Genomic DNA, 121,896 nt, shown 5'->3' with positions numbered 1-121,896 from the left:
TTTAAGAATTCTCTTGAGACAGAAGGAATGCAGGTGAGGAGCACTGCAGGGTTAGTTCTTGCCAAAAGGGCAGCCATTCCCGGTGCGCTTGTAAGACAGAAGAGAGGCTCAGCCTGAGCTATCGTGATTGAGTGCCTGGGGCAGGCCTTGGATTTGAAGCCCTCAAATTGGCAGGAGTCTGGGAGAAACAGATGATGGTGTGTAACACCTCCCAGAATCTAGCCAGCCAGGTTTGGTGACCCTACGTTTCCTTTTGCTTTTTATCACCCCACTTGTTCAAAACCTAAAACATTTCTATCTTCCCTCGGTTAAAGTTTGAATCTTTAACTCTCTCTCCACAGATGCTGGCGAGTATTTGTTTCCAGCATTTTCTATTTTTATTTCTAATAGCCGCAGTATTTTTGTTTGTGCCCGGTTGTTTCTAGTAGCATTGCCATCCTTTTCCTCTGTTTTACCTGCAGCAACAGAGAGCTCAAATAGGAGCTCGAGCCGGCAGCCGGTAAACTTCCTCCCGTCACGTGACTGAGGGAGTCAGTGGGCGGCGCTCTCTCGCGTAGGGAGTGAGCATGCGTGGCCGGACCAGCCGGGGGCCGGGTGAATGCGGCAGGTGAGCGGGGCTGGGTGCAGTTGCTGTCTTTTCTCTCTCTCAGTCAGACGGCATGGGTTGATGGATTCGTGACCGAAACCTTGGCGGCTCCTTGGTGTTTAGCCCATGATGCCGAGGGGACATCTGTGTGGGGGCTGCCAGGAAGGACGGCCGAGCGGCGCGGCCTCCGTTGGCAGCCAGTCTTCTCCAGCCGCTCCTGGTTTACTTATCCAGTGCTCACCTGCGGGGCTGTTGCCCCTAACCCCTGACCTCTCTTCAGGGTTAAATTTTGGGGCAGGGGTACGGTTTTTGTTCTCTTCCACCTTGATATTTTGTACACATATTGTACATGGAACGCCATAAAGTGTGGCACCTTTTAACGTTACTGACAAGACCCAAAGTCTCATCAGGTTGCATTTGTATATAGTCCTTAACGCTATATACACATCCACAGTGACACATCCACTGACTTAAAATGAGGTTTGTCCTGTTCCGTTTGGGTTTGAAGTGATCCAATTTCAGGATCAGTAATTGAGAATACGTTTATTTATTAATGTTGAGCATTTACACCATAACAAAGCAGCTGTTGTGACACCAGAGTTGGGATATAACAACAGAACTAAGGTCAAGGTTCTGAAAGTGAAATCTCTCAACAGTGGTGGGTAGGTTCTCCAGCAGACATGTAAATTTCTTCTTTTGAAGTTTTAAGTCTCTAGCTCCTCTGAAGTATGCAGCATCATGATTTCATATTGACTAATGTGAATATACCGAGATACCAAATTAGAACTTCCAGACAAAGTGTTTTTTGAATGCCAATACAAATTGGCTTCTTGACGTTTTTATTAATTCATGGGATGTGGGCATTGCTAGTGAGGCCAGCATTTATTGCCCATTCTTAATTGCCTTTGAGAAGGTGGTGCTGAGCTGCCTTCTAGAACCACGGCAGTCCATGTCGTATAGGTATACCGTGGTTCCAGAATTTTGACACAGTGCCGGTGATGGAATGTTGATATCTTTCCAAGTCTGGATGGTGAGCGGCTTGGAGGAGAAATTCTGGGTGGTGGTGTTCGCAGGTGTCTGTTGCCCTTATCCTTCTAGATAGTAATGGGCATGGGTTTGGAGGTGCTGTCTAAGGAGTGCTGGTGAGTTCCTGCAGTGCATCTTGTGGATGGTCTACACTGTTGGCACTGTATGTCTGTGTGGAGAGTGTGAATGATTGTGGATGGAGGGTGCAAGTCAATCGGGCTGCTTCCCTGTGTAGTGTCAAGCTTCTTGAGGTTGTATAAGACATTGGTGAGGCCGAATTTGGAGTATTGTGTGCCGTTTTGGTCACCTAATTACAGGAAGGATATTAATAAGATTGAAAGAGTGCAGAGAAGGTTTACAAGGATAATTTCCTTGAACAGTGTGTGTTGGAGCCGACGAGGGAGCAAGGTATCTTGGATCTGGTGCTATGTAATGAGGCGGGTAGAATTAGGACCTTGCGGTGAAGGATCCTCTTGGAGAGAGTGATCATTGTATGGTGGAGTTTCTGGTGCAGATGGAGGAGGAGAAAGTGGGTTCCCGGACACGCGTCCTTTGTTTGAATAGAGGGGAGTACGGTAGGATGAGAGAAGAATTGGCGAATGTGGACTGGGGGAGTGCATTGGAGGGAGGGTCTGCTGAGGAGCAGTGGAGGATCTTTAAGGAGATCTTTCTTGGTGCTCAGCAGAAATTTATTCCGATGGTCAAAAAGGACTGTAGGAGGAGAGGTAATAAGCCGTGGATAACGAAGGAGGTGAAGGAAAGTGTTAAATTAAAAGCGGAGGAATTTAGAGTAGCTAAGAGTAGTGGGCGAGAAGAGGATTGGGAGAGGTTTAAATGCCAACAAAGATTGACAAAGAAGTTGATAAAGGAGGGTAGGAGAAACTATGAAGCTGGGCTAGCGCTTAATATAAAAAAGGATAGCAAGAGTTTTTATAAATGTATAAAAAGGAAGAGGCTGGCTAGGGTGAACGTTGGTCCTTTAGAGGATGAGAAAGGGGACCTAGTGGTAGGGGATGGGGATATGGCGAAGGTATTGAATAACTTTTTTGTTTCTGTCTTCACGGAGGAGGACGTGAATAATTTGCCGGGTGTTAGCGATGGAAAGGTGGTAGGACTGGAGGGTCTTAATGACATTACTGTTACTAGAGAGGTGGTGCTCGACAGACTGGAGGGGCTGATTGTGGACAAGTCCCCACGACCGGATGGAATGCATCCGAGGGTTCTGAAAGAAATGGCGGAGGTTATAGTGGATGCATTGGTGGTTATTTTCCAGACGTCACTGGATTCCGGGGAAGTGCCGGAAGATTGGAAAATGGCTAATGTTACGCCGTTGTTTAAGAAGGGTGCCAGGCAAAAGGCAGGGAATTATAGGCCGGTTAGTTTAACGTCTGTTGTAGGTAAAATGTTAGAATCCGTCATTAAGGAGGAAATAGCGAGGCATCTTGAAGGGAATTGCTTGATAGAGCAGACACAGCACAGTTTCATTAAAGGGAAGTCGTGTCTAACAAATTTACTGGAGTTCTATGAGGATGTGTCTAGGGCGGTGGATAGAGGAGAGCCGGTGGATGTGGTCTTTCTGGATTTTCAGAAGGCGTTTGACAAAGTACCTCACAAGAGGTTATTGCAGAAGGTCGAGTAACATGGAGTTGGGGGTAGGGTGTTAGCGTGGATAGAGAATTGGTTGTCAAATAGGAGGCAGAGAGTGGGGGTCAACGGGTGCTATTCGGATTGGCGGATGGTGACTAGTGGAGTGCCCCAGGGGTCGGTGCTGGGGCCTCAGCTTTTTACCATTTATATAGATGATCTGGAGGAGGGAACCGAGTGTAGGGTGTCGAAATTTGCTGATGACACCAAGATTGGGGAACGGCAAATTGTGCGGAGGGTGTGGAGAGTCTGCAGAAGGATCTAGATAGGCTGGGCGAATGGGCCAGGAACTGGCAAATGGAATTTAATGTTGGCAAGCGTGAGGTGGTCCACTTTGGTAGGAAGAATGGTAGGAAGGACTATTACTTACGTGGCGAAAAACTGCAGCAGGCGACGGTGCAGAGGGACCTCGGGGTCTTTGTGCATGAGTCGCAAAAACCCAGCTTGCAGGTGCAGCAGGTGGTCAGGAAGGCTAATGGGATGCTGGCCTTCATAGCGAAGGGGATTGAATATAAAAGTAGGGAGGTCTTGCTGCAGCTGTATAGGGCATTGGTGAGGTCGCAGCTGGAGTACTGTGTGCAGTTTTGGGCGCCGCACCTGCGCAAAGATATTTTGGCCTTGGAGGGAGTGCAGAGGAGGTTTACTAGGCTGATACCGGAGTTGAGGGGGTTGAGCTATGAGGAGAGGCTGAATAAACTAGGCTTGTACTCGTTGGAGTTTAGAAGAATGAGGGGAGATCTCATTGAGACGTATAAGATGATGAATGGGATGGATAGGATAGAGGTGGAGAGACTCTTCCCGCTCAAAGGGGACAGTAGGACTAGGGGGCACAGCCTCAAGATAAAGGGGGGGGCGTTTTAGAACGGAGTTGAGGAGGAATTTCTTCACTCAAAGGGTGGTGAATCTCTGGAATTCTCTACCCGTTGAAGTGGTGGAGGCTGCCTCGCTAAATATTTTCAAGAAGCGGGTTGATGGGTTTTTGATAAGAGAGGGGATTAAGGGTTATGGGGAGAGGGCGGGAAAGTGGAACTGAGCCACGACAGATCAGCCATGATCTTATTGAATGGCGGGGCAGGCTCGAAGGGCCAGATGGCCTACTCCTGCCCCTATTTCTTATGTTCTTATGATGTTGCCAGGACTTGAGAAACTGAGTTACAGAGAAAGGTTGAATAGGTTAGGACCTTATTCCCTGAAGCGTAGAAGAATGAGGGGAGATTTGATAGAGGTGTGTAAAATTATGATGGGTATAGATAGAGTGAATGTAAGCAGGTTTTTTCCACTGAGGCTAGGGGAGAAAAAAAACTAGACGATATGGGTGAAGGGGGAAAAGTTTAAAGGGAATATTAAGAACATAAGAACATAAGAAATAGGAGCAGGAGTAGGCCATCTGGCCCTTCGAGCCTGCCCCGCCATTCAATAAGATCATGGCTGATCTGTCGTGGCTCAGTTCCACTTTCCCGCCCTCTCCCCATAACCCTTAATCCCCTCTCTTATCAAAAACCCATCAACCCGCTTCTTGAAAATATTTAGCGAGGCAGCCTCCACCACTTCAACGGGCAGAGAATTCCAGAGATTCACCACCCTTTGAGTGAAGAAGTTCCTCCTCAACTCCGTTCTAAACCGCCGCCCCTTTATCTTGAGGCTGTGCCCCCTGGTCCTACTGTCTTTTTTGAGCGGGAAGAGTCTCTCCACCTCTATCCTATCCATCCCATTCATCATCTTATACGTCTCAATGAGATCTCCCCTCATTCTTCTAAACTCTAACGAGTACAAGCCTAGTTTATTCAGCCTCTCCTCATCGCTCAACCCCCTCAACGCCGGCATCAGCCTAGTAAACCTCCTCTGCACTCCCTCCAAGGCCAAAATATCCTTGCGCAGGTGCGGCGACCAAAACTGCACACAGTACTCCAGCTGCGGCCTCACCAGTGCCCTATACAGCTGCAGCAAGACCTCCCTACTTTTATATTCAATCCCCCTCGCTATGAAGGCCAGCATCCCATTCGCCTTCCTGACCACCTGCTGCACCTGCAGGCTGGGTTTTTGCGACTCGTGCACAAGGACCCCGAGATCCCTCTGCACCGTCGCCTGCTGCAGTTTTTCGCCACGTAAGTAATAGTCCTTCCTACCATTCTTCCTACCAAAGTGGACCACCTCACGCTTGCCAACATTAAATTCCATTTGCCATTTCCTGGCCCATTCGCCCAGCCTATCTAGATCCTTCTGCAGACTCTCCACACCCTCCGCACAATTTGCCTTTCCCCCAATCTTGGTGTCATCAGCAAATTTTGACACCCTGCACTCGGTTCCCTCCTCCAGATCATCTATATAAATGGTAAATAGCTGAGGCCCCAGCACCGACCCCTGGGGCACCCCACTAGTCACCAACCGCCAATCCGAATAGCACCCATTGACCCCCACTCTCTGCCTCCTATTTGACAACCAATCCTCTATCCACGCTAACACCCTACCCCCAACTCCATGTCCTCTGACCTTCTGCAGTAACCTCTTGTGAGGTACCTTATCAAACGCCTTCTGAAAATCCAGAAAGACCACATCCACCAGCTCTCCTCTATCCACCGCCCTAGACACATCCTCATAGAACTCCAGTAAATTTGTCAGACACGACTTCCCTTTAATGAAACCGTGTTGCGTCTGCTCTATCAAGCAATTCCCTTCAAGATGCCTCGCAATTTCCTCCTTAATGACGGATTCTAACATTTTACCTACCACAGACGTTAAACTAACCGGCCTATAATTCCCCGCCTTTTGCCTGGCACCCTTCTTAAACAACGGCGTAACATTAGCCGTTTTCCAATCTTCCGGCACTTCCCCGGAATCCAGCGACGTCTGGAAAATAACCACCAAGGCATCCACTATCACCTCCGCCATTTCTTTCAGAACCCTCGGATGCATTCCATCCGGTCGTGGGGACTTGTCCACAATCAGCCCCTCCAGTCTGTCGCGCACCACCTCTCTAGTAACAGTAATTGTCATTAAGACCCTCCAGTCCTACCACCTTTCCATCGCTAACACCTGGCAAATTATTCACGTCCTCCTCCGTGAAGACAGAAACAAAAAAGTTATTCAAGAGCTTAGCCATATCCCCATCCCCTACCACTAGGTCCCCTTTCTCATCCTCTAAGGGACCAACGTTCACCCTAGCCAGCCTCTTCCTTTTTATATATTTATAAAAACTCTTGCTATCCTTTTTTATATTAAGCGCTAGCCCAGCTTCATAGCTTCTTCTACCCTCCTTTATCAACTTTTTTGTCAATCTTTGTTGACATTTGAACCTTTCCCAATCCTCTTCTCGCCCACTGCTCTTAGCTACTCTAAATTCCTCTGCTTTTAATGTAACACTTTCCTTCACCTCCTTCGTTATCCACGGCTTATTACCTCTCTTCCTACTGTCCTTTTTAACCATTGGAATAAATTTCTGCTGAGCACCAAGAAAGATCTCCTTAAAGATCCTCCACTGCTCCTCAGCAGACCTACCTTCCAACGCGCTCCCCCAGTCCACATTCGCCAATTCTTCTCTCATCCTACCATACTCCCCTCTATTTAAACAAAGGACGCGTGTCCGGGAACCCACTTTCTCCTCCTCCATCTGCACCAGAAACTCCACCATACAATGATCACTCTCTCCAAGAGGATCCTTCACCGCAAGGTCCCTAATTCTACCCGCCTCATTACATAGCACCAGATCCAAGATAGCTCGCTCCCTCGTTGGCTCCAACACACACTGTTCCAGGAAACTATCCCGGCAGCATTCCAAGAACTCTTCCTCGAGCCCCCCACGTCCAACATGGGTGGACCAATCAATATGCAGATTGAAATCCCCCATAACTACTGCCGTCCCATTCCTGCACGCCGCACTTATTTGCGCGTTAACAGCCCGCCCCATCTCCAGATCATTATTCGGGGGCCTATAGACGACACCCACCAGCGTCTTCCTCCCTTTGCTGTTCCTAATCTCCACCCACAACGATTCCACTTTCTGCTCTTTGGCTCCGATATCATCCCTTGCTACCACCTTGATGCTATCCTTAATCAGCAGAGCTACGCCACCCCCTCTTTCCTCCTGCCTATCCTTCCTAAACACTTGATAGCCCTGTACATTCATCTCCCAGTCCCTGTCACCTTGCAGCCACGTCTCTGTAATGGCCACCAGATAGTATCCATTTGTGTCGATCTGCGCCACCAGCTCATCCACTTTATTCCGAATGCTTCGTGCATTCAGATAAAGCGCTTTCATCCCAGCCTTCTTCTGGACGCTATTTGCCGTAACGCCACCACTTGGGACATCCTCAGCCTCTTCCCTTACCTGTACCCTATCCTTAACTGTAGATGGGTGGCTTCTTCGCACAGAGAGTGATGGGAGTGTGGAATGAGCTGCCAGATGAAATGGTGAATGCGGGCTCACTTTTAACATTTAAGAAAAACTTGGACAGGTACATGGATGAGAGGAATGTGGAGGGATATGGTCCAAGTGCAGGTCAGTGGGACTAGGCAGAAAAATGGTTTGGCACAGCCAAGAAAGGCTAAAAGGCCTGTTTCTGTGCTATAATGTTCTATGTTCTAACTGCAGCAGATCTTTACAACTCTCAGAACTGTTTGGGAAAGGGGTAAACATTTGGTCCACTCAATAGTGGTCTGAAGTGTTAATTGCCTAATCATTTTAAAGAAGATAATTTGTGATCACAGAGTGTCCTTTTTGGTTCTCAGAAGCACATTGTGACATCTTTGTGAATACTATTTAATTCTGTTTGGACTGGGGCAAAGCTTGGTGTTAGGACATCTGATAATGTATTCATCACCTAGACTTGGATGTATAGTGCACAACTTCAAAATTTTTGGCTGACACAAAAGCTTATAATTATTGTGAACTGTGAGGAGATAGTGACATACTTCAAAAGGATGTAGACTGGCACGTGGAATGGTGGGCAAATGGCAGATGAAATTTAATGCAGAGAAATGTGTGGTATTTCATTTTTGGAGGGAGAGAAGATTAAAAGGAGATTCAACAGAGGTGTTCAAAATGATGAGTCTGGATAGAGTAGGTGGGGGAGAAACTGTTCCTGTTGGCAGATGATTGAGAACCAGGGTAAACCAATTTTAAGATGATTGGCCCAAGAAGCAATGGTGACATGAAGAGAAACGTTTTTCATAAGGTCTCGAATGCACTGTTTGAGAGTGTGTGACAGAAAAAATCATGGCTTCAAAAGAGAATGGATGATAATTTGAAAAAAAATTTGAAGGTCTTCAGGCAAGAGGCAAAAGAGTGGGATGAGTAGAGGAAAACTGGTTAGTTCCATTTGCAAAGAACCGGCATGGACTTGATGAGTTAAATGGCCTCCTTCTGTGCCGTAACTGTTCTGTGAATTCATCTGGTGTTCCAAGCAATTAGCTAGACTTTTGAAAGCCCTTTCAGTTACAATACAAAGACTAGGCCCTAGACTTTGCTAAGTATATTTATTGGGTGCTCTTTGAAACCAATGGACAAGGACAAGGTGCTTCACGTTTAGACATCATTTCTAAGCGACAAAATGAGCTAGTGCCTGTGGCTACATTTTTAAAGGTATGTTATAAAGAGGTTCATCTCACTATGTGGAGAGACAAATATAAACTACCATATTTATAGTGAAGTTAGTGCCTTCATCGTGATAGTGCTTCTTTAAATATCGGATTTCTAGTATTCTTTCACCAAAGACTTAAATAAAATTCAAACCCTTCACTGGAAAAAGCTACATAACACTGTCCATGTGTAAAAAGAGATCCAGAAATTGTCATGCATCTTGCCTTGACTTGTTCATTGTCATAGAATTTGAAAATCTAATTGGGAACTGTTTATTCTGGAATCGAAAAGGAAGGTTTACGTTTCATAAGCTCAATATTATTTGAGGAATAAACATTCAATTTCCTTGAAATCTGCCTGATAATATCAGTATTTGTCATCCGCTTCCTTACTGGCAGACTTATGCCTTGCCGAAGCCCTTGTTTAGGATTCAGGTTTTGTAGCAACATTATAATTGCTCTAAGTTTGTGGTGACATGCCCATTGGAGTTAGACTGTGTAGCAACTAGAGGATCTAAACTGTTATCATGTTCTTCTATAGAATTAACACTGATGTATTCTTTGAATCACCTGACAGACAGCTTTTCCATTTTTTTATTGAGATCAAGCAAAATTTCATGTTTTAATGCCAAAATATTTTCAAATGAATAATTTTTCATATAGTTGTCCCTGCTGTTCTGCCACACTAAACATCGTCTCATTTGCTCCTATCACACCATTGTCTTCCCATGCATTCCTTCCAAGTTTCCATACTTTCCCCGTCCTTTCCATCGATCCTATTCCATCCCTCATGAAACAATCTATCCAGCCAGGATAATATTTCCTTTGGGGTCACCTTTCCTTCTGCTGTTTATGTTCTCCATCAACCCTACGATCACCACCATCATAGCTGCATTTGTGTCACACACACTGATCAGCTATGGAGAATGTTTGAGGGATTGTCATGGTGCAATCAGAGTTGACTTGTTAATTAATCAGCACCCTTTCCTAATGCAGTATGATTGCTGCTGTCTTTGAAATTTGGCATTCTTGGGTCTGTCCTGATGAATGTAATAGGAAAATGGGGTAATATGTATATGGGGTTTTATGGGATTGGGGGTTATAGATAGGTGTTGATGTGATCGGCGCAACTCGTGGGCCGAAGGGCCTGTTTGTGCTGTAGTGTTCTATGTTCTATGAAAAGCTTCAGCATGTGTCGCTTTTCAGGAATAATCAAGTTCTGTACTAATAAGTGACTTATAGGCCACGTGGTGTCACAGAGGTTAGCACTGCTGCCTGTCAGTGCCAGGGACTCAGGTTCTCTTATAGCCTTGGGTGACTGTGTGGAATTCACATATTCTTTCTATGTGTGTGGGTTTCCTCTGGGTGCTCTGGTTTCCTCCCACAGTCCAAAGATATTCAGGTTAGATTTATTGGCCATGCTAAATTGCTCCCTGGTGTCCCATGATGTGGAGGTGAGGGCGGGGGATTAGCAAGGTAAATGTGAGAGGTTATCGGGCTAGGGCGGGGGGGAATTAGGCTTGGGAAAGATGCTCTGTTGGTGAGTCAGTGCAGACTTGATGAGCCAAGTAACTGTTTTTTGCACCGTAGGGATTCCATAGAATCCCTACGGTGGAACTGAGCCACGACAGATCAGCCATGATCTTATTGAATGGCAGGGCAGGCTCGAATGGCTAGATGGCCTTCTCCTGCTCCTATTTATGTTCTTATGAATGCTAAGTTCTTCCTTAATAACATCGGGGGGTGCAGGTTGAGGGAGGGAGGGATGCTTGTGTCAAAATTGGGAGAGCTGTCTCACTGAATAGTCAAGGAATAGCTTATCATAGTCTTACCTTACAATCATTGTCTTCAGCACCACCTTCATTATGCCTAGGTGTGTCCAGTTCAGTGGTAAGACAGACCCACCGGAGATGGCATTCCAGTGGTATATGGTAGGGTGGGAGTTGTCCCAGGAGTGCTTAACATTTGACTCTGTTTAATGTGAAATCTTATGGCATCAGGTCAAACATGGCCAAGGAAACTTGTTTATTCACACCTCCCACCTTCCCCCAACTGACAAGTCAGTATTCCTCCATATTGAACCCACTTGGAAGAAGCACTGATGATGATTTGTTTGAGGGTCCATTATTGAAGAGTGACTCAGTACCACCATTACTGATTAAGCTGGCTGAGTTCTGAAAGACATTCCTGCTTGACTGAGCTGGTGGTAGGTGATGAGGGAATAAAAAAGCCTACTTGATGTGGAATTCCCCTTCCTATTAGCACTGGGTGTACCTGCACCAAATGGATTGCTGTGGTTCAGGAAAGCGGCTGACTAGCACATTCTTGAGGGCAATTAGAAATAGGAAGCAAATGTTGGCATTGCCAGCAACACCAATGTCCCATGAAAAAATAAAACAAAAATGCTTTGTAGTTTTAGATTCTTCAGCCAGGGAAAGAGACCTCTGAACATTAAAGATAATTTTTGCTTTATGTTCTACTGAACTTATTTGTGCGACTGGTAATCCTTTATAAGGAATGTAGAATTAGGAGACGTATATGTTCAAAGTAATGAAACATGTTGGTTCAAACTTGTGAAATATCAATTGAATTTGATTAAAAATGCAATCCAATTATTCAGGCAGGATATGTAATTTTTAAATAGTTATCTTCTTTGATATTGTGTAGAATTAATTAGAAATATTTTTTCTTGAGAAAATTTCAACATCATTCTTGTTTCCTTAGATCCAGTATGTCAAGGCCTACGAGTGTGTCCCCACGGCCTGGGAGTGCCCAGTCAAGCCAAGCTGCCTCTAAAGCCAAAGGATTTAAGGATATTCGGATTGATGAAGAAGTTAAAATTGCCGTGAACATAGCCTTAGAGAGATTCCGTTACAGTGATCAAAAAGGTGCATACAGTGACAGTGTATTTGTTGCTGAAAATCTCTTTTTAATTTCATTTGGGCAAGTATAGTTTATTGAAGGAAAGCCAGCGTGGACTTGTTAAGTGCAAATTGTGCTTGTCTTGATTGTGTTTTTGATGGGTAACAGAAAAGGTTAATAATATGATAGGATTCCTTATCAAGTTTAAAGTTTGTTTATTAGTGTCCCAAGTAGGCTTAGATTAACACTGCAATGAAGTTACTGTGAAAATCCCTTAGTCACCACACACCGGTGCCTGTTTGGGTACACTGAGGGAGAATTTAGCATGGCCAATGCACAGCTTTCAGATTGTGATAAGAAACCAGCATACCTGGAGGAAAAACATGCAGGTGTAGGGAGAACATGCAGACTCCACACAGACAGTGACCCAAGCAAGGAATTGAACCCGGGTCTCTGGCCTCTGTCAGGCAGCAATGCTAACCACTGTGCTACCATGTTGCCCAGGTAGATAGTGAGATAGTTGATTCTAAGACCAGGTCCTGAATCTCAGTAAAGATAACTATGATGGCATGAGGCATGGATTGGCAATGATGGAGTGGGAAACATTGAAAGGAAGGACAGTGGACAGGCATTCAAGGGATTAATTGATGAACCTCAAATGTTGTTTAATCCTATTTGGCGCAAAAGTGGAAAGGAAACTGTAGCCAAACCATGGCTTACAAGGGAAATTAGAGACAGTACTTGATTCAAGGAAGAAGCATACAAATTAGCAAGAAAAAGCAATAGACCTGAGGGTTGGGAGCAGCTTAAAGCTCAGCAAAGGTGGACCAAGGGATTGATTAAGAAGGGGAAAATAGAGTATAAAAGTAAACTAGTGGGGAGCATAAAAATTAACCCTAAAAGTTTCTTTTGATATGTAAAGGGAAAAAAAATTGATAAAAATTAATATCGGCCTCTTACAGTCAAACGGGGAAATTCATAACAGGGAACAAGAAATGGCTGAGGAACTAAATTTGTACTTTGCTTCTGTCTTCACAGGGGAGACATGAATAATGTACTGGAATTTCTGAGGAACACAAGTTTTAGTGAGGAACTGAAGGAAATCAGTATAAGTAGAAAAATGCTTTTGGGAAAATTAATGGGATTGAAGCGATTAAATCTCCAGGGCTTGATGCTCCTCATCCCAGAGTATCTAGAAATGTCCCTAGAAATAATAGATCTAATGGTGGTCGTTTTCCAAAATTCTTTGGGTTCTGGAATCGTTTTGACAGATTGGAGTGTAGCTAATGTAAGCCTGTTTTTCTAAAAGGGATGTAAAGAGAAAAGAGGAAACTATAGATCACTGAACCTAACACCGGTACTAGGGAAGTTGCTGGAGTCCATTATCGTAGCACAACATTTGGAAAGCAGCTGTATAATCAGAGAAAGTTAACATTAATTTACAAGAGGGAATCATGTTTGACAAGTGTACCAGAATTTTTTGAAGATGTAACTAATAGTGTTGACCAGGGAGAAACGGTGGGTGTTGTTTATTTAGACTTTTAAGAGGCTTTCGACAAGGTCTCACATAGCAGATTATTACGTAAAGTTTAAATATGTGGGATTGTGATAGTAATTCACGCTGTTGTGATGTTATGCCTGGTCAGTGGGAAGATTTAGTGAGGGCTAAAGATGAGATGTTAACCACACCAAGTATATGAAAATGCTTTCAAATTCATGCAAATCCGGTTTGTGTCCTTCCTGGGCTTGAACCTGATCATGTCGTTGGGAGGGTCCAAGAAGATTGCAATCAGAAAACTTGCTTGCACAAGTCCTGTTTTTGACCCCTCATGAGATTTAGCAGCTGTGACAGGATTTGCACATGTGGCTAATATGGCCTCTAACACCAATCCTTTGTCATGCTCACCACTTGCCTTCCCCCTATTTTTCTATCACCCACAGCTTGGCAACATTACATTCGTTTCTCTTATCCAAGTCATTAATGCACATTATAAATAATTGTGGCCATGGCATAGATCCCTGTGTCATTCCATTAGTTAGTTTGCCATCCTAAAATGTTTGTCTCATCTCAACTCGCTGTCATCTACCAGTTATGATGTGGATGTGTCAGCATTGGACTGGGGTAAACACAGTAAAAAGTCTGACAACACCAGGTTTTAGTCCAACCGATTTACTTGATAGTAAACTCACAAACTTTCGAGGGGACTCCCTCTTTGTCAGGTGAATGGAGAGTTCTGGCCTCGGACAGAGCATATAAAGCACAGACAGTTTAGAGATTACTGATTAGAATGCGAATCTTTACACCTAACCTGCTGTTCAAGTCCTAAAGTGGCTGACAATGTGTGTGGAAAGAGCACTGATCACAGGTTAAAGAGATGTGTATTGTCTCCAGACAGCACAGTGAGTGAGGTTTTGCAAACCCAGGCAAGTCACGGGAGTTACAGATAGTGTGACATGAACCCAAGATCCCTGTTGAGACCGTCCTCGTGTGTGGAACTTGGCTATCAGTCTCTGCTCAACGACTCTGCACTGTCGTGTGTCGTGAAGGCCGCCTTGGAGAACGCTTACCCGAAGGTCAGAGGCTGAATGCCCGTGACCACTGAAGTGTTCGCCAACAGGAAGGGAACAGTGCCTGGTGATTGTCGAGCGATGTTCATTCATCCGTTGTCGTAGCGTCTGCATGGTCTCCCCAACGTACCATGCTTCGGGACATCCTTTCTTGCAACGTATCAGGTAGACAATGTTGGCTGAGTTGCAAGAGTATTTACCGTGTACCTGGTGGATGGTATTCTCGCGTGTGATGATGGTATCCATGTCGATGATCCAGCATGTCTTGCAGAGGTTGCTGTGGCAAGGTTGTGTGGTGTTGTGGTCACTGTTCTCCTGAAGACTGGGTAGTTTGCTGAGAACAATGGTCTGTTTGAGGTTGTGTGGTTGTCTGAAGGCAAGAAGTGGGGGTCCCCTGTCTGTGCTTTATATGCTCTGTCCGAGGCCAGAACTCTCCATTCACCTGACAAAGAGGGAATCCCCTCGAAAGCTTGTGAGTTTACTATCAGATAAATCGGTTGGACTAAAACCTGGTGTTGTCAGACTTTTTACTGTATCTAGCAGTCCTCTATCCATGCTAATATACCACCCCAACACCATGGATTCTTATCTTGTTTTGTAGTCTTTTAATCAAGAGCAGCCTGTTCAGATTTTTAAAGGTAAGGTGTGTGAGACAAGTAGACAAAACAAAAATGGAGTTTCTGATGCAAGGTCATGACCTGGAACATTAACTGTTTCTCTCTTCACAGATACTGCCAGACTTGAGTGTTTTCAGCATTTTCTGTCTAATTTAAAAATAGTATGTTTTTAAATCTAGGATGCATTAATGAAAATGACCAAGGAAGGAATGTTTCTTTGTTAATTGCAAGTTTGGAGTTTTAACAGTTTGTGGTAATGTCTCTTGCTGTGCTTCAATGTACCAAAAGAATTTCACATTGTGAAAACTAGATAAAATATTACATAACTGACAATTTCAGCAGCTACAACGAATCAGTTTTTTTTCTAGAAATGGAATTTCCATCTTCATTGACTAGTACAGAAAGGGCATTTATCCATCGCCTTGCCCAGTCTCTTGGCCTGATCTCTAAAAGCAAAGGGTGAGTTGCAAAAAGTTGGTGCATGTTTGATGCTTGCATGCTATAGTATACCTTTAGTAGTTTTACAGAATGTATTGTACAGGGTAAGTTTTGAAACCTGAGCAGAGCGCAATTGAGTCGCTTTTATATTTAAAGTTAGTTACGTTCAAAGTTATAAATTAATCATTTGCAATCTTTTTCACTACTTTATACCACAGGTGAAAAATACATAAGAATAGATCAATTACTGTTAAAAGATGCGGTGTTTGATGTACAACATAAATGGAAAGATGGTTGCAACTTCATAGCTCCAAAAGGCTGAATAAATCCATTCAAGCAAAATAATCTATTTGCTACTTGAAAATCAAACACTTTGTTAGCGAAAAACAAACAGAATAGTTACTTAGTAGTAAAAGAATTTGTTACCATACCCCAACATCCTACAATAAAACTGCTATTTTTTCAGATGTCAATTATCTTTATCTCTGTCCGTAGAAAGTAACTTATAGGTTCAAACCGTCGATTATATCCTTGAAGATGGCATGTTACCCTGTCTTGTGCTATGACCTTTCCAAGGTTTTCATTATGATTGACATTCCATTCTTGGCTGCAAATTTGCTATTCAACTCAATATGCCACTGCTGAATTGTTCCATACTACTTGTCTCAATATAGCCATTGGTATTCTGCAGAGTTCTCCTGTCCTCAGTCATTTCTAGTTTTCTTAAGCCTCCATCCCAGAGTCTCTTTTCTTTATTCTTTACGTTACCTCTTGTCAATGTTACCTTTATGAATGGAATCAGCTTCCAAAAATCTACCGTTGACATTTCAGCTGTGCTTCACTGTCATCACTTAGATCTCCAGGGCAGTCGCAGTGCTATCCAATTGCATGTCTGCCATCAACTTGTGGTTGGATCAGACCTTACCTATCTAAAGCTGGAACAAAGTCTTCTTAGGCTTCTGCAGTATCTTTGCACTGCTGCCCATAATTCTGTTATTTGGTCCTTGTCTCAGTTTCTCAATATAGACCTGACTATATAGGTGTCCTTTTTGACCAATGGCAGAGCTTCAAACCTCTGTTACGATCACAACAGATGTTATTTGCTGAGTGAGCCAGATTCCAGAGAGAGACCTTCTTACGGATCATAACCTTTTTTAATAGGAAAATGAAAAACATAAAACTTCAGTAACACTTTTAGGATTGAAACAAAAGGTTAATGACCAAGAAGAAAAAAAAACATAAGCACGTAAGATCAAAGTTACACAGTTAAAACAGTTTTACAAAATATCTCCCTGTGGTGTCAGGACATCTTCCCTACACAGCCATCTCAACATCTTTCCTCAAATATTCTTTCAGCTCAGATTCTGTTGTCTTCAAGCACCTTTTGACCTCAACTCCAACTTTGAATTCCAAAGTATAAAAATCTTTCATGTTTTCCTGTTGCCTCTGCTTTTAGGCCAATAAAATTTTATAACCTTTTTGTTTACTGATTAAGCCTTTGCATGTTGGAAAAGTTCCTCATCACTTCTAATTGCCTTTTGAAATTTAACAACTGAAAAACTAAATTCTTACCTCCTATCCTAATGCAAATTTCAAACACAACCTATTTATTTGTCAATCCAACCTCATTTCAGCCTCTCATTACAAGTGCATGCACCCAGCACTTTACCCTTTTAACTCTCAGCTTTCACAACAAGCTTGTCTCTATTAACTTTTTCCCAGTTTGATTATCATGGACACACAGACTCTCAATCATCTTTACAAAATATTACCATATTCCCAAAAATATTTAAAATAAATAGCATCCATCATCACACCTTGCATTCTACCCATCACTAGGATGACCTATTTCAAGTCCCTGTAATATTACCTGCCCATCTCTACCTCCTATCACTACTGAAACTTTAATCTATAATTTACTTATCTATTCTATTCTGCAGTGATCTCTACCAGTATCCCACAAATTCCATTGCTCATATCCAGTATTAAGCCCTAATCATCTATTGCCTATTCTTGCCATCTACTTCTGCTTCTGCTCTCATCAAAAACTTTCTTTATAAATCTTTCCATGACCTTCGTTCACTCTTCCAGTGCTGACCTGCTCTGCTATTCCGTTGCCCTCATCCAAACATCTGAGGCTTTAAGGGTGATTTGGAATTTTTTTTAACAATACTGTGCATCCATAAACCCTTAACCCTAAAGTATGTTACATACATAAGTTGTTACATTTACTAATTCCTCTACCAAGTGAAGTTTGTTTGGTGTTCCTTTGTTCCCACCCCCGGCAGAATCTGATGTGTCCGCCTCTGGAGCATGCTGCATATTGGTGCATTTTCAATTGATATTACTAAATTGGCTATTCAAGTGAATCTATGAAACGCTGTCCGAAATGGAGGAAATGCAAAGAAGTATTTAATAAGTTGCAGTGCAGGCTATTTCTGCAAGTATTACAGCACTATGATTTGTATCTTTTTTTTACATTAATGACTATTTTCACCCATATTTCATGAGAGCCATGCAGTGAGAAAATGCTTTTCATACATTAAAGTTCTGTTTATTTTTATGTTTTCATACTTTGTCTTTTAAAGTTGCTTGAGAAACAGTAATTGATCCTTTCTTTTCAGAAAGGGGGCTCACCGATTTCTTACAATAAAGAAGAAAGATGGCTCTGAGTCAGCTCAGGCTGTTATGACCTGCACACTAACCCATAGTATGAAACATGCCATACGCAATCTAATTCAGCGGTTTCCTGTGACTAATAAAGAGCGCACAGATCTTTTACCCAAAACTGAACGAGGGAATGCATTAACTGTTGAAGCAGGTATGTGTTGCTGTTTCCTTTAGAGGAAAGGTATAAACTTACTTGGCTGGTTTATCTCAGTTTTACAACTTTAAAAATCTAACATTAATTGGTCACCTTGGGGTTACTCACAAGACTAACCTTCTGATGTTTATGTTGTGTTCAAAACTCATCAATGGCTATAATATTGAATTGCTTAGATTTTCTCATTGCCATTATTTAAAATAAATGGGTTACTGTTGTTATAAATATTGCTGATTGGAAAATCATTGTACGCAACTGTAGCTTAAAACCTATTTCAAGATTTTGGCGTGTTTATATTTTAGAAATTTGCTTATCTATTCTATGCTGCTTTTAGGTTTCAACACATTAAGTGGTGCACACTGTAATCAGTTGCTTTCCTTTTCAAAATTGGAATGGACTTTGGAAGGTTGTGAAAATGTGTTTTATCAATTAGTATTTAAATTTGTAGGTCACAAATTTAGTAAACAGTTAATGACACCTTCATAATGGTAGCAGTTCTAATATTATTGAAATCTGGTAATTAATGCTAATCATTAGAAGTCTAGTTTACTAATGCCTGAAGAGAAGTTTGCATGTAAAGCTCCAATAGTTAGTGATCTCTATTGGTCCAGGAATTAAAAATGAATAAAAAAGCATAACTATTTCAGATTTACAGCATCTAAAGAAAATCTGAAAAAGCTGGAAATACTCAGTAAGCCTGTCAACATTTGGAATTAACATTTTAGATTGATACCTTTTTTTCACAATATTTCCAGCATTTTTTGTTTATTAAAAACTTATATTTTTCAGCTTCATTTTGAACACATCCATCATTTTGTGAGTTACACTGTGATACTTTGAGATGTTGCTTTTAGTTTCTCATGTTGATTTTCAAGCTGCTTTAGTTGATTCCGTATTTATGCCCTCCTAGAAAACAACCGAGAGATGAATAAGACCAGTGGTAGACTCAACAATGGAATTCCTCAAGTTCCACCAAAACGTGGCGATTCTGAGTTAGATGCCTTTCGACAGTCTCTACCTGTTTTTGAAAAGCGAGATGAAATAGTGAAAATCATTAAAGAGAATAGAGTGATTTTAATAGTTGGAGAAACAGGATCTGGAAAAACTACGCAGGTGTGTCCCTTTCATTTGTCAATACATTTTTTAATGCTGTTTTGTTATTATTGAAGTGAATCAAAACAACTCACGGAGTATTGGCAGAAGGATGTTTCACTGATCAGAGATTTGTGATCAGTGGTGATCAGGGGTCAGTGCTGGGACCCGATTGGAACCCACAAGCGTAGCCACTTCCACGATGACTTGTGGAACAATAAGTACCTGCACCATTTCAAATGGACTCACCTGAGTGAATGTTTTGGTTACGAGAATGTGGTTTGTCGACAGAGGATGTGGGTGGAAGTCCCCCAGGCCAAGCACAAAACCAACTTCTACCTCCAGAATGTGGAGAAGCTGCAGAAAGCAAAGAAGGGGCCAGAGTGGCAAGAGAAGAGCTGGCACGTCCAGCAGTGGGCAGCATAGGCGGAGATCCAGGCTAGCAAGGCCTGGGAGCTTGGGAGGGTAGCTGAACTCCAAAGGAAATCCCACTTCAACTTCACGCTTCTTGTCAAGATCTTCACCATGGCCTTTCCCAGGGATGATGGGCTCTGAATCAAGGTGGGGGCAAGCCCTGCTCTCTCGGGCGTTGAAGGAGGGCCCTTAGTGTTGATGTGATGTAGGTCCCTTATTGGCAGTGAATGCTGCCTATTGGTAGTGTTAGAAAGAAATCCCACAATGCCAGCTTAAAGTCCAACAAGTTTATTTGTAGCAAATGATGCAAACTTTTGGAACAGGCTGTCCCTTTGTCAGGTAGCTGGGAGTTCTGATCACAAACTGGGCACAAAGACACAAACTCAATTTACATGCATAATGATTGGAATGTGAGTCTTTACAGGTAATCAATTCTTAAAGGCACAGACAATGTGAGTGGAGAGAGCTTTAAGCACAGGTTAAAGAGATGTGTATTGTTTCCAGACAGGAAAGTTAGTGAGATTTTGCAAGTCCAGGCAAGTTGTGGGGGTTACAGATAGTGTGACATGAACCCAAGATCCCGGTTGAGGCCATTCTCACGTGTGCGGAACTTGGCTATCGGTTTCTGCTCAGCAACTCTGCACTGTTGTGTGTTGTGAAGGCCGCCTTGGAGAACGCTTACCCGAAGATCAGAGGCCGAATGCCCATGACCGCTGAAGTGTTCCCCAACAGGAAGAGAACAGGCATTGTTGGTAGTCATGTCTGTCATTTGCCTACAACCACTGTGGACCATACTGAGCATGATGGTAGGTGTGAGGGCATTGGAGCTGCAGAAGACAAAGAAGGGGCAAGAGTGGCAAGAGAAGAGCTGGCACGTCTGGCAGTGGGCAACACGGGTGGAGATCCAGAATAGCAAGTCCTGGGAGCTTGGGAGGGTAGCAGAACTCCAAAGGAAATCCCACTTCAACTTCACGCCAAGTTCTGCACCATGGCACCAAAGTAGGCCTTTCCCAGGGATGATGGGAAAAGGGATGATGAACTGTCACACTGGGGGCAGCTGGAACTGGGTTCTGTGACTAGTGTGTGAAAATACCCAGCACTCCAGTCATGGATTGATGGACTGCAGCCCTGGGCTGTGTCTGTAACAGAATCAGAACAGATCAATGCATTTGGCTAGTGGTTATTTTGAAAGAAATTGACTTCAAAGTTCTTTTAAGCATAAATGTATCATCTTTGTATTTCAACAGAAGTATAGGATCAAAGAAGGAGCAGACCATTGAGCCTACTTCATCATTCCATATGATCATGGCTGATCACCTAGTTCATGCCTTTTTTTCACATTATCCCCGTATCCCTTTGGTGTCATTGGTGGAAATCTGTCAATGTCATACAAATCTGTAAATGCCTACTTTAAACATACTCAATGACTCAGCTTCTACAGCTTTCTGGGGTAGGGAATTCCAAAGATTCTCGAGCAAATAATTTCTTGCCTTAAGTGGTTCCCCCCTAAATCTGAAATTGTGTCCCCTGGTTCTCAACTTCCCAACGGGGAAGCATCTTGCTTGCATTTCCCTTGATGCATATTGTAGGTTCCAATGAGATCACCTCCCATTCTTCAAAATTCTAGAGAATACAGGCTCAATTTCCCCAATCTCTCTTCATAAGCCAGTCCTGCCGCCTTGGGAATAAGTCTGGTGAAACATCTGCACTCCCTCTATAGCAATAATAGTACTCTGTGTGGTCTAACCAAGGTTCAATACAATTGAAGCAAGACTTTGCCACCACTGTACTCAAATCCTCTTGTGGTAAAGGCTAACATACCATTAACCTTCCTATTTGCTTGCTCAATTCAATTCAACTTTATTGTCATTGTATAATGTACAAATACAACGAAAAGTGAGTTTGCAGGCACCCAAGATACAAAGAACAGTGGTCATTATAAAATAGTGTTAATAGTCATTGTGTATATATGCATATTGCACAATGCCTGTTGCCTGTGAATGTGTTAAAGGATGGAGTTCAGGTGGGTATCTGCTCTGAAGAAGTAGTTGTCCCTGAGCTTGGTCGTATGGGCTCGAATGCATCTGTACCGCCTCCCAGATGGCAGGGGGGAAGGGGCAAACAGTCTGTGGCTGGAATGGGTGGGATCTCTGGTGATGCTGAGATCTCCGCAGGCAATATTTGTGATAAATGTCCCAAATGGCTAGTAGCTGGGTGCCGATAATGTCTGGGTAGTTTTGACTACCTGCTGCAAAGCTTTCCAGTCAGAAATGGAGCAACTGTCAAACCGTGTCATAATGCACTTCAACAAGGTGTTCTCTGTTGTGCATTTGTAGAAGTTTAAGAGAAGCTGGGGGAACAGGTTAGCTCTCTTTAGTCTCCTCAAAGTATAGGCACTGCTGAGCCTTCTTCTCTAGGGAGAAGTTGTTGTTGAAGGACCATGAGAGGTCCTCCATTATGTGGATGTCCTGGAATTTGAAGCTTCAGAATCTTTCCACCTGCACCTGCATGTTAGCTTTCCATGGCTTATTGATAAGGGGACACAGGTCCCTTTGTATGTCTATACTTTCTAATCTCTCAGCATTTAAGAAATACTTTGCACGTTTACCCAAGTGGATAACCACACAATATTCCATCTACCATAGTCCTGATTGCTCATTTAACACTTTCCAAATGCCCTTGAAGCCGCTTTGCATCTTCACAACGCCCACTCCCATCCAGCTTTGTTTCACCCACAAACTTGGAAATATTACATTTGGTCCCCACATAATTGATATAAATTGTGAACCACTGGAGCCTCAAATACTGATCTTTGTGGTACCCTACTAGTCATTGCCTGCCAGCTCAAGAATGATCTATTTATTCCTACTCTGTTTTCTGCCTGTTAACCAATCCTTAGGCCATGCCAGTACATTACTTCCTAACCCATGTCCTTTAATTTTGCTAACCAGCCTCCTGGTTATCCCAGCATTTTCCTTACTACAGACGTAAGGCTAGTAAATCTGTAATTCCCTGTTTTCTCTCTCTTTCCCTCCCTTAAATAGTGGCGTGACATTTGTTACTTTCTGACCTGCAGAACCGTTCCAGAATCAGAAGATGGTTTAGTTTCAATTTTTACACTATGCAGCCAACAGCTTCTGGAATAAATCTGTTGTTCTTTCGAATCTGTGTGCAAGCCACATCCTTTTCTTTTTGTGTAAAGCCCACAATCCCTAACATAATTAGGACGTTTCATGTACCTATTCTGCCAATAATTCATTTACTGTTGTAAACCACTATTCCTTTGATATTTTTCTACTTTTAGATACTTCTGTTGCACTTGTTCTCATGACTAAGACAAAAATTTATAAGGGATATTTGGTAATCTGTTTAACGTTGGTTTGATCTTTACCTTTTTGGAAAATGTGGTACTGAATCTTTTTACGAAGAGCATGTGTTCACAAAGCAATATTCCTGAAATTTCCAAATACTTTTGCCACAGTGCTGTTAATTTATTGAGTTTGTCTGTTAGTTTTGAGAGTGGATATGTTCACTCTTCTTTGCATTATTTTTCAGATCCCCCAGTTCCTTTTGGATGACTGTTATAAGAATGGGATTCCCTGCCGTATATTCTGTACTCAGCCCAGACGACTTGCGGCTATTGCTGTAGCAGAAAGGGTTGCTGCAGAGAGGGGTGAAAAGATTGGGCAAACTATCGGTTACCAGATTCGACTGGAGAGCAGGTATAATTGAAGAGGCTGCTAAACACTAAAGTTCTCTTGATGTTTTAAGTTTTCTAATACAAAATTATTTTTGTTTCAGGGTTTCCCCAAAGACACTGCTGACATTTTGTACAAATGGAGTACTTCTTCGAACACTAATGGCAGGAGATGGTACCTTAGCAGCTGTCACACATGTGATAGTAGTAAGTTTTTCAGAATGATTCATGTGTTCCTTTTTTGGGTAGGAACTTGCCATCACAACGCTATGCAGTTTCAAAAGCACAAAAAGCAGACACCAGGACAAAGCAAGGCCTCAGCAGAGATCATCCTGTGCCACTGGCAAGGGACAACTTACGTGGCATTTGTATCAGATTTGCCTTCCCAAATCAACATGTTCAGGCAATAAAAGTGCAGCAGTGATCTCATCAAAGTTCTGAGTTTGCATTCCCATCGTCTCTAAACTAATGTAGAAAATACTGGAAGTAAAGGTTCTTCAGCATCTCAAAAGAGCTAATAATATTTTGGTTGTGGATCTTTCTTCAGAAGTGGAGGAACAAACTGATTATCTTGATGAGGCTGTGAAAAACATTAAAATGAAGGTGGGAGTGGAAACATGGAAATAAGAACAGACCCTGCCAACAGCTTTGTCAACTATAAAGTCTTAGAAGAATGGATTGATCAGGACATAACTTTGGAGCCTGAGTAGACGTTGTGACCCTTGCAGCCTGCTCCACCATTCGATAAGATCATGGCTGATCTGGCAGTGGCCTCAATTCCACTTCCCTGTCTGCCCTCTGTAACCATTGACTTGTCTTGTTTATCAAAAATCTATCTCATTCAGCCTTGAATAAATTCAACACCTAGCCTCCATTGCATTCTGGCGAAGAAGACCCCACATACTACTGACCCCCAAGAGAAAAGAGTTCTCCTCATCTCCGTCTTAAACTGTGTCCCCTAGTTCTACTGTCCCACACAAGATGAAACATCCTTCCTGGTATCCACCCTAAAAAGTCTTCTCAGGATAGTGTGTGTTTCAATAAGGTCACACTCATTCTCCTAAACTCAAATGGGTATAGGCCCAACCTCTTCAACCTTAATAAGCTCTTTATCTCTGGAATGAGTCAAGTGAATCATCTCTGAACTGCTAATGCAAACATACCCTTCAAAAAAGACCAAAGCTTCACACACTACTTCAGATGTGGTCTAATCATTGCCCTCTCTGCTGCAGTAAATTCCCCTACTTTTAGGTTCCATTTTGGTTGCAGTAACCACCAACAGAACAATTACCTTCCTAACTGCTGTACTTCTTACTAACATTTTGATTCATGTAACAGGCACCCAAGTTTAGCAACCTCTTTCCATTTAAATGGTGTACTGCTTTTCTATTCTTACTGCCAAAGTGGACAATTTCACACTTCCCCACATTATACTTCATATGTCGAATTTTGCACACCTGCTTAACCTATCCATACCCCTTTGCACACTCCACCTTTTTTTGACAACTCACTTTCTTAACCATCATGGAGCCATTGGCAAATTTAGCTATGATGCATTTGGTCCCTTCATCCAAGTCATTGTTCTAGATGATAAATAGTTCAGGCCTAAGCAGCAATACCTGTGGCACTTTTAGTTACCTCTTGCCAACCTGAAAAAGGCCTATTTAACTTTGTTCTGTCCCTTGTTGGCTAACCAATCCTTTATTTGTTGTAATATGTTATCCTCTATACCGTGTACTTTTATCTTGTTTAAAAACCTTTGACTTGGCTCCTCAATTAATGCCTTTTGGAAATCTGAGTGCACCTTGTCTACAGGATCCTTTACATTTACCTTACTAGTTAATTCCTCAAAGAACTATCAGAGTTTGCACTATGGCAATGAATAAACAAGGAAAAAATGGATTTTTTTGCAAGTTGGGAGCTTTGTTACAGCATGATCCCACCACCAAAGCACACCATACCTATTACCTCATTTCCTTTTCTTGTTCTGTAAAGAGATTGAATTATCTTTCACTTACCACTTATGACAAAGGATCTACAACTAAAGTATTAAATCTCTGTTATGAAATAAGCAGCCATAATACAAAATGCTGAAACAATTCCATATAATTAGCAGTCAAAACATTTAGCAATAGTTAATTTGCTTCAATAAGCAATTCTTAGTGCTTTTAAGAGTATTCAGTAATGTATTGTTGTGGTTTAAGCTTCCAACCGAACTAATTAATTGTACGTGGCACCTCATAGTCAGTATACATGGAGGAAAGGTTACAAGAGCTGCTCTTCAGTCCCTTATGAATACGCAGGGTACATTTTAAGTCCTGGAACTGGATTACCTATTTGGATGTGAAATTATGTTTCTTTGTTCAGGGATGGAAAGTGGAGGAGAGAAGCAATTTTGAAAAGGCAAAGAAATACAAAGGAACCAAAAGAGATTTTAATTTTGAATACAGTGAGGTTGAATATACTTAATTTTATATAGCAATTTTAATGAAAATTAGCAATTAATTTGTGATGACGGTTTGAAGGATTAGTTAATTTTGACAGTGCCATTGTTTTCTGTGGAGTACCCTACTTAAGATAATGACTACTGTATAATTGCCAGTGGATGGCATGATAGGCTTGTATATTTGTAAAGTACACTAGCTCTCTCTGTTAGAGTACTGCAGTTGACTAAATAATAAATTTGATCATTATAAGTTAATCTTAGCTACCTCAGCAGGTTTGGATTTAGATTTGTGCTAATCAAGTTGCAGCAAATCACGAATTTTGTTTTTTTTTAATATTTATTTTCAGTTAATTTATTGCACTGTTCTCCTATAGTCCAATGTTTCTACTTTGAAATCTCCAGGGAATACCTGTTTTCTACTATCCTGCATCTTTGGCAACAATGAAATATTTTTAGTAAAGCATTTCAAAGCCAAAGTTTAAGTTTGTGATCCTTTGAGTGGTGATCCACCATTTAATCATCAAAATTACTAAAGCGCCAGATTTTCTTTGTGCCTATTAAGTTACAGTACTTATCGCACTGAAAAGCAGAATGGGAATTGGCCATAATCAGTATTTTTTGGTCTGCTGAGTTCTGCAGTGTTTGGATTAATTCTGATCTTTTGCGATGATTTCTGAAAAGAAATGCTTACTGCATAAGAAATTGGTGGGAGAAGGAACACTGGAAAAAGGGATAAGCAAACATGTCAACTGAAAATACTGCCTGACAACTTCAGAAAAATTGACGGTGCAGAAAAGATGGCAATTATAAAATATCCCTGAAGGTTCTTCTTGTAAAGGTGGGATGTGTAAATGCAGGGAAATTTTAGTTGATAATTTGAGCTTCAGGTTTACGCAACATGTTATGACCTGTGAGAAAATGCTCTATGCACGCACAAGTGTAATTCAGGACTGTGGTGAAAGTTGTATTTATTGAGGATGAGTTTATTTTTTAAATGGGGTTCTGGGACAAATTCCAGAAAGACACAAAATTTGACACTTCATATGGACCTTCAAAATGACAAAAACGTTATCTTTAAAGTCAGAAGTAACTCCTGGAGGAAGTAAACCTTGTTAAATGGACTTCAATGTAAATTTTAAAGTTGAAATCAAAATAAATTAACATTTCGATTAAAACAATAGCCATGTAAACATTTGTCCACTCCTATCAACAACAGTAATTTTTGGTCTCTTATGCTGTTTTGATCCTGTCAATAGGATTAATTTTTTCCAAAAGTTAAAACTATCATATATTGTGATCATTAATAAAGTAAAATGCCTAGAAATGTGCTGTTCAGGAACAAACGTGAGGAGCTGAATAGTATGGTCTGAAAGTTTCCAATCCAGCAGAAGCTATTAAGAGTCTAATTATTATTCATTCTTGATACTTCCCATGTGTATTAGCTGCTTCAATAGATGTAGTATTTTCTCTACTTAATTCATGGCAACTAAAGGATCTCAACCATTTGTTTATAAATCTAAAATAACTAAATTTACATATAAACAGGCAGTGGCTTCCACTGCACATCACATTAATTCCTAAATATGAAATTTTCAGTGTAATTTCTTTAAATAAAGATCTTCACTGTTCTCTTTGATATTTTGTTTGCAAACCAAGACTGGTTGCTCAACTTTTGGGGTACTAGGGAAGTTCAAGGATAAATGGATATTGTGGGAAGGTGGTACTAGCATATAAAAATCAGCCATAAATTTGTTAAATATCATGACTGGTTCAAAGGACCAAAAGGTCTACTCCTGCAATGTCTTGCATTTTTAAGTTAAGTTAACCTAGTGCAATGATGGATATGCTGAAAAATGTCAGTTAATCTAGAAAACATTTTCCTTATCTCAAAAGAATAGCTGTGATAATCTTAAACAAGGAGGAGAAAAGGGATGTTATCAGAGGCTTAAAGCAACTAGAAAGTAATCTTGTCAAAGGCCCAGAACTCGAAGTAACTGCATGGTGCTGTTAAACATCCTGTGAAAATGAACATTAATTCAAGATAAAAGCTGGGCATGCCCAAGAAAGTTTATATAAGGGAAATTAAAATAACTTAGAAGCCGTATTTCTAACAGCTGAATTAAAGACAAACTATTCTCTGACGCCAATACTTCACCTTGAAATTTTCCTACTTCCGTGTATGCAATATCAATAATGTGAAAAATGTTTCTCAGTTTTCTGTCCAGCTGATGATCTAAGTCCTGAGAGCCTTCCAATTGGTTCACATTCACATGCTCCAGTTTCAGTGAGGGGGAAAAAAACTTTTTCTTGTTAAGTCTTGGCACAATGGGTTGAAAAGCTGATGGCGGCAGGATCAGATAATAAATGAAAGCTATGGTTTAGTCATTCAGTAATTTTGTTAACTTGGCAAAATATTTCTGCTGCCTTGAAGCTCAGGCCAGGGCTTTGGAACAAGATTTGAACATTCCGAAAAGTGCCACTGAACATTAGAGCACTAATGTGCTGAACCTGATTTATAGGATGGATTCAATGCATAGGTAATTTACCACAACAAGTGAATTAATTACTTGGTTAGCAACATGTGGGTGGAAAAGGTGATTAGAATATATGCTATGCAACTACTAACCAGCTAACTACAAAGAGTAGAAGTTATGCAGATAAAAATGGACATTACCTTATCCTTGTTTCACTAAGTGCATAATTAATGGTTAAAAATAGATACACATTCTTTTCCCTTTTTTTGTGTGACAGGATGAAGTACATGAGCGAGATCGCTTTAGTGATTTCTTACTAACTAAACTGAGGGATCTGATGCAAAAACATCCATCACTAAGACTTATACTTTCTAGTGCAGCTTTGGATGTTAATCTCTTCATCAGATACTTCAGTGGCTGTCCTGTAATTTACAGTAAGTAAAAGCTAGTGCGTAACATCTTGTATGACTATACCTGGAATCTTGAAATACATTTGTGCTATTTGGTTAAGGCCTCAAAATGCTTTGGATGGCTATTAGCTTTTATTTTTTAAGTCTCAAATAGTTCAGTAAAATAATATTGGCTTTACCACAAGATTTTTTAAAGTGAGGATGGTTTGTCAAAATATTAACACTTGCTACTTCAGGTAGATGGTGAGAGAATCAATAGGAAGGAAAAACCTACTTGCCCTTGTTCTCACCAAGCTGCCAGTTATAGATGCATCAGCCCAGAACAGTATTGGTATGGGATATTCAATGCACTGTCATTGTGGAATAAAGTTCAGTGGGAACACTCCATGGGGGAGATTTAAAATACAACTAGCAGCTCAAAATTCAGCAATTATAAGATGGTGTAGACTGTCAGTATTCTACCTCAATCTAAGCCTTGTGGCCTAGCATACCCCTCACTCCACCATTACCATCAAACCTAGGGACCTACCTGGAATCAGGAACAGCACCAAGCGCAGCTAAAAATGAGATTCCAACCTGGTAAAGCTACACTATGCTTGCATGTTAAATAATGGAAACAGCATGCCATAGACAGAGGTAAGCAATTCCACAACTAGTGGATCAGCTCGAAACTCCCCAGTTTCACCATATCTAGTTGTTACATTTGGGAAAACAAGACAATGTACTCGGGCTGGGGGCAACTTCAATATCCATCACTGAGAGTGGCTTGGTTGCACTATTGCTGACAGCATGCCTTGTACTAAGGAACATAGGTTATTTGGCTTGGGAGGTGGTGGGGAAAACCAACACGAGGGAAGAAACTACTTGACCTCATCCTTACCAGTCTATCTGTCTTCACACAAAAGATACCATTCATTGTATTGTGTGGTACTATGATTGTTAAATTCAGATCTAGCAGCAACAAAGTTGTATAGCCTGTGGATCTATTACTCTCATTACCATCAAGCTAGATGACCAATCCTGGTTCATTGATGAATATAGAAGGCTGGATCAGAAAATAAAGATGAGGGCTAGATTTTGCCAGCTCTCTGGAGATGAGGTGGGCTGATGGGGGTGGGGGGGGAGCGGAGGAGGGTTGGCACAAGGCTGAAATGACAGCTTGGCAGCCCACCAATCAGAGTCAGTTGACCAACTAGTCTAATTGATGCTTATTTTAGGTTCCTCTGTGTCTTTAACCTCTGTTAGAATGGTCTCCCTCTTTGTGGGGATTACCAACAACACCTGAGGTGGCTTCCTGGCAAGTAATACAGTGGTGGCTTTCTTCCTGATGACTTTGTGTCTCATGGAGGGGCCCATTGGTGGTGGCAAAGACTACTCCATGTGTTCTTTACTGCTGATGGAAGGTTCACCCCTTCAATTGCCAGTGCTTGCTTGCTTGGCCCTGGTATATTTAAAAAAGATCCTAAATTCCTACATACTCTTAGAGGGTGCTTCAACAACGACAGAGCCTCTTATTCTGCTTGCAGTCTCAGCAGTCGGTGACACTGCAGAGCTGCCAGTTCTCTGTCTGGAAGAGGTAGCCCCGTTCCTTAATTGGACAGTAGTGGTCTCTTATTTGACTGTCACTGGTAAAATCCCTTCCACTGTTACTCCATTCGTCTGCTTGGCCTCAGTACTTGCATTTGGTCCCGGTGGCAGGATCCATGTCATGCCAGTAAAATCCTGGTTGCGTCGACTCAACATTTCTTGCATTATTGGAGTAAGCCATTGGAAGGATAGTGGATGGGAGCACAGGGATTTGGAAGTGGCGATTTTGAAAATGTGTAGTAGAATTTTGTTAAACTCGTGGTCATAATGTGCAATTTACAATTATGACCGGCATTTTACCAGCTGACCGCCCTGATTCTGGGGCGGGCGAGGCTCGTACAGAATTCTCTGTTTAGCCTCAGGCGGGATTTTACAAGCCTCGCCAGAGCAAGGTCATAAAATATTGGCTTATATGTTAGATTAGGAGTACAACCAAGCAGGTTTAAGCATAGATTTTAAACATTGGTGCCTTTCTTTCAAGTTCAAGGGAGACCATTTGAAGTAAAAGAACTTTTTTTAGAGGACATCTTGCGTACGACTGGGTATACGAATAAAGAAATGTTGAAATATAAAAAAGAGAAACAGCGAGGTAAGTTCAAATGCATGTATATCACAATTGCTACCTGACTGATTCAGATAAAAAGAACTGACAATATTGAGCTAACAGGTTTGAGCAACAGTCCAGATTTTAATCCATTAGTATAATGTAATGTGTTCCATTAAAATCTTGTGTTAATGTTAAACACACTTAGAGTAATTAATTCTATTTTATCTTCTCAGAGGAAAAGCAACAAACAAACTTAACTGAATGGTACAAAGCTAAGGAAACAAGTAATGTCAGCAGATCGGAGTATCAAAGACAAAGATTTATCCCAAGCCTGGCAGCAGAAAACGATTTGCTCGATGATGGTGGAGACAGTGTATTCAGTCAATTGGTAATTTAATAAATTTTTAAATGAGTTTTGTAATTTTTCTATCTATTTTTCTGTTGTTCTGCCCAACGTGACGATTTTACATAATTGATTCCAAGGGCATATTGTTTAATCTACTTTTCCAATTTCTATAAGTTCAGAGCCATCTAACAGTATAGGAGAAGACAAACTTCAAATTTATTTTCTTCCTAAGAAGCCATGGTTAAAACCAAACATCCTGGACCATGAATAAAGGTTGTAATTTGCTTGAGCTTTAGTTTTGTGTCCTTTGCTGTTGCACCATAACCGTTGGTATGCACTTTGGTTAGTCCTGTTTGACCATTGTAATCAAAATGGAAGGGTTAAGTAAAATATGCATTCAAGGAAGGATGGAAATACCTATCAAATCCATCCTACCAGTGTAACCAAAAATACCATTGACCCACCATGAATTGCCTGGGTGAAGCAATGGAAAAATCTGTTGCCAATTCAAGAAATACTCTTTGCCAAATAGCTTTACCAAAATGATACCTGAATTACAAGGAGTGATTATATAAAATGGGATTGTATTCCCTGGAATTTAGAAGATTGTGGAGTTACTTGATTGAAGTTTACAAGATATTAATGGAAATATGAAGGGAAGCTATTTCTGTTCACTGGGGAAAATAGGACTAGGCAGCATTGTCTAAAACTTAAAGCCTGACCTTTCCAAAGTGAAATTAGGATACTCTTCTGCACACAGTATGGTAGATGTTTGAAATGCTCTTTTACAAATGGCAATTGATCAGTTATTGAACTGAGAACAGATATTGGTTAACCAAGCATATTAAGGAATGTGAAGCAAAGGTGGCTAAATGGAGTTTTGGTGCAGATGAACTATGAATGGATGAAGATGAACTACAATGAATGGCGGTAAAGGTTCAAGGGATTAAATCGCTTACTTCTTTCCTTATTACCCTGAACTGATAAATTTGGACACAAACTGTTTCGATCATTAACCTTTTCAGATTCTTAAACTTCATAAATTGTCTTCATTTAATTCATATTTGTAATGAGTTACAGTATGCATCTATGACACGGATGATACTGTTCATGTTTGCTAACAAAGTGACTTCTGACAGATGAAGGTTGCCTACTGGAATTATTGCTTGTGATGTACATAGAAACATAGGAGCAGGAGGAGGCTATTTGGCCCTTCGAGCCTGCACCACCATTTATTAAGATCATGGCTGATCATCCAACTCAGTAGCCTAATCCTGCTTTTTCCCTATAACTTTTGACCCTATTTGCCCCAAGTGCTATATCCAGCTGCCTCTTGAACACGTTCAATGTCTTGGCATCAACTACTTTCTGTGGTAATAGATTCCACTCTTTGGGTGAAGAAATGTCTCCTTACCTCCGTCCTAAATGGTTTACCCTGAATCCTCAGACTGTGAACTCCGGTTCTGGACTCCCCCACCATCAAGAACATCCTCCATGCATCTATCCTGTCTAGACCTGTTAGAATTTTCTAAGTCCCTATGAAACCCCCCCTCTTTCATCTGAACTCATGAAAACAATCCTAACCCAGTCAATCTCTCCTCGTACATCAGTCTCGCCATCCCCGGAATCAGCCTGATAAACCTTCATTGCACTCTCTCGAAAGCAAGAACATCCTTCCTCAGAAAAGGAGACCAAAACTGCATACAGTATTCTAGACATGGCCTCACCAAGGCCTACATAGTTGCAAAAAGCATCCCTGCTCCTGTACTTGAAACCTCTCGCAATGAAGGCCAATATGTCATTTGCTGTCTTTACCGCCCGCTGCAATTGCATGTTACCTTCAGTGACTGGTGCACAAGGACACCCAGGTCTCGCTGCACACTCCTCTCTCCCAATTTACAGGCACCCGGGTAGTAATTTGCCTCCTTGTTTTTGTTTCCAAAATGAATAACCTCATGCTTATCCAAATTATACTGCATCTGCCATTGATTAGTCTACTCTTCCATCCTGTCCAGATCATTCTGAAGGATTTATGCATCCTCATTACGGTTCAGCCTTCCACCAAACTTGGTATCATCTGCAAACTTTGAGATGTACATTTTGTTACCTCAGTTGTGCTATAGTCTCAATTTCATCTGTTTCTATACTTCACAGAATGAAAAAGATTTTAATTCTCTTGAGCCTTGGCTTATAAAGGAAATGGATGCCTGCCTCTCAGATATTTGGCTGCACAAAGATGTTGATGCTTTTGCCCAACTTTTTCATCTTATTTTAAGTGAAAATGTCAGCGGTGAGTTTTCTGTTTAGAGTTACTGTTTTGGCTATATGCCAGCTACAAGTTAGCTTGCCAGTCTCCAATACAAATTGTGGGTAGTGCGTCTCTGAGCTTCTTATCCACACAGGTGGTGGTGTAGTACCAAACCGTAGCCACTTACTAAAACTTAGATTTGTGCCTCAGCTGTTTTTCTTGCAGTTCATTTTTTTTTATTACTATGATTTTACATTGGACTTATTTGTAAGGTGTTTTGTCTCGTATGCTATTTTTCTAAAAGAACAAACTTAGCTGAGGAATTATTGTAATGACCAATGGGTGCAAAAAATGATGTAATTACACATAAAGTTAGCATATAGAATATTAGATACACATTCCAATGCATAAAAAATAAAGTAAAATAAATGTTCAGTTAAAATTTTAATTAATTTTTTATGAGCTGTAAAGTTATAATTTGATGAGTAATCTCGATCTGAGTTTTTTCCAGCCTGATAAAATCCCTTTTATCATTTTCTACATGACAATCATATCTTGTAAACACAACAGAATAAAGCTAATTTTATGCATCCTGTTCTCATAATTAAACAGATTCTGGTAAATTTGTGCTACATCTCCTTGACAGCCAACACACCTTTCCTGAGGCCTAGTGTCCCAAACTGAGAACACCATAATGTTGTGAATGTTTCCAATGTTAATTTTGTCCATCATAAATTTCAGTTACTGAGGAAAATATAGCTGGCAAAATATTTTTTCCAAAGATTTTGACTCATTTGATTCATGGTAGAGGAGCTTTCTTTAATTGATAGACTTTTGTGACTGCTCTCTCAGGATTGATATTTACTTAGTTTGTCACTGTTAGCCTTTTTGCCACTTCTATTTACACGTGGTCCACATCTTAAGTTTTCATTTGCTGATGTTTAATTTTGATCTAATAGATTTTGTCTGACAGAGATGTATGATGGGGCAAAGGTGAATTTAAGAGTCAAGAATATCAATTGTATGAGGAGGTGCACAATTCTATTTTTACACTGACAAAATCCTACATTATCTTCTGGGGAGCTGCCACTGTAGTAAATGGGATACATTTGGGACAGATCTAAGAGCTCAACTAGACATCCATGAGGTGCTGAGGGCTATCTGCAGGAACAGAACTGTATTTCACCACAATCTGTAAGGTCATGGGCTGGTATGTCCCTCACTGTAGCATTATTGTCAAGACAGGGAATCAGTTCTGTTTCAATGAGCATTGCAGGAAAGCGTAGCAGGAACAACAACAAGCATACCTAAAATGAGGTACCACCTTCATAATGGTACAACTCAGGGCTAAATACATGCTAAACAGTGGATTCAGTATGTTGTAGACAGAGCCAAGTGATTCCACAACCAATGGATTAGATCAAAATTCTGCAATCCTACCATATCCAGTGGTTCACATTGATAGATAATTGAATAACTAACCAGAAAAGAACGTTTCAAAAATATCCCCATTCTCAATGATGGCGAAGCCCAGTGCATCAGTGTGAAAGACAACGCTGAAGCATTTGCAACCAATTTCATCTAAATGTGTTGAATCATGGCTTTATCCTGAAGTCCCCAGCTTCACAGATGCTAGTCCTCAGCTAATTTGATTCATTCCATGTGATATCAAGAAACAGCAGAAGGCTCTGGGTACTGCAAAGGCTATGGGCTCGAAGAACAACTGGTTGTAGAACTGAAAAGTTGTCCTCCAGATCACTCCTAACCAAGCAGTTCCAGTTCAGTTACAGCAGAGACTACAACAATTCAGCTAGAATTGAGTTGGAGAGATTCTTCCCGCTTAGAAAGGATAGCAGAACTAGAGGGCACAGCCTCAAAATAAGGGGGGGGGGGGGTCAGTTTAGATCGGAGTTGAGGAGGAACTTCTTCACTCAAAGGGTGGTGTGTCTCTGGAATTCTCTGCCCATTGAAGTGATGGAGGCTACCTCGCTGAATATATATAAGTCATGAGTAGATAGATTTCTGATATACAAGGGAATTAAGGGTTATGGGGAGAAAGTGGAACTGATCCACTTCAGATCAGCCATGATCTTGTTGAATGGCGGGGCAGGCTCCAAGGGCTAGATGGCCTACTCCTGCTCTTATTTCTTATGTTCTTCTTTATGTTCTTCTTCTCCCCTTGTGGTGGTGTTCTTGTCCCCTTGTGGTGTTGTTCTTGTCCCCTTGTGGTGTTGTTCTTGTCCCCTTGTGGTGTTGTTCTTGTCCCCTTGTGGTGTTGTTCTTGTCCCCTTGTGGTGTTAATTCCTGATGATTTGGAAAATCATCAAGCTCTGGTCCTGTCCACAAGAAACAGGAGAATATCAGATTAGCCAGTTATTACCCCAACAATCTAATCTTGATTACCAGCAAAGTGATGTCAACAGTGCAATCAATCAGCACTTACTTGGCAATCACCTGATTACTGATGCTCATTTTGGGTTCTGCCAGGGCGACTCTGCTCCTGAAACAAAGACAGAAAATGCTGGAAAATCTCATCAAGTCTGACAGCATCTGTGTTGAGAGAGCTAAGTTAACATTTTGTCTTAAGAGTGAGGAGAGAAAGAATTTATTCTTTTGCGGGTCGTGAATCTTTGCAGCTCTTTACCCCAGGGAGCTGTGGAACCTGAACCATTGAATATATTCAAAGATGAGATGGGCAGATTCTTGCACAGTGGGGGAATCGAGGTTTATTGGGCACAGGCTGGAAAGTGGGGTTGAGATCCAGATCGAATCAACCATGATCTTAATGAATGATGGACCAGAGCCGAAGGGCCATAATACCTGTTGCTGCTCCTGCTTTTTACGTTCTTATTGTAGAGTGTTCAGTACCATTCGCAACTCTGAAGAACACAGACATAATCATAGAATTCCTACAATGCAGAAGGAGACCACTTAGCCTATCGAGACTGCACTGACAATAATCCCATCCAGGCCTGATCCCCATACCCCATGTATTTACCCTGATACTAGGGTAATTGAGCATAGCCAATCAACCTAACCCGCATGTCATTGGACTGTGGGAGGAAATCCACACAGGCACAGGGAGAATGTGCAAACTCCACACAGGCAGTCACCCAAAGCCGGAATTGAACCCTGATCCCTGGTGCTGTGAAGCAGCAGTGTTAACTGCTGTGCCACCATGGCCCCCGCCCCCCCAAATAAATATTGAAGCAGTCTGTGCCTGCTTGCAGCAAGACTTGGTAAACGCTGCTGATACTGGGTGTCAGTAATGGAGCGAATGAATGTTTAAGGTGGTGGATGGAGTGCCAATCAAGCAGTTGCTTTGTTGTGGATTGTGTCAAGCTTCTTGAGTGTTGTTGGAGTTGCATTCATCCATGCAAGTGAAGAGCATTCCATCACATTCTTGTAGATGGTGGATATGCTCTGAGGAGTCAAGAGGTAAAATACTCACTGTAGAATTCCCAACCTCTGACCTGCTCTTGTGGGCACAGTATTTATACGGTAAGCCCAGTTCAGTTTATATCGATGGTAACTCCTAGGTTGTTGAAAGTGGAGGATTTGGCAATTGTAATATCATCGAATGATTGAATGTCATGGGGAGATGTTGGATTTTCTCTTGCTGGAGATGGAAAATGCCTGGCACTTGTGTGGCACAAATGTTACTTGTCACTTCTCAGTCCGAGCGTGAATGTTGTCTAGGTTTTGCTGTGTATGGACATCGACTGCTTCAGCATCTGAGGAGTCACAAATATTACTGAACATTGTGCAGTCATCAGTGAACATCGCTGTTTCTGACCTTATGATGGAGGGAAGGTCACTGATGAAGCAGCTCAAGGTGGTTGGACTCAAGACACTACACAGAGGAATTCTTTCAGTGATATCCTGGAACCTGGAAAGTTTCCCTGATTCTCATTGACTTCCGTTTTGTCAGGGCTCCTTGATGCCTCACTTAGTCAAATGCTGCCTTGATGTCAATTACAGTCACTTTCACATCACCTCTGGAGTTTAGCTCCTTATCAATGTCTGGTCCAAGGCTGTAATGAGATCAAGAGCTGAGTGGTCCTGTGCTTAATACATATTATTAGAGCACAAAATGTATTTCATAGCTGACATTTGGGTTGTTTGTTTTATAGCTGTATTATATATCAATCTCCCTCTAAATAAGTTATTTTTAGTTGACTACAGGCATAGCGAAACCAGTGCTACTCCATTAATGATAGCTGCTGGCCGGGGCTTCCTCAGTCAAGTGGAGCAGCTACTCAGCATGGGAGCAAATGTCAGTGTTAAGGCTTCAAATGGGTGGTAAGCAAATTGATTTCTTTCTTTACATTCATATGTTTGATTATATTAAGCAACATTATTTTTGTTAATAGATTAATTTCATTGTTCCTGAACGAGAGATGATCAGAATATGGATTCTGTTTGCAGACTATTTTTCCAGAATGGTGTTGATAATGAAACTGCAGTTAGGAACTGGCAGCTTAGCAGAAAATAAATGCTTCTTATTATAATCAGGAGATTGTGTAGTAAGGTGTTGGGGGCATCTCAAAATCTACTCACTTCATGTGGCTAGGTTGAAAGATAATTTAGGGAGAACAAATGGTGACTGGACAACTGCTAAACATAACACCTTTCAACCCAGAAGATCAATCTCAATGTTCGTTATCACGCTTGGGCAGGAATCGTGAAATTTTACCCTATTACACACCACTTCTTTATTTTTCCTACCTCTTCCTCCCTTCCACTGACTTAAAAGTGCTACCATTTTTATCTTCAGTTCTGATGAAAGGATTGAACCTGAAATGCTAACTGTTTCTCTCCATAGATGCTGCCTGATCTGCTGAAATTTTCCAGATTTTTTTTGTTAATTTAGTTTCCAGCATCCACAGTATTTTACTTTTGATAAAAAATACAGAAACTTTCCTTTTAAATCTTTTACTCATCTTGGGAGGGAAGTGAGGGTGGACTTTGAAGCTGCGTTTATGATATGCTACCCTTACTTCAGAATTAAATTGTGTTTTTTCAATATCTCCAGGATAGCTTTGGACTGGGCTAAACGATTTGGTCAAGCTGACATTGTAGATCTTCTAGAATCTTTCAAGTAGGTGCATAAATGATGATATTTGGCTTTATTTACCCCAAATCTGAAATCTATTAATCACATGTTAAAAGTAGAAGAAAACACGTTCATTTGTTGCTTTGAAGAAATCCTTTTTCAGTCTTGTAGGATATGTGAATGCAAAAAGATAAATGATAGTGGTGTGAATGAAACAGTCCCATTGTGCACTGAAGGCTAATAATGCATCTTCTCTGATTCTTGGGGTTGTGACTCCCACCATACAAATGCCCAATCAGATAGAGGTGGGCAAGTTGCAAAGTTCAGGCACCCTCATATAGATGATTGTGGTGCTCGTTTGTGTGCCTGTAATAATGTTTACATGTTGATGCTGCCCATAAGCTATGCGTGCAGCAGCAGGCCCTGGCAGTGTTATTTGTTGACGATGTAGCACTGCCTTGATTTCCTTAGAGTCAGCCTCTTAGAGGAAAGCTGGATTGCTGCAGTGGAAATGCATCTTTACATGATATCTCCTACCCACCATAATATCAACCTCTCATGCTACACAATGCACTGGGCTCTCATTGATGACCGTAAGTTCATAAGAACATAAGAAATAGGAGCAGGAGTAGGCCATCTAGCCCTTCGAGCCTGCCCCGCCATTCAATAAGATCATGGCTGATCTGTCGTGGCTCAGTTCCACTTCCCGCCCTCTCCCCATAACCCTTAATCCCCTCTCTTATCAAAAACCCATCAACCCGCGTCTTAAAAATATTTAGCGAGGCAGCCTCCACCACTTCAACGGGCAGAGAATTCCAGAGATTCACCACCCTTTGAGTGAAGAAGTTCCTCCTCAACTCCGTTCTAAACCGCCTCCCCCCTTTATCTTGAGGCTGTGCCCCCTAGTCCTACTGTCATAAGACATAGGAACAGAATTAGGCCACTCGGTTCATCGAGTCTGCTCTGCATCCAATCATGGCTAATTTTTTTCTCATCCCCATTCTCCTTCCTTTTCCCCATAACTCCTGATCCCCTTATCAGTCAAGATTCTATCTATCTCTGTCTTAAAGACACTCAATGATTTGGCCTTCACAGCCTTTTGAGGCAAAGAGTTCCACAGATTCACCACTCTCTGGCTGAAGATTCTTCCTCATCTCTTTTTTAAAGCATTGTCCCTCACGCATCGGGAATCCCTAAACTTAGAGCTAATATCCAGATACACCACAAAAGAAGCTTAATCAAGAATGGCTCTGTCACTGATTCAGTGGGAGGAGCATGAACAACACTGGTGTCCTTGAAGCCAACTGCATAAGCATTCAGTGAAAATTCCTGAAAAAATGAAGTTTGGACTGCATGCTGTGTCTGGATGGCTGAAAAGCATGTAGTCCACTGGATTCTATTTTTCCAACTCTCAAAATGGTCAGTATTAGAGAAAAGGACAAAGAAAATGTTTCAGAGTGTGGCAGCATTGACATTAATGACTAGGAGGATCTTGCTGCAATCAATTAAAATGGTGACAGCCTGTCCATTAAGCTGCATCATGTGTTGAGTCACAATGTTTTAATGGTCAGGCAAAGTAGCAATAGAGGAACAAAATGGAAGTGAATCCTGCACTCTGGATCCCACTACCTTCAGGAGCATTCTATCTCGTGCTCAAAAATCTGTAGATGAAGAATTGGCCTGCTCAGTCACGCAAGGACAGACCCATGGTAGAAACTCAACCCTGAATGAATGTCATCCTCAAACTGAGATGGCAGATGATGATTGCTCCAGCATGATATTTTGTACCAAGTATTTTTGTTGCCATTGTGAGATTACCTATCAAATTCAGTCAGTTCTGTGCTTGTCCATTGTATTTTGTTCATAAAACTAATGTATGTTTTATGTAACTCTGACCCTGAAACCATATTTGTACAGAAGTTCAAACTACAGATAGTGAAACTGTTCTTAAGTTGCTATTATTGAATAGTACAATGTTTTTATTTTTGCGTCAAGTTCTTCAGTGGAATTAGGAAATTTGGATGAATGTGTCCTGGTGCAATCAAATGGTGGAGAGCTCAGTCAAGAAGATAAAGAGATTTTAAGCATCTACCACCACAGCTTTGACGACGAAAAAGTTGACCTGGATCTAATTATGCACCTTCTTTATAACATCTTTCAGAGTTCTGATGATGGTAAGACATTGATTTGAGCATTGCTTAGATTTCTTTTCAAAATGACTGTTCACCATGCAGATGTTTTGTAGCATACTTTAATTTCAGCTACTGCCTGCATTACTTATGCTTTTCTGTGTTTGACTGAGATGGAGAGAAATATCTAAATAACACATGAATGTTTATGGCTCAGTCAGGCCATTTGCCTCATTCTGGTATTTATGCTCCAGGCAAACTTTCTCCACCTCTAACCTAATTAGAATAGCCTTATTATTAATCTCATTGTCATGTATTTAGTGCAATTTTCCTTAAGTACATCTATACTATTGACCTCTATACAGGAGGCCTCCTTGTTGCGCAGTGGTAGCGCCCATACCACTGGACCAGAAGCTCTGGGTTTGAAGTCCAACACCAGGACTGGTTGACCATGAAAGGAGCATTCAACAGGCTGATGATTAGCTCTGAACTCCTTCTATCACTTTCTCCACTATTCTCCTTAGGGTGAAAAATAGTATGGGCGTGAAGATATGCTAATAACAATAACATCTACCACTTTGTGCAAGCAATTTCTTCATTCTAAACACTTTGTGTTAAGAATTCCTCTTGAATTTTATGTTGTATTAGTGACTTTTATTTCTAGTTCCTTGTTTTGGGATATATCTGATTACTATTTGCTTGTTCTGTTCTCACTGACGTATAAAATTTGCTTGTCTTTTAAGAAGTGTACAAAGTTTTGAGTCAGCATTTAAAATTTTCTGCATTCCTCACCCATTTCAAGCATTTACGACTAGCAGGTGGTAAGGTGAACCAGTCCTAGGCTTTTCGTAATCTAGGCTACAAAATGGTGGCCACGTTTGTAAAAAACATAGGGTACACACTTATAATCTGTTTAATCTTTCTCCCTCTTTCCATAAAAAGGCTTCCCTAGATTGTTCGTGTACAATGAAGAAATTATTGACTTATTTTGAATAACAATCATGGTTGTGAAGCTCGGAAATGCAGTAAACTGTAGTAAATACATGACAGCACTAGGAAAATGTTGCCAGTAAGTCCTTGCACTCAAAAATTTGCACACTGTAGTTGAGTGGCTTTCAGATGTGGCTTGATGAACAGTTTCCACAAGAAATAGGAGCAGGAATCAATCAAAAATCTCTTGTGCCTGATCTGCCATTAATCAGGATCATAACTTATCTTTTACTTGAACTCTGCTGCATGCTCCCATATCCCTTGATTTCCTGAGAGACCAAAAACCTATCTTAATGTACTCAATGTTGTGGAGTAACCAAAGATACTTAACACGGAGTCCATTGCGAGCCGATCAAACAACAGTTTATTCACAGCAAATATGCACACGGGATTGCCCTCTCGGGATGCTTAAGAAGCAATTCAAAAATTCACACTTTGTCAGTTATTTATACAATCTTTGAGATACCTATTTGATTTATTATTGTCACATGTATTAACATGCAGTGAAAAGTATTATTTCTTGTGCACTATATAGACAAAACATATCGTTCACAGAGAAGGAAATGAGAAAATATAGAATGTAGTGTTACAGTCATAGCTAGAGTGTAGAGAAAGGTCAACTTAATGCAAGGTAGATCCATTCAAAAGCCTGACAGCAGTAGAGAAAAAGCCCTTGAGTCGGTTGGTATGTGCCCTCAGACTTCTGTATCTTTTTCCCAATGGAAGAAGGCGGAAGAGAGAATGTCCGGGATGTGTGGGGTCCTTAAGTATACTGGCTGCTTTGCCGAGGCAATGGGAAGCATAGACAGAGTCAGTGAATGGGAGACTGGTTTGCGTGATGCATTGGGCTACATTCATGACCTTTTATAGTTCCTTGCAGCCTTGGGAAGTGATAGAATCAAACAGAACGCTTTCTATGGTGCATCTGTAAAGGTTGGTGAGAGTTATAGATGACATGCCAAATAGTAGAGGTGTTCTTGGGCTTTCTTAACTATAGTGTTGGCATGGGGGATAGCATAGGTTGTTAGTGATTGGGACACGTAAAAACTTGAAGCTCTCGACCCTTTCTACTTTGTCCCCGTTGATATAATGTGGGTATGCCGGCGTTGGACTGGCGTAAACACAGTAAAAAGTCTGACAACACCAGGTTTTAGTCCAACCTATTTATTTGATAATATACTCGCAAGCTTTCGGGTTAGCCCCTTCGTCAGGTGAATGGAGAGTTCTGGCCTCAGACAGAGCATATAAAGCACAGACAGTTTAGAGATTACTGATTAGAATGCGAATCCTTACACCTAACCTGCTGTTCAAGACCTGAAGTGGCTGATAATGTGAGTGGAAGGAGCACTGATCACAGGTTACAGAGATGTGTATTGTCTCCAGACAGTACAGTAAGTGAGGTTTTGCAAACCCAGGCAAGTCACGGGGGTTACAGATAGTGTGACATGAACCCAAGATCCCTGTTGAGACCGTCCTCATGTGTGCGGAACTTGGCTATCAGTCTCTGTTCAGCTACTCTGCGCTGTCGTGAAGGCCGCCTTGGAGAATGCTTACCCGAAGGTCAGAGGCTGAATGCCCGTGACCACTGAAGTGTTCGCCAACAGGAAGGGGACAGTCTTGCCTGGTGACTGTCGAGCGATGTTCATTCATCCGTTGTCGTAGCGTCTGCATGGTCTCCCCAATGTACCATGTCCCGAAGCATGGTACATTGGGGAGACCATGCAGACGTTACGACAACGGGTGAATGAACATCGCTCGACAGTCACCAGGCAAGACTGTCCCCTTCCTGTTGGCGAACACTTCAGTGGTCACGGGCATTCAGCCTCTGACCTTCGGGTAAGCATTCTCCAAGGCGGCCTTCACGACAGCGCAGAGTAGCTGAACAGAGACTGATAGCCAAGTTCCGCACACATGAGGACGGTCTCAACAGGGATCTTGGGTTCATGTCACACTATCTGTAACCCCCGTGACTTGCCTGGGTTTGCAAAACCTCACTTACTGTACTGTCTGGAGACAATACACATCTCTGTAACCTGTGATCAGTGCTCCTTCCACTCACATTATCAGCCACTTCAGGTCTTGAACAGCAGGTTAGGTGTAAGGATTCGCATTCTAATCAGTAATCTCTAAACTGTCTGTGCTTTATATGCTCTGTCTGAGGCCAGAACTCTCCATTCACCTGACGAAGGGGCTAACCCGAAAGCTTGCGAGTATATTATCAAATAAATAGGTTGGACTAAAACCTGGTGTTGTCAGACTTTTTACCCCGTTGATATAGACAGAGGCGTGTTCTTCTTTATGCTTCCTGAAGTCGATGACAATCCCCTTCATTTTGTTGACATTGAGGGAGCGATTATTGTTGCACCAGTTCACCAGATCTTCTTTCTCATTCTATTGTGTCACTGTTTGAGATCTGACCCACTATGGTAGTGTCGTCAGCAAACTTGAAAATTGAATTGGAGGGGAATTTGGCCAAAGTCACAGGTGTATAAGGAATATAGCAGGAGGCTGAGAACACAGCCTTGTGGGCACCGGTGTTGAGGATGATGATGGAGGAGGTGGTGTTGTCTATCCTTACTAATTGTGGCCTGTGAATTAAGAACTTCGGGATCCAGTCACAAGGCCATGGAGTTTGAATTTTGTCTTACATATCCTGATGCTTTGCAACTTCATCCAGCCATTTGCTTATCTTGGCCAGACCCTGATCAGTCATCTACTTCCTAGTTTGACCAGAAGGTCACACTCCTTACCTTATCCATTCTAGTTTTTTTTTCACTGTGTACACTTTTTACAACTTATATCAACAATTTGGCCAAGCCTGAGTATTCTCAGGGTATATGACATCACTCAGTGATGGAGATCAATATGTCAGAAAAATTTCAGGAACATAACTTTCATGTATTATTTAATCGATTTAGCTGTACAATAGTACATTGTGTCTTATGAAATATCCATTGCTTAAAAATATACTTTTAATATCTTTGTGGTTATATTTCCAGGTGCTGTTTTAATTTTTTTACCAGGATATGATGAAATTGTAGGACTCAGAGATCGCATACTCTATGATGACAAAAGATTTGCAGATAATTCGCACAAGTAAGTTTTCAAAACAGAAAACACATACAATTTTTGAAATGCAAAATTAGATTACAAAAATCATTTTTCCCGGTATTCCAAAATAGTTTACACGGGCTATAGGTAGAAATGTGTTGTATGAAATAGGAGCAGAAGTAGGCCATTCAGCCTCTTGAGCCTACTCTGCCATTCGATAAATGATGGCTGATCTATTTGTTTTTTGAGTTCTACGTTCTGACCTAGCCTCAATAATCTTCGATTAATGTTAGGCAAGGGTATCAATCTAACACTGCCTTAATATTCAATGATCTCGCTTCCACTGCCTTCTGAGGCAGAGTTCCAAAGTCGCACAACTCTCAGAAATAAATTCTCCTCATCTGCCATGGAGTCGTAGAGGTTTACAGCATGGAAACAGGCCCTTCGGCCCAATTTATTCATGCCACCTTTTTTTTTTAAAACCCCTAAACTAATCCCAATTGCCCGCATTTGGCCCATATCCCTCTAAACCCATCATACCCATGTAACTATCTAAATGTTTTTTAAAAGATGGAAAGGTGGTAGGACTAGAGGGTCTTAATGACATTACTGTTACTAGAGAGGCGGTGCTCGACAGACTGGAGGAGCTGATTGTGGACAAGTCGCCAGGACCGGATGGAATGCATCCGAGGGTTCTGAAAGAAATGGCGGAGGTGATAGTGGATGCCTTGGTGGTTATTTTCCAGACGTCGCTGGACTCCGGGGAAGTGCCGGAAGATTGAAAAACGGCTAATGTTACGCCGCTGTTTAAGAAGGGTGCCAGGTAAAAGGCAGGGAATTATAGGCCGGTTAGTTTAACGTCTGTTGTAGGTAAAATGTTAGAATCCGTCATCAAGGAGGAAATAGCGAGGCATCTTAAGGGGAATTGCTTGATAGAGCAGACGCAGCACGGTTTCGTTAAAGGGAAGTCGTGTCTGACAAATTTACTGGAGTTCTATGAGGATGTGTCTCGGGCGGTGGATAGAGGAGAGCCGGTGGATGTGGTCTTTCTTGATTTTCGGAAGGCGTTTGACAAGGTACCTCACAGGTTATTGCAGAAGGTCAGGGGACATGGAGTTGGGGGTAGGGTGTTAGCGTGGATAGAGGATTGGTTGTCAAATAGGAGGCAGAGAGTGGGGGTCAATGGGTGCTATTCGGATTGGCGGTTGGTGACTAGTGGAGTGCCCCAGGGGTCGGTGCTGGGGCCTCAGCTATTTACCATTTATATAGATGATCTGGAGGAGGGAACCGAGTGTAGGGTGTCGAAATTTGCTGATGACACCAAGATTGGTGGAATGGCAAATTGTGCGGAGGGTGTGGAGAGTCTGCAGAAGGATCTAGATAGGCTGGGCGAATGGGCCAGGAACTGGCAAATGGAATTTAATGTTGGCAAGTGCGAGGTGGTCCACTTTGGTAGGAATAATGGTAGGAAGGATTATTACTTACGTGGCGAAAAACTGCAGCAGGCGACCGTGCAGAGGGACCTAGTGCAGAGGAGGTTTACTAGGCTGATGCCGGAGTTGAGGGGGTTGAGCTATGAGGAGAGGCTGAATAAACTAGGCTTATACTCGTTAGAGTTTAGAAGAATGAGGGGAGATCTCATTGAGACGTATAAGATGATGAATGGGATGGATAGGATAGGGGTGGAGAGACTCTTCCCGCTCAGAAAGGATAGTAGGACTAGGGGGCACAGCCTCAAGATAAAGGGGGGGCGGTTTAGAACGGAGTTGAGGAAGAACTTCTTCACTCAAGGGGTGGTGAATCTCTGGAATTCTCTGCCCGTTGAAGTGGTGGAGGCTACCTTGCTAAATATTTTTAAGTGGGTTGATGGGTTTTTGATAAGAGAGGGGATTAAGGGTTATGGGGAGAGGGCGGGAATGTGGAATTGAGCCACGACAGATCAGCCATGATCTTATTGAATGGTGGGGCAGGCTCAAAGGGCTATATGGCCTACTCCTGCTCCTATTTCTTATGTTCCTATGTTCTAAAAGACAAAATTGTACCTGCCTCTGCTACTACCTTGGCAGCTTGTTACAGACACTCACCACCCTCTGTGAAAAAAGTGTGCTGTGAACACTGTTGTATCTCTCCCCTCTCACCTTAAACCTATCTCCTCTAGTTTTAAACTCCCCTACCTTTGGGAAAAGATATTGACTATCCAGCTGATCTGTGCCCCTCATTATTTTATAGACCTCCATAAGGTCACCCCTCAGCCTCCTAAGCTCCAGAGAAAAAAGTCCCTGTCTATTCAGCCTCTCCTTATAACTTATAACAGTCTCCATCAAGTCCTGGTAGCATCCTAGTAAATCTTTTCTGCACTCTTTCTAGTTTAATAATATCCTTTCTATAATAGGGTGACCAGAATTGCACACACTATTCCAAGTGTGGCCTTAACAGTGTCTTGTGCAACTTCAACAAGGCTTTGCAACTCCTGTATTGTGTTCTGACCGATGAAACCAAGCATGCCGAATGCTTTCTTCACCACCCTGTCCACCTGTGACTCCACTTTTCAAGGAGCTATGAACATGTATCCCTAGATCTCTTTGTTCTGTAACTCTCCCCAGTGTCCTACCATTAATTGAGTAAGTCCTACCCTGGTTCAATCTACCAAAATGCATCACCTTGTATTTGTCTAAATTAAACTCCCATAAGGGCACCCTTAATTGTAAAACAGTGCCCCCTAATTCTGGACTAACCCACAAGATAAGCAACAGGAGTGGTGTTGGGTATAGTGGAGGAGTGACATCTCTCCTGTCACTCATGGCACCTTCCCATGCAATCGCAGAAGGTGTAGCACCTGCCTGTTTACTTCTTCCATGCTCATCATCCAAGGTCCAAAACATTCATTCCAGGTTAAGCAGCGTTTCACTTGCACCTCTTTCAATTTGGTGTATTGCATTCGCTGCTCCCAGTGTGGTCTCTGTATCGGAAAGACCAGGTGTAGACTGGGTGATTGTTTTGCTGAGCACCTTCAGTCTGTGTGCAGTCAGGACCCTGACTTTCCAGTTGCTTGCCATTTTTACGCACGATCCTGCTCCCATGCCCACACGTCCTTGGCTTGCTGCAGTGTTTCAGTGAAGCTCAATGCAAACTGGAGGAACAGCGTCTCTTCTGGTCAGGCACTTTACAGCGTTCCTGTCTCAACATCGAATTCAACAACTTCAGATGATTAGCTCTACTCCACCTCAATCCCTTTGTTTTCATTCTATTTTGTTTATTTTACTACCTTTTATTTCTTTATTGTCTTCTTCTCCCCCCCCCTCCATCTTTGCCCCTACTTTATCCCCTTTCCCTTTGCTTCCCCTTTTCTAAATTTTACCTCTGTCCTGTCCATTCCCCCTCCCTCCCCCAGTACCTTCATCTGTCATAGCTTATCCTCTCATTCAGTGATAAAGAAAGACTGTAAGAAAAGGGATAACCAGCTGTGGACATCAAAGGAAATAAAGGAGAGTACTAAATTAAACGATGTGTACAGAGCAGCTAAAAATAGTGGGGAATTAGAAGATTGGGAAAGATTTTAAAAAAACAACAAAGAATGACTAAGAAAGCGATAAAGAAAGGAAGGATAGAATATGAAACTAAACTAGCTCTAAATGTAAAAAATGATAATAAAAGTTTTTACAAATATATAAAGAAAAAGAGAGTGGCTAGAGTGAGTGTTGGACCCTCGGAGGACGAGAGGGGGGATTTAATGGTGGGAAACGAGGAAATGGTTGAGACTTTAAGTTTTTTATGTCAGTCTTCACGGCGGAGGACACAAATAGCTTACCGAATATTAAAGATAAAGGGTTGGTAGGAGATGAGGTTCTTAATACAATTACTGTTACTACAGAGGTAGTGCTTGGTAGACTAATGGGACTGAAGGTAGACAAGTCCCCGGGACTGGACTGAATGCATCCCAGGGTTCTGAAAGAAATGGCAGAAGTAATAGCAGATGCGTTGGTAGTTATCAAAATTCTCTGGACTCTGGGAAGTGCCGGTGGATTGGAAAACAGCTACTGTTACGCCGCTGTTTAAAAAAGGTAGCCGACAAAAGGCGGTTAGCTTAATGTCTGTAGTTGGGAAAATGCTAGAATCCATCATTAAAGAAGAAACAGCAGAACACCTAGAAAAGAATGGTTCGATCAAGCAGACGCAGCATGGATTCATGAAGGGGAAGTCGTGTTTGACAAATTTACTGGATTTTTATGAAGATGGGACTAGTGCAGTAGACAGAGGGGAACCGGTGGATGTGGTGTTTTTAGATTTCCAGAAGGCGTTCAATAAGGTGCCTCATAAAAGGTTGCTGCAGAAGGTTAGGGTGCACAGAGTTGGGGGTAAAGTGTTAGCGTGGATTGAGGATTGGCTATCTAACAGGAAGCAGAGAATTGGAATAAATGAGTGCTTTTCTGGTTGGCAGCTGGTGACTAGTGGCATGCTGCAGGGATCGGTGCTGGGGCCTCAACTGTTTACCATATACATAGACGATCTGGAGGAGGGGGCTGAGTGTAGGGTAACAAAATTTGCTGATGACATGAAGATGAGTGGAAAAACGAATTGTGTGGAGGACGTGAAAAGTCTGCAGAGAGATTTGGATAGACTGAGTGAATGGGCAAGGACCTGGCAGATGGAGTTTAATGTCAGCAAATGTGAGGTTATCCACTTTGGAAGAAATAATAGTCGGATGGAATATTATTTAAATGGTGAAAAGTTGCAGCATGCTACTGTGCAGAGGGACCTGGGGGGTCCTTGTGCACGAATTGCAAAAACTGCAGGTGCAGCAGATGATCAGGAAGACAAATGGAATGTTGGTCTTTATCACGAGGGGGATAGAATATAAAAGCAGGGAGGTCTTACTGCAACTGTACAAGGCACTGGTGAGGCCGCAACTGGAGTACTGTGTGCAGTTTTGGTCCCCTTATTTGCAAAGGGATATATTGACCTTGGAGGGAGTACAGAGAAGGTTCACCAGGCTGATACTGGAGATGAGGGGGTTAGCTTATGAGGAGAGATTGAATAGACTGGGCCTATACTCATTGGAGTTTAGAAGGCTGAGGGAGGATCTTATAGAGACTTGCAAGATAATGAAGGGGCTAGATAGGGTAGAGGTAGATAGATTCTTTCCACTTAGAAAGGAAACCAGAACTAAAGAGGACAGCCTCAAAATAAGGGGGGAGGCAGTTTAGAACAGAGTTGAGGAGGAATTTCTCTCAGAGGGTGGTGAATCTCTGCCCGTTGAAGTGGTGGAGGCTACCTCGTTGAATATGTTCAAGTCACGGGTAGATAGATTTCAGATCGATAAAGGAATTAGGGGTTATGGGGAGTAGGCGGGTAAGTGGAACTGATCCACTTCAGATCAGCCATGATCTTATTGAATGGTGGGGCAGGCTCGAAGGGCTAGATGGCGTACTCCTGCTCTTGTTTCTTGCGTTCTTATGTTCTCATTTTAGCTTCTTTGCCATTTGGTCATACACACCCTTTATTCTCTCTGTTGGCTGCCATTAGCAGTCTTTTCCCCTGGTTTGTGTGGCTATGACTCATTTTTCATTCTCTCACCCTGCAGTATAAATGTCTCCCACATTCTATGCCTTTTAGCTCTGACAAGGGATCATCTGGACTTGAAACGTCTGCTCTTTTCTTTCCTTACAGATGCTGCCAGACCTGCTGAGATTTTCGAGCATTTTCTCTTTTGGTTCCTCTCTTTTAGAATTATTCTTTACAGCAGGAATATACTTATTCTGAAATATCCCGTTAAATGTCTGCCACTTTTTCTCTGTTGATCTATCCCCTTGCCTAGTATCCCAGTTCATTTTAGCTAACTCACTTTCGTGCCCACAGTTACCCTTATTTAAGTTGGAAATACTAGTCTTAGATCCACCTTTCTCCCCTTTGTTCTAGATGGAAAATTCATCCGTATTGTGGTTTAAAGGGGTGCCTTTACTCTGAGGCGATTAATTAATCCTGTCACATTACACACTATCAAGTCTAATATGACCTGTTCTCTGGTTAGTACCAGAACATGCTGCTCTAGGAAACTGTACTCTCTCCTCCTATCACTACATTCCTTTTTTCTTCCCCACCTGCTTCCTGTATCACTGTTGTGGTCAGTTTGTTCATCCACCCTGCAGCCCGGCTGTCACTCAGACAAGCTGAGAGAATCTAAAAACTGCAGAGGCTGACATTCCTGTCCGCTGGTCTCTTTAACTCCCTCACCTGCGATCACATTCTTCTGGCCCTGACCAAATCCAAAGACCCTATCCTAAGTGATGTGACTGCCTCCTGGTACATAGCACACAGGTAATGAACATTTCCCCCTCCCTGATGTATTGCAGAATCTGCAGCTCAGTCTCCAGCTCAGTGACTGAGCTGAAGTTTCTCTAGCTGTAAACACTTTTTCTTGCAGACATGTTTGTCCTGGATCACACTGCATATCCAGGAACTCTTGCATGCTGCAGCCTTGACATATCAGCTGTCCTGCCATCCTTAATGTGTTTAATTAAATTATGTCGTGTTTTCATTTTATTAATTTGACCACAAATTTGTATATTATTTTAAATCTTAGGAATAGAATAGACCTTAACCACTTACTAGATACTCACTAAACAGCTAGCTCCTTGCCCTGTAGTTGAGTAAGAATTATTAAAGGGTTAAAAAGGTAGGAAAAGGAAATGAACACTCCATTCAGCAAAGTCAAAGTATGTACTCTGTTTCCTCAGCTGCACTCATTTGTCAAAGCTGTACTAAAGAAGCCTGTTTTTATAGCAGCTGAACTGGGGTTAGAGAAACCAGATTCAGCCAGTTAGCTAACTGACCATTCTGCTCTCACAGCAATATGTGCCTACCCTTTCTAAACTGCAAGAAAGAAAGAAACATTTCAGGGGCAATTCTTCTAGCCTGTCAGCAGCGCAACGGACCAGGAGACATCAGCAGAAGCCATTTAATGGGCTTCCCAATAGGTGCCACATATCTCCGGCTCCAAGATTTGGAGTCATCAGTTCCGTGCGGGATATCAATGCGGAGCTGATTTCAATATTTAGAGCAATATTTACTAATATTTACTAGTGGGCCCGGGACTGAAGTCTCCAGGCCACTAGCGTCTATCGGCCACCCCCTCCCTCACGCTACGAGTGGTTTGCTCCAGCAGGGTTTACTACTACTCCCCACTAATGGGAAACAGGTGGCTGACCCAGCTGGGGGGAATGGAGGCCATTGAGGCCCCACAAGGAGGTCGGGATTAAGCGGATAGGGCGCCCCGGCACTGCCCAAACAGTAAACTGGCAATGTCCAATGGGTAGGGCCCGGAAGGGCAGGGCATTTTGGAGGATGGGGCCTATTGGGGGCCATCAGTGGAGGAGGGGAGGGCCCTACTGCCAGTCTGCACTTGGGATTGGTCACAGAGGGAAGGAGGACGGTGATCGGGGCTGGCCATTTAGAGGGTGGGGGGACCATAAAGGTTGTCCGGGGGCAGTCCGCGATCCCAGCAATCAGGGTGAGCCAGATGGGGGGGGCAGCTATGGAGGATTGTGGGTCTGGCTAGCGATCAGGAGACTGGCAGTACGGGGCCCGGGTGCATGCACCAGTCTCCACGCTGACAGATTGCCACATGCAGTGGGCTGCTTAGTGCTATGCTGCTGGCCTCTCAGGCAGGTATAGGCGCCGCCCACAGATTTTAGAGTGAATCCCACTAGGGCGGTCTGCAGTGCTGAGAGTATGAGAGATGCATTCTGAAAATCACACTTAAAAAGACCAGCAGGAGTTGCTCCAGTTTCTATGCAAATTTGGCACTTAGAATTTTTTTGGGAGAATCAGCCCCTTCTTCTTTCACAATATTTTCCAGTTACTGCTAATTACAGACGTGATTCTGTTTTAGGAACAAAATTAACACTTTAAACTTCCCTAGTCACCAAACTTTAAGAAAGCACCCCTTTAAGTTAATTAGCTACTGAAGCTTTCAGGCGGGTAGCTGGTGCTGGTCAAATCTTGCTTCCAGCAAGGCCACTCAGAAAATTGGGGATCAGTTCCAGTGTGAGATTACCTAATTTTGCCCCTAGTCTCCAAGGGCTGGGAGAGTTCATCCCTTTTGTGTCTGTTTTGGCCAAAAATGATCAAGTCAGACTAATCCTACTTTTGTTTCTTGATCCATTGCCTTCTGTGTTATGGCACTTCAGGTGCATATCCAAATACTATTTGAGCTCTGATGGTTTCTGCCTCTGCAACCTTTTCAGCCAGTGAGTTCCAGACTCTATCAGACTTGGGATGAAAAAAATTCTCCTCATCTCCTCTAATCCTTTTACTAATTGCTTTAAATTTATGTTCCTATGACTTTTGTTCCAATGGAAATTGGTCCTTCCCATCCACCCTGTTCTGATAATTTTATGCACTCCAATGAAGTCTCTCTGCCTCCTTCATTCAAAGGAAACTGCCTTAGTCTTTTCCAGTTTTTCCTCCTCACTAAAATTTTCCAGTCAGGCAACATCTTTGTAAATCTTCTCTGTACCCTGTATAAGCAATTACATCTTTTTCATTATGAGCTGACCTGGAACTGTGTGCATTGTGCTATCTGTGGCTTTGTTTTGAAGCTATGTTTTACGTAGTTCTCCCTGATCCTATTTTTGGTGCATTGGCTAATAAGGGAATTTGCTTTCTTAACCATCTTGGCTACCTCTCTTGCTGCCTTCAGTGATCCGTAAACATGACTCCAATGTTCTCCTACCTCTCTACACTTCTGAGCATCTGACTATTTATGATGTTTTCTTCCCTAAATGCATTATTGTACCTGACACTTCTCTGCATTGAATTCCATTTGCTAATTTTCTGCCCACCTGATCAGACCAGTGATATCTTCTAAGTCTCCAGCTTTCTTCCTCATTATCAACCCTGTAGCCAATTTTGGTAATATCGACAAACTTCTAACTATGTTCCTTATGCATACTTTGAAATCATTGATAGGTACCACAAAAATCAAGTAACCTAGTAATGAGCCCTGCATAACCCCATTGGAAACAATCTTCCTATCACAAAATTGCAGCCAAGCAAATTTCAAATCTAACTGGTCACATTCTCGTGATGCCATTAACATCTACTTTTCTAACCATTTGCTATGTGCAATCTAGTCAAAAACATTGCTAAAACCACAGTGACTGCATCAAGCATGCGGCACTCATCAAGCCTCCTCAGAAAAAGTTACAATACCCAGCAATTAGGGCTCTGTTCTTTCAGTCATAATTCCTGTTCTTGGTAGATAGGGCTTTGTTGCTACCTAGGTGGACAATTAATAGATTGCATTGTCTGTCTGATCCCAGAGCTGCTTCTCCTCAATCTCCATTTTAATCGTACCAACTAGAAAACGTCTTTTGCTGTCTTGGATTCGTTAGATTTGAACAGCTGTCGCATTTGATCCTGTGTTAATTAATTCATTTAATGCTGGACACTTTTTAATTGTCACCTTGTTGTTTCTTCTTGTGAGTCAAAGTCTTGTTTCCAGCCCTACAGACATAGTAACACAGTTACTCTGAGCCTTATTAGAGCAGCTCAGTGGTTAGCGCTGCTTCCTCACAGCACCAGAGACCTGGATTTAGTTCCAGCTTTGGGTGACTGTCTTTGTGGAGTTTGCACGTTCTCCATGGGTCTGTGTGGGTTGCCTCTGGACACTCTGGTTTCCTCCCACAGTCTAAATTTGTGCAAGTTAGGTGGATTGGCTAAATTCCCAGTTGGTGTCCAGAGATGTATAGGTTAGGTGGATTAGACATGGTAAATGCGCAGGGTTTTGGGCAGAGGGCACAGGGATGGGTCTGGGTGGGTGCTATTTCAAAGAGTTGCTGCAGAGTCGATGGACTGGAAGTCTATTTCAAAACTGTAGGGATTCTACAGATTATCCTGGTTGGATGACCTTTTAGCAAACAAGATAATTTTTTTGCTCCTTGCAGGAACCCTAGCTGATTCTCCTGGGTTAGGGAAAATAACAAAATCTAATTGTTTTGCTTCTAAGCTACCCTCGGTGAGATCAACTGGCTCAGTGTAGATCTTTTGATACAATGGCTAAATGCTGCAATAGGTGATGCATTTTACCTATTGAACTACCATAGAAGGTGGCATCAAAATTGCTTCGGAGAAGTATACTTCCTCCTTTTGACCCTTCACTGGGCTCAGTGTAAATACCATCTGGGAGTACTCTCTGGCTTTAGGGTTTAATTTCACAGTACGCTTATTGGTATTGACTGGTTGCTATGTTCAAAATATTACCAACAATGTAATAAGTATGCAATGCATAGGACCTATTTGAGCTTCTAAATATAAATTTAAATGTTATAAACTGAACAACTAAATTGGGAATCATTGTAAAACCAATGATATGCTTATTTTTTGGAATTATTTACACTTAAATGTGCAAAAGGTATTGTGTATATATAACACCAGTGTCTCTGTTTATAAGCACTTGCAGTAGTTGAGGCTACCTCATTGAATGTTTTTAAGGCAAGGATAGATAAATTTTTGAACAGTAAAGGAATTAAAGGTTATGGTGAGCAGGCAGGTAAGTGGAGCTGACTCCATGAAAAGCTCAGCCATGATCTTATTGCATGGTGGAGCTGGCTCAAGGGGTTAGATGGCCTACTCCTGCTCCTAGTTCTTATGTTCTTACAATGGTGTTTTTGAATAGAAAGAAAATAATCAGACACTTGCAGATGCTTTTACAAGATTGAAGATGTTCAGAAGAATAACGGTGCAGAACATAGAACTAGTCACATATAGCGTCTGGTGTGTAGATAAATAATCCCTTAAATACAAGTAAAGTTGATATAATTAATTATTTTTGCAGATGCATAGTTGAGTTATGGAATTAGTGAACTCTCTTGGGGTATTGTAAAAAAAATGTTTACATTTATTTCATGCAAGTAAATATCTAAACAATACAATACTTTGTTCTGTCTTAGGTTACAGGTTTTTATGCTTCATTCAAACATGCAGACATCTGACCAAAAGAAAGTGTTAAAAACCCTACCTGGTGGAATTCGTAAGATTGTAAGTTTAAAATAAAACCCCAGAATTGAGATTCATTATTGCATTCACTTAAAGCACAATTGATTCTTTTGTCTTATTTCAGATTCTTTCCACAAATATTGCAGAGACGAGTATTACTGTCAATGATGTGGTATTTGTCATTGATTCTGGGAAAGTGAAAGAGGTAATTTTAATCAACGCGCATCCAAATATATCTACAATACTATGAACATAGGAACATTTAATTGTTTCAATTGCATTTTTGTTCCAGAAATCATTTGATGCACTTAACTCTGTCACAATGTTGAAAATGGTATGGATTTCTAAAGCAAGTGCCATCCAGAGGAAGGGAAGGTATTATGATTACTCTACTTTTGCCATTTAAACATATTTATAAGAATATAAGAAGTTTAAGTTATCTTAGCCAAGCTATTCACCTGTAACACTGGCATTTACCTGATAATCAGGTGCGTCTTATTTTCAAAAAATAAGATACATTAAAATGAATTACTGCCCTATACGTCTCCTCAATCATCAGAAAAGTTATGGAATGAATAACATCAAGCAAACTTTATTCACCCATAATCTATTAAAGGTTAGTTTGGATTCTACATTTAACGCTCACCTCTAGATGTCATTGCAGTCTTGATCCAGATGTAGACGAAGTGTTGCATATCAGAGAAAGAGAGTGAAAACAATGCTGAAAAACCTCAATAGGTTTGGCAGTGTCTGTGGAGAGAGAAACAAAGTTAATGTTTTGAGTCCAATATAACTCTTCTTTGAAACCCAAAGATCAGTTTGGGTTTTCTCTCCACAACTGCACACAGACCTGAGTTTTTCCAGCATTTGTTGTTTTCATTTCTGATCTCCAGCATTTACAGTATTTTGCTTTTAATTTATTGCCTGACACAAAGGACATTTGTTGTGGTTATCGTCAATACAGTTATTCTTTGGAGAACTGTCCGCAGCACAGCAGTCTTTAATCCCTTCACCCATGTGCAGCCCTTCACCCATGTGCAGCCCTTCACCCATGTGCAGCCCTTCACCCATGTGCAGCCCTTCACCCATGTGCAGCCCTTCACCCATGTGCAGCCCTTCACCCATGTGCAGCCCTTCACCCATGTGCAGCCCTTCACCCATGTGCAGCCCTTCACCCATGTGCAGCCCTTCACCCATGTGCAGCCCTTCACCCATGTGCAGCCCTTCACCCATGTGCAGCCCTTCACCCATGTGCAGCCCTTCACCCATGTGCAGCCCTTCACCCATGTGCAGCCCTTCACCCATGTGCAGCCCTTCACCCATGTGCAGCCCTTCACCCATGTGCAGCCCTTCACCCATGTGCAGCCCTTCACCCATGTGCAGCCCTTCACCCATGTGCAGCCCTTCACCCATGTGCAGCCCTTCACCCATGTGCAGCCCTTCACCCATGTGCAGCCCTTCACCCATGTGCAGCCCTTCACCCATGTGCAGCCCTTCACCCATGTGCAGCCCTTCACCCATGTGCAGCCCTTCACCCATGTGCAGCCCTTCACCCATGTGCAGCCCTTCACCCATGTGCAGCCCTTCACCCATGTGCAGCCCTTCACCCATGTGCAGCCCTTCACCCATGTGCAGCCCTTCACCCATGTGCAGCCCTTCACCCATGTGCAGCCCTTCACCCATGTGCAGCCCTTCACCCATGTGCAGCCCTTCACCCATGTGCAGCCCTTCACCCATGTGCAGCCCTTCACCCATGTGCAGCCCTTCACCCATGTGCAGCCCTTCACCCATGTGCAGCCCTTCACCCATGTGCAGCCCTTCACCCATGTGCAGCCCTTCACCCATGTGCAGCCCTTCACCCATGTGCAGCCCTTCACCCATGTGCAGCCCTTCACCCATGTGCAGCCCTTCACCCATGTGCAGCCCTTCACCCATGTGCAGCCCTTCACCCATGTGCAGCCCTTCACCCATGTGCAGCCCTTCACCCATGTGCAGCCCTTCACCCATGTGCAGCCCTTCACCCATGTGCAGCCCTTCACCCATGTGCAGCCCTTCACCCATGTGCAGCCCTTCACCCATGTGCAGCCCTTCACCCATGTGCAGCCCTTCACCCATGTGCAGCCCTTCACCCATGTGCAGCCCTTCACCCATGTGCAGCCCTTCACCCAAAGATTGGCTTTGGGGGTATTTACTGGTAACTTCAGTGTTGCGATCTATTCACAAGTCCTCCAATAAGGAAATCGAAACAGAAAATTCTGGAAATGCTTAGCAGTCAGGCCCAAGAGAAGTAGAGTCAGATATATTGCTGTAGATGTGTTCTGATTAAAAAGTAATTAGCCTGAAACACTCACTCTGTATTCCTCTTCACAATACTGAGTATTTCCAGTGATTTCTCTTTTATAGAACATAAAACATGACAGCACAGTACAGGCCCTTCGGTCCTTGATGTTGCTTCAGCCAATGGAACAAATCTAATGACCCTCTAACCTCAACTATTCCAATGTTATCCATATGCCTATCCAATGACCATTTGAATGCCCTTAAAGTTGGTGAGTCCACAACTGCTGCAGGCAGGGCATTCCACACCCTTACTACCCTCTGAGTAAAGAACCTACCTCTGACATCTGTCCTATAATTATCACCCCTCAATTTAAAGCTATGTCCCCTCATGTTAGCCATCACCATCCGAGGAAAAAGGCTCTCACTATCCACCCTATCTAATCCTCTGATCATCTTGTATGCCTCAATTAGGTCACCTGTTAACCTTCTCTCTAACAAAAACAACCTCAAGTCCCTCAGTCTTTCCTCATAAGACCTTCCCACCATACCAGGCAACATCCTGGTGAACCTGCTGTGCACCCTTTCCAATGCTTCCATGTCTTTCTTATAATGTGGCGACCAGAACTGTACGCAATACTCCAAGTGTGGCCGCACCAGAGTTTTGTACAGTTGCAACATAATCTCGCGGCTCTGAAATTCAATCCCTCTACCAATAAAAGCTGACACACTGTACACCTTCTTAACCTTTTCAACCTGGGTGCCAACTTTCAGGGATCTGTGCACATGTACACAAGATCTCGCTGCTCGTCAACACTACCAAGAGTCCTTCCATTAGCCCTATATTCTGTGATCCTGTTACTCTTTCCAAAGTGAATCACCTCACGCTTTTCTGCATTATACTCCATTTGCCATCTCTCAGCCCAGCTCTGCAGCTTATCTATGTCTCTCTGCAAACTGTAACATCCATCCTCACTGCCTACAACTCCTCTGACTTTAGTTCATCCGCAAATTTACTAACCCATCCTTCTACACCCTCATCTAGGTCATTTATAAAAATGACAAACAGCAGTGGCCCCAAAACAGATCCCTGAGGTACACCACTAGTAACTGAATATTATTAGGTTGAATATTTCCCATCAACCACCACCCTTTGTCTTCTATCAGTTAGCCAATTCCTGATCCAAACTGCTAAATCACCCTCAATCCCATGCATCCGTACTTTCTGCAGTAGCTTACCATGGGGAACCTTATCAAACGCTTTGCTAAAATCCATATACACCACATCAACTGCTTTACCTTTATCCACCTCTTTGGTCACCTTCTCAAAGAACTCAATAAGGTTTGTGAGGCACGACCTACCCTTCACAAAGCTGTGTTGACTATCCCTAATCAAATTATTTCTCTAAATTTCAGATTTTCACTTATTTCAGATTTTCAATATCCGCAGTATTTTTTTTTGTTTTCCACTGACCGTGAAATGTATAGAAAAGGTAAACATCAGGTTTTGATCACAGAGAGGCTGCTGTTGTACTCAAGATTGCGTTGTTGGTTTGGTCAAATATTGAGCAGCAATGTCATCCCCCAAGATGCAGTATGCCCATATTGCTTGAGGAAGCGAATAGCATCCAATTATGTGTGGGTTAGGGAGTGGTCATGCTTAATTGCACCTTAGTGTCCCAAGATGTGTGGGTTAGATGGATTAGTCATGGTAACATTTGTGGAATTTCAGGGGTAGGGTGGTGGTGAGGGGCTGGGCTTGGAAAAGATAATTCTTCAGAGAGTCGGTGCAGACACGATGGGCAGAATAACCTCCTTTTGCACTGTCGGGGTTTGGTGGTTAATATAAAAGCAAGACTTAAACTTGAAGCTCTGCTCTGTAGAATATCACTTAAACTTTGGTCAAGCTGACATTGACTGATTTGAATGATTTCTAAATATTTTGCTGAATGTTGCGTTTTGTAACATGAGATTTTGTGGCATATTAAATTGTTTATACACAGAGAAGGATAACTTGTCTTTTCTTACTGTTTAACTATACTGTATTCCTGTGTGTTTTTAACAGGGCAGGGCGCTGCCGACCAGGAATTTGTTTTCACCTATTTAGTAGATTGCGATTCCAAAACCTGTTAGAATTCCAAACTCCCGAATTGCTACGGATGCCACTGCAGGTGTGTGTTTGCTTTGTTGTAAACATAATACTTTTTTTCTAATGAGTGATTATAAATGTTTATAATTTCCTTGTTTTACCCAGAGTTAAATGGAGTGCATTTTGAATTTAGTCACCACTGTTACTAACAATTTTTTTGCCAAAAGGTACTGAAAATTGATTTTTCTCAAGCAATAAATGCATAGTATAGTGGACGAGTCTGTGAAAGTATTAAAGATCATTCTCACTCTGAATTAACTATCTGTAAAAAGACATTATTAATCAGACTAGTCTAAACTTTGGTTAATGGATTCATTTGCATATTTGTATATCCTTAGGAACTTTGCCTGCATACCAAACTGCTTGCTCCAATCAATTGCCCAATTGCAGATTTCCTTGCAAAGGCACCAGAGCCCCCACCTTCACTTATTGTTAGAAATGCAGTTCAGATGCTTAAGGTATGAAGACGTTTATCCTCTTATGAATGAGGAATACATTTTAAAATACAGGAATATCAGGAACAAATTCATTGTATTAATTTTTTTCCAGACCATAGATGCCATGGACAGCTGGGAAGATTTAACAGAACTTGGTTACCACCTAGCAGACCTTCCTGTGGAACCTCATTTGGGCAAGATGGTTCTTTGTGCTGTAGTTTTGAAGTGCCTTGATCCTATTCTCACTATTGCCTGCACTCTGGCCTATCGAGATCCATTTGTTCTACCCGTGCAACCTTCACAAAAGCGTGCTTCTATGCTGTGTAGAAAGCGCTTTGCTGCAGGAACATTCAGTGATCACATGGCCCTTTTAAGAGCTTTCCAGGTGAGCTTCTGAAATTTTTATTATGGTCCAGGATATGTTGCATTCACAATCAGGAATTCAGACATCATTGTGATGCATTGGTGTTGGAGTGGTTAAAATCGAGGATGGTCGAGGCCAGAATTGGAGGAATGCAGAGACCTTGGAGGCTTCTAGGGCTTAAGGAAATTACAGAAATAGGGAGGAATGTGGATATGGCATTTTGAAAATAAGAATGAGAATTTTAAAACCCAGTCAGATTAATGGCCGTTATAAGTCAGTGAGCAGGATGGTGATTGAATCTGGCACAATTTAGGAGATGAGCAGCAGAGTTTAAGAACTTACAGAACTGTTTAAATCATTTAAAAGCATTTTTGCGGGCTTTTTGTATTTACCGCTTTAAGAATTCTGAGGGAGTGGTTAGAAGGGAGTTGTGGGGCAGCAGGCTTTCAAACAGCGCCAGGTTTAAAAGGAGGCCTGGTGTAGACAGCGGGCAGTGTTGGAGCGGGCAGCAGAGTGAGAGGGAAGCAGAGTGAGCTATTAGGGCTTAAGATCAAAAGGGCTTAGGAGAAAAAGGGCCAGGTAAGTTTGTGTGGAAATTTTCGATACTACTACAGTGAATAATGGAGGGGCATGTGATGTGTTGTTTCTGTATGATGTGGGAACTGGTGGACCCCAGGGTCCTTCCCAGTGACCATGTCTGCAGTAAGTGCAGGTTGCTGGAGGAGCTCCAGCTCAAGGTAGATGAGCTGGCCTCTGAGCTACAGACACTGAAGCTCATCAGGGGGAGAGAGGGTGCCATTGTCAATGGGGTGCAAGTGACATCCACCCCTCCTGGACTGGCTAACTCTAAGGGTCAGGAACAAGAGGGGGCTGCTGAGCGGAGGAAGGGGGGTGGGGAGCGGAGGCCTCAGCCTCTCAATCTGCATAACAGGTTTGAGGTTCTTGCTTCCAGTGTGGACGAGGACGAGGGAGGTGAGGTCGGTGAGCAAACTGCAAACGGTACAGTGATGTTGCAGGACATAGGCAAAGAGAAGGTGAAAAGGAACGTAGTAGTAATTGGGGATAGTGGGGTGAAGGGTATTGACACTGTCCTTTGTCACAATGACAAAGTGCACAGAAGGGTGTGTTGTCTGCCTGGTGCTCGGGTCAGGGATGTCACATCTGGGCTGCAGAGGAACCTGGAGTGGGAGGGTGAGAATCCGGTCGTTGTGGTACATGTGGGTGCCAACGACATAGGCAAAATGCGAACTGAGGATCTGGGGAGGGAATATGAAAAGCTGGGAATGGAATTAAAAAGTAGAACCGACAAGGTGGTTATCTCTGGGCTACTGCCTGAACCGAATGCAGAACGGGCATAGGGTTGATAGGATTAAGGAAGTGAATGGGTGGCTCAGGGAGTGGTGTGGGAGGAATGGGTTTGAATTTATGGGGCACTGGCATCAGTGTTGGGGTAGGTGGGACCTGTTCGGGTGGGATGGGGTTGGTCTGAACCGTGCTGGGACCAGAGTCCTGGCGAATCGTGTAAAGAGGACTGTAGACAGGGCTTTAAACTAATTGGGGCGGGGGGGGCGGCGGGGGGGGAGAGGGTGCGAGGGTAGGTGACATCACAGGGTCTAAAGTTAAGGAGAGGGTACAGGTAAGGGTAGAGGCCGAGGATGTCCCAATAGTAAAGGGAGTAGGGGGCGTGAGTATGGTTGGTGGCGTTCCGGCAAATAGGGTCCAGGTGAAGGCTGGGATGAAGACGCTTTATCTGAATGCACGAAGCATTCGGAATAAAGTGGATGAGCTTGTGGCGCAGATCAGCACAAATGGATATGATCTGGTGGCCATTACAGAGACGTGGCTGCAAGGTGACAGGGACTGGGAGCTGAATGTTCAGGGGTATCAAGTGTTTAGGAAGGATAGGCAGGAGGAAAAAGGAGGGGTGCGTAGCTGTGCTGATTAAGGATGATGTGGGTATGCCGGCGTTGGACTGGCGTAAACACAGTAAAAAGTCTGACAACACCAGGTTTTAGTCCAACCTATTTATTTGATAATATACTCACAAGCTTTCGAGGGACACCCTCTCAGAAGAGGGTGTCCCTCGAAAGCTTGTGAGTATATTATCAAATAAATAGGTTGGACTAAAACCTGGTGTTGTCAGACTTTTTACTCTGATTAAGGATAGCATCAGGGTGGTAGCAAGGGATGATATTGGAGCCAAAGAGCAGAAAGTGGAATCGTTGTGGGTAGAGATTAGGAACAGCAAAGGGAGGAAGTCGCTGGTGGGTGTCATCTACAGGCCCCCGAATAATGATCTAGAGGTGGGGCGGGCTGTTAACACGCAAATAAGTGTGGCGTGCAGGAATGGGACGGCCGTAGTTATGGGGGATTTCAATCTGCATATTGATTGGTCGACCCATGTTGGACGCGGTGGGCTCGAGGAGTTCTTGGAATGCTGCCGGGATAGTTTCCTGGAACAGTGTGTGTTGGAGCCGACGAGGGAGCAAGCTATCTTGGATCTGGTGCTATGTAATGAGGTGGGTAGAATCAGGGACCTTGCGGTGAAGGATCCTCTTGGGGACAGTGATCATTGTATGGTGGAGTTTCTGGTGCAGATGGAGGAGGAGAAAGTGGGTTCCCGGACCTGTGTCCTTTGTTTGAACAGAGGGGAGTACGGTAGGATGAGAGAAGAATTGGCAAATGTGGACTGGGGGAGCGCGTTGGAAGGTAGGTCTGCTGAGGAGCAGTGGAGGATCTTTAAGGAGATCTTGGCGCTCAGCAGAAATTTATTCCGATGGTCAAAAAGGACCGTAAGAGGAGAGGTAATAAGCCGTGGATAACGAAGGAGGTGAAGGAAAGTGTTAAACTAAAAGCGGAGGCGTTTAGAGTAGCTAAGAGTAGTGGGTGAGAAGAGGATTGGGAGAGGTTTAAATGTCAACAAAGATTGACAAAGAATTTGATAAAGAAGGGTAGGAGAAACTATGAAGCTGGGCTAGCGCTTAATACAAAAAAGGATAGCAAGAGTTTTTATAAATATATAAAAAGGAAGAGGCTGGCTAGGGTGAACGTTGGACCCTTAGAGGATGAGAAGGGGGACTTAGTGGTAGGGGATGGGGATATGGCTGAGGTCTTGAATAACTTTTTTGCCTCGGTCTTCACGAAGGAGGACGTGAATAATTTGCTGGATGTTAGAGATGGAAAGGTGGTAGGACAGGAGGGTCTCAATGACATTACTGTTACTAGAGAGGCGGTGCTCGACAGACTGGAGGGACTGATTGTGGACAAGTCCCCAGGACCGGATGGAATGCTTCCGAGGGTTCTGAAAGAAATGGCGGAGGTGATAGAGGATCCCTTGGTGGTTATTTTCCAGACGTCGCTGGATTCCGGGGAAGTGCCAGAAGATTGGAAAACGGCTAATGTTACGCCGTTGTTTAAGAAGGGTGCCAGGCAAAAGGCGGGGAATTATAGGCCGGTTAGTTTAACGTCTGTTGTAGGTAAAATGTTAGAATCCGTCATCAAGGAGGAAATAGCGAGGCATCTTGAGGGGAATTGCTTGATAGAGCAGACGCAGCACGGTTTTGTTAAAGGGAAGTTGTGTCTGACAAATTTACTGGAGTTCTATGAGGATGTGTCTCGGGCGGTGGATAAAGGAGAGCCGGTGGATGTGGTCGGTCTTGATTTTCAGAAGGCGTTTGACAAGGTACCTCACAAGAGGTTATTGCAGAAGGTCAGGGGACATGGAGTTGGGGGTAGGGTGTTAGCGTGGGTAGAGGATTGGTTGTCAAATAGGAGGCAGAGAGTGGGGGTCAATGGGTGCTATTCGGATTGGCTGTTGGTGACTAGTGGAGTGCCCCAGGGGTCGGTGCTGGGGCCTCAGCTATTTACCATTTATATAGATGATCTGGAGGAGGGAACCGAGTGTAGGGTGTCGAAATTTGCTGATGACACCAAGATTGGTGGAACGGCAAATTGTGCGGAGGGTGTGGAGAGTCTGCAGAAGGATCTAGATCGGCTGGGCGAATGGGCCAGGAACTGGCAAATGGAATTTAATGTTGGCAAGTGTGGGGTGGTCCACTTTGGTAGGAATAATGGTAGGAAGGATTATTACTTACGTGGCGAAAAACTGCAGCAGGCGACGGTGCAGAGGGACCTCGGGGTCCTTGTGCATGAGTCGCAAAAACCCAGCTTGCAGGTGCAGCAGGTGGTCAGGAAGGCAAATGGGATGCTGGCCTTCATAGTGAGGGGGATTGAATATAAAAGTAGGGAGGTCTTGCTGCGGCTGTATAGGGCATTGGTGAGGCCGCAGCTGGAGTACTGTGTGCAGTTTTGGGTGCCGTACTTACGCAAGGATATTTTGGCCTTGGAGGGAGTGCAGAGGAGGTTCACTAGGCTGATGCCGGAGTTGAGGGGGTTGAGCTATGAGGAGAGGCTGAATAAACTAGGCTTGTACTCGTTAGAGTTTAGAAGATTGAGGGGCGATCTCATTGAGACATATAGGATGATGAATGGGATGGATAGGATAGAGGTGGAGAGGCTCTTCCCGCTCAGAAAGGACAGTAGGACTAGGGGGCACAGCCTCAAGATAAAGGGGGGGGGCGCGGTTTAGAACAGAGTTGAGGAGGAACTTCTTCACTCAAAGGGTGGTGAATCTCTGGAATTCTCTGCCCGTTGAAGTGGTGGAGGCTGCCTCGCTAAATATTTTTAAGACGTGGGTTGATGGGTTTTTGATAAGAGAGGGGATTAAGGGTTATGGGGAGAGGGCGGGAATGTGGAACTGAGCCACGACAGATCAGCCACGATCTTATTGAATGGCGGGGCAGGCTCGAAGGGCTAGATGGCCTACTCCTGCTCCTATTTCTTATGTTCTTAAGATGAGCTCAAATTTATGGAGGTGGGAGGCAAACCAGGAGAGTACTGATATGGTTACGTCTATGGTGATAAAGACATGGATGAGCCATGTCCATCATCTTCTTTTATCAATCTGTCTAAACCTGTGGCCTTTGCTTCTTGATTGTTTTATCGATGGGAACAATTTCTCATAAAGACATGGATGAGCCATCAGATCAGTCATGATCTTATTGAATGGCGGGGCAGGCTCGAAGGGCTAGATGGCCTACTCCTGCTCCTATTTCTTATGTTCTTATGAGAGTATTTGCAGCAAATGGGGTGAGGAAGGGTTGGCAATAGGTGATGTTATGGAAATGGAACTAGGCAATCTTGATAGTGATTCAGATGTGTGGCCAGAAGTTTATCTTGGGGTCAGGTAGGACAATAAGATTATGAATGATCTGATTTAGCCTCTGGCAGTACCCAGAACAGGAATGGAGTCAGTGACTAGGGAACAAAATTTGCAAGGGGGACTGAAGCCAATGGCTTTGGCTTTCCTGATATTTATTTGGAGGAAATTTCTGTCTGCCCAACACTGGATATTGGACAAGCAATTTAAAAAATCAGAGGTAGTGGAGGTGAGGTGGAGCTGGGTGTTGTCAGCATAAATGTAGAAATGATGTACTTTTGGATGATGTCACTGAGGAGATTAACACTTGGTTGAGAAATAAAAAAGAAACCAAGATGTTATATGCCAGAAAGCCAATAAGTGAAGGAAATCACTGAAGCTAATCCTTAACACTTTCATAAGTGCTTTTTTACAAAGATATGCATCACAAATATGCATTGGTTAACCCAACAGACACAGTTACAGTCTGTTCCTATTTATAGGAACAGAAGTGAATCCCTAATTAATGCCTACCAACTGTGTACAATTAATATACAACTAACATTTGGAGATGCTAGAGGATATTGGCTTGGGATTTTCTGTGGCTGGGATTCTCTGGTCCTGCTTCTGTAAATGGAGAATTGGTTGAGTGCCAAATCTTCCATTCTCACTAGTGATAGGGCAAATTACATCAGAGAATTCTGGCCATAGACTGTGGATTGGGTACTTCTGAGAGGGGGTTTGGAGGATGAGAGTGAAATTCTGTTATTATCTAATAGCGGGACATTTAGAAAATCATAATATGATCAAGCAGTGTCATGTGGTTTTGTGTAAGGGAAAGAGAGTTGGACAAATCTGTTCATAGAACCATGAATGGTTACAGCACAGAAGGAGGTGATTTGACCTGTTGTGTCAGTGCTGGCTCTCTTAAGGAACACTTCCCCTAGTGCTCTTCCCCCACCTTCACCCCATAGCCCTGAACATTCTTTTGAATTTTGAATGCCTTGATTGACCCTGCCTCCATCACAGACTAAGTACATTCCAGATCTTAACCATTCACATTGCGAAAAGGTTTTTCCACATGTTGCCCTTGCTTCTTTTATCAATCTGTCTAAACCTGTGGCCTTTGCTTCTTGATTGTTTCATCAACGGGGACAATTTCTCCCAGACAATCGCTCTGTTCAGACTATTCTCTTCTCAACCTTCCCTTCAAGGAAAACCGTCCACATTTCTCCAATCTGTCTGTGTAACTGTGGTTCCTCATCCTGGAACTATACTTGTGAATCTTTTCTGGATCCTCTCCACTTCCTTTACAGCCTTCCTAAAGTATGCTGCCCAGAACTGGACGCAGTGCTCCAGTTGAGGCCAAACCAGTGTTTTACTTAAATTTAATTTAGCTTTCTATGCTCTTGAAGATACTGTGTGCTTTAGTAATGGCTGTCTCAACTTGCCCGACCACCTTCAATGAATTATGCACATCTAATAAACCTATGTTTCTCTGCTCCTGCATCCTGTTTAGAATTGTCCCCTTCATGTTGCGTTTTCTCTCTGCTCTCTTTCTACCATAAATGATTTGTGTCACACTGGTGTCAATTTCGCTGTTAATTTTTTAAAAAAACTGATGCTTGTTTTGCATTACCAGGTTTTTCTTTGAAAGGAATTCAAATTTTCAAACTGCCATGGGATTTGATTTCAAATTCTCTGGACTATTAGTCTCCACAACTGAATTACTATCTCATTTATGCCATTTCTGTAAGAACATTTCTATACTAAGTGCTATGCCAAGTATGATACCAATGAGAATAGAGTTTTTTTTTGTTTTTGGTTGCTTTGTGTTTCATGTGCTCAAAGATATGCATGCAACAGAAATATTGGTCAAGTAAGTTTGTCAATAGGTGCTGTTGAATTGGGGAACAATATCTGTAAATTTGCATTAAACAATATGAGAGTTTGATCTATTTGATGTGTGATTTTAGATATTTGATTTGCTTTGAATTATCTTCTTTCAGGCTTGGCAAAAAGCCCGCAGTGATGGGTGGGAGAGAGCATTCTGTGAAAAGAACTTTCTTTCTCAAGCTACAATGGAAATCATTATTGGCATGAGGACCCAATTGTTGGGACAGCTCAGAGCTTCAGGTAGATAGAAGTGAACATAATGCAAACTGAAATTTATTAACTGATAGGATCCTGGATCAGATCTCCCAAGTCCTTGGTACACACTGGTTGGGGACCAGTAAGTTTTTTTTAAAAAGTGAACCAAGTTTAAGATTTGAGACATTGGCTAAGAGAATAAAGCCACAAGATTCCACGGATTTTGAACAAACAAAAATACACTTTACAAGGTCAGAAAGATAAACAATTTACAACATCTACCTTGTACTCTAATATTCAGAGTTAATATGAGGAACATGTGAATTAACAGGCAAACTGTGATTGAACATACCATGGCACAATGAAATGCAAATGCGACAAAGACAGATTGCACAGATTTCTCAGCAACCCACCCAAACATCAGTAAACACTAAATCAACCAGTGTTATTGAAACACTGACTCAGATCTAGTTTTGAGATTCCCTCCAAACATTGCTCCAACTAAGATTGCCTCAATGACTTTGCACCTCACAGGGTTTCAATCTCATCTCCTGAGACTCCTTTCCCCAAGATTTCTGAGTCTGCACACCAGCACTAACTCAGAAGGTCAACTTAAGCTTTTAGGCCATGCTGAAGAGAATACTACTGCTCCAAGGTTAACTTCACCCCACTGGCCTACAGCATGGAGTCACTAACCATCTGCTGTCTTCTTTGATCTTTAGGGCTTCACCCATTATTTAAAGTCTGCCAGCCACAAAGCCACTTGGAGACACGTTCTCTGCTGTTCGCTCTTAATTACTCATTATCCTCCGCCTGGGACCCATTTTAGGACAGCTCCCTTTTCCTTGCTGATACCTCCAATGGTTCCTCTCCATTGATTCATGACTCTCCTTTTATGTTGTCATATTGGGCCCTATCATTGAATTCTTGCGTCATTTTTCCATGCAGGCGCACTGCTGTCAGGATGGCCGAGCCCTTTAACCGTAGGAAGAAAGATAGAAAAGAGCGTGCACAAACAGATGCTCTGCCGCTCAATGTGCATATGCAGAAACTTGTGGTCTGCCAAGGCGTATAGTCCTTGGCCTCCACCCAGGGATACTACCGTGACCTTACCATCCTGAGAAGAAGATAATTGATTTCACAACACTGGGAATCTCGCAGCTAGCCAAACAGAAAGGACACCCAGTACTGTCTCAAAAGTGAACCACTGTTGACGCATCATAGCTTGTAGGGAGATGGCCTACGTCTCAATTTTTACTACTTGAGTTGACTTACTCTGCTTCCATTTCTAAGATATATCCCTCTGTTGATCACAAGGAAACCATTTGCTAATAAAATGAACTGACCAGGAAGAAATTGGTTTTAAAATGGTAGCAGTTTTATTGAAAATCGGTTTGTTTACATTCTGTATTTCATGCTACACTGTTTAAAATCTGAGATTCAAATGTTACAGACAGTAAGGCGATTTAATTTAAATGGCCTTGATTTCTCCTCTCACCACTCATCTATAAACAACCTTTTATTTCCCACCTTCTAGCAGTGGCGTATTTCCCAACCCTTCAAGATTTTGTGCAATCCAATTTCTATAAATAACCCCACAGTCATCCTGAGATAGCGTAAGCTCCAAAAGGATGGCTTATTACTTAAACGAGAGGAGGGGCGTGATATAGCGTCCTCTTTTTCATTCCAATAAAAGTTGGGAGCAAAGAGAGAAAGGTTTATAGGGCAAAAGCCACAGAATAAAAAAAGTATTGTTTGACATGAGTCCAATGGTGAATGCCCTCAGTTTCACAAGCTGAAGAATGATGCTGGGGAATTCACTTTTCCAGTAAAGTTGATTTCCATGATGGACTAGGCATGTAGAGATTGGTGTAAAAATCCAAAAGTTCCAGTGGAAATGGTGTAGATTTTCTTAGACTGAGCTGTTACTCTGAGCTGCTGCTTACGAGATAGACGAAACATAGAAATAGAGAAACATAGAATGTAGGAGCAGGAGTAGCTAATTTGGCCCTTCAAGCCTGTTGCAGCATTCAGTGTGATTATCACTGATCCTTTATCTCAATGTTATAATACTGCAATCTCCATATAACACTTGAAGTCTTTAGAGTCTGGAAATCTTTTTCTTTCCTAAAAAATATTCAATGAGTTGGCCTCCTGTGGTGGAAAATTCCTCTGACTGAAGAAGTTTCTCCTCATCTCAGTCATAAATGGTCTACCTAAGATTTTGACTCTTTGTTCTAGAAGTCCCAGCCAGAAGAAACAACCTGCATCCAGTCCATCCAGCCATTTCAGAATTTTATACATTTCATTTCATTTATACATTTCCCCCTCATTCTTCTAAACTCTAGTGAATACAGGACTAGTCAACCCAATTTTTCTTCGTACAATAGTCACGTCAAGAATCAGTCCAGGGAATCTTTGCTGCAATTATTTCTTAGGCATGGAGACCAAAACTGCACAGGTGTGGTCTCTCCAAGGCCTTGTGCAGCTGCAGCAAGCCACCTTTGCTTTTATATTCAAGTCCTCTTGCAATGAAGACCAACATACTACTTGCTTTTTTAACTGCTTGCTGCACCTGTGTGCTTGCATTCAGTGATTTGTATACACTGGCACTCGGGTCCCTTTCTACATCGACATTTCCTAATCTATCACCATTTAGGTTATACTGTGCCATTCTGTTTTTCCTACAGAAGTTGAGAACATAACACTTATCTATGTTGTACTGCACCTGCCATGTATTTTCCCACTCTTAACTTTTCTAAATAGCCTTGAAGCCTCTTTACATCTTTCTCACCAGTCACATTCCCACTAAATTTTGTATCATCGGCAAACTTGGGAATATTACATTTGGTTCTGTCATTCAAATTATTGATATAGATTGTGACTAGCTAGGACCCAAGCACTGATCCCTGCAGGGCCCCACTGGTGCCGTCTGCCACTCAGAGATCAATTTATCCCTGCTCTGTTTACTGTCTTCTAACCAATTCTCAACTCATGCCAATATATTACCCCAAATTTTGTACATCCACCTCTTACGTGCAGCTTTATCAAAAGCTTTCTGAAAATCCAAATAATGCTACATTCACTGGTTTTCTTTTATCTATTCTGTAAACAACAGTTCACAAATGAGTACAGTAACGTAAAGAGGAGCATAAGATGGTATGTGTCTTCAGAAGTGACGGGGGAAAAAGGTTATGGGGGAACCTTTAACCTCTCAAAGTAGCAAGTTTGAGTTGGGTGGGAGGTTAAGATGTTTGAAAAAACCTGATGGTGGGTGAGCATCCACCCTGCTTCAAGGATGAGGGTAAAAGAGGGTATGCACCTCATTGTTATTCCCAAATTGAAGTTCAACAAGAAGTTGCCGGTTCCACCATATCCAAACCCAATGAATAACCAGGAAGCCTCACCAGGGAGGGCGCTGAGCCTTGGAGTCCAAAGATCAGCAGTTCACCAACTGACTGGAAATCAAGTCTGTCAATCAGGCTGGCTTCTGGCTGGAAAGCCTTCTGCTGAGGCCTCTCTTATGCTGTGGAATTCCTGCTCTAAGTGGTGGGGTACAAGAATTTTAAATGTACCTGCTCTTTTCAGTTTTGTGGCTGGGGATCAGATGTAGCATGCTGGAGTGTAGATCCTATTTTCTAGCATCACTTTCTTGCTGCTGCTTATACAAGTGGGTGGGGGGGACAGACTTGGGTTATATTTATCATGTGTCTCTCTCGCTGCCCAGTTTCAGATAACAATGTGTGGTTTCATTCAGTAATCATCAACATGAAATGAGCTATAAATGCTTTCAGATTTCGTATTATTAAAAACTACATCTGATTTTTTTTCTTCTTGAGGCAAGATCTTTGTGTATTCTATAAGAACAGATTAGCTTTAAATTAGTATTGTAAAACTTTCTAATGTAGTTATAGTTAATTTTATATGTAATTTTCTATTTGTGTAAATATATTGAAGAACAGTTTGACTTGATTGTTTTGCATCCTTAATGTTTTCTTTTGTTTAAAATTGCCTCTCAGGTTTTGTGAGGGCACGAGGGGGAGGTGACATTCGAGATGTGAACACAAACTCTGAGAATTGGGCTGTGGTGAAAGCTGCTTTAGTTGCGGGCATGTACCCAAATCTTATCCACGTTGACCGAGAGAATTTAATGTTGACTGGGTCTAAAGAGAAAAAAGTCAGATTTCACCCTACCTCGGTTCTCAGCCAACCACAGTATAAGAAGGTAGGACTTGTACTTCCTGCCATTGGAAGATTAGTTTGGAATCTTTTTCAGTATCTGGTAAACTTGAAACTTTATAAAAACTGTATGTACAATTTAAGTGAAAAGTAACATTGATGTTTTGCCACTCCACTCAAATATGTGGAGTGCCCCAGGGGTCGGTGCTGGGGCCTCAGCTTTTTACCATTTATATAGATGATCTGGAGGAGGGAACCGAGTGTAGGGTGTCGAAATTTGCTGATGACACCAAGATTGGGGGAACGGCAAATTGTGCAGAGGGTGTGGAGAGCCTGCAGAAGGATCTAGATAGGCTGGGCGAATGGGCCAGGAAATGGCAAATGGAATTTAATGTTGGCAAGTGTGAGGTGGTCCACTTTGGTAGGAAGAATGGTAGGAAGGACTATTACTTACGGGGCGAAAAACTGCAGCAGGCGACGGTGCAGAGGGACCTCGGGGTCCTTGTGCATGAGTCGCAAAAACCCAGCTTGCAAGTGCAGCAGGTGGTCAGGAAGGCGAATGGGATGCTGGCCTTCATAGCGAGGGGGATTGAATATAAAAGTAGGGAGGTCTTGCTGTGGCTGTATAGGGCATTGGTGAGGCCGCAGCTGGAGTACTGTGTGCAGTTTTGGGCGCCGCACCTGTGCAAAGATATTTTGGCCTTGGAGGGAGTGCAGAGGAGGTTTACTAGGCTGATGCCGGAGTTGAGGGGGTTGAGCTATGAGGAGAGGCTGAATAAACTGGGCTTGTACTCGTTAGAGTTTAGAAGATTGAGGGGAGATCTCATTGAGACGTATAAGATGATGAATGGGATGGATAGGATAGAGGTGGAGAGACTCTTCCCGCTCAAAAAAGACAGTAGGACTAGGGGGCACAGCCTCAAGATAAAAGGGGGGCGGTTTAGAACGGAGTTGAGGAGGAACTTCTTCACTCAAAGGGTGGTGAATCTCTGGAATTCTCTGCCCGTTGAAGTGGTGGAGGCTGCCTCGCTAAATATTTTTAAGACGCGGGTTGATGGGTTTTTGATAAGAGAGGGGATTAAGGGTTATGGGGAGAGGGCGGGAAAGTGGAACTGAGCAGCGACAGATCAGCCATGATCTTATTGAATGGCGGGGCAGGCTCGAAGGGCTAGATGGCCTACTCCTCCTATTTCTTATGTTCTTATGTGTAGTATTTCACTTTTTATTTCATAACTGTGTTACTCTTTGTGCAACTATATATTAATCTTTAGTGTACAAACTTTAACTTTGTATTAGATTCCCCCAGCAAATGGACAAGCTGTAGCTGTTCAAGCACTGCCTACTGATTGGCTTATTTATGATGAAATGACAAGAGCGCACCGAATTGCTAATATACGCTGCTGTTCTGCTGTTACACCAATCTCCGTGGCATTATTTGGTGGTCCAGCTAGACTATCAAGCAGTGCATTACAAGAGCCCTCTTCTCCTCGAGGTAACACATACAGTGAGTCAAAATAATTTCTTCATAAACTGTATTATGATTTTGTCAAAAGTATTCAATTGCATCATCGCCAAAAACTAATAGACATATTAGTGAAATGTGACATTGACAGTACTGAGAGATTTATCAAGACAATGGAATATTTTAGGACCAAATAGTGAGCATCAGGCCAGAATGTTTTTTGGAGAAGTGAGGAGCCCGACAAGGTTGTGTATTGTTGCAAAAAAATGTTCAACTTGTGCATAGAACAAATATTCAATGAATTTTTGGCTGTGTATTGTCACCAAATTCAATCTGCACCTAGAACGAATATTCAGAGAATTATATGTACTTCTAGGGGTAAAAATTGGTGGCAAGAACATAACAATCTTGCAGCATGCTGATGACAGTGTGACTTACAGAATCAGGAGATGACCTGCAAAATATCACAGATCATGTAAAATCCAGACTTTTAGAATATGAACAAAAACACAAGAACATGATAGAAGAAATGAATAATTGGAAGACATTAGAGTGAAGGTTGAAGTGGATAATGCCACACTGGAACAAGTTATTGAATTTTTGTCTATCTGGGACAAATGTTAACAGAAGATGGCAGATTGATGGCAAAGTCAAAAGAAGGATAGGGATAGCCAGAAGTATTTTTGTGAAGGATTGTATTAACCAAAGCCTGTATCAAGGAATAAAACCCACAAGATGCTACATTCTATAGGCCTCAGAAACCTGGACAAATATTTTTTAAAAATCATAATACAGATTGTAAGACATATATTCTTGAAATTGCAAGAGCAAAAGGAACTCTCAAAAGTGACATCCTGGTCAGAAGACTGGGTTGTGATAAATAATTGGAGAGGCCTAGGGAAGTGGTATTTTAGAAGTAATCTTATAGAGGTATGTAGAATAATGAGTTGTATGGAAAAGGTATATTTGAAATATTAGAAGTTGAGAGTAGTGCAAGGAGATATGGTTCAAACTCTTGAACAATATCTTCATGACTGATATCAGGACATTTTTGCTAAGGTTGATGAATATTTGAATTGGTGCTTTTCAGTAGAGTGGTGAACCTGATTTCAGGTCCTGTCAACTACATGGGAACCTTGGCTTAGCAAAAAGGAAGATATGTCAGAAATGCAGTTTTGGAAGGTAGCATTATCAGAACAGATGCAATGGAGGAACTGGCAGAATGACATGAAGTCCTTGTAGGCGCAAGGTGTGAAGAGCTGTAGTTGAGATAGCTGTGCAAGTCAGTGGACTTCTAATGAATATTGGTAGACAGTCAGAAATGGTGACGGGGAAGGAGAGGGATATGTCGAATATAGACCATGGGAAGGTGAGGGAGTAGTGGAGATTGGAAGCTGGAAGCTAGAAGCGGGATGTGCAGGGTTGGGAGACAGAAATTAGAGGCTTTGAAGAAAAGATCCCCTTTGAAGGGAAGAGCTCCAGAGGAGCTGATGTCAGTGACAGTCTTGGAAACAATGGCTTGGTGTTCGATGATGAAGCCATAGTCCAGGGAAGTAGGAAGAAGTGTCTGAGAGTTGGTGATCAACGTCTGCAAGTTGAAGGTCAGTACACCTGACAAGAACAACACCATTCTTGTCCATGGATTTGACAACAAAGTCAGGATTGGACCTGAGAGGACGGAGTGCAGCAAGTTCAGAAGGAGATGGGTTGGAGTGCATGAGAGGAACGGAGAAATTAAGAGAACTGATGTCACACTGACAGCTCTCAATGAAAAGATCAAGAGGAGGTAAGAGATCAGAGGGAAGGGTCCGGGTAGTTGGAGAATGTTGGAGACAGGTGTAAGGATTCCTGCCCAAAGAAATTACTGTGGATATAAAGGTGATGGAAGAAGAATTCAGCATTGTGCCAAGCCTGAAGTTCATTGAGATGAGGATGCAAAGGAAATAGAAAGAAGTGCCTGAGAGTTGGTGATCAACCTCTGCAAGGTAGAGCAGCTCTGCAAATTTTTGTTCATGAATTTGAAGCACTAAATGTTTCCCTCTCTTAATTCCACAACTAAATGTGATGTTTTAAAACTATATTTAGCCAAGTTGGCACTTGCTTATCCTTTAATGTGAAGATGTTACGGGTGGCACAGTGGTCAGCATTGCTGCCTCACAGAGCCAGGGACCTGGGTTCGATTCTCGGCTTGGGTCACTGTCTGTGTGGAGTTTACACGTTCTCCCCATGTCTGCTTGGGTTTCCTCTGGGTGCTCCGGTTTCCTCCCACAGTCTGAAAGATGTACGGGTTAGGTACATTTACACGAACAGGTGCCAGAGTGTGGCAGCTAGGGGAATTTCACAGTAACTTCATTGCAGTGTTAATGTAAGCCTTGTGACAAATAAATCAACTTTAAATTTATGTTGTACATCTTTCTGAAATCCTATCAAACTAGCATGTGAACAAAATATTGTTTTACTGGGAGACTGAATATTCTGTTTCTAATTTTGCATTTCAGAATTGAAGTAAGTAGTAATAAAATAATTGTGATTATATTTGTGTTATGCCTTTCACAACTACAGGGTGTTCCAAAATATTTGACATCAGTGAAGTTGTCTTGGAATTAGGTTACAATTGTGAGATAAGAAGTAGTGAAAGCCAAGTTGCACTGCCAAGTTTAACAAATATCAATGAAATTATAACTAAAAAATCAATTTAAGTAATGCCAACTGAGGACCAAATATTGGTCAGGATGCTGGGAGAAGCTCATGCTCTACATTGAATAGTGCCATCTATCTGAAAACAGATGGAGCAACAATTTAGTGCTTTATCTGAACGACGGTACTGCTAACACTGCAGCAGTCCTTCAGTACCTTACACTGAAATGCCAACTTGGATTTTGTGCTGAAGTCTAGGGAATGAGACTTGAATCAACTGTGCTGCTATCACTGATTTACAGCTGACGTTTTTGTGAAATCTCTGAATATGGAAACTTGAACTGCATGGCCTAAGGTGGTCATATTTTATGTTCCATTTAGAGACTGTTAACATTTAAATAGAAGTCCAAACACCTCATTTTAACCAATAGAACTATGGCCCCAGGTTTCACATTTTCTTAAACAATACGCAAACTATTAAATTTGGTACAAAAAGTACTTGCAGTTGAGCACCCTCTCCCAGCAAACACCTAGATAAGTTGAAACCAGAGAACCTTCCTAACCTCCATTTCTATGATGCCATACCCTGCTCTGGGCTGCCATCAATGTTAATTAACCCTCATTTACAATTTCCTTTTAATTGTAATGAAGTAAATAACCTTTTGCAAACTGGATGCTTTTAAATCTCCCAAAACAAAAACACCTCTCTGGATTGCACTCCTTTGCTAGCACTGTAGACATCAAACTCCAGTTTTCCAGCTGAGTAAGCTTAACTGCTGCTTTATGATCTTGTCTTTTTAGCTGTTAACCTCTTAAAGCAACCTAACAAACCTTTTTATCGCAATAGATGCCAAGCTGATTTAGTTGCACTATCCCATTTTCCACCATTAAACTTTAATTCCTTAAACTACGTACTAAAATACATGAACCATGATCTGTATATTAACAACAAGCTGTTTCTCAGTCCCCTTTCCCTCTCAGACTTATAAGTCATAGGAGCAGAATTAGGTCACTCGACTCGGCCCATCAAGTCGGCTCTGCCATTCAATCATGGCTGATACTTTTCTCATCCCCATTCTCCTGCCTTTTCCCCATAGCCCCTGATTGCCTTATTAATCAAGAACCTATCTATCTTTGCCTTAAAGACACTCAATGACCTGGCTTCCGCAGCCTTCTGTAGCAAAGAGTTCCACAAATTCACCACTCTCTGGCTGAAGAAATTCCTCTTCATCTCTGTTTTAAAGAATCATTCTGTTGGCCTGAGGTTATGCTCTCTGGTTCTAGTTTTTCCTGTCCACATACACTCAATCCAGGCCTCGCAGTGTCCTGTAAGTTTCAATAAGATCCCCCCATATCTTTCTAAACTCCAATGAGTACAGACCCAAAGTCCTCAAATGTTCCTCAATCAACAAGCTGTTTATTCCAGGGATCATTCCTGTGAACCTCCTCTGGACCCTGTCCAAGGCTAGCACATCCTTCCTTAGATATGGGGTCTAAAACTTCACAACACTCCAAATGGGGTGTGACCAGAGCCTTAAACAGCCTCAGAAGTACATCACTGCTCTTTATTCTAGCCCTCTCAATATGAATGCTAACATTGCATTTGCCTCCCCAAGTGCTGACTGAACCTGCAAGTTAAGCTTAAGAGAATCTTGAACAATGACTCCCAAGTCCCTTTGTGTTTCTGATTTCCTAAGCATTTTCCCATTTACAAAATAGTCTATGCCTCCATTCCTCCTTCCAAGGTGCATAACCTCACACTTTTCCACATTGTATTCATCTGCCACTTGTTTTCCCACTCTCTTAACCTGTCCAAGTCCTTCTGCAGCCCCCCCACTGCTTCTTAATACTATCTGCCCCTCTACATAGCTTTGTATCATCTGCCAACTTAGCAACAGCCCCTTCAGTTCCTCTTCCCAAATCGTTAATGTATATTGTGAAAAGTTGTGATCCCAGCACTGACTCCTGAGGCACATCACTAGTCACTGGCTGCCACCTTGAAAAAGACCCCTATATCCCCGCTCTCTGCTTTCTGCCAATCAGCCAATTCTCTATCCATGCCAAGATCTTGCACTTAACTTATTTAACAGTCTCCTTGTCAAAGGTCTTCTGGAAATCTAAATAAATCATGTTCACTGATTCTCTTTTTTATCTAACTTGTTGTTACCTCCTCAAAGAACTCTAACAGATTTGTCAGACATGACCCCCCCCCCCCATCTAATTAAAGGCATACTTATCACTTTATCTGTTCTGAATTTTGTGCAGTAGATGGTGTCACCAATGACAGCAGTGATAGTGAAATGGAAGACAAATCCACTTCTAAGATGGCAACTTTGAAGCTAGAAGAGTGGCTGAATTTTAGAATAGACCCTGAAGTAAGTATTTTTTGAATATATGTCCTTATTCTATGTTGAATTAAAGGCTGGCATGTAAGCACATTAATCTTTAGCAAAACCCTCTGGCTATAACAATAACTACTTATATAATAGTTAACCTTTCACGATATGCTGATTTCACTGAAAAAATATGTCATTTCAAATCCATGTTTGCTGGTATTTTTCAAAATAAGACTTCAGATTTCACAGATTTGGCATTTTATTATGCAACTAATATTCTTCGTAAAATATCTTTGATTTAAATTATTTTTATTCAAATTGAAATACTCTGAAAAACTTAAAGTTGCATTCTATTGAGATTTATTTCTCTCAATACGAGAGAGCTTCAGTCTAGGAGTCTAGAATGTTTTTTCAGAGCGCTTTTTTCAGGTTTTCATTCTGGCTGCTTATTGATTTTTGTGTTCCATGTTTTGGTTTTAGAAACTCTTTTCATTCCCACTAATTTTATTATATGATACTGCATATACTACAAGAGTGTGTGTGTGTGTGTGTGTCATTGCTTGTAAGCGTGTGTGTCAGTGGGTGGGTGCATCAATACAGATGGCATGTCAGGACAGATGGATCTGTCAGCACAAGTGGGCATGTACGACCAGGCGGGTGGGTGTGTCAGTGGGCATGCGTAACAGTGCATGTGTGTGACCCCACGATTACAGGCCAGTCAGTTTAACATCAGTGGTGGGCAAGCTTCTCAAAACAATTATTTGGGATAGAATTAGTATTCACATGGAAAAATGTGTGTTGATTAGGAAGAGCCAGTATGGATTTCTAAAGGGTAATTCTGTTTAACTAACTTGCTGGTGAACCTTGAGGAGGTAACAGAAAGGTTTGGTGGCAGGACAGCAGTTAATAAAGTGTAACAGTATTTGGGATTTCATTCATAGGAGCATAGACTACAAGAGCAAGGATCTATACAAAACACGCCTTAGACTTTGACTGAAATATTGTGTACTGTTCTGGGCACCACACTATCGGAAGAATGTGTACGCATTGGAGAGAGTGCAGAAGAAGTTTACAAGAGTGCTTCCAGGGATGAGAAACTTCAGCTATAAGCATAAATCGGAGAGGTTGGAACTCTTCCATTCGACAGAAGAAGGCTAAGAGGAAATTTGATAGAGATGTTCAAAATCATGTGGGGGTTGAACAGAGTAGATAGGGAGAAACTGTTCCTCCTCATATATAAGGGTCAAGAACAAGAGGGCATAGATTTTAAAGTCACTTGCAGATGAAACCAATGTGATTTGAGAGAAACGTTTTTCACATATTGAGTGGCTCGTATCTGGAATACAATGCCAGGAAATGTGGTGGAGGTAGGTACAGTCAAGGTAGACACTGCATATTGAATGGAAAATGTGACTAAAACAGATCATGCAAATTTTTCAGAAACCACCTAGACACTAGTGACTACCAGTCAGTCATAAAATCTCATTACACCTCTTGCCTTGTTTATCAGAAATTTCAGCACTTAACTTGCAAAGATCGAGGAGGAGATTCTCCAAGAGTGCTAGCCCCAGTAGTGATTCGCGATGGCCCAGATACTTGGGAGTTGGTGGGAAAGTGGGTTTTGCACTAATTGTCAAAAATGCTGAAACCCTCCCAGGCTGTGCTATCGGTGCCGATTAGATTCCCAGCCACAGCAGGCAGGAAGCCTATAAATACTTAAATACACCCAATTAAATGTCATCAATGGGCTTGCAGCCCAAATCAGGTAGCCTTCGCTGTTCACCGGACAACTTTTGGTACAGGCCCTCGCAAACAAAGACCTGGCATGTCGAATGCCGAGAGTCAAGAAAGCACTATCCCAACCCTTCAGCAAGGAGACGCATCCTTCCCCCAGACATTGCAAGTGTTAGGTTTATCTGATCTAACTGTTCCTCCCACTCAGGCCCACTTCCCCCTCATTTACCCCCACTCAGTCCCCTTTCCCCCTGGGGCCCCCTCATCAGCCTCCCTTCCCCCTTAGACTCCCCACTCAGCCTCTCTTCCACCTCAGACCTCCCCACTCAGCCTCCCTTCAGGCCAAGCACCTTCGCAGTGCCAACAGTGCACTGACACCGTGGCTTAGTGCTTTGGGCTCCCAGGGGGCTTGAAGTGCTAGGTCCAGTGGCATTTGCCTATCTGTGGCTGCCAGGCTGCAGAGAAAGGGTCCTTCAAGGACCCTGGGGATTGGGTGGGCTCTGGCTGGAACCAAGGGGTTGACCTTGCTACTCTTTGCTGGGATGGGGTACCATGGCAGACCTGACAATCACCCTTAGCATGATGATTTCAGGCAGCTCTCTGATCAGTTTTTGCATTTCTGCCTGTTATCTGTGCAAATCCTCCATGCCCCCCAGTTACCTGGCAGGATTTTAAATTATTGCAGCACTCTGCAGCAGAGATTTTCCTTTTTCCCTGTCCCGAGACAATATCCAGGCTTGGGCTGACAAGTGGCATGTAACTTTTGTGCTATACAAATGCCAGGCAATGACCATCACCAATAAGACACACTTTAATTACCATCCTTTGACATTCAGTGGTGTCACCATCACTAAATTCTGCACTATCAGCATCGTTGGGGTTGCCATTGACCAGAAATGGAACTGAACTCGCCACATTAACACAGTGCCTCCAAGAGTTGGTAAGAGGCTAGGAATACCGCAGCAAGTAACTCACCACCTCACTCCCTAAAGCCTGTCCACCATCTACAAAGCACAAGTCAGGAGTGTGATGGAAAACTTCCCACTTGCCTGGATGGCTACAGTTCTGACAACACTCAAGAAGCTTGACACCATCCAGAGCAAAGCAGCCTATTTGATTGGCACCACATCTATAAATATCCACTCCCTCCATCACCAACACTCTGTAGTAGCAGTATGTGCTATCTACAAGATGCATTGCAGAAATTTGTCAAAGATTCTTAGAGAGTACCTTCCAAACCCATAACCTCTTCCATCTAGAAGGACAAGGGCAGCAGACACATGGGAACATCACCATCTGCAAGTTCCCCTCCAAACCATTCACTGTCCTAACTGGGAAATACATTACTGTTCCTTCACATTTGCTGGGTCAAAATCTTGGAATTCCCACCCTAATGGCATTGGGGGTCAACCCACAGCATGTGAATTGCAGGGATTCAAAAAGGCAGCTTACCACCACCACCTCAAGGGCAACCAGGAATGGCCAATAAATGCTGGCTAGCCAGCGACACCCATATCCCATGAATGAATTTTTTAAAAGCAGCAGGTGTGAACAGATCCTTTTGAAGTCTGCTGACAGAGGCAATGTCAGTTTCACCTGGGGTGGGATTCTAGTCTGCCCAGCTGTGCACTCAGCCCAATGTATGCACACAGTTTTAATTTGAAGTTACTGTGGTTTCCTAACAGGCAGGAATTGTTGAAACTTTCCATTGCACTTGAAGCCTTTGTTCTGCAACAAGGTCAGCTGCAGTGCCTCCTAAAAGATTGGGCTGTCAGATCATAGGCTTTCTACCAGTATCCAGCCTTCTGTGTTTATTTTGAGTTCCCTTCATGGTTGACTGCACCTCGAGTACCCCATTGATCCTGAACTGCAATGTGGACAGAGTCTAATCCTGATTGACAAGCTGTGGTTTCGATTTTTGGTTAATTAGCGGTAAATTATTGTCATAAATTTTTGAATGAACTAGCATTTTAATCATTAGGAGTCTAATTAATTGTGACTCAATTGTAGGTTTACTGGAGTTGCTCTCCACAAATTTCTTTGATTTCATCTTTGACATGACTGTTAGAGCAGAATAATTGACTTTTCATTCATTTTCTGTTAGCTGCTGTATATGCCGTATATAAATAATTGCTTTTCGAAAGTAACCTGTTGGTTATCTGAGGATATAATAACTATGTTTTCCGGTGATCTGAGGATATAATAACAATGAAAATGCAAGTTCATTAATTTGTGCCTGCTTGTTTCCTCCTTTAATGGATTTTCACAATCTGTCTTGTTACAGGCAGCTAGTCTTATCTTACAGTTGCGACAGAAATGGCATAGTCTGTTCCTGAGACGTATGCGTGCTCCGTCAAAACCTTGGACTCAGGTAGATGAAGCAACCATCAGAGCAATCATTGGAGTCCTTAGCAGTGAGGAGCAAGCCGCAGGGCTACAACAACCTTCTGGAATTGGACAAAGACCAAGGCCTATGTCTTCGGAAGAGCTTCCAGTCTCCTCATCTTGGAGGTCGAACAGTAGGAAGAGTTCAGCAGAAACGGAGTTTTCAGATGATTCTTCCAGTGTGGAATATAGGGAAAGGTAGAGCTTCAGCAATAATACAAAATTGAACAATAATTGATTTGCAAAATATCTCTAGATGTAAGGAAGCTATACTTTTAGCATCTAATCTTAGATGTTCCAAAAACAAAATTTACATAGAATATCTCCACATCTTGTGTGATGTATTGCCTGATAACCTCTGAATTACTCCATTAAATTACTAGGTGATCTGTAAATTATGCGGTGATCTTTATGTATCTAGAAAGTTTAATGGAACAAATGAAGGAGGAATAGTAACATAAATGAAAATAATTCACCAACTATTAGTAAAAGTTTGAACTCTTATGACTACAGTTCTTGATAACAGTAATTAAATAGTTCATTGCATTGTCTTTCTGAAAGACACTGTTCCTTTTCAAGCTAAGGGCTCAGATTTACCTGCAACAGCAACATTGGCAATGCACATTGTAAATTTTAACATCTTGTATGCTGACCTCACCAGTGATAGCTTCCTTATTTTCCTGCATTTCAAATTAGAATTCACTGAAGCACTCATAACAATGAATCATTTGTGGCAGAACCACTGGCCAATACACCTACCCTGCTCTTAATAGTGCAATTTATTTCTTATTGTGGTAAAATGCAGCATTTTGACTTGGCTGCGATTGTTGAAGCTTCCTTTGATATAACATGGGAGTTATCTTGGCATATTTTGTTAGAATTTTAAGAGTTCTGTTTTTGTAAAACAAATAAAATGTAGAAGTGTCCATAAAATGTATCAGTGAAATGAAACCCAATTTTTCTTTACTCTTATTTTAGTTGACTGTGATCTGGTTGAGCAGATTCTTAATCATGTCAAATATTCACCAACTTACAGCAGCATGCATGGGCATATCTAATCTTTTCCACGATTGTAAACATTTGGAAATTCCGAGATTTCAAAAGGGAAGAAAGGTGATTGATCTTCATGTATGTGATGAGCGAGACAGTGATGTTAATTCCTAGCAAGGATTCATTAGAAGAATCTTACTTAACTTGAATGTAGTTTTTCTTGCACTGCCGACAAACATTGTTGATTTAGACTGCATGTACTTTGGATTTTATGTTGTATATTACCTTAAAACGTAGCTACTCACTAATTAACTACGTGCCTATGGTGATCCCTTGCTATCTTAACATCTGTCAGTTACCTTTTTTTTGAACAGATCAAATGAGGTTATTCTCTATAGATATAATCAAGTTATCAAAATTATTTGCATATGCTATACGCTGCATACATTTGTTGTTCATAAAAATGTAGGAATAAAAGTAGCTCGTCGGGCTTTCTGGGCCTTCCAGCCTGTTCTACCATTTGATTAGATCATGACTGAACTGTACTTCAGTGCCATCTACTGATCAGTGTTCCATGTAGCTTCTTCAAACACCAGTATCATCTTTCATGGTGGAGCCATCCTTTCTGATAAGATATTAAAAGGAGGCCTCATCTCCCTTAATCTAGGTATAAAATATCTCATTGGACTATTTAAAGGGCAGGGAAATTCTGCTCCTGGTTTACCTATCTTTCAGCCATCATCACTAAAATTGATTATCTAGCCATTATCTAATTGCTATTTGTGGGATCTTGCATTGTGCAAATTGGCAAAGCATTTCCTATGTTACAATAGTGACTACACTTGAAAAAATACTTTGTTGGTTGTAAAGCACTTTAGCATACTGCAAGATAATGAAAGGAGCTCTATGCATGGTCTTCCCAGCATGACTGCTTTTTTTCTCCTTTTTCTTCATCCAAGTCATTAAGTTGATATCCAAGTACATATGCCAAAATATCGCTTGCCATATCCTGCCAAACAAAATGTGAGCCCTTTAACCCTGCTTCTAATTACTAACCTATGTCACAAGGTCACTTACCATGCATTCTATTTGCTAATCTCATGTGGTTTCTTATCAAATGCCTTCTTGAAGTCTCTGCAGACAACATCCATAGACACTCTCCTACATGTCTCTTCAAAAATCCAAATAGTCAAGAGCAATTGAATGGTGAACTTGCTATCTTTGCAGCAGAGCAAGGGGAAGGGAAAACGACAAGATTAGTACATGATCAAGCAAAGAGTTTCATCAGGGAGTATTTGACAGAACTACTTCCCTATTCTACATGTGCCCCTGCTCTTTTACTGGTGTAGCATCTGTTAGTACTCTTCCTAGGGTTTCTGGAAGCAGAGAGTATGCCCCCAAAATTCACTGCTGAGTTTGAACCAACTGGTGAACCTAGAGTTTCTTACTGTGATGCACACCCTCTAAGATCACCAGTAGGTTCAAATCAGATTTTATTTCTTGCTGAATGTAGTACATGTAGGGTTAAGGTCACTGCTTCTGCAAGTTTTATAGATATATAGACTAGTTAATTTTCATCTCTTGGATCAAAGTAGAGACTTCTATGACTTGAGTGTCATTGAACGTGGATGGAATCCCATTTTACTGGAGTTACTTGATTATGATAATATGTTTAAATGATCAATCTGTCAGCAAATCTACTGACCATAAGTTAGATTTGAAGGACAAACACTCAGACTTTCTTACTCTGGCACAGACCTTCTGAGTGTTTGTGCTCAAAGTCCAACTTCCTATGGTCAGTAGATTTATGTTGAAAGATTGATCATTTAAATATATTTACATAATTAAGTAACTCCAGTAAAATGGAATTCTATCCACATACAATGATAATTAAGTCATAGGGGTCTCTACTTTGATCTGCAGGATGGATATTAACTAGGCTGTAATGTTTTATCTGTAAAATTTGCAGAAGCAGTGACCTTAATCTTGCACATACTACATTCAGCAAAAAAAACTAATAATTTAATGCTTACTAAAAGTCTTCATTATTTTTGCACCATCTAACCTGTCAGTCCAAGTATTTGGCATATCACTATATCAAGCCATCCAAACATTTTCAGATATCCAATGTGATTTATGTTCTCAGGTCTTGTGGTCTTCTGCACTGTGGTGAAGATGTGAGTAGTGCCCCAGGAAGACAGAGAGCCTCTGACATTTTATTTCACTTGATGGACAGTTATGCAATTTCTTTTGCTTAATTGACTGTTTACATTCAGATCAGTGATTAATCTGCAGATAGCAGAATCTGTGCTGAATCAATGCTTTGTGAAACACTTTACCATGGAAAACTGAATAAATGTATATAAAGGATCCAATTTATGTTGGGAAATAGCAGAGGAAAATTGAGAAGATAGTAATTAAATTTGATTTATTGCCTAGGCAGTAATAGTGTATGTTTGTCTCCCTATTGAATTAACCCATAAAGCGTCACCTTATTTTCTAGCAAGCCAGAGTACAATAGTAAGGTTTCTTTATTGAACTCCAGATCATGATACCTTTCACCTTGATATTGGATTGGTAGCAAACTTTGGTCTGTAGGGTTTGCGCCTTGAATACACGAATATTTGTTTTTATAATGGCATTTCAAGGGATCTGAGTATCATCAAAATTAACTATTCAAAACTTCAGGATGCAACAGAAAAACCAACAAAATTTAACATTGGAATTGGTGTTTGTTAAATGGATAGCTTACTATCTGGTGAAAAGTCATCAATATTCTATGTTAATTTTGTTTCTCTCTTCACAGATGCTGCTGAGTATTTCCATCATTTAGCATTAAGAGGTGACAGTGGCATAATGCTGATATCACTAGACTAGTAATCCAGAGGTCAAGACTAAAATTCTGGGGGCATTGGTTCAAATCTCACCGTGGCATCTGGTGGAATTTGAATTCAATGAATAAATCTGCAATTTAATAGTGAAAGTGAAACTATCATCGATTGTCAAAGACTCATCTGGTTCACTGATCTGGAAAGGAAATCTGCCTAGCCTACATGTGAGTTAGACCTACAGCAATGTTGTTGAGCCTGAACTGCCCTCTGAAACAGTTCAAGGCCAGAGATGGGCAGCAAATGCTGGTCATGTGAGTGACACCCATGTCCGATAAATAATTTAAAGAACTTTTTTCTGCTCTTATTTATGATTTTCAGCATCCACAGTATTTTGTTTTTATATTACTATCTCTGGCAGGTCTGAATGAAAAGCACTAACAGCAAGGATGTCAATATAAGGTGGTGGTAACTGAGCTATAAAATATTTAAAAAAAAAGTAAATGAATGTTGTCATGAAAGATGATAGAATTGGAATTTTGCAGCACGGGGTTGATCATTGGCCCATCACTATTGTATTGAGTCTTTCAAAGAGCTTTCCACTTGTATTCCTTTATCCTGTTTTTGCTCCATATCTTAATTTGTTAAACCAGCATTTTCTTTTCATAGGGTTCAGTTAAAGTTGCAGCAGCAGCCACAACAGCAGCAGCAAAGATACAAGGAGAGGGGCTTCCTTCATCCTAAGAGGAGTTCTGATGACCGGTCTGATCAGTCATCTGTAAAATCAACAGATAGCAGCAACTATCCCAGTCCTTGTGCCAGTCCATCTCCACCACCTTCAGGCAAAGTAAGTATGTCTTCTATAATGTTCTCTTCCAATAACTAATTGTGGTGCCACAGAAATAAGCTATGCAACTTATCAGCCAAAATGTTCCCAGTTGTATGGAAGTGGCTTTGGAGGCAGCTTCAAGAAAGTCATTGCTACCAGTCCAGCAAACAAAATAGGAAGCAAATTAAAGTATTAATCAGCCAATCAGTGACAATCTTTAGAAGGGTTTTGAATTTTCTCAGTGGTGCGCAGATCCTACTCAGAGACGAGCATAATGAGAGGTTGGAGTCGGAAGATGAAGAAGCAATGTTCACTTTGAAGGTCTAAAATGGAAACCTCAGACCATTCACCCATGAAGGCTCACAAAATTGTTTCACCTGCAGGCAGATCCAGCAGATAGTTTTGAGCATGAGGGATTGGTTGCTAGTCCCATCTTCATCTCATAACCTCTACAGTCCTCCCTCTTGCCCTTCACTCTGGGGACTTGGGGCACTCCATGTCCCTGGGCCCCCAACCATCCCCAATTGGGTGGCAAATGTGAAGGAAGCCTCCTAATTCGTTGTCTCCTGTAAAGTTAAATGGACGGATGCACTGTGGCAATGATCAGAGATAGAACCTAGAAATTGTCCCATCTTCAAAATATTTTCAAAGTTGGGAAAATTTACTCCATTTTGTCAGTGCCAGTACTTTTTTATTCCAAACATTTTTTAAGATTTTGTGACCAGCGGTGTGCCTTAGGGATCAGTGCAGGGCCCACAGTTATTTGTCATTTATATTAATGATTTGGATGAGAATATAGGGGGCATGGTTAGTAACTTTGCGGATGACACCAAGATTGGTGGCATAGTGGACAGTGAAGAAAGTTTATCTCCTATTGCAGCAGGATCTTGATCAATTGGGCCAGTGGGCTGACAAATGGCAGATGGAGTTTAATTTAGAAAATGCAAGGTGATGCATTTTGTTAGATTGAACCAGAGCAGGAGTTACTCAAATAATGGTAGGGCACTGGGGAGAGTTACAGAACAAGAGATTTAGGGGTACATGTTTAAAGCTCCTTGAAAGTGGAGTCACAGGTGGACAGTGACGAAGAAGGCATTCGACATGCTTGGTTTCATCGGTCAGAAGATTGAATTCAGGAGGTTTGACATCCTATTGAAGTTGTACAAGACATTGGTAAGGCCACACTTGGAATACTGTGTACCGTTCTAGTCATCCTATTATAGAAAGGATACTATTAAACTAGAAAGAGTGCAGAAAAGCTTTACTAGGATGCTATTGGGATTTGATGGATTGAGTTATAAGGAGAGGCTGAATATACTGGGACATTTTTCCTCTGGAGCGTAGGAAGCTGAGGGGTGACCTTATAGAGGTCTATAAAATAATGAGGGGCATACACCAGTCAATATCTTTTCCTAAAGATAGGGGAGTCTAAAACTAGACGGCATAGGTCTAAGGTGAGAGGGGAGAGGTACAAAAGTGTCCACGGGCAGTTTTTTCACAGAGGGTGGTGAGTGTCTGGAACAAGCTGCCAGAGATACTAGTAGAGGCGGATACAATTTTATTTTATAAAAAGCATTTAGATGGTTACAGTGGCTATGATGGGTATAGAGGGATTTGGGCCAAATGCGGGCAATTGGGATTAGCTTAGTGGTTTTTTAAAAGGACTGTGTAGACAAGTTGGGCCAAAGAGCCTGTTTCCATGCTGTAAACCTCTATGACTCTATTTGACATTTATCTCTTTCAAATTATTTATTTTTAAGATTCCCTTCTAAATAAATGTATTTGTTTTATAGTCCTCCCCTTTAATTATTGTTATTATGAATATCATAAATCTGTGCCCTTGCGTTGTCTCAACATTCATCCTAAAAAATCAATTACTGAATTTATAACCCTTGAAAATCTTCCTGACTTTTGTCAGTATATCTCTTCATTTTAACTCTTAATAGGAACAATAGATGCCAAAATTTGTTGTATAAAGCACATGATAGTTGATGAATTATTTGTATTTGCCGTTTTGAAGAGGTAACTATAGCACTTTTCTTTGCAAGTATGAATCTGAAATGTATGTACCTAATCTGCATTTGTTGCCATACATGCAGAGCCATGACTTTCACTAAAACAAGTGAATTTTACATTAAAAATGAGAAAATACAACTTTTTTATGGCCAGTGGTATTTTCGACTGAGAACATAGTTGATTTATATGGTTCATGCCCTTAGGACATCTGAAACCAGCTCTCAGTGACTGAAGTGTTTTTGCAATACTGGAGGAATTAAAACCTTAAAGGGCAGATTTGAGTTCGTTAGATGCAAGGGATTGGGGAGGTTAAAGTCTGAAAAATCTTTTTCTGACCCAAATCCCCCTCCAACCTGCCTAGTCCTGGCTTTAGCCTGGACCAAGCCGCTCAAAGAAGGCAGGTTGCTGCTTTATAACAATGCATGCCTTAGTAAATTCTTCTTTTAAAATTTATCTGCTATCAACTGGCAGATTCAACAAGGCCAGGACTTGGAAACATAGAATTGGAGCAGGAACAGGCCCTTTGGCCTGTTGAGCCTACTCTGCTATTCAACGTAACCATGGCTGACCCTCTATCTCAATCTTATACTCCAGCACTCTCTGCATCCTTGATATGGTGAATTCAGGAGGTGAGTGCCTTTGCATCTGCCTCCTCTGTCCAGATACCTGCCTGAGTAGCTTCTGAAATGGGTATTTTCCCATTTCCAGCAGCTTCCAGTTCCATCACCACTAAGTCTTGTTCTCCTTCCCTGTTAATTGTATATTAATTGTGTTTGACTGTAGGCAGGCAGTAAGATTTAACTGCGGATTCACTTGTGCCCCTCTAAATAAATACTAATTTAAGCTTTGAGTTAGGTGGTGCTTGATTGTAATCTGTAACTGCTAATAAATGCTTATAAAAATGTATAAAGATAGGTTCCAATTGCATCCTGTACCAACTGTCCTTCTGGAATATGACACCACTGCACAATGAAATTCTGATTCTTGCCCCAATCTCCAGGATCAGCAGCCTGCCATCCCCCGCATGCCATCTTTCCAATCAACCTTTCCATCCTCTCTCCTCACCCTTCAGCTTGGACTTACTGACTCCTGCACCCTTCACAGGCTGGCTGGCTCCCCCTCTTGTTTGGAATCTGGCTTGTCAGTTAAGCTGACTCAAGGTAAAGAACCAATCAGTGACATCATGCACATGGTACGAAGTTTTAACTCCTCAGCATGTGGCAAAATCCTCAATTGCAGGTTCCCCATGAGTTTCTGACTGACCTGCTGCCTATGGATAAGGTAAGTAACTCTCCCCAATCATTATAGGAATTGTATATAAAAAAAAGCAGTCAATTTTTGTTTTATAGCTTCCACAAACAGAACATTTTGATGTTGATATATCATTTCATTAATTAAAGTCTACCCATCCGAGTTTCTCAAAAAATGTTTCTCACTTTGTTGAAGAGTCTGATTCCTAAATAATAGGCTTGAACTTGATTCCCAGTAATAATCTTAACATTTCTGACCCCCATGGAGTCTTCGATCTTGGCTAGCCATGTGGGGAATGATGAAAAACTATCAGGATCTGTCTCAATTTGAACCTGCTGTCAAATCACCAAGGAACAGGATAGATGTGTTTATTATGGAGATTATATCATATAGTCCTGCCACTTAGGCATATGAGATATTCTCCCTTCAGGCGTTGTTCCTGTCTTCTTTTAATCTGCTCTCATTATCCCTGTCCACAAAAATAACCCTTGGCTTCACTGTCCTTACAAACTACCATCTATCACCAATCTCTCTTTCGTCTTCAGTCCTTGAACTTGTCACTTCCTAAATCATTCCCATCTTTCCCAGATACCCATATTTGAATCCCACTAATCAGGCCCCAACCACGGTACTAAAATGGTTTCAAGAAAGTCAAAACTGGCATCCTGTGTGTCAAAGATAAACTTTCCCCTGTCATTCTCAAAATGTCTGCAGCCTTTGGCACATTGATTACACCGTCCTCCTCCAATGCCTTTCCAATTTCATCCAGCTGGTTGGGGCTGCTCTCTCTTACCGCTCTTAGCTATGTAATTGTAGCCAGAGAATAATTTGCAATGGCTTCTCTACCTGCTCTCTCACTCTTACCTCTGGTGTCTGCCAAAGATCTATCCTTTGCCACCACACCACCCCCCCCACCTTATTTCCCATCTACCTACTGCTTCTTAACATGGTCATCTGAAGGCACAGATTAGATTTCACATGTATGCCAACGACATCCAGCTCTAACTCATCTCACTCTCATCACCTGTACTGTTGCTAAATTATCACACTATTTATTTGAAATGCTGTGCTGCATGAACAGAAATTTCTTCCAATTGAACATCAGAAAGACTGAAATTGGTGTTTTTAGACCCTGCTCCATACTGTATACCTTACGTACTGACTCGTGTCAACAATCTGAGATTAAGCCAGTCTGTTTGCATCCTTGGTGTCACATTTTACCCAGAGTTGAGCTTCTGACCTAATTTTTGTGTCATCACTAAGAGTGCCTATTTACATCCCTGTAATATGCTTGATGCACTGTCTAAGCTCAGCTGCTTATGAAACCTTCATTAATCCTATCATCACCTCAACTATTCCAACACACTCCTGTCAGGTCTCCTACATGCTACCCTCTGTAAACTTGTGGCCATCCAAAACTCTGCTGTCTGTGTCTTAACTCATAACAAGTCCAGTTCCTCTGGCACCTACAATGGCTCCCAGTCAAATAGCATTTTTGTTTTAAAGTTCTCATTCGCATTTTCAGATTCTTCCATTGACTTGCCCCTTATTGTCTCTTTAATCTTCCAGCCCAACAAACCTCTGAGATATGTGTTCATCTAATTCTGGGGCTCTTGTATATCCCAATTTTAATTGCTCTGCCATTGATGCCTACGCCTTCAGTTGTCTAGACCCCAACCCTTCTAATATCCTCTCTACGTCCCTCCACCTTGCTTTCCTCGTTTTAAGATGTTTCTTAAAAGCTACCACTTTAACCAAGGTTTTGGTCATCTGACCTTAAATCTCCCATTTGACTTGGTGTCATATTTTGTTTTCTAATGCTCCTGTGAAGTGTCTTTGGAAATTGAATAACATTAAACATGCTATGTAATTGTAAGTTATGCATCTGTTTTTTATTGAAGATTTCATTATAGTAAATTAAGGATTGCCATGAGACTTGCTTTAAATTGTTTTCTAGAAGTACTATTGTTTGCATATTTAATCTACTCTGAAAATAAGATTCTCAGCACATTGATATACCATTAAACTACTAATGTTGCAGTTTGGCTTCAGAGGGCTTTGCAGTTAAAGTAGTTGAGTACTGACTGGCAACCAGTCAGCACTCAACTTTTGAGTCTTGGGATCAAAATTGTCTATGGTGAAGGAATTTTTTTCTCTTGTCCACCATGCTGTTAGTTGTAGCACACTGGCAACATTGAGGGAAAGTTCTGAAATATGATCCAGATCATACCCTATGCCACGTTTGAACAAGCAGATAAAGGATTAAAACATAACAGAATCATATACTTTGTCTTTAGGGCTCCAAATCTCCATCACCGAGGCCGAATGTACCAGTTCGCTTTTTCATTTTGAAGAGCAGCAACCTCCGTAATCTTGAGATTTCTCAGCAGAAAGGAATCTGGTCCACTACACCTAGCAATGAACGAAAACTAAACCGTGCATTTTGGGAAAGCAGCATTGTGTATCTAGTGTTTTCTGTGCAAGGATCAGGACACTTCCAGGTGAAAAAATATTTTCTGTAGAAGTTATTAACAGCTGTACATTTATTCTCTTCAATTAGATTATTAGTGAATGTATGTTATGAATTATCTGTAATATCTTTTAAAAATTTTTTTTAACTTAATTTCCAAGCTAGCTTCTCATTAGATGTTTGATTTAACAAATAAGCAAATTGTGTTATGTGTCCCATTCATTGTTTCTTGGGTTAATTTTTAATGGATTAAGTGATTTATTTCTTTAGCTTCTGAGAAACAACATTTCATAATATCTGTAAAAATACTATTTTGTGCAATAATTTGTCATGTTATAATTGTGACACATAAGTAAAACGGGAAAGATGGCCAAACCATGGCGTGCAAAGGAAATTAGACAGAGTATTAGATCCAAGGAGGAGGAATACAAATGTGCAGTTAAAGCAACAGACCTGAGGATTTGGAGCAGTTTAGAATTCCGCAAAGGAGGACAAAGGGGTTGGTTAAGAAGAGGAAAATAGAGTACGAGAGTAAGCTTGCAGTGAACATAAAAACTGACTAAACGTTTCTGTAGGTATGTGAAGAGAAAAAGATCAGCAAAGACAAATGTAGATCCCTTACAGTCTGAAAAGGGAGTTTATAATGGGGGACAATGAAATGGTTATGGTCCTGTCTTCACAAAGGAGGATACAAATAACATAACAAAAAATGTTGGGGAACACAGGATTTAGGGAGACGGACAAACTGAAAGAAATCAGAATTAATAGGAAGATGGTGTTGACGAAATTGATGAGATTGAAGGCCGATAAATCCCCAGGGCCTGATAATCTGCATCGTAGAGAACTTAAGTAGCCCTAGAAATAGTGGATGCATTGGTGGTCATCTTCCAAGATTCTTCAGACATGGGAACAGTCCCTCTGGATTGGTTGGTAGCTAATGTAACCCCACTTTGTAAAAAGGGAGCTAGAGAATAAACAGGGAATTATAGAGCAATCGTCTGACATTGATAGTAGGGAAAATTATCAAAAGTTTTATAGCAAGTAAACAGTGGTAGAATCGGATAGTCAGCATGGATTTACAAAAGCAAAACAGAGATATTCTCTCTCTAGCTGTCTGCCACCAACTGTTCCAGCTTTCAGCTAAAACTAAAGAACAAAGGAATGCTTTTTGTCTTACCAACTATATGTATCCTTTAAGCTGTATCACACTCTATCACAGTTGGAACTTAACATCCACACCCTCCCCCAAGACACACAAACATCTTTTATCCAGCATAAACCTAACAGTAGGTCCTTCTAGGTGCAGAAACATTACATTGAATCCACTAAACTTACTTATTTCTAATGTTTATCCATACAAATATAACTCCCTTAAAACTATCTTTGGTTTCCTAATACAGTATTTGAAATTTTGGAGAAATGAGAGGAAAGGTTACAAAACAACCATAAAGATGCATTGCAGAGTGGAAAGTAGCTGCAGGCTAGAAAGTCTATCAAATAACCATTTTCCTGTCAGAAATCTGTTACTGATGTTTGAATAAAGGCTGCCCAGATATGGTAGCAGTATTCAAGTTTTACATTTGGGCATTATAGAAAATTGCGCTATTGAGGCTGAAAGTTACTTAGCTGAAAATTAAGCCTTTGGAGGTAGCTTTAGCGATGGCCGAGCTCTGGGAGTACGTTCTGAGATCATAGGAGATAGTGAAGCCATTAAGTAGATTGATGGAGAATAACTAAGATTGAAACCGTCAAAGGTAAGAAGCGGCATTAGTTATTCACTGAATGTAGCCCATGTGCTTATTCCGTGAGGAGCGAGCAAAAATGAGGCAACTGAAACGTCCTAAGGATCATTCAATTGCTAATTAATGAATGCGACAGCTCAACCAAACTGGAATCATTTGTAAATGTAAAATGATTTATGTGTACTTAAAAATTACTATTTTCTTTAGGGCTTTGCCAGAATGATCTCCGAGATAGGGCGGGAGAGAAGCCAGGAGTGGGGTTCTGCTGGACTAGGAGGAGTCTTCCGAGTGGAATGGATTAGAAAGGAAAGCCTTCCTTTCCAATATGCCCATCATCTGTTGAACCCATGGAATGATAATAAAAAAGTGCAGATAAGCAGAGATGGACAGGTATGATTTCACCATTTGGTATATGCACAATAATGTGCTTTCTCACCAGCAGCTGATTTGGTCAAAACAGTTAAGTTCCTTTGAATATTATTGGCAAAGGTTTGTACTAACTAAACCTGTCACTAACCTTAAAGGATGAGAAATATTTTTAAAATATTTAATTACACATGTGGAAGCTGACTATCTAGATGCTATGTACTTAAATTAAGCAACAAACAAGTTAGATCACCTGTAAGCAGGTGCTTGATAGTACAGAGCTTGAATATTAATGAAAAGGGAGACATGTTACTACAACCTTTCATCTTGTACTCATCAGAACAAATGTATGAATGTCAATTTCCAAACAATCTCAATATTCCATATAAAGATGTTAATTGTTGGCTCTGGCTGAGGCATTGCCATTGGAGAAAGCAACAGGGAAATATAGGCTCCCCAAGCTCCTGGGTAATTCAAGAAAGAGACAGGATTAAACGTAATCCTTCTGTTTGCAGAGACTTTTTCCCTGTGTATAAATGTATGTTGCTTCTCGTGAGTTTAAGTGAACCACATTATGAGCTCAACTGATCACAATTCAGTTAGTGAGGCTATTAATGCACTCAGGCACTGTCCAACTTCAGAATCGCATCTAACAGTAGATGTTTTGCAAGAGTGAGCTGGTTGTACGGTTTGTACTCTGTCTCTATTATGAATAGCCAAAGGAATATGCTGTTTGATTTGATCGGCCAGTCGTTCGGACATACAATCTCCGGAGCTGGCATCGTACTAACTCTGAAATACGTACATGAGGTTACTCAATCGTGTGGTAACCACAAAGTCTTTTTGGACTCATGGTAGCATCCTGTTGGTAGGAAATTAGCCCCGTGTAGTCTGTCAGATGTTAGATCTGACAGATTCAAAACCCTGGTACAGAATGTTGCATCCGTCTCTGTGGAGTAATTGTCAGTGCATTTGGCTGTTAACCGGAAAGCTGGTGGTTCAAGATCATGTAGAGACAAGCCTCTTCAGGAAGTGGTCCTAGAAATAGTGGATGCATTGGTGACCATTTTCCAAGACACTATAGACTCTGGAACAGTTCCTACAGATTTGATTGAAACCCCACTATTTAAAAAGGGAGGTAGAGAAAAAACAGGGAATTGTAGACAAGTTAGCTTGAAGTTCGTAGTAGGGAAAATTCTAGAGTTTCTTATAAAGAATTTAATAGCAGAGCGCTGTAAAACAATGGCAAGATCAGACAGAGTCAGCATGGACTTATGAAGGAGCAATGGCGTTTGACAAACTTACTAGAATTCTTTGAGGATACAACTAGTAGAGTTGATGAGGGGAAACCAGTATATGTGGTTTATTTTGACTTTCAGAAGGCTTTAGACAAAATCCCACATTAGTGTATAAAACTAAAGTGCATGGGATTGGGATATTATATTGAGATGAATAGAAAACTGGTTGGCAAACAAGAAACAGAGTAGGAATAAACAGATCTTTTTCCAAGTGGCATACAGTGGTGACTAGTGGAGTACTGTGAGATCAGTGCTGAACCCCAGCTATTCAAAATATACATTAGTGACTTAGATGAGGGAATTAAGTATAATATCTCCAAATTTGGAGATGACAAAAGGCGGGGTGGTGGGGTGAGCTGTGAGGAAGATGCAGGGATGTTTGTGTGATTTGGACAAATTAAGTGAGTGCATATGGCAGATGCAGTTTAATGTGGATAAATGTGAGGCTATCTGCTTTAGTAGCAAAAACAAAAAGGCAATTTATTACCTGAATGACTATAGATTGGGAGAGAGGAATGCTCAGTGAGACCTGGATATCCTTATAGATCAATAACTGAAAGTAAGTATGCAGGTACAGCGGGCGGCAAAGAAAACAAATGATATGTTGCCCTTCATAGCGAGAGAATTCGAGTTCAGGAGCAGGCATGTCTTGCTGCAGTTATGCAGGACCTTGGTCAAACCACAGCTGGAATATTATATGCGATTTTGCTCTCCTTGGAGTGCAATGAAGGTTTACCAGACTGATTCCTGGGATGGTGGGACTGACGTATGAGGAGAGAATGAGTCGGTTAGGATTTTATATTCACTAGAGCTTAGACAATGAGGGGGGAATCTCATGGAAAGCTATAAAATTCTAACAGGAATAGACAGGGTAGATGCAGGAAGGATGTTCCCAATGGTGGTGGCGTCCAGAACCAGGAGTCACAGATTAAGGATACGGGGTAAACCATTTAGGACTGAGATGAGAATTTTCCTCAACCAGAAAGCGGTGAACCTGTGGAATTCTGTACCACAGCAGTTTGAGGCCTGTATGTTTTCAAAAAGGAGTTAGATATAGCTCTTGTGGTTTATGGGGGGAACACAGGAACAGGTTACAGTTGGATGATCAGCCATGATCATGATGGATGGCAGAGCAGTCTTAGAGGGTTTAATGGCATACTACTCCTTTTTTCTGTTTCTATCAGAACAGAATTATGATGGAGATGAATAAACTGGAAGAATGAAATGGAGTCCATATAGGAAGCACAATGCAAGGATTATTGTTCTGCCTTTTATATCTCTTTTAGACAGCTTTTTTATTGGTTCATTACCACCCATGCACACAAACATTTGTCATTTAACCTCTCATCTTGCTTCAAGTCATGGATCTTCCCCTTTTTCAATCTGCTCCCTTTCAATTGCTTAAACTTGTTTTTGACATGAAATATTAACTTGTGAACTCACTTCAGAGTCCACTATCTATGTTTATATGTTTAGAAAGTCCTATGTATGAGAATGACCTGATTCTCACCATACTAGTACACTTTAACTCAGGTCACTGTTGACAAGTTTCAGGATGGTGGTGTTGGTGCTGATCATACTCCCTCAGTGTTCTTTATATTTTTCCTATACTACTTTTTAAAAAATAGTTTATTTGTTGCTTAAGATAACTGCATAAGATTGAAAATTTTAAAAAATGCTTTTGCTTTATGTATATGCACAGGAACTAGAACCTCAGGTTGGGGAACAGTTGTTGCAACTTTGGGAGCGAATTCCAGTAGGAGGGAAGCTACCACAGACTGATGGCAGACTTGGCATATTTGGGGAGGTATTGTTGTTGATTGATTGTTATAAGACTTATTATCGATTCCAGTAGAACAAGAACATAATTTTTGATCAATAATTGACATGGATTTCTCATTCCAATGACGCACTTTGCACAATTTAAACTATATTTTAAACATACGATGTGTTCTACAACTATTAAAATTTGTCAAAAGTAGTATAATGCATCCACAATCTGCTTCAGCTATTTCTTGTGTAAAAACCTTTTATTGTTCATTTGTGAAAGAATAGAAAAACACCATTACTGGTGATATATCAGTTATTTCCTCTAAAATGCACACTTTTCTTTCCATTCCTTATTGTAAATTTCCTTTTTGGAATACGACATATGGAGAAAAAATTGTACTGACATTTTCTAATACAGCTCACATTTTATCTGAGGTAACAACATGATTTCTACGTGCGGATATGAAATCAGCAACAGTTGAAGTATTTTGAGTGAGACTAAATATGACAAGTTTTTTATCAGTTCACAGATTTCTAATTAATTGCATTCTGGGTGATCCTCTACAACACCCCCTCTGCAAAAGTGTCGAATTACTGACAGAAACTTCTGAATTTTTGCACATTTGCAGACTCTAGAATGTTGACTGGTTCAAAGCAGTACCGATGATGAGCACTGACAGTTCTGCCATCATTACCATGCAAAATCCTGCCATTATTTTCCTGTCTTCAGATACTGATACAGTATTCTGTTTGTGTGAATTGTGTATTTATGGAGCTTAGAAAACATTAACCCTAGTTTCACCCATTTTCTCACTTATTTCATTGAGAATTTTTGGGTATGGGTTAAGTTAATGACAGATATTTATTGTAATTTTTGATGAGCTGCTTTATCGATTACAATAGGTTCTGAGTCAAAATGACTGGATTTAGATAGTCTTCACATGTTTTATTTGTATATATATATGAACTGAAGAACCTGTTTAAGGCTTCACCATCATAGCGTATTACTGAAAAAAATGTACTGTGCTGCAGCATTAAACCAGGCAGATAAGAAAGTCTGTATGCGGTTAGTTGATCTCAGCCAGGGCAGTGGTAGAGTTGGCCTTCGTATCCCTTGTTGAAAGATATTATGCGCCCCTCCAAATTATCTAGTGTCCTAGGTGAGTAAGTCTACTCTGTGGATGCCTTATGAAATCAACATCTGGTTTGCTGTAATCGCTGGTAGTACCAATTTTCAAGGCGACATGCATCTTGAGTTTTGTGCTCAGAAGATACAAGGGAATATTTAAGTGTTGCAGGCAGTGCAGAGAAAAGCCAAAAGTCTTACGTCAAAGGTCTGATTTATTAGGAAAGACTTCAGAAACCTTCAACTTTTGAAAAATCCTCTTAGAGGCACATCCTCTTAAAGACAAAAGGATGGAAAAAAAATATTATTTAAAATGAGTAGGATATAGGTTACGTGGATTCTAATTAGTAAAATGTAAATTTGAGACTGATATCAGGAAATTAGTATTTGCAGAAGAACAATTGACATATGGATGGAATAGTAAAAGTGAAAAATGGAATCGAAGCAGTTGAGTGCAACAGTGGATATAACTTGAGTCTTTCAGGATGCATTAAAATGAAGCAAATGCTTTCCTTATCTTTAATTGTCTTGTGAACAGTGTGCACCTGAGTGAAAGTGGGGGCTAGAAATATTGAAAAAAAAAATTCATGATATTTCTTCCCAGCTTTGTTACCACAAGTCTTCAAACAGTTTACCTTGTGAGCCCCATAGGTTTATCTCATATCTGGCCATATGTGAAGTTTAAATTCAGGATCTTTATTGCAACTTTGTTAATACTTTGACTCTTCTGGTTTAGCATTCATCTAATAATGCAGGATTTCTAACTATCATTATCTTCAACAGCAAATATCAACTATAAACTCAGACAGGATTGTATGTCTGGGCTTTGAGTGTGTAACTGATCTGAACATACTACCTATTGCTTGTGTAAATTCTTTTGTTGACCTCATCCTACAACCCACTCCTAACTTCCAATACCTATTAACCTCAACTGGCATGTGAATTGAAGCCCTCAGTACATTTCATTAAAATTTGTATATTGTATAATCTTGCATGGTTCACAATTGAATCCTAGTCATAATTGTTCTTTCCTTTTGAAGTGCTGTAGTTTGCCTTTTTGTTTTAAGAAGTGGGATGTTAAAAGCAATTCAAGATTTTGTAATACTATGCTTGTACATCCTGTTTGCATATATTAATTTTTTAATAAAATTTGAAAAATAATTTAACTTTATAACTTGAATTTAAAATGAAGCATCTCCAGGTAGCATTTCTCCTGAGATTGAATTTTTGTCCTTAACCTACAGTTTCATAACATTAAGAATGCGTTTGGATTATCCTTGTCAGTGTGAACTGCGATTGCTAATGTATTTTTCCTTCAGTCCTAGAGTTCAACCTGGAAATTGACAAGTTTTGCAAAAGTCAAAGGTGTGTAGATGTGCAGAACCAGCTTACTCCTTAAACAACTTTGTAAACATAATGATCTTCATTAGGACCAAGTTATGCTTAAAAACTGACAAAGGATTGATTCTTGATATGAGGGGGTAATGGAAAGAGAATGTGTTTAATGTTTGTGAACTGATGAGAAAAACAGTTGTGTCTTGTTTAGCTCTGTTATGTTGCTGTTTGTGAATTGTGAAGAAATCGTTTCCACAGCATTAGATTTAAGTGAGTACGTGAAAGAGTGTACTTTTTCATAAGACTGCCTTAAGCTTACGTTTGTAAGTAATCTTTCCTCTACCAGAAGTGTATAGAGGGCTTGCAATTGTACTTAAAATTCTTTAAAAAGAAACCCAGTAGAACCACGATGTGAAGATCAAGCTTATTTTAATTTTACTTTTGATCTATTTAAAGTGCTACTCAACCTATTTAGAAAGAAAACAAACATATTTGTGCTACATAAATCTAATTGAATATTTTGACAAGTTTGAATTGTCTGTTATGTTGCCTTTACAATATTGCAACTTATCTTCACCTTCTCAGTTGAGGGTTCGCTTTATTGTGATTAGATTTTCTAGTAAAAATTGTACCAGGTGGAAAATATTGTTTGATCAGATAAATATTGTCTCATCTGATTGTAGTACATGCATAGTTCATAACTCTTTTTGAGGAGGATTCTGTCTGTGAATATAATATTTTAAGTTATATACAAACAGAAAATACTTTCAAACAATTGTGCCAAAATGGTACACCAGTTGTGTCACTGGTTTGCTATGACCCAAGGAGCCAGTAATAAGTGGGTGAGAATTTTTAGTTATTAGTTCAGAAGCATAAGAGCATTGTTGGTTAAAATGGTGGCCAAATTGAAACTTGTATAGCTGTTAAATAGATTGAGTTTAATCTTTGAAAATGTAAGCTTTGCACAGAAAGGAACTTGCTCTTCAGTCTCAAAAACTTTGATAAACTTAGAAGAAACTGTAAAAAATGGCTGCAGTGTTGATCCATTATGTTGTCTGAAGTTTATTGTTGGTCATTATGCGATTTAGTTTAATGGTTATTAGTCCCATTTTCGCCCTCTAAGTTTGCATCTACATGTTGTAGATTGTGAACTACTCAGCACTTTGAGGCATGTAGTCAAAATTCAAATATAAACTACTGCAGTAATCTTATCTGTTATGTTGCACACAATGCAATGTATTTTTGGTGGGAAATGAATTAGATGGTTTTTTTTACAGAACAATGTTAATCTTTAATTGCTTTGTGACAAATTTCTGTAACACAAACATTTTCATTAAGACATTTCTTATAATGGATTAATTTTGCAATCCCATCTAAAATGTCGTTATAATCAGTAACAATGCTCAAGCCGTAACAAAGCTTTCATAAAGAACCAAAATCTGTGTGAGTTTAATTGTAAACAACAATTCCAAGAAAGAGTGTGCTGTTTTTATTTGATGTACCTCACTTGTATAGTCATAATTGTGTATGTAAAAAACACTTGTCTCTTATTACTAGGACTTGAATCTAAGCAACATAGAAGAAGCCTTGTGATGCAATGGCTTGATTTACTAATCCTTGAGTTAGATTCATCTTCAGTGGCCTTGCCATCGACTTGTAGAATATAACATTGCATCAAGAAATGCAATAACAACTTTTCAATTTCATTAGTTACTGAATGGAGGTATGTGCATCCACACAGGGAAGGAGCAAATATCTACTCTTAGTTCACACACATCCTGCTAATTATTTTGCTTTGGTGTCAACAGAAACTTTAGAAGCAGCTTACCAGTCTGTTATTGCAGTAGTAAACAATGTGGTTTATACAAATAGAAGCCCTTATCTCGCTTTGTGATAGTTATTAAGATTTATAAAGCCAAATGAAATCAGAAAGTCTTAATGTGATGAACTGGAGATTGATGCATCACCAGCACTATTCAATTATAGATGGAATGGGGAAATAAAAGTTCTACTGCAATGGAAAACATACTGAAGCTCAGTCGTGCTTCAACCTTGATATTAGGACTGCATTTAATCAGAGAACCTGATGCTGCCACTCTGTCCAAAATATTCTTTCATTTTAATAGTCGTCTGTCACTTGGTGTGTGCGAAAATTACAAAGTAATTTCTGTAAAATGCAGTGATTCTTGAACCATCTGTTTGAAGTGTTCGTCAAAAACCACTTTGTGTGTCAAATGAGTTTTTTTTTAAAAATCTGATAAACAAATTTCCCACCACTATTTGACCTTACTGATTGAAACATTATAAACCGTTTATGCCCAAAGATTTAACTGCATGGCATGCATTTAACTTCAGCTAATTGACAGTTACAATGGGGATAGTAAAAAATAAATGGATGTTATTTTCAGTACAAAGTATACGTTTGCAGTGTGCAATTAAGTTTTTATTTTTGAAGTTTGGCAGTGACTTTTCTAATGAAGGAATATAATTCAAAGAATAAACTAATTTGTTCTACATTAGTGTACAGTGGTTGTCTGTTTTGTTGAAATTTTTGATTGGTAGAATTTCATCATAATGCAAACAGCATTTGAAGTTCTAATTTTTTTTCATGCGAGGTGGGTATTACTGACAAAGCTAGTAAGAAGTCTCATAACACCAGGTTAAAGTCCAACAGTTTTATTTGGTAGCAAAGGCCCCGAGCTTTCGGGGCTTTCCCCTTCACCACATGGGTGGGGAGTTCTGATCATAAACAGAGCGTATGAAGGCATATATAAGAACTCCCCACTCAACCGATGAAGGGGAAAAACCCTAGAAGCTAGTGGTGTTTGCTACCAAATAAACCTGTTGGACTTTAACCTGGTGTTGTGAGACTTCTAACTATGTTTACCCCAGTCCAACGCCGGCATCTCCACATTTTGAGTCCACCCCAGGACTTAATAACATGGTCAAACAGGTTGTGTCAACCTGCAAATCCTTCCAACACATCAATGGCTGGCAGTAAGGGAGGGTGAAGTTCCTGGTCAGGCATGCTTGATGTGAATTGCTGCCCCTCGGCTTTAAGCCCCTCATGACAGACTAGCAACCTGTTTCAGGAATTATGAGCTACGGAAACAGAAGTCTGCCTTAGTGAACCACTAGGTGCGAGAAGAAAATTGAAATTGTGCGACAAAGGAACAATGAAATGTTACCAATGACTATTTAGTGTCACTTGCCATATGAGCCTTTGAAGTCAACACCATGTATTTTCATAAGAACGTAATAAGAAATAGGAGCAGGAGTAGGCCATCTAGCCCTTCGAGCCTGCCCCCCCATTCAATAAGATCATGGCTGATCTGTCGCTGCTCAGTTCCACTTTCCCGCCCTCTCCCCATAACCAGGAAATTCCAAACCTTCCGTCACCTGCTGTGTGAACCATTGACATCAAATAGGAAGTGTAAACAATGACTTCCTATGCCTCCATGGTATTTGACACCATCCATCACCTGCTGTGCGAGTCTTTGAAGTCAAATAGGCAGATGTGAACTAGTCCTGTTCAAACTTATATTAAATGTTACATCTTCCACCAGCTACTATTTGTGCCTTTATTGGCACACTGACTCTCCCAAATTTACCATGTTCATGCTGTTATTCAGCAACTTAGTGCACGATCTTGAGCTTGTACAAACAACAGGCTTGAGCAACACTTCTACAAATAAGATTTTAAACTCATACGTAGCACTGACTATTTAATAAAATGAGCTGTCAAACTGACTATTTCATCCATACAATGGATTTGCCGATTTCATGAAATGGGCAGTTTCACAAATTGGGTGTAACATCTATATCAATGATTTTGATTTAAATATAAGGGGCATAACTAAAAAGTTTGCAAATGATACAGAAAAATTACTCTGTGGTTGGTAGTGAGTTAGAAAGTTGTTGAGTGCAGGAAGATATCAATGGACTGCGAAGGTGGCAGAAAAGTGACGAGTGGAATTCAATCCAGAGAAATGTGAGCTAATGCAGTTGTAGAAGGAAAAGAAGGCAAGGAATATACAATAAGTAGCTTGCAGGTGGTCAGGAAGGCGAATGGGATGCTGGCCTTCATAGCGAGGGGGATTGAATATAAAAGTAGGGAGGTCTTGCTGCGGCTGTATAGGGCATTGGTGAGGCCGCAGCTGGAGTACTGTGTGCAGTTTTGGGCGCCGTACTTACGCAAGGATATTTTGGCCTTGGGGGGAGTGCAGAGGTTTACTAGGCTGATGCCGGAGTTGAGGGGGTTGAGCTATGAGGAGAGGCTGAATAAACTAAGCTTGTACTCGTTAGAGTTTAGAAGAATGAGGGGAGATCTCATTGAGACGTATAAGATGATGAATGGGATGGATAGGATAGAGGTGGAGAGACTCTTCCCGCTCAGAAAGGATAGTAGGACTAGGGGGCACAGCCTCAAGATAAAGGGGGGTGTGGTTTAGAACGGAGTTGAGGAGGAACTTCTTCACTCAAAGGGTGGTGAATCTCTGGAATTCTCTGCCCGTTGAAGTGGTGGAGGCTACCTCGCTAAATATTTTTAAGACGCGGGTTGATGGGTTTTTGATAAGAGAGGGGATTAAGGGTTATGGGGAGAGGGCGGGAATGTGGAACTGAACCACGACAGATCAGCCATGATCTTACTGAATGGCGGGGCAGGCTCAAAGGGCTAGATGGCCTACTCCTGCTCCTATTTCTTATGTTCTTATGATACTGAGCGTTGTAGAGGAACAGAGGGACTTTGGAGTGTATGACCACAGAACTCTGAAAGTAGCAGGACAGGTAGATAAAGTGTTTAAAAAAGCAAATGGGATGCTTTCCTTTATTGACTGTGGCACAGAATATAAGAACAGGGAGGTTATGCTAGAATTATATAGAACATTAGGTTATAGTTACAGTATTGCATACAGCCTTACAAGAAAATGTGGTTCACTAGAAATGAGATTTACAAGAGTGTGACTAGAAATGGAGAATTTTAGCTATGAGCAAAGCTTGAGTAGGCGTGGGTTACTTTTTTTTAGGACAGGGCAGATTAAATGAAGATTCAATAGATGTACATAAAATTATGAGAATGCGAAATCGATAGGATAGGAAGGACTTACCTCTCAGCGGAGAGGTCAACATCCAGAGACATAGATTTATAGTAAATGGTGAAAGGATTAAAGGATAGTTGAGGCAAACCTTTTAACCCAGACGACGGTAGAGGTCAGGAACTTACAGTAGTCAAGGCAAAAACCCTCACTGTATTTAAAAAAAAATCACGTACCAACTCAACAGCTTCTTCCCTGCTGCCATCATACTTTTGAATGGACTTACCTTGTTTTAAGTTGATGTTTCTCTACACCCTAGCTATGACTGTAACACTACATTCTGCACTCTTGTTTCCTTCTCTATGAACAGTTTGCTTTGTCTGAAAAGTGTGCAAGAAACAATACTTTTCACAATATGCTAATACATATGACAATAATAAATCAAATCAAAGAATAAATTAACCTATAAGCAAAAAGATGGAAAGTAGTATTAGGTTGGACAGCTCTTTGACAGCTATCACATCCACAATGCATGGTTGGTTGGGGTGTGGCTTGCTGGGCCATTTTAGAGGGCAGGTAAAAGTCAACCACGTTGCTGTGGATATGGAGTCGCACATAGACAAGTAGGCTTCATGAGTGAACCAAATTTGTTTTAACAATAATCAATAATACAATCTCATTATTGAGATATTCCAGATTTTTCTTTTCAAATTGAATTTTAATTACATGAGCTTAACCTCTAGAGTACTGGTTCAGTAACATTATCTGTGTCCACTTAACCTCTAGAGTACTGGTTCAGTAACATTATCCTTTGCCAGTAAGGTGAATGGCAACAAGAAGCATGACGAACCAAGCGCCCAGGAGAAATCTGATTTGTAAGAGGCTGTGTAACAACGACAAGGGTAGACAAGCTTGGGGAGAGGCAAGGGGACTGTCATAATTTGGGTTTTTTATGGTGGTGGTGGCAGCTCATTGATGGAACCTTGAGGCTTGTATTTTGTGTTGCTCCCACCATGTGAGCTAGCTGCTTACAGTGTTCCACTAGACTGCTCTCTGATTAGGATTACACACATTGGGCGGTTCCATGCTCCATGTTAACCCTTGCTTTGCCAAGCACCTTTATATTATAATGCATGCAGGCACATATCATCAGAAGGACAACTCTTATGACAGGGGTCTGGAAATCTGAGTTTGGCAATGCTGTAATGTCCAAAGCAACAAGGGAGGAACAGAAGGAGCCTGTGAGGCAGCAAGAAAATAAATCCATTAAAAAGCAAACTAGGTCTAGAATGTGACTTAGCAGATGGTGGAGGGAAGTGCAGGAGCATTTCTGGCCTGATTACATTCCTTTATTTTGGAGAGAAAGGATAGTGAAATTTATCTAATTTTGCTGAAAGATTCAATAATGTCAAATGTTAATAGGATAATTAACTGAGATTTACAATGCTTTGAAACAAGTTAACAAATAAAGTACTGGAAAATAATGTGAATCAGTAATTGCATAAGACACCCACTGTGCATGTATTGCACTGCTTGGTAGCAGCTTTATAAGGCAACTGCAGCCTTATAAACTTTGATGTTTTGTTTGAAGTTATTTAGGCCATAATTTATACTGCTGAGAAAAAGTCATTTGTTAAAGAATCAACAAAATTATTGGTGCTTACAATTTGGGAAACATTAACTGTAAGTGAAATAAAGAAATTAAGATTAAAAAATTGATTGCTTTTAAATAGTATTAAAGTATCTGAGAAAGAAAGATGTGTGGAGGAGGGAGAAACACAAATTGGAGCCACAGTGACTGTATACAATAATCTAAGGTCGCAAATTTCAAATTTTGCCTATCTAGCAATAATATTAAAAGTTTTACACATAGCTTATGCTTCCATTTCACTTGACTTCATGTCTTGTGATGTTTGTATAACATTACTTTTATAAAAAGGCAAAGTACTGAGGATGCTGGAATCTGAAACAAAACCAGAAAATGCTGGAGAAACTCAGCAGGTCTGATAACATCCGTGGAGAGAGAATAGAGCCAATGTTTTGAGCCTGAATGACCTTCACTAGATGATGAGAGTCATTCAGATTCAAAACGTTGACTCTATTCTCTCCACAGATGTTCACAGGTATGCTGAGTTTCTCCAGCATTTTCTGGTTTTATTACTTCAATGTTGCCTGGTTGACATGTCTGGCTACAACTTTAATCAACAGCCGATAGCAAGGTGAATACATCCCTACCTTTCGGTCCTCCCACTGCTAGATAATACTACTTCTCTTCTAAATATTATCCTGCAGGGTGGTTCCTTTGTGGCAATGGAGGTAAATTTATGTCCATAACATAGTAATGAGGAATACAAGCACAGAGGTTTTAAGTTCAATTTTAAAAAATACACTAGTTGACAGGGCTCTCAAACATGTCCCACCTGTTTCCTACACCACTGCTCTCACCCTCCCTCTCAGAACCAGGATAGGATCCCCCTTTTCCTCACTTTTCACCCCACAAGCCCCTGCCATTTACATCAAAAGCAGCGTGATGCTACCACCAAATACATCATTCCCTCAATCCCCCTGTCAGCATTCCGCAGGGACTGTTCCCTCTGAGACACTCTGGTCCGCTCCTCTGTCACACCAACACCTTACCCCAGCCCACAGCACCTTCCTATGCAATTGCAGAAGATGCAACACCGGCCCCTTTACCTCTTCCTCGTTCATTATTCTAGGGCCTGAACTCTCTTTTCAGGTGAAGCAGCACTTCACGTGCACCTTCTTCAAACTGGCCTGTTGCATTCATGGCTCCCAGTGTGGTCTATTCTACATTGGAGAGACATAAAGCAGACTGGATGACCACTTTGCAGAACATTTTTGGTCTGTCTCCAAGCAGGACCCAGATTTTCCTGTTGCCATTCTCACACACCATCCCGTTCTCCTGTCCACATGCCTGTCTTTGGTCTACTGCAATGTTCCAGTGAAACCCAATGCAAATCGGAGGAATAGCACCTCACCTTCCGACTGAACGCTTTACAACCTTCTAGGCTGAATGTTGTGTGCAACAACTTCAGAGCATGAACTCCCCTCTCCACCTTCACCCCATTTCTATCAATTTATTTTATTTCATTTGATTTATATATGATACATATATTTAAGAACATAAGAAATAGGAGCAGGAGTAGGCCATCCAGCCCTTCGAGCCTACCCCGCCATTCAGTAAGATCATGGCTGATCTGTCGTGTCTCAGTTCCACATTCCCGCCCTCTCCCCATAATCTTTAATCCCCTCGCTTATCAAAAACCCATCAACCTGCGTCTTAAAAATATTTAGCGAGGCAGCCTCCACCACCTCAACGGGCAGAGAATTCTAGAGATTCACCATCCTTTGAGTGAAGAAGTTTCTCCTCAACTCTGTTCTAAACCGCCCTCCCCTTTATCTTGAGGCTGTGCCCCCTAGTCCTACTGTCCTTTCTGAGCGGGAAGAGCCTCTCCACCTCTATCCTATCCATCCCATTCATCATCTTGTACGTCTCAATGAGATCTCCCCTCATTCTTCTAAACTCTAACGAGTACAAGCCTAGTTTATTCAGCCTCTCCTCATAGCTCAACCCCCTCAACTCCGGCATCAGCCTAGTAAACCTCCTCTGCACTCCCTCCAAGGCCAAAATATCCTTGCGTAAGTGTGGCGACCAAAACTGCACACAGTACTCCAGCTACAGCCTCACCAGTGCCCTATACAGCTGCAGCAAGACTTCCCTACTTCTTTATTCAATCCCCCTCTCTATGAAGGCCAGCATCCCATTTGCCTTCCTGACCACCTGCTGCACCTGCAGGCTGGGTTTTTGCGACTCATGCACAAGGACCCCGAGGTCCCTCTGCACCGTCGCATGCTGCAGTTTTTCGCCCCGTAAGTAATAGTCCTTCCTACCATTATTCCTACCAAAGTGTTTCATTTCTTCCATTGCTTCATTTTTCAACTTGTTTGAAATCTTGCTTTCCACCTTTTTCCTCACCACCATCTCCCCTCCCCTCACTCACTAGAGCCATGTTCCAGATTTTCCTTTGATGCTTCGCTTCCCTTTGTTCTACCACTTACACGTTCTGATCTCTTAATGGCCACTATCAGCACCCTTCTTAGCCATGATCACCACCATTTACATTCCTCTTGTCTTTTTGTCTGACAACTTTGTCAATCTGTTTTGTCTCCACCAGCTGCTGACTCTCTATTCAGCCCCTACTACGTCCCCCACCCTAACAGTATAAATCTCACATTATTTTCTAATATTCTCTAGTTTCTCTTCAGATTGTATAAATCTATTGTCTTCAGCTCTGACAAAGGGTTATCCAGATTCAAAACATTAGCTTTGTGCTCCATCCACAGATGCTTCATTCCTGTTGAGATTTTCCAGCATTTTCTGTTTTTGTTGCATGGCCTTGAACTGTCTCTTATAAGAAATAAAGTTTATTTATTACTCACAAGTAAGGCTTACATTAACACTGCAATGAGGTTACTATGAAATTCCCCTAGTCACCACAGGCCAGCGCCTGTTTGGGTCAATGCATCTAACCAACGTGTCTTTCAGACTGGTAAGAAACTGGAGCACCCGGAGGAAACTCACACAGGCATGGGGAGAACATGTAAACATAACCTAAACACTCTGACGCTGTGAGGCAGCAGTGTTAACCATTGTGCCACAATACCACCCCCAAGGGGAGCTGGATAGCAATTAAATTTTCTGCCTTCTATTAGAGCTCTTGCATGAAATTCATCGTGGACCTAGTCCAGATAAGGAAAGGATGGCAGATTTCCTTCCCTAAAGGGCACAAGTGAACCAGCTGAGTTTTTACAACAATTGTTTCATGGTCATTATTAAACTTCTAAAGTTAGAGTAAAGTTTATTTATTTGTCACAAATAAGGCTTACATTAACACTGCAATGAAGTTACTGCGAAATTCCCCTATAATTCTATATATTTAATGAATTCATATTTCACCATCTGCCATGGTGGGATTTGAACCTGGGTTCACAAAGTCTTACCCTGGGTCTCTGGATTACTAGTCCAGCGACAATAACCCAATGAGTTTTATAGGGTAAACTTAATGATTTGGGATTTTGAAGAGCAGCTGAGTGACACAGATGTTAGTGTGAACTCCAGCTGGACAAGTAATCTCAAAAAGTGAGTTAACCTCTTCTGGCCACACATTCATGGGAGTGTAGGTGAATTGATATAGCAGCTGCATTCCTGTAGGTCGGCACTTTTCAGAGAAAAACGTTTCTCAAACTGCAGAAGAACTGGTAGCAGTATGTACCATCTATAAGATGCATAGCGGCAACTAACTAAGCTTCCTTTGACAGCATCTTCCAAATGCATGATCTCTGCCACTTAGATAGGAATAGATAGCAGACACATGGGAGTAGACCCCCGCTCCCTCAACCCCCACCCACCCATCCTCACCAGCCCCTGCTAAGCCACTCACCATCCTGACTCGGGACTGCATATCTGCCCCTTCACTGTCGCTGTGGGTGTACATACGGCACATGGACTGCAGCAGTTCAATAACGCAGCTCGCCATCACCTTTTAAAGGGCAATTAGAGATGGATAATAATTGCTGATGCAACCAGTGATGTTCACATCCCTTGATCGAATTTAAAAAAGCAAACATGTCTATAACTCACATAATGATTTCAGAATGTGATATTCTTTAGTGAGGTCCCATTTTTCTGTTTAACTGGGATCATAAAGGAAACATTTCAAGCATTTTCATAATGCATTGTGAATGTGGACTGGTAATGTGGAATTTGGGAACTGTGTTAGTCATAAGATTAGATTAGAATTTAAAATTGGGTGTCCAGTTTATGGGTCTTTTAAATATATTGATTTAGATATTAAACAGTAGGTCTGAAATAACTTTAAATCAACAGAGTGTTAATCTCAGTCTGGTTAATCATACAAGGTCCTCAGGGGAAAATGATAGAAGACACAGAGTAATTATAAAATATGATTGATAAGATGAACTTAATCAGAACTCAGATTACAACAGGATGTAGTTTTGACCTTGCGAACCGTGGAGTGATGGAGGCTGCCTCATTTACACTGCTCCTCTCGCTCTGACCTGTTGTCCTCTGAACTTCACTCTTTTCTCTCAGATCTAACCCCGTTATTGTTATCAAACCTGTTGATGAGGGTGGTGCTGTTGTTGTCTGATATGCCAACATCTACCTGGTAGAGGTTGAGTGTTAACTCTCCAAAACTTCTCCCTGGACCATGGTCACAGCACCGAATGTCATCACTTTTTCCAGGATTATCACTGACCTCTTCTCCTCTAGGTAGGTTTCCACTTTAGACTCCTCCAACCCCGTTTCTACCTCCTATCCATCGTGTCAGCCTGTTCCTGCTTCACTGAACTTATTTCTTCCTATCTGGGCTCTTTTTTCTCCCTTTGTCTAGCCTGTCCCCAACTTTAACTGTGACTTTTCTAATGAGCTACATAATTTCAATCATTTTCAGTTTCCTGGTCCTAACCACCTCCTCTCACATTCAATGCTCCTCCAGCTCCATCCCCCACCAGGGCTGCCTGAGGGCTTGATGGTGAGTCCTTGTACAGAGGCCCAACCAGGATCCATCTATTCCTACCCTCGTCTGTCTGGCTGAGCATGTTCTCTCAGCTTAAGACTTTCTCCTTTAACCCATCTCACTTCCTCCAAATAAAGACTGCTTTCTGCTAACTCTGTGCAATACACAGCCACCATCTTTACAGAGGCAGTGTGCATCAGGGTGCAGGCCTGGAATTGCAAATATTACAGTGCTGGCAGCATCAAGTTCAGGCTTTTAACAATGCCCTCCATCCACAGCTCACTCCAATCCTCATAGAGAGGGCTCGAAAATGCAAGTGGCCCACTCTCTCATCCTTACCCCCAATGAAAATGACTCATCATGGTGGTGCCTTTTTAGAAATTCGTTAAAAGATTAAATTTCAAAAGAAATGGTTGTGGAGAGAGAGAGAGAGAAAGAAAGCAGGGAAGACAGAGAAATGGCTGCACCCTGAGTGCCCACCACTGCAGGGCTCAGGAAACGTGGTTTGAGATTAGCCACTAAATTAGTTCAGAGAGATTGTCTGCCTGTTGATAGGAATCATTTTGGGGACACATGGGCGATGAAATAAGAGTCACTCTGAAACGTTTGAAAAGAGCCTAGAAGTAGCTGTCATCTTCCATGAGAGTGGATTTATGTCTCCTGCAAATGATGCCATTAGATTCTGCACATACGCAGAAATGCTGTTGGCAGCCATTTTGCATTGACAGGCGTTACCGTGTCAAATAAGGACTGTTGCTATGGGTACCCACATGGGCCCTAGCTAGGCCTGTGTTGTTGTTAGCTATGTGGAACAAATCTTGTCCCAATCTTACTCAGAATCCATCCCCTAATTCTTTATTCCAGTTAGTGGTGATTATATTGGTGCTGCTTCCTGCTTTTGTTCTGAAATGGAAGATTTTAACTTTTCTTCTTATATACCCCCAGTTTCACATGGCCCATCTCCAACCCTCCCCTTCCTCAATTCCTCTGTTTCCATTTCTGATATTCTGCTATCTACTAACATACATTATAGAACTGCTAGTTTCCACAGATAACTTGACAACACTTCCTAACACCTTGTTTCCTGTAAAGACGCCATTCCATTCTCCCAGTTTCTCAGACTCAGTCACATCCATTCTGAAGGAGCAAACTTTCACACCAGCACTTTCTCTTCAACCGAGAATTCCCTCCACCGGTCCCCCAGTGGTGTCCAACCTATTTCCAAGATGTCTGCTCTCCCCCACCCTTTCTCCCAGAACCACAGTCCGGAACTCCTTGAGGGTTTCTGATGTCCATGGGGCAGTGTTGGTGGGGAGGGGAGGTGTGCGGAAGTGTGGTAGGAGATCTCCAAGTGAGCTGAGGCTCCCACCTTGCTGGCAAGAATGGCATCCTTTTTTGCACTAGGTGCTGTGATTTGAGTGGCAGTATAGGGTGTGTGTGTGTGTGTGTTTCGGCGGGGGGGGGGGAGCAGGAACTAAACGCAGTGGTGAGCCCAGCTTCAGAGTGATCAGGCACTGTTTCGAAAAGGCGATCTGATTTCACAGTGCACTAGAAGAACCCCCCCCCCCCCCCCCCCCCGCCCCATGGACATTGGGACATTCCCCTCATCTACGACATGTTTTACCATCCCCTTCCTGACACGGATTACTGACATTGGGGGTCTCCTAATGGATACATCTTCTTGACTCCCTATATGCCCCCCTTTAGGTCCCCCTACACGACTCCTCTCATTACCCCTGAGATGCCCCCTTTCTTGCCCACCCATTCATGCCCCATCCCTTCATGCCCCATCCCTTCATAGCCTCCCTGTCATTTCTCACCCTCCCCCCACCCCCACATTGATCCCCCCATTCAGTCCCCACCTCCACAGGGCCTACCCCTTTGGCACTGCCCCGGCACACTGGCAATATCCAGATGGCAGTACCCTCATGGTACTGCCAATGTGCTAGCCGGCCACTGCCCAGCCTGACCCTGACCATCTGGGAGATTCAGTGGCCCCTGAGCCCCCAGCATAGCCAGCTCACCTGGTCTCCTCTCATGGAGATAAGTAGTGATTATCTCCAGCCTTACACTGCACCTGAGGGTCGGAAGGTCCTGGGAACTGGGAGAATCTGGCGTGGAATGGGCTAAGCATATTTAGATTCTACTTTAAATATGTTAATCAGCTTCATGCCTTTTCTGGGCACAATCTGGTTTGTACCAGTAGAAAGGTGCCAGGATGATTGCAAACCGTTTGGCACCAGGCATGAAACCTGTTTTTAGGCCTGCATGCTGTTTTCTGGGATTGGAGTGACTTGTGCCAGGTGCAGCAAGGCTGGAAAATCACTCCATGTAAAAACATAAAAATGGCAGGATCGTTTTTCTCAGTAACAAAGCAAGTGTGGCGTGATCTTGTGATTCCTGTTGTTGCTGTTTTTATTCACAGGATGTCACTGTGAGATCAATAGTTCTTTCTCGCATTGGCTGACTGCTAAATAATCTCAGCTGAACTAACTATTGTACTGAAGTGATAGATGTTAGCCTTAGCTTGTTGATAGGACTCTTGTTTCTGAGTATGAAGGTTGTGGTTTAAGCCCCATTCCAGAGACCTGAGTCTGTCTCAGTGGGATGAAATCGAGGTAAAGCCCAATGCTGGGCTATTGCCACAAGCTGGGGGTGGGGGGTGGGGAGGTGGTATGAGAATGTATTATCTGCAAATTTGCAGATTGTGGGAGAGTGAGCTGTGAGGAGGATGCAGAGATGTTTCAGCGTGATTTGGACAGGCTGAGTGTGTGGGCATCTGCATGGCAGAGGCAGTATAATATGGATAAATGTGAGGTTATCCACTTTGGTAGCAATAATAGGAAGACATTATTACTTGAATGAGTGTAAATTGAGAGAGGTGGATACTCAGCAAGACCTTGGAGTCCTCATGCATAAGTCTCTGAAAGTAAACGCACAGGTACAACAGGCATTAAAGAAGGCAAATGGTATGTTGGTCTTCATAGCAAAAGGATTTGAGTATTAGGGATGTTTTTCTGCAATTGTATAGGGCGTTGATGAAGCCACACCTGGAGTATTGTGTGTAGTTTTGTTGTCCTTATCTGAGGAAGGATGTCCTTGTTATAGAGGGAGTAGAGCAAAGGTTTACTAGGCTGATTCCTGGGATGGCAGGTCTGCCGTCTGAGGAGAGATTAAGTCAGTTTGGATAATATTCACTGGAGTTTAGAAGCGTAAGCGGGGATCTCATAGAAACTTATAAAATTATAACAGGGTTAGACATGGTAGATTCAGAAAGAATGTTCCCAATAGTGGGGGAGTCCAGAACTATGGGTTATAGTTTGGGGAGAAGGGGTAAACCTTTTGGAAATGAGGTGAGGAGAAATTTCTTCATCCAGAGGATGGTGTGGAATTCATTATCACAGAAAGTAGTTGAGGCCAAAATGTTGTCTGATTTCAAGAAGAAATTAGATATCGCTCTTGGGGATCAAGGGATATGGGAGGAAGGGGGAATCACGACATTGAATTCAATGATCAATCATGATCAAAATGAATGGTGGAGCATGCTTGAAGGGCCTACTCCTTCTAATTTCTACAATATAAGAACAATTTTAATGAGCTGACAAGGTCAGCATTTGTCACCTATCCCTTATTGCCTTTGAACCGAATGGTTTGTTGGATGATTTCGGAGGGCAGTTAACCACATTGATATGGATCTGGAATACATGCAGGCCAGACCAGGTAAGGATGGCAGATTTCCTTCCTTAAACGTCATTAGTGAACCAGATGGGTTTTTACGATAATCAATGATAGTTTCATGGTTATTGGTGAGACCAGTTTTTAATTCCAAATGAATTAATTCCTAATTGAATTGAAATTCGACCAGCTGCCATGGTAGGATGTTATTTCCTATCAGCTGTACCATTTGCCTCATCCACTGAGCAATTCACTACACTTCATCTCCATTAAGGGTGGCACAATGGCACAGTAGTTAGTACTGCTGCCTCATCGTGCCAGGGACCTGGGTTCAATTCCAGCCTTGGGTAACTTTTATGTGGAGTTTGCACAATCCCCCATGTCTGCGTGGGTTTCCTCCATCTGCTCCAGTTTCCTCCCACAATTCATAGATGTGCAGGTTAGGTTTATTGGTCATGCTAAATTGCGCCTTAGTATTACAGGGAACAGTAGGGTAAGTATGTGGGGTTAGGGCTTGGGTAGGATTGTTGTCAGTGCAGACTTGATGGGCTGAATGGCCTCTTTCTGCACGGTAGGGATTCTATGATTAATGCATCAACCTCCTATGCGTAAGGTTTTCTTCACCTTCACACACAAGTTGTTGACGATGGCAGAGCATGTAGAGAAAGTGACACGTGGGCTTCAGAAATAAAGTACGAAAGCAAGGCGATTATGATAACTCTTTATAAAAATTGATTTGGTCTCAACTGGTGTATCATTTCCGAGTCTGGATATCCCACTTTAGGAGGGAGGAGAAAGTCTTAGAGAGGCTGCAGGAAGGATTTATAAGAATGGCTCTAAGTATGAGGAACTTCAATTATGTGAATAGATCAGAGAAGCTTGTGAAGTTCTCCTTACAGAACAGAATGCTGAGAGGAGATTTCAGAGCAGTGTATAAAACGATGAGGGGTCTGACAGAATAAATAAAGAGAAATTATTCCCATTGGCAGAAGAAATGTGAACAGGAGACACTGACACATGGTCAAAAGAACCAACATGGCTGAAGGAAAAGTTTTTTTATGTAGTGGGTGGTTAGAATCCGGATGCACTGTCTGAGGGTGTGGGGTAGCAGATTTCAAGCTGACTTTCATATAGTTGGATAACCTCCTAAAGAGAAACTATTTGCAGAGCTTTGGGGAAAGGGTGGGAATGTGGGACAAACTCAGCTGCTCCCACAGAGAGATAGTATGGACAAGACCAGTCAAATAGTCTCCTTCTGTTTTGTAACTATTCTATGATTCTTTACCAGTACACTGGCCATGTTAGGCAATTGGTTTAATGATAAAGCATTCTCCTATATATAGCAAAAAATCCATGATAGTCTTTAACATAAAAATCAAAAAGTAAAACCACAACAGTAGGAGAAATAGCAGGGGGAAGTTAGAGATAATTATTTAGATTATTGTTGGTTGATATTAAGTCAGTACAAGTATTTAATTTATTAGTTAATGCATTTTAAGGGGTATAATTTTAGTTATAAAGCCGTTTATGCCACAGAATGAGACCATTTGGCCCATTGAGGCCCTGCTGGTTTCCCAAGGAGCAATCCATCCTCCTCCGTACACCTACCGCTGCTCAATCCCCAGAACACAGCAAGCTGATTTCCTTCCAGTGCCCACTTGATTAGTGTTAGCTAAACAGTTAAATAGCTATTAAAGCAAAAAAAGAAAATCAGTGGCAGGACAGCTGGGAACTGTCACTCAAATATGCTGAGCCGTGTGGGAACCCCATGTCATGGTGTGTCCTGGAACACCACATATACAAGACATTCACCAAGTGCCTGAGCTTGAGCTCCGAGTCTCAGAATTTAAGGGCCAGCTGGTGTCTTTATAGTGTATCCAGGAATATTGCGGATGGCATCTTTCAGGAGGTGGTCACCCTGCTGCCAATGTTCCTGCTAAGCTGCGTGGGCAGCACACAGTAACCTGGAAGTTACCACGCAGACCGTATTCTGTGATGCAGAATGCATCGTGTGGCCATGCAAATAACCTCATAGGGATTGTGTGCAACAACTACATTTTAAAGGGAAAATCACCTGCAGCTACAGTGAGTTGAAGAGGAGAGAGAGTAAGTGACCGGCAGGCAAATTATAAAGAACAGGCATCAGTGCTGGCACACCCTGGAAGTGTTGAATATTACTGAGGCTGATAACACCTCAGTGGTGTAAGATTTTGGAGTTGGGGCCACATATACCTAAGATAGACAGTTGACTATTTGCAAATAATTTTCAGATAGCTTATTAAGAAGAAATAGTTTAGATATAATGCATTGACTAATTAGACTGAAAAAGTGTATGATCATGATAGTTGACGGTGTTTTACTGATCCCAGAGGACGAATGATAGTTGACGTGAAGTGTGTTGATCTCATTAGCTTGCAAGAGCAGCATTCTGCTCCCCAGTCAAAATGTTAGGGAACTCTTCCCTTCATCTTCCCCTTTTTCCTCCTCTTCCATCTGATGAAGGCTGTTTCTGACCAGCAGCTGGCACCTCACTCTGATCACATTAATGTACCCTTTTCCTTGGGTCTGGTTTCTTACCCAATCTCAATTATCTCTTCATACCCTTTTGATCAATGGACACAGGAGGACAGGTGTCAGATGGTCATCTCTTCCCCTGTCTATCAGCCTGTTTGAGGTCACCCTTTTAGTTTACTGATCATTCCTGGTCCTTTCTGAACACTTGCATTGATTAGGGGAATGTCAACATGGCAGCCTGAACCAAGTGACCCTGATGTTTCCATGAAGTGTTTTGATGTTGAAGTGTTTAGAAATTGCCTTTCCAGAGAGAGAATCAAAGCTGTTTTGTCAATCACAGGAAAATGCTAAACTATGCAGAAAATACCAGCTTATTAAAAACCTAATTTCTTTGAGAAGATAATATCCTTATTGGCTTCTCACAACTATTTCTTTGCAAATATAAACTCTTTCCCTAATTTCTTGATTACGCATCTTAGAAGAGATACTAAAACTATTCGAATGAGCTGACTTTTTTGTTTGACACTCCCCACCTGTAGATCATACAGATCCCCCCTTTGAGAGGGAAATATCCTCATTTTTTTGTCGGAACGCTGCCACTATCCGGAATCTTAGCATACAATTATCCCAATCCAAACTTCATTTCACTTTCACTCTAATTTTATTCCCTCTGATGATTACCATCTTGATTGTCTTAAACTCAGTTTCTCTATGGAGTATGTCTCAGTACCTTGACCATTTGGGATATGATCAGTGCAACTTGTGGGCCGAAGGGCCTGTTTGTGCTGTAGTGTTCTATGTAAAAAGTGTCTTCTTACTTCTCAGATCATATTAACCATTTCATGTCACGCTGTTTGATAATCATTGAATCCCTACAGTACAGAAAGAGGCCATTTAGCCCATTAAGTTTGCACCGACCACAATCCCACCCAGGCCCTACCCCAATATCTGTACATATTTTACTCACTAATCTTCTAACCTATGCATCTATGATCAATTTAGCATGGCTAATTGACCTAACCTATACATCTTTGGACTGAGAGAGGAAACCGGAGCACCTGGAGGAAACCCACGCAGACACAAGGAGAATGTGCAAACTCCGCACAGACAGTGACCCAAGCTGGGAATCAAACCCAGGTCCCTGGATCTGTAAAGCAGCAGGTCTAACCACTGTGCTACTGTGCCGCCAAAAGACAAAGTAGTTGATCAAGTCTAGGACCCATTCTTCAGTGCGACTGCACCATGTGCTCTCGCATATCAGTTACTACACAAATTACAAATCATGTCAGCACACTCACACCGGTGCCCCAGTTCTTTTCTTAACCCTCAATTGGAATTTCATATTTGTAGGTCATCTTCACACATTTCCCTATCTGTTAAATTTGCTATCGAGTGGTTCTTTCCCCCAAATTTTCTGTTTGGGCTCTGTTCCTTCTGCTATGTGTCAATTCATTATGCTTGGCAGCAATCTTTCTACCCTTCCCCACAAATCCTTGTTTTGCATTTGTGGAAGCTTATAGGGATTGTGCTGTGCCAATGAACTCAACATCTGGGATTGCACTGTTGTTACAAGGATATACTTGCCTGGCAGGGTAAAACCATGATCAGCAGGTGACGAGGTTAGCTCATTGCATTGGGGGCGTGCTGATGCCTGTGATGGTGGTTTGCCCAAACCCAGATAGAGTAAAGGGTCAGGGCTGCCAATGAGGCTACATTGAAACTTTACCTGATACAGTTTTTCAAAGCCATCTCAGCCTTTTGGCTAAGAGGAATTGTCAGATCAGGCCTGGGATGGGGTGCAATGTTCATCCTACCAGCTTGTATCGTGTTTGTCCCTCACATGGGGACCATGAATTGGATTTAATTTGAATTTGATTTTTTGGTTGGAATTAAAGTACCAGAAGGTACCAAAAAAGAGGATGCACCATTTGATGTTTATTCCTGACATTCAGGCAATCTTCTCAAAGATGAAAGGGGCTCCCCCTATATGGTCCCCATTTTTAGGTGGTGGCCTGATTATTAAATCCGGTTCTCTTAAATAGTGGGTGGAATTTTCCCTCAGAAGTGTCGAAATGGTGAGAAAAATGATGTCCTTTGCGCCAGTCTTTTCAGCAAGCTTCGGCACTGCAATCATCAGGCGGTCTGTCGCATTTTTTGATGTTTGGAAGTTTGGCACCAGGATGGGGTGGGTATGGGGATGAAGGATGGTGTGGGAAGTGGCAGAGCCTCCACACACTTCAAAGCGCTCTGGCACCACTTTGCAGGTAATCTGCTGGTGAAGTAAGAGACTTCCTCCCAAACCTCCAAGGACATTAAAGCCCTACCTCCCCCACCTCTCCTCCATCGGCACTGTGTTCTGTCCCCACACCTTCATGTCTCGTCGGAATCAAGGCCCTTCGATGAGTCCCCCTGGTGGACCCCGGACATGACCTTCCCATCATGACCCCTTGGTGATCCATCCTACAAGGCCCCTCTGAAGGCCCCTCTGCACATCCCCCTGCCTAGGCTCTATTTGCATGACCGTAACCCCCACACATAGCCCTATGCCCCCTGTGCATAGCCCCCTTGTCATAGCCCCATCCCCACTCAGGTCCCATCCCCACTCAGGCCCCACCCCCTTGGCAATGCCCTGGCACACTTATGGTGCCCAACTGGGCACTGTCTGACCCTTCCCCTGACCAACTGAGGGCCTCAATGATCTCTAATCTCCTGGTGTGGCTGTGGTGTCTGGTCTCTGCTGGTGGAGACCAGTAGTGATGAGCCTGGTGTGATGTCCCAGTGGGGAGAGGTGAGAAGTATCTGGGAGCGGGAAAGCAGCTATGCTGAACTCAATCATTACATGAAGATGCTGGCACTCTGATGCTGATGAACTTCCTTTTTGGGCGCAAAGCCCATCTTGCCAGTTAAACTATGTTCCTAGTTTGCCACGCTGATCAATGGACACCATGAGCTGGTATCATGCCGCGACGAAGTCACAATAATCTCTAAAAAAGCTGTTACCTTATTCATCTTACTTCCCTTTCACTTGAACGTACAACAATACCCACTGATATAATCCACTGAATTCCACACTAAGTAAGTTCCTACTTGGTGTTGTGTCCTTTTCCTTAACTCTATTTCCTACTCTCAATCATTTCCTCAACTTGTTTTCCAAATGCAATAGTTACCATCTTACCCTGTTCATGAGCCCTGGAGAAATGTTATAGTCCAACAGAATGTTT

At 41.7% G+C, this 121,896-nt stretch overlaps 1 protein-coding gene across 6 annotated transcripts; it reads left to right on the top strand.

Annotated features, from left to right (window-relative positions):
- Window positions 1-509: 509 nt before the first annotated feature.
- Window positions 510-103,404, top strand: ythdc2 (YTH domain containing 2). Of its 6 annotated transcripts, none has more exons than XM_080188999.1 (31): window positions 513-607; window positions 11,555-11,718; window positions 15,246-15,336; window positions 17,940-18,136; window positions 19,050-19,252; window positions 23,201-23,367; window positions 23,447-23,549; window positions 28,540-28,696; window positions 30,741-30,848; window positions 31,040-31,194; window positions 33,307-33,442; window positions 37,576-37,702; window positions 38,436-38,501; window positions 40,452-40,630; window positions 44,575-44,671; window positions 55,576-55,663; window positions 55,746-55,826; window positions 55,914-55,996; window positions 59,964-60,069; window positions 60,386-60,505; window positions 60,597-60,869; window positions 68,055-68,181; window positions 72,156-72,361; window positions 73,612-73,807; window positions 78,683-78,789; window positions 82,769-83,067; window positions 87,357-87,534; window positions 93,081-93,284; window positions 95,203-95,385; window positions 98,362-98,466; window positions 100,875-103,404. In XM_080188999.1, exons 1-31 carry the CDS (start codon window positions 567-569, stop codon window positions 100,878-100,880), a joined length of 4,353 nt encoding a protein of 1,450 aa, XP_080045125.1. In that variant the 5' UTR covers window positions 513-566; the 3' UTR covers window positions 100,881-103,404. The 6 variants fall into 6 exon arrangements, with proteins under 6 accessions (XP_080045127.1, XP_080045125.1, XP_080045123.1 ...); XM_080188997.1 differs by having other exon boundaries at window positions 78,680-78,789; XM_080188996.1 differs by having other exon boundaries at window positions 73,612-73,819.
- The last annotated feature ends 18,492 nt before the right edge of the window (window positions 103,405-121,896 follow it).

The sequence above is a fragment of the Carcharhinus amblyrhynchos genome, chromosome 5, assembly GCF_965287045.1.
Source record: "Carcharhinus amblyrhynchos chromosome 5, sCarAmb.v2.hapA, whole genome shotgun sequence".
In the NCBI taxonomy this organism is placed as follows: Eukaryota; Metazoa; Chordata; class Chondrichthyes; order Carcharhiniformes; family Carcharhinidae; genus Carcharhinus; species Carcharhinus amblyrhynchos.
The sequence above is the reverse complement of the archived record's forward strand: the minus strand, read 5'-3'. Positions and strand labels throughout refer to the sequence as shown.

Bases quoted from the DNA above. Each gene is read 5' to 3' on its own strand.
- ythdc2 (XM_080188995.1), top strand. From the start codon at position 567: ATGCGTGGCCGGACCAGCCGGGGGCCGGGTGAATGCGGCAG. The intron at 55,997-59,963 runs GTATTATGATTA...TGTTTTTAACAG, and splicing joins GCCATCCAGAGGAAGGGAAG to GGCAGGGCGCTGCCGACCAG. The intron at 83,068-87,356 runs GTAGAGCTTCAG...TTCTTTTCATAG, and splicing joins AGTGTGGAATATAGGGAAAG to GGTTCAGTTAAAGTTGCAGC.